The sequence below is a fragment of the Bombus pascuorum genome, chromosome 4 (assembly GCF_905332965.1).
Source record: "Bombus pascuorum chromosome 4, iyBomPasc1.1, whole genome shotgun sequence".
Classification (NCBI taxonomy): domain Eukaryota; kingdom Metazoa; phylum Arthropoda; class Insecta; order Hymenoptera; family Apidae; genus Bombus; species Bombus pascuorum.
Genome location: NC_083491.1, coordinates 1,582,100 through 1,724,489, shown reverse-complemented (window position 1 = coordinate 1,724,489; position 142,390 = coordinate 1,582,100). Strand labels below are relative to the sequence as shown.

The 142,390-nt window shown below is 34.8% G+C and overlaps 13 protein-coding genes and 2 long non-coding RNA genes across 26 annotated transcripts; 8 read left to right on the top strand and 7 right to left on the bottom strand.

Moving 5' to 3' along the window:
• Positions 1-2,960: 2,960 nt before the first annotated feature.
• Positions 2,961-10,682, top strand: LOC132905931 (circadian clock-controlled protein daywake-like). The gene is made up of 4 exons (XM_060957682.1): positions 2,961-3,369; positions 8,733-9,113; positions 9,186-9,335; positions 9,769-10,682. Exons 1-4 carry the CDS (start codon positions 3,306-3,308, stop codon positions 9,915-9,917), a joined length of 744 nt encoding a protein of 247 aa, XP_060813665.1. The 5' UTR covers positions 2,961-3,305; the 3' UTR covers positions 9,918-10,682.
• A 194-nt stretch (positions 10,683-10,876) lies between these two features.
• On the bottom strand, positions 10,877-16,598 carry LOC132905928 (uncharacterized). The gene is made up of 6 exons (XM_060957680.1): positions 15,950-16,598; positions 13,932-13,972; positions 12,274-12,476; positions 12,000-12,171; positions 11,781-11,930; positions 10,877-11,601 (listed from the first exon to the last, which is right to left on the bottom strand). The coding sequence occupies exons 1-6, from the start codon at positions 15,973-15,975 to the stop codon at positions 11,447-11,449; spliced, it is 747 nt and encodes a 248-aa protein (XP_060813663.1). The 5' UTR covers positions 15,976-16,598; the 3' UTR covers positions 10,877-11,446.
• A 4,151-nt stretch (positions 16,599-20,749) lies between these two features.
• Positions 20,750-25,874, top strand: LOC132905934 (uncharacterized). Its single transcript, XM_060957686.1, has 3 exons — positions 20,750-20,870; positions 24,057-24,419; positions 25,132-25,874. Exons 1-3 carry the CDS (start codon positions 20,810-20,812, stop codon positions 25,434-25,436), a joined length of 729 nt encoding a protein of 242 aa, XP_060813669.1. The 5' UTR covers positions 20,750-20,809; the 3' UTR covers positions 25,437-25,874.
• A 74-nt stretch (positions 25,875-25,948) lies between these two features.
• LOC132905932 (putative beta-carotene-binding protein) lies at positions 25,949-32,904 on the bottom strand. Its single transcript, XM_060957683.1, has 3 exons — positions 32,671-32,904; positions 30,660-30,891; positions 25,949-27,150 (listed from the first exon to the last, which is right to left on the bottom strand). The coding sequence occupies exons 1-3, from the start codon at positions 32,735-32,737 to the stop codon at positions 26,709-26,711; spliced, it is 741 nt and encodes a 246-aa protein (XP_060813666.1). The 5' UTR covers positions 32,738-32,904; the 3' UTR covers positions 25,949-26,708.
• A 6,511-nt stretch (positions 32,905-39,415) lies between these two features.
• On the bottom strand, positions 39,416-46,573 carry LOC132905926 (protein takeout). Its single transcript, XM_060957678.1, has 4 exons — positions 46,290-46,573; positions 44,426-44,713; positions 41,936-42,085; positions 39,416-40,479 (listed from the first exon to the last, which is right to left on the bottom strand). Exons 1-4 carry the CDS (start codon positions 46,453-46,455, stop codon positions 40,328-40,330), a joined length of 756 nt encoding a protein of 251 aa, XP_060813661.1. The 5' UTR covers positions 46,456-46,573; the 3' UTR covers positions 39,416-40,327.
• A 1,517-nt stretch (positions 46,574-48,090) lies between these two features.
• LOC132905933 (uncharacterized) lies at positions 48,091-53,389 on the bottom strand. Its single transcript, XM_060957684.1, has 4 exons — positions 53,088-53,389; positions 51,183-51,445; positions 50,671-50,782; positions 48,091-50,569 (listed from the first exon to the last, which is right to left on the bottom strand). Exons 1-4 carry the CDS (start codon positions 53,158-53,160, stop codon positions 50,277-50,279), a joined length of 741 nt encoding a protein of 246 aa, XP_060813667.1. The 5' UTR covers positions 53,161-53,389; the 3' UTR covers positions 48,091-50,276.
• A 3,677-nt stretch (positions 53,390-57,066) lies between these two features.
• Positions 57,067-61,057, top strand: LOC132905927 (circadian clock-controlled protein daywake). The gene is made up of 5 exons (XM_060957679.1): positions 57,067-57,310; positions 58,346-58,479; positions 59,729-59,901; positions 60,149-60,357; positions 60,631-61,057. Exons 1-5 carry the CDS (start codon positions 57,232-57,234, stop codon positions 60,780-60,782), a joined length of 747 nt encoding a protein of 248 aa, XP_060813662.1. The 5' UTR covers positions 57,067-57,231; the 3' UTR covers positions 60,783-61,057.
• A 631-nt stretch (positions 61,058-61,688) lies between these two features.
• Positions 61,689-66,578, bottom strand: LOC132905929 (circadian clock-controlled protein daywake-like). The gene is made up of 5 exons (XM_060957681.1): positions 66,421-66,578; positions 64,729-64,821; positions 64,130-64,396; positions 63,816-63,974; positions 61,689-62,206 (listed from the first exon to the last, which is right to left on the bottom strand). Exons 1-5 carry the CDS (start codon positions 66,494-66,496, stop codon positions 62,058-62,060), a joined length of 744 nt encoding a protein of 247 aa, XP_060813664.1. The 5' UTR covers positions 66,497-66,578; the 3' UTR covers positions 61,689-62,057.
• Positions 66,579-70,273: 3,695 nt separating this feature from the next.
• LOC132905937 (protein archease-like) lies at positions 70,274-74,024 on the top strand. Its single transcript, XM_060957689.1, has 4 exons — positions 70,274-70,418; positions 70,651-70,675; positions 70,870-71,074; positions 71,327-74,024. Exons 1-4 carry the CDS (start codon positions 70,367-70,369, stop codon positions 71,510-71,512), a joined length of 468 nt encoding a protein of 155 aa, XP_060813672.1. The 5' UTR covers positions 70,274-70,366; the 3' UTR covers positions 71,513-74,024.
• Positions 74,025-74,077: 53 nt separating this feature from the next.
• On the top strand, positions 74,078-86,286 carry LOC132905919 (transcription factor E2F3-like). 3 transcript variants are annotated; one of them, XM_060957660.1, is made up of 8 exons: positions 74,078-74,205; positions 78,183-78,280; positions 78,360-78,517; positions 78,697-78,838; positions 78,914-79,127; positions 79,208-79,481; positions 79,571-79,931; positions 81,764-86,286. In XM_060957660.1, exons 2-8 carry the CDS (start codon positions 78,202-78,204, stop codon positions 81,886-81,888), a joined length of 1,353 nt encoding a protein of 450 aa, XP_060813643.1. In that variant the 5' UTR covers positions 74,078-74,205; positions 78,183-78,201; the 3' UTR covers positions 81,889-86,286. The 3 variants fall into 3 exon arrangements, with proteins under 3 accessions (XP_060813643.1, XP_060813644.1, XP_060813645.1); XM_060957661.1 differs by lacking the exon at positions 74,078-74,205 and adding an exon at positions 76,667-77,144; XM_060957662.1 differs by lacking the exon at positions 74,078-74,205 and adding an exon at positions 77,157-77,435.
• Positions 86,287-87,108: 822 nt separating this feature from the next.
• On the top strand, positions 87,109-89,331 carry LOC132905922 (mortality factor 4-like protein 1). The gene is made up of 6 exons (XM_060957673.1): positions 87,109-87,274; positions 87,418-87,535; positions 87,606-87,914; positions 87,999-88,211; positions 88,298-88,467; positions 88,552-89,331. The coding sequence occupies exons 1-6, from the start codon at positions 87,247-87,249 to the stop codon at positions 88,722-88,724; spliced, it is 1,011 nt and encodes a 336-aa protein (XP_060813656.1). The 5' UTR covers positions 87,109-87,246; the 3' UTR covers positions 88,725-89,331.
• Positions 89,332-89,714: 383 nt separating this feature from the next.
• On the top strand, positions 89,715-98,794 carry LOC132905921 (serine/threonine-protein phosphatase PP1-beta catalytic subunit). Of its 8 annotated transcripts, XM_060957668.1 has the most exons (7): positions 89,902-89,985; positions 90,063-90,166; positions 90,415-90,486; positions 93,055-93,542; positions 95,241-95,342; positions 95,438-95,677; positions 96,037-98,794. In XM_060957668.1, exons 2-7 carry the CDS (start codon positions 90,097-90,099, stop codon positions 96,142-96,144), a joined length of 1,080 nt encoding a protein of 359 aa, XP_060813651.1. In that variant the 5' UTR covers positions 89,902-89,985; positions 90,063-90,096; the 3' UTR covers positions 96,145-98,794. The 8 variants fall into 8 exon arrangements, with proteins under 8 accessions (XP_060813652.1, XP_060813653.1, XP_060813654.1 ...); XM_060957669.1 differs by lacking the exons at positions 89,902-89,985; positions 90,063-90,166 and adding an exon at positions 89,715-89,886; XM_060957670.1 differs by lacking the exons at positions 89,902-89,985; positions 90,063-90,166 and adding an exon at positions 89,718-89,886 and having other exon boundaries at positions 95,244-95,342.
• LOC132905940 (uncharacterized) lies at positions 89,808-92,409 on the bottom strand. The gene is made up of 2 exons (XR_009657890.1): positions 92,006-92,409; positions 89,808-91,901 (listed from the first exon to the last, which is right to left on the bottom strand). It is a non-coding gene; the product is annotated as an uncharacterized LOC132905940 (long non-coding RNA).
• Positions 98,795-98,944: 150 nt separating the features above from the next.
• Positions 98,945-122,996, bottom strand: LOC132905924 (uncharacterized). 3 transcript variants are annotated; one of them, XM_060957674.1, is made up of 8 exons: positions 122,852-122,996; positions 113,034-113,170; positions 112,512-112,665; positions 111,992-112,080; positions 103,936-104,079; positions 103,007-103,261; positions 100,293-100,383; positions 98,945-99,254 (listed from the first exon to the last, which is right to left on the bottom strand). In XM_060957674.1, exons 2-7 carry the CDS (start codon positions 113,131-113,133, stop codon positions 100,301-100,303), a joined length of 825 nt encoding a protein of 274 aa, XP_060813657.1. In that variant the 5' UTR covers positions 113,134-113,170; positions 122,852-122,996; the 3' UTR covers positions 98,945-99,254; positions 100,293-100,300. The 3 variants fall into 3 exon arrangements, with proteins under 3 accessions (XP_060813657.1, XP_060813658.1, XP_060813659.1); XM_060957675.1 differs by lacking the exon at positions 122,852-122,996 and adding an exon at positions 122,582-122,757; XM_060957676.1 differs by lacking the exon at positions 100,293-100,383.
• On the top strand, positions 109,251-114,164 carry LOC132905939 (uncharacterized). The gene is made up of 2 exons (XR_009657889.1): positions 109,251-109,813; positions 111,262-114,164. It is a non-coding gene; the product is annotated as an uncharacterized LOC132905939 (long non-coding RNA).
• Positions 122,997-142,390: the final 19,394 nt, after the last annotated feature.

Here is a 142,390-nt window from a genome sequence, read left to right as displayed (position 1 = left end):
AATCGTAGAAATAAATCAGGCATAAGAATACATAAATGTACTAATATTATAGTATATAAATATACATATTGATATGTAAGAATCTTCTAATGTATCGGAGATTTAAGATGCGAAATAAAAAGATTTATCTAGGCAATGAGTTTAATATGTTTTTGATAGTCTGTAAATCGTTCGTTACAATCTATTTCAATCAATAATTCTCCTTGCAACGATTCGTCGTTCATCTAACAATCATTGCGTCCTTGTCGCAAATTCCGCCTAATGTTTCGTCTAATAATTCGTAATTTCGAAAGAGTACGATAAAAAATAATAGCTTGAGCAAAGTCTAAGTCTGTCAATCTGTGGATTTTATTTTATGCCAGACACGAAACTATATTTTTAAAATAATAATTTGTCCTTCGAACAACGTTACATATTAGCGGAGGAAATTTATTACAAAAGGAATAAACACGTCGTTGAAATAATGTCAAATCTCTACGATATATTTTCGATGAAACAGATGAAAAATAGTTGGGAAACTTCTAACGTCGAAGGATTTCATCGCGTCTGAAAAAGAAGGAAATTCTGTTTCGACAATCCGAAACACAGAAGGTTTGCGTCATTTCGCGATTAGCATTAACAGAAAAAGATAATTAACAGTTTTACGTCTGGAACTTTCTGCAAAACATCGCATAAAGTGATTCACGATATTTCTGACCTAAATGTGGCAAGGGTTTGCGTGCCAACTATTGCAAAAGCTTAGGAAAGCACTCGAAATTTTTCCATCGTTTCACACCCAACGATAAGATCTTTTCCGAACGATCGTTTGCTCTAGCTATTATTTTTTATCGTACTCTTTCGAAATTACGAATTATTACACGAAACATTAGGCGGAATTTGCGACAAGGACGCAATGATTGTTAGATGAACGACGAATCGTTGCAAGGAGAATTATTATCGCGATTCTTGGCCAGTTGCGAGAGAAATTATTGCGATGGGAGGATGTCGCTAAAGGAAACCGTAATTGACGGAAGAAATTACTTGATGCAAAAAAAATTCAAATTAGAATTCCGTTGTTTGATGGATTATAATTTAGTGAGAGTTTTACTTGCCATTATTTTATCTGTTTTATTCTATTAGAAGATTGTTATCAGAGAATTTTTCTATCCAATTATTTTATGATTACCTACAATTATTTATGGATAAATATATTTGTTTATAGATAGCAGAAATTAATTTTTAAACATACAGAATACGTTCTTTATAACTAGACAAATCAGTATTTTTATAAACAAAATATAATTTCTTGAATTTCCCTTACAGAAAAGGATTAAATTTCTTATGTTTTGTTATATTTCTTCTATTTTTTCACCTATGTCTCATTTATTTTAATAAAATTTACACAAGCTGACTTACGATGAACACCCATTTTTTGTCCCATGAATATCATTTAAAAATATCTGTCAAGTCAGAATATTTCTTCTCTCTATGAATATATTATAAACCTACATTGCTTGCTTAGACTTAGCATGTTTTATAGAGGTAAATTATTAACCGAGAGTAATTCTACGATTTTTAGCGTGAGCCATTACTACTTTCTACAGTTGATTTGATTATTATAAGCATGATATTATATAAATGTAAAATCGATTACTATGGAATTTATAGCCCAAACATGACAAGTATTTTAAATAATTAATGATTCTTACTTTCCAAAAGTTGACCACAAGGAAGCTTGTGACAATTGTGTAACGTGCGTTAGTTATATAATTCATTCTTCACGTACCAATTTATTTTTCATTCGCTATCGAATCTTTCAACAATGGTAGATCGAAATTAAAATCTGTTACCAAACGATTAATCCTGATTAATTCAAACCACAAACAAAATCTTTTTAGTTATACATTCAACTCAATTATAAATATTTAATTTACGGAGTTACTCGGCAATTGTGTTCGTTATGCTATTTCCAAAAATTATTTGTAATTTTTTGATTATAAGGAACCTTGATAAAATCAATCGATTAATTTCCAAAAATTATTTGTAATTTTTTGATTATAAGGAACCTTGATAAAATCAATCGATTAATTTCCAAAAATTATTTGTAATTTTTTGATTATAAGGAACCTTGAGCAAGTATACTTGATGATCAGTATAATATTAAAATTAAAGATTCGCTCGAGTATTCTACTCACGAGAAGATCCTTCGAATACTCTCACCAAAGTCCGACTGCACGAATTTTATTTTATTTTCTTTGCGCGTATCTAACATAATAGCCAATTACAAGTGCAAATGCATGCAACGAAGGAAAACAACATCGACAAAGCGTAGATTATCCAATTAGCTTGAATCCATATTATTTGTTTAAGACACAATGCGATACGATAAACTTTAGAATGGAAGTACCTTTTTATTTACATAAAAATGAAATTGAATTGAGAAAATTGAATTCAGTATTAGGGTTATATCGTTAACGATTGATTTGATTTATAAGAAATATTGTGCGAAATTTACTCTTCTAGAGAAGACTAGAGAGAAGAAGAAGATAACACTCGCCATGTTTTTAGCACGGGATTAAAAACTAAAAGCTTGCCATTACGGACTCGCAAATTACGATATTACGGTGACAGAAACATAAGAAAGAGATCAAGTAACCCGAATAAAAAGGAGCAGAAATGCCTAAATACCAAAGACTCTGCTAGAACAATTAATAATAATAAATAAAAGCAATTAATAATAACAAATAGTAGTATACAATCTGAGGGGAAGATAAAGATATTCAAAATATTTTATTAAACGTATATAAAATATAGTATCCTGACAAACAGAAGTGGAAAAAACACCAAAAAATTCGCCCCTGCAGGAATAAACAAAGCGAGACATAGATTCTAATAAAAAAATTCAAAGAACACTGAAGATATTTTATCGAGTAAAAACAGAAAAACACCTTATTAATTTTCCTCGCCGAAGAAGAAGAAAATATACAGGATATCAAGCGAAAACAATGAAAAATCCCACGTTACCTCGTCATTACCTTCTGTGTCTAATCCTGACCTACCTTCGCGGGATTCCGCGTAGAAGCATCGCGAATTCTATCAAATTGAATACGGTGTGCATGACTACGGCCCTGACTGAGTTAAAAGAAGGCATTCTACCGTGATAAATTCACCATTACGGCGAGTGGGGCGGCATACAGTCGGAGAAAGTGGCGTTAGTTGATATATACCCAGGCAACGCGGGCCATCGTACGCATTTTCAATATCGCTCTCGCTAATTTCAATCGGTGGAGATAAATCACGTCCTCCTGACACCGGCCAGCCACAGGATGACGTTGTTGATCGGATTGTTCCTGATTGCCAGCTGGACCGGAGCTGCCTTCTCCGAACTACGTGAGTACCATTTTTATCTTCACGCTCCTAAATCCTGTTACGAGCTTGAAACAACATTTGCATCTGGTTATGTTCGAACGTCGTCGTATCTTAGAAAACGATGACACGTTTCATCCACTAGATGTTGTAAAGAGCACTGTTCATTGTGTATTTCGTGTATTTTGTGCATATTATGAACGTTCTATACGTTCTATTTGGTAATTACTGATACGACATGATAGACGCTACTTGATTCCAAACATCGCGATACTTCCTAACTGTTACTTAAAAGATAAAAAATGTTTAACACAACTTGCATCTAAGAAGGACGTTTGACATGTCCCAGTTGAGTAAACTGAAACGTCAATGATACCTTTACTACGTTGATCCGATCTATCTCAGTGTTGGAACGTTGATACAGACACGCGATTATCCACGATTCGTGTATGGAAACGTTCGAAGGACGATATTAATGAAAATTGATTCTTAATATGGTGGCTACTGACATGGTTTAACCTCGTTATTAATAGGTATTTACGTACATGATAAAATTAACTTCTCATAGTTTGAGGATTTTCTAGGAATCTTACAAGAATATCAAGCATTCTGAGAAATAAAATAATTTAAGATTGTCCGTCTTTAAGAGAATATCCTGCTTACAGTAGTTTATGTCGCAATATGTAATACCTATTTTAAGTAAAATAATTAAGTAGTATAGTTAAAGTACTTTAAGTATTTTTGTACCATTTTTATTTTACAAGTGTATTGTCAGCTTAAATGTTAGAAACATAAGTACATATTTTACAAAGCCTTTTGGTAAATCTATCTTTAGTTTAATTATTACGGATCTAAGATGCAAAACTGAAAAGACAAAATTTCTTGTACCAATGGTATTAAAACGTTCCTGAAAAAGTTACACCGCTAAATCCTTTTTATTTACGATTAACGTAGTTAAATTCTTATTGCTCCGATAAAGTAAAGAAAAAAACAATAAGATACATACGATGTTGGGAAAAAAAGACGGAGCAAACGGGAAGCGACATTTAAAAAATGTATCGTTCGAAGAACTTTCGATTTGTGTAGCTATAACTTGACACCTGTAAACATCTGTTAAAGGTGCGTCGTGTAAAATGACGTTGCGTGACGTAACGAACGTGTTGGTCGGTTCTGGTTTTCGACGTGAATGTAATCGACCGTGACGATAGAAATTGCTTAAAGAACAAAATCAAACTTTATTCTTCGAATGGCTTTTACATTCGAGCGTATATGAATTTTGTTGCTCGATAAAAATAGAAAACGTTGGTGAAACAAGAAAGCAACGTAGTTGAAAATAACGTCATCAAGATATTCAAAAATATTACGTTCTTTTACATACAAAATCTCAGACGATCCTTATTCGGCGTTTTATAGAAAATAAAAATAAAAAGATAGGAAGGGAGAAAAATGTTAAAATATAAGAAAATAGAAACAAAAGGCAAAATATAACGTTTTCGTAAAATACTTTTTCTACCAAGCATTAAAATTCCTTCGTAAGTCACTGTACATATTTCTCTAATTTTGTCGTACAAATCTCTCGAGAGAAACACACCCGAACCAGCTAGCAGCTGAAACGTGCAACACAACAAACATCGCAAAAAGACTAAAAAGGAAACACCCGATAGACCTCATAAAAGATATAACTTAGAAAACACGAAGCTGGCACCCCGCTGGGGGTAGCCACCCACATGCTATATTTATTTTATTTTATTTTTTTTTTTTATTTACCAATGAGATATAACACTTTACCAAATGTCCTTCAGGACAAATTGTAAAAACCAAAATAAAATAAAAAAAAAAATCTCTCGAGTTCTAATCATGCACAATAGGTTGGGATACTCGTGAAAGAACGGTAATTCTACCGTTAAACCAACCCTTAGCCTCGATCAACGTTATTGTCACCTCGTTTCGCTCTCAATCGTGCTTCGAGTTTTACGATCGAACTCTTTTTTATCGGTCGTTTAGAAATTCGGGTCGAACGGATCGGCTCGAGATCGTAAGGACATTTTCGAAGAACGATCGATCGTCCACAACGGTCCGCTCTTTCTAGCTATCGGCGATCTATCAATCAGTAACAACGCGGCGCCGCGCCGAACCCGTTGATCCCATGCATCGATCGATCCTTTCTCGAACACATGTGTTTTCTTCTCTCCTACCTTCGGACTCTTCAACACAGAGAATTCGCCTTTACGGTCGTAGAAAGAGCATGGGCGCTCACCAGCGTAATTTCACTTTCTACCGAACGTCTATTCACTTTCGATTTTAAGCCTGGCCTCCAGCAACTGGCAAAAAGACGCTCACCGTGACTCTTTGGTTATCAACCATCGTTGATCGTGCAATCGCCCAAGGTTTGCACGTTGTTCGCGGACTCTTCACGCAGTGCGTTGCATATATTGTTCGTCGCTCGTACAGTGGTGGACAAGAGGAAATTTGTAGAACATGAAATAATAAAATACGCGATCATTTTGCAAAACCAATTTATATCTGATGGTGAACAAAAGGAAATTTGTAGAATAATAAATATTAAAAGAGGCGATCATTTTGTCAAACCAATTTATATCTGATGGTGGACAAAAGGAAATTTGTAGAATATGAAATATAAAAAGACGCGATCATTTTATCAAAACGATTTATATCTAGTTGTCGACAAAAGGAAATTTGTAGAATAAGAAATATTAAAAGAGGCGATCATTTTGCAAAATCGATTTATATCTGGTGGTGGACAAAAGGAAATTTGTAGAATAAAAAATATTAAAAGAGGCGATCATTTTGCAAAATCGATTTATATCTGGTGGTGGACAAAATGAAATTTGTAGAATAATAAATATTAAAAGAGGCGATCATTTTGCAAAACCGATTTATATCTGGTGATGGACAAAAGGAAATTTGTAGAATAAGAAATATAAAAACATGCGATCATTTTGTCAAACCGATTTATATCTGGTTGTCGACAAAAGGAAATTTGTAGAATAAGAAATATTAAAAGAGGCGATGATTTTGCAAAACCGATTTACATCTGGTGGTGGACAAAAGGAAATTTGTAGAATAAAAAATATTAAAAGAGGCGATCATTTTGTCAAACCAATTTATATCTGATGGTGGACAAAAGGAAATTTGTAGAATAAAAAATATTAAAAGAGGCGATCATTTTGCAAAACCGATTTACATCTGGTGGTGGACAAAGAAAATTTGTAGAATAAAAAATATTAAAAGAGGCGATCATTTTGCAAAACCGATTTACATCTGGTGGTGGACAAAGAAAATTTGTAGAATAAAAAATATTAAAAGAGGCGATCATTTTGCAAAATCGATTTATATCTGGTTGTCGACAAAAGGAAATTTGTAGAATAAGAAATATTAAAAGATGCAATCATTTTGCAAAACCGATTTATATCTGGTTGCCGATAAAAGAAAATTTGTAGAATAGGAAATATTAAAAGAGGCGATCATTTTGCAAAATCGATTTATATCTGGTGGTGAACAAAAGGAAATTTGTAGAATGAGAAATATAAAAAGATGCGATCATTTTGTCAAACCGATTTATATCTAGTTGTCGATAAAAGAAAATTTGTAGAATAAAAAATATTAAAAGAGGCGATCATTTTGCAAAACCGATTCATATCTGGTGATGGACAAAAGGAAATTTGTAGAATAAGAAATATAAAAAGACGCGATCATTTTGCAAAACCAATTTATATCTGGTGGTGGACAAAAGGAAATTTGTAGAATGAGAAATATTAAAAGAGGCGATCATTTTGCAAAACAAATTTATATCTGGTTGTGGATAAAAGGAAGTTTGTAGAATGAGAAATATTAAAAGAGGCGATCATTTTGCAAAACCAATTTATATCTGGTTGTGGACAAAAGGAAATTTGTAGAATAAAAAATATTAAAAGAGGCGATCATTTTGCAAAATCGATTTATATCTGGTGGTGGACAAAATGAAATTTGTAGAACGAGAAATATTAAAAGAGGCGATCATTTTGCAAAACCAATTTATATCTGGTGGTGGACAAAAGGAAATTTGTAGAATAAGAAATATAAAAAGATGCGATCATTTTGTCAAACCGATTTATATCTGGTTGTCGACAAAAGGAAATTTGTAGAATAAGAAATATTAAAAGAGACGATGATTTTGCAAAATCGATTTATATCTGGTGGTGGACAAAAGGAAATTTGTAGAATAAAAAATATTAAAAGAGGCGATCATTTTGTCAAACCAATTTATCTCTGATGGTGGACAAAAGGAAATTTGTAGAATAAAAAATATTAAAAGATGCGATCATTTTGCAAAACCGATTTATATCTGATAGGAGCAATTATTCCTAATCTCTCCCTTTTTGTTCGTTACGTTTAATAATAAACGACTATATATATATGGTATGGTAAAAAGTTTATGGGAACTAATACAGAAACTGAAATAATAGATGAAAAGTAATTACTTTGATACTTAACTGTTTAATAATTTATGTATATTATTTATTGTAGCGAGGCTTAAAGCCTAATGTGATCTTCGTTTACATAGGTGCACGTTGAGTAGAATTTTGTTTGCTCCTTTAACGTGTTATTTATAACAATGCTCGCAGTGTTTCCAATTAATCGTTCAACAATAAGAAATATTAATTATTTCGCGATATTGATCGAAGTTGTCTTGGATATTAAAATAAGCGTTTGCGTTGGTTAGCTGGTGGAAAGTAGGTCATTTAAATTGCTTAAACTGCGTCCAGCTAAAATAATTATAGGTTCTACAAACACGCGAGTCGTTGCTTTTCACCGATTGGAATGTCAGGACCCCTTTCGCAACGTAAAAGGAAGTTTCGCTATGTCACGCCGGTTAGACGCATTCTTCTGCAAACGTTTTCATATTGCATCTAAAGAAATTGTTAATTAAACGTTTTATATGACGAACAAACATCGTTCGAACTCCTAAGTAATAATATAAAACAAACACTTTCTTACTTCTCGCTATCGTCTACAAATATTTAATTTCCAAAAAAGACGACTTTAACAGATCCCCTTATGTAACTCGAATATTTTTCATAACGAAACAAATGAAATATTTTTATAAACAGATTTTTTACACATTTCATAAATCATCTGATTATTCTATTCGATGAAAAATGATAAAATCGTTAGGAAGAAGCACATAATTTATAATTTGTCAATTTGCTATTATCATTAACTGCTAAATTAGCGCCTACGAAAAGACTTGGATGCCCTGTAACATCGTCCATATTTAAAAAATCCAGATTCTTTCGTTCAAAAACCTCCCATCGATATCATCCATCGCGAAGAAACGTTTCACTTTTCGTCGTCGCCAAAATTACATTATTACATCTGCTTTGCAGCACCTGGTGTGCAGTCTTGTCCACGGGCGCTCGACCTTCCGCAATACGACAGATGCGTGCTGCAGCAATTGAACGCTATAACGCCGTACCTGGCCAAGGGAATTCCGTCTTTGAAGTTGCCAGCCTTAGATCCTCTATTTCTACCATCGTTAACGGTAGATAGAAACCTGGATTCGCTGAAGATCAAGGCGAACATGAGCCAGATTCGAGTGTACGGCGCAACGAATTTCGTTATTAGCGATTTAAAGGCCAATCCGAATGATCTATCGGTTCGTCTCAAAGTTCAGCTGCCCCATGTCCATGTAAATGGAGATTACGATGTACAAGGAAGATTGCTGTTACTTCCATTGAATGGAGCTGGTAGTTTCAAAGGAAACTTCAGTGAGTATATTTCCAATGAACGTTTCGCTCGATACGTCCGAATTTAAATATCGAATTGATTTATTGCTACAGCTAGCACCGAAGCGCAAGTAACTGCTCAAGGCAAAGAAGTTACCGATAAGAATGGAATACAAAGGATCGACATCGATAAGCTGGTGACAAAGATTCGCGTAGGAGACGGAAACATCAGACTAAAAGCACCCCCTAGTCACACTGTAGCTGGTAACTATCTACTTAATCTGTAATTTAACTTTCGTATCGAATCGAAAAACGAAGGGAAGGCAAGCTTAATTCGTTGAAAGAGATTAATTCGCTAGGCAATCTAATTCTTTTTAAAAATCGTCTACCGCTATAATACCCAATCTGCCAATATTTCTTAAAGATAATTTGAACGATCACTGAAACGAAAATACAAATACGAAAGCCAGTTGTGAATTCTCCATAAATTTCCCGTTAAACAGACATCGTAACATTCTTCGTAACAATCGAAATTCAATAGTATGAAATACTTCCTTTTCTTTGGCTCGATAACTTTAAATCTGCTCCGGCAACCACAATCTGCGAGGCTTTTGTCCAACTTCCTCCCTTCTTCGTTCTTCGATCTTCCCTCTTTCCCTTCTTTTTCTCACCTTTCGCTGCAATTTCCTCTTTTCAGCTGACGCAGCGGCCACGTTTTTCAACTCGAATCCACGCTTAGTTCTGGATATCGCCAGCCCGATTATCGAGGACACAGCCGCGACTGTTAGCAGAGCATTGGCCGCCAGAGCATTAGGGGCTCTCACAAAAGAGGAATTACTTCCCTAGTCCACGTTCGCTACGTTAGGCGATCCCATAAGTAATGGTAGAGTACGTTTAACGCGTTTCCTGTCTCGTCAACTATGAACAATCCAATAATTCATATTCATTGAAATATAATTGAAATATAAATATTATTCAACTCGAAATTATCAATTTCAAATGATACACGTTTGGTAAATTAAACTATTAATTGTATTTAATACACGTGAAAAGTATTGTAAAATGTCAAATGCCTGGTGTCAGATTATGTCAAGTAGCAAGTATTTGTATTTTGCAAGCTATTGTAATTTTATACTTGGACACATTTGCACATTTTCTTTGTTAATAATCTTATAAATATTTGAAAGCATATTCACTGAGCAAAGTTATTTGTCCAGATGTAACTTAAATACTACAGTTTCTTTTTCCTAATAATAATCTTTCCAATATTATAAATATTAGCACGCATATACTGCATAATTTATTATCTTCTATAAACGTCTCTTTCTGGTTTAACGAGCATTTTTCCAACGTTCTGGAATATCACGAACAAAATTGTCGATTTCGATGTGGAAAATCAGATCCGACAGGAAACGTATTAAAGTGAAAAACAGAGAATTTTTTAAATTGTAAGTACGTACTTAGATCGTTTTTATACTGCATATTAGATATAGCTTAATGTGATTAACTATAGTAAGTAAGGAATGGTAGTTTATTGTCGTCATAGCCTAGATCAAAAATAGCATTTTTCAACAACCAAAAAGCAGAAACATATTTTCAATTTTCAACATTATACTTTAAATAACTGAATATACGTTATTTTTGTTATTGTAAAATCTTAATTAATTCGTCGTTATTTGTTATAAAATACGATTACAATGAAACAACATAGAATCTGTTTGTATATATAAATGTGTACTTTCATGTAGATGTGGAATATTATGCGCTTGTTATTAATTTTCAGGTGTAATTGTCAAAGCAAATCATTTTACGATCTCTTGATAAAATTTTATTGTTCATGGGGCAAAATGTTTCGTTACAATTGCACATTCCTTTGTACATTTAAAATTATTCGTCTACTTTTGTACAAATCGTTTAACACGTTAGAACGTAATTACACAATTTCATAATTTCATTGTAAAATCGTTTGTTACAACTACGTATCACGTTGACCATTTTCCGTCTGGTTTCTTGTTTGTCGTTCGTTGATTGCAAACTTTTGTAATAAGCCCAATAAGTATTATAATAAATCTTAAGCTGAATATATCTTACCTTGATTTTACAGTAACATTTAATAATATACGATCTACACCAATTTCAAACGCACGCCTAAATGCTTTTCCAAATTTGATATACTTATTTTATTTTCCAGTTATTCGTTGATAATTCTTTAACCAGATAATAATGTCGAAATGTGTTCTTCTATTCGTTTATAAAATATACGACGTATGCAAATGTATGCCCGTATGAATATACATTGACAATAAAAGATAACAAAAGTAGCTGTACAAATTTTTACAAGATTATCGAAACCGAATCTCAACGGTTTAAACAGTTTAATCGTCCGGAAATAGTTCTTTGTACGTGAAAGTCTTTGTGACTTTATTGGCCACGTCCGTGAAAAGTGTTGCCAGCGATGTTTCCAGCACCGGTGTGATTTCGTCCAGAAATAGCGCGTTGTTGTTGTTTAACAACTCGTGAGTGGTAGCGGCTGATCGAACGAAAAATGTGATTAACATCTCAAAAACGTATTAATGCAATTCATAATTCACGATCGAATAATAATTATTCACTGTTACGAGGATCTGAGAAATAATTGGGATATTACAAAAGCAATTAAAGAAAATTACTAATGATGGGAATAAATAGTTAAGATAACGATTGGCTTACCAAGAACAGTATCGCCGCCAAACAAATTACTGAGATTTAAATGTGCCTTGCCGATTTTGATCTTCATCTTCATCTTCTCAAAATTAAGGTAGTCGTCGTTATCTCTGTGCACTTTGCGTGCTCGTAGAACGACGTCCGAATCATAATCGGCTTGGGAATAAAAATAAATCAAATCAATGGTAGATAGAATTTAGAAGTGAAATAAAGAAATTTAATTACTGAAAGATCCAGTGATATCACCCTGCCCTGTCAATTTCAACAAAAGCAGCCTTGCGTCGATCTGGTACTTCCCTTGGAAGTTCAACTTATCGAAATTCACTTTGAAGGTGAAGACCACGTTCTCTACGTCAGCTTTAAGGTCTCGGATATTGAACGAAGATGGACCAAACACCTAATTTTCCATTATCAACGTAAAAGAAAAGAACAAATTACAACAAAGAAAAAAAAAGAGAAAGATCTATGCAAATGATCGCGTTCCGTCCTAGAAATTTACCTGCAAATCCGTGAGATTGACGTCGAGCCTCGCTCCGACCGGTCCTCGAGACAGACGAATTTGTTTGAGGTTTAGGGGTTCGATGGCTGGCGCACCGAGTTCTGGTATCCCAACTGATAATTTATCACGAAGCTGGTCGATGGACCTGGTGATGCATTTGTTGATATCTGGATCGCTCTTCTTGCACGGCTTTATGTAAGGCGCTGAAATTGAACGATTGCTCAAACTGGATTAATCGTTGACGCGTTGAAATCGTCTAAGTAATACGAAGAAACGTATCGCGCAATTTTGTACAAATGTGTATTTAAGTTGAAGAAATTGAGAGGTTGAAAAAGTTAGGCAATTAGAAATGAAGAATCAAAGATTAAGAATTGGAGATCTGGAATTAAAAATCAGAGATAAAGAAGGAGTAATTATGGATCACTTGGAACAGGAATTAGCAATGTCGTTTAGCGAAAATTGTGTTACTTTGTGCACGAGATTGGAATCTGCATAATATTCGCTATTTTTCTAGCCTGATTATTAACAATTAGATCATGGACGTTTAAGCAAATTTAAATTCTTAGGGACACAAAGAAAAATAGAATCTACATTGTGATTTGTTGGATTCATCAATAATGAAAATAGAAAATACAAGGTTGCCTCGTCAATACGATTCCATTTATTTATCGCGTTCTATCAACTGTATCGTTCTAGATTCTAATTTTATTATTCAGATCAATTTCACGTTACTTGTTCTATAAAAAGAACTAACACAAGGAAACGTTTATTATCTTCGACCTCTTTAACAATTTCAAAGTCCAACTCGTACGAATGATAAAAAAGTTACTACACAGTAACAAGGACTGCCAATTAATGCAGCTAACGTTTTTAAATTAAAAGTGTAAGGTGTTATTCCACAATATCTGTTTGTATCTACTTAATTACGAAATTTACTACACAACGCAAGAAGATCTCCGTTCTGTCGCTCGTTTAACATCACTTTTAACTATTATTTTCGTTATTGTCTTCGGCATATCACTTGCTGTCATTCCAAAAATGTAACGATGAATCATAACGAGTGCGAATCTTCTACTACGAAATTCTATCTTCTATTTCATCCAATTTACTACTGGAATATTATTCTTTGTTAAAGGTTCAAGGGGATGAATTCTTAATCGACCAAGGATTTCAAGAGAGAGATCGTCGAAATGAACCAGATCTTGTTTCTTGTTGTTAATCGAGTTCAAGGTCGTGGATGCAGTCCTGTTTTAAAAAACCGAAAGCGGCACGATAGATGTCGAAACGCGTTTAAAATGCACGCGACATGTATACTCGCTTCTGTCTTTCATGGAGAGTCACTACTGAAATTTTGCAATCGATCCTTAATACCTATCAACACATTCTCGAGAAGATCTCGTTGGTATTAAGCAAGACATAAAAATTAGGATAAGGACTGGTGAAAGGAGATTAATTCCTTTGAAACTCGCGGATGACCGATCGTTCGATGTGCGATTTGTGCGAAATTTCCTTTTACTTGGAAGAGTGATTCGAAGTGGATAGAATTTCTTAGTAGGGATCGTTCCGAAATTTTCTTTTTAATTTTAATTTATAGCATTTTTATATTTTTAATTTTGTGATCCTTCGTTTTTATATGCTTTTATTATGGAAATACTCACGCAAAACAGCAAGGACTGCGGAGAACAGAGTCGCTGTTAAGCTGAAAAAGATGGAAAAATATTAATTGCTATTTCATTGCATCGTAAAATATATCTCAAGTTTCATTCCATGTTTTTGTAACAAAAACTATAGAATCTCGGTATTTTACCTTTATCGACCTAATTTTCTTCGTTTAACTGAGAAGTATAAATGGTGCTTTATCTAAAGGAAAGATATCGAAAGAGAAAAGAAAATAACACAAAAAGTGATTATTTTATATTATACAAATTGTTTGACTTTTAAACGAATATAACTGTATCTCTGATTCGATAGAGTTCTTTATTAAAGTTCGATGTAAATAAACGTAACAAGTTAATTCAATAGTTCATAATAATTTATTTATAAATATAACCTAACCTAAAATAAAACTAACCTTAAATAACTAGCCTTAACTAACCTAACCTCAAATAAAACCTTCTATATATAGACATATATCTATTTATAGATGGTTTTATTTAAGACCCCTTCATAAATAAACTATTATAAACTATTGAATTAATTTGTCACATTTATTTACATCGAACTTGAATAAAGAACTCGATCGAATCAGAGGTCACACAATAGCTCGTAAATCGTAAGTGCACGGTTTATGAAGAAACTGTACGCTGGTAAGATTCTTTAAACGAACGATGCCAAGGTTGCCTTGTATACCTTACACAAAGACGTCTTAAACACATCTGTAATTACTATGATTAACGAAACATTGTCTTTTAACTATATAATCCAAACTAATTTGCTATAGCAATGTATCAGATGTTTTCGTAAGTAATCGTCTGAAAACATGTCAGATACAAAGATTTATTTAAAAGATAATCCACCAACTCGAGAGCGTGTAGTACATCATTAAATAATCGATTGGAACAGAAAGGGAATAGCTGCTGCTTGGCTCAAACCGAGGCTAGTATTGCATCACTGTGTAGCATTTCCAAACCACAACATACTCGACCCGCGGTTTGTGTAACTTTATGTCTTCCGCGTTTTACGATCTTGCAAATTTTCGTCGAGAGTTAGTCATTAAAGAAACATTTCTTGTGTCCACAACTTTTTACTTTTAAACTTTCCACGGTTTCTTATGCACTTTATTACGCGTGATGTACATGTTTCTATAGTTTCACGACATCGATAAATTCAGAAGATCAAAGTTAGATGACACAAATAAATGATTATTCGTTTGATTTAAATCGTCACGTCCACCTAACTCGCGTGAAGAAAACGTAACACCTTGCTTGTAAAATAAAATCGCGAATAAAACCAGTCTGCACAAGTATTTGATAAATAACGACCACTTTTTTCGCACTACGATTATCGACCGGATCAAGTTCAATATGTAATTACGAATCTACATTAATTTCAATACAATTTTGCCTTGTGAGCTTGGAATTCTACTTATATAAGTCGTCTATTTCCTGAAGTACTCGCAAAGTGTCGCCTCTGTTAACATAAAACTTTCCAGTACATCGATACGGATATTTCTCTTCTTAAACAAATAAAATATTTATCGAAAGAATATCATGGTAGCTTTCGAATATTCCTTTGGAAATGTTTCCACTTTAATATCTCAACGTTCGAATCTATCAACAAGATCCTCGTATTCTTCGATAACTATAGTACGATACAGTACAATCTTCAAGCTTTCAAAGACACCCTGTTAACGGTACGCACTTATTTCCTCTAACCGCACATTTCCAAACTCCCACTGAACACATATTTCACTGGAAACTTTTACTCGCGATCGGCTAATAAAATTAGAAAAAAACTAAAATCAAGAAAATAGAGAAGAAATAACACGCCCATCGACCATCGATCGTGTAATATGATAATACAACCATAACAATTGCGACGTAACACAAGCAGCCAAAATTCCCTGTAACCAGTTAAACGCGATTACGGTTAAAGATCGATCCTTAGTGGCTTAAGTTAATTTTGAATCCGTAAGCGAAAGAAACTAAGAAGGAGAAAGAAGACAAATTGGTCGTACCAAAGGCGCACAAGAAGAGCGTACATCACGGCCGGTCAGCAGGTTCTCTGGCGTCTAACCGATCGAAAGACGGGGATGATATGTAAAGCCACGATCCCCGGACAGGACTGCAGGGATTGCCTTATCGCATTAAGCATGCTGATTACCTCGTGCCACTTGTCGGTCATTGGTCTAGCCCCGTGGCTCGCGCCACACCGATGCTAACTTCTGGAGAACGGTGTTGCACACCGTCGAATCGCCTTTTGCCTCCATCCATCCGTCTTTCTTCGCGATTTTCACGACTCGCTCGATGCTCGAGTTCTATCTCTTTAACGCGTTCACTGTCGCGGCTTTCCAGAACTTTCTCGTTCGCCGCTACCGAACAAGCGGATTGCGCACTCGACTTTCCTGTTTCGCGGAACGTGGCAACTATCGCGACGAACGGGTTGCCACAAGTTGTTTATCCGCGTTTCCCAATTTTGCTTCTTTCGAATTTGAAAACCGCGCCGCAGTTAAAGCAGTTTAGGGGAAGATCGAGAGTTCAAAGAGTTAGGTAGGTGGTGGTTACGGTAGAAGAGTTGGAGAGTGAAGGGGCGGTGGATCGTTCGGACAAGACGATTCTCTTGACGAAATATCGTTTCGCCAGATTTTCGTATTTTAATAATTCATATTTTATTTATTATTTGGTATTTTAATAATTCATATTTTATTTATTATTTGGTATTTTAATAATTCATATTTTATTTACTATTTGGTATTTTAATAATTCATATTTTATTTATTATTTGGTATTTTAATAATTAAAGGGAGAGTTTCAATTCTCAAGGGAAATTAGGGCAGAGTGAAAATGGGAGACTTTTAGGGCAGGCGCGTTTCAAGCGTTTCAACAGTCTACAGTTCGTGCGGTTGGGATGATCTTCGGGTTTTAATGACCAAAGGCGGATTTGAAATTTTAAAGGATGGCTAGGCATGGATAATTTCAAGAGAACGAAGCCTGGAGTTTTCAAGTGTAGATGGTTTGGAGCGTCTGAGTGACGAAAAAATTGAAACATTTTGGGAGATTTGAAGTAAAAGAACATCGAGGAAATATATTAAATTAAGAAACGTGGAAATTAGCAGCACGAAACCTTCGAAGGAGAAGTTGAAATCGAGAGAATTTACGGAATTCTTAAGGTTCTGCGATCGTAGAAATTTATAAAAGAAATATGTTTGTCTCCTCTTGGAAGGGGTTGTTGGTGCTTGTAATTGAAAATGGTACTGAAAACAAGTGTAAATAATAAAAATTATATTCCATATGGTACGTTAATCAAAGAAGAAGTTATTACTGAATGGGGAAGAAATACTATCAAAATAAAAATAACAAATTTGCGATATAAATCATTCTGAACACAGAGAGACGTATGAAACGTTTAACTTTATCTTAAGAATTCATTGTGTAATAACAGATACGAGAATTATAACGTGAAGAATGTACAGTTGCAGGTGCATACGTATTTATTGCAAGAACTAGGAATGTTGTGCGAGTGAAATTGACGAACCGAGCAAAAACTTGTAAACAGTTGTAAATCACGATAAAAGTTACGTCACACTTTCATTTAGGTTACTTGGTTATGTAGTTTTTTGTAACTCCTTGCCACATTCAGGGGTTTAATAAATTAATAAAGAAATGGAAGAATAAACGGGTGAAAGGAGGAAAGAGCATGGATGATTTATAAGGACGTGGGATTTGAACAATTTTATGAACTACGTTAGAGATAGAAAATTTATAACGAACATAAAGATACTTGAAGATAATTTTAATTGCAAAACGCGCGGTGATTAATTCGTCACACCCTGAATTGCAAATGATGCTCGAACTATTAGCACCACGTACATTAATTTTTTAGCCTTTGGCGGAAGAGGAAAAGTCATATTAATAAAAATATTCAGAAAGAAAAACGCGTTCTACGCTTTTTATAAAATAAAGACAATCTTTATTTATTAACACCGTTACCATTAACTATCAAACTATTTTGCCACCATTAACATCAACTATCAAAAATCCCTCAAGGGTGAGAATTCTCGAAAAGGACTTCACGAGGAAACCAAACAAACTTGGCTTCCGCGTCAATGGAAGAAACACAGTTGGAAATTCCCAACTATTGTATAATATTAACTATTATATTAAATGAATTTTCTATGCACGTCAGATTATTTAAATTGATATCGAGTTTTTTAAATTGCCAAGGTTGCAATAACAGCAATTCATAGTACCAAGGGCATAACAATTAACAATCATTACAACAGCCTGTTACTTTTGCATAACAAATCCAACAATGTCCAACACTATTACGCGAACCAGAAAGCCCTACCGTTGTCGTCTACAATATTCCCATTGATTTATGATATATTTTGCCATATATCGCTCGGTTAATAACAATTTTTGCGTGTAGGACAATAAGAGTTACGCGGGTAACTACTAGTTCATAGTATTTTATCTCTTTTTCTCCTCTTAAAGGGAATTTCCCGTTCCATTTCAGCTAAATTTAGCCTCTGATCTATCCAAAATCCGCAAACCAAAAAAAACTCGCTTCAACTTTAGCAAAACCCATAAGCCTTGTTTACCGAACAAAAAATCGAATGATTCTCATAATTTTTAATACATATTTCCTTTCCTTGTTGTCGGAACCAACGTTCGACTTTAACCGAACCAGACACGTTCCCAGCAATGACGTACGCATGCAATTATCTTCAAGCTGTCGACGTTTAAATACCAGTCGCGATTCCGCTAATAAACTTCGCGAAGTGAATATTCACTTCTACTACCAGCCAATCGTTAATAGCTATGCTAATCGATCGGAACGACAAAATGGCCACGTAAAAAACAATTGTTCCAAGAGAACGATCCACTGAGATCGTGTGAGTTTGATGTTCTTTCACCGTTGCAAATTCGAGTATTCGTACAACGGCGGAGGAAGGGGATGAAAGAAGGGAGAAACGGTCGGTCGTGGCGATTTCTGCTGTTTTTACGAGGATCGTTAAGCGACGGCGAAAGTTGCAAAAGCGATCGCCGCGGCACTGGCCCTAAATTCTGCGATCCGTGACAAAATATGCGAGTAAACCTGGTCACTTACCTCGAAGCGTGATCTTAATCATCGTACCACGTTCGTGGAATAATGTTGCAACCCGATCAGGGATTTTATTTGCTGTTTCTCTACCTTTCTGATTTTCCTCCCTTCTTTCCCTTTTCTTTCGGTTCTTAAGCTGACGAAATGAAGAAACAAGTTTGAGTTTCCGATCGAGTATCCTCTTTGAGTTTTCTTCGTGTTTTTACTGGAGGAAAAATCAACTATTCACATCTATTAAGGGATCATAGCAAATTATCGACTTATGACGGGAATTACTTACGCGCATAGTTTACTCAGTTTCAATATAATTTGTACGTGCGTGAATTGAACTATAGTACCAGTATGCTACGATACGATACAGTATCCTATTTACAATTTAATTGCACTCGTGGTATTGCTCGATCCTCAAAATTTCTTCCCTAATGTCGCTATTATGAGATCTTTGGTATTTAACTCATCTTCCTTTTCTTAGCTTTCTGCTTGCATTGGGTTGGCAACTAAGTGATTGCGGATTTTGTCAGTAGGTGGTAATGACAAAACCCGCAATCACTTAGTTGCCAACCCAATACTACAGATTTTCAAGTGATCTCTTTTTTTCTTATTGTATCGTCCGCGACGATTATGCCCAGCTTTGCGGCTATTTTCATGGTTTGAGAGAATTCCTTCCGTTCCTCTTCCTTTCCTCTCCACTGTGTAAATGATATAAAGAAGTAATTAACGTATTGAAGTAGAATTATAGTAAAGGAATAATTGGGGAATTGTGTCGCGGATCAATGGAGGAGAAAACGTTGTTTCTTTGCTTATGCACGAATGTATGACATACGTCACACATTTCATGAAATATCGTGTCTCGATCTTGCGAAATATCTAAAAATAAAAAAGTCGTTTGTTTAGCATGAATAAAACATATTAATAATAAACTCCAAGGACATAAATTTAAAAAATTAATGAGAAGCTCGAGGTTGAAGAGTAGAATGATCGTAGAATTAAATTAAAGTACAATTACATTAAGAAAGGTTAGTAAATAAAATATTATATTGGGAAGTATCTGAGGATGTCTGGCAAGTACCAGTCCATTTCACCTTACTCGCTTGCAGTTTTTCACTTTTTTATTACGAGAATTACGACAGGAAACTTTTCTTAATTTACATAGAATATCGAATAGGAGAAAAAGTAGGGAAAAAAAAGTACTAAATACAGCAGTTTCTCTTATTATGCTTTCTGTACTACTCTACGATTGAAAAAACAGACCATAACTCTTGCGTGTCTGTGAATCGAGAAGCACTTCTGGCTATAAACCATACGCTTTCTCATGTTCTTTTATATTTCCTCTCCTTTTATGAAAATAATATTCCTAAAAATCTGTAAAATATTTCCTGTCATCTCGGAACAACAATATTATTATGTTACAATAATAAGAAAATAAATCTAGGACTTAACAGGATGGAACAAAGAAGAAAAACAAGGTGGCAAAAAGAATAAAGGAATAACGTGAGTCGAAATATTGATTATATAAATATTTATTATACTCATTAAAATTCAAAATTGAAAACAACTAATTGATAAGATAAACTCAGTGGAAGAAGACTCTTTCTATGTTATTTTGTAATCATGACTGTCGTGGACTTTGATGATTCAGAATCGCTGTCGATTCTGCATAGCCTGAGAGTATATATAAGAGGTTGGCAGACGGTCGAAGATCAGTTCCGATTTCTGCAGAAAAACAGATCCGTGGTTGTTTCCGTTTTAATATTGAATCTGACAGAACGAAAGTATGTCGTCCAGGCTGTTTCTCTTCCTGACGATTGTTGTTGGATTTGTAGCAGCTGAAATTCGTAAGTAAATTTCAAGTTCGATATGATCTTTTCCTTTTTTTATTAAAATAATATATCGAACTTCTTATAAAATTGAAAGCTTGTTAAATAATATTTTAGATTTCTTTAAATTAAAAATTTATAATTATAAATAGGATTCTAGATTTTTAAACATAAAATTTCGAAAATTATGGTGATCAGAAAGTTGAAAGAAGGGAAAAGAATAGGATAGTTGAAAGTTGAAAATAAAATGTCAATTACTTACATATGTGGTGTGTTAATTAATTTACATATATAAATTATATTGTGTACTATATTATTATATTATTAAATATCAATTGTATAGAATATTTGTATAGATAGATTTGTATAGGCAAACATTAATTTAAACGAAGAGACAAATATAAATTGTATAAATGTTAATCGAGTTTTGTAAATTATAATTGATTAAATCGTAGCAGATAATTAAACTACAGTTAATCGATTAATATCGGTGAAAAATTCAGTTATTTGCCATTTTAGAGTTAGTTAGTTTGAGAGTTGTTTCAGATCTCTTCTCGTTCTCCATTTTTCGGTAATCCAGTTAGTAGGAAAGATAATAAAACTTGAAGAAAGCTTTTAATATTTAATTTACTCGTATTCTCCTTAAATCGAAAAATCAATTAATTTTTAATAAGATCTGTAATTCTATTTCTAATCTGTAATTCAGTGTTTATTGAATAATCGATAAATGTGTAATACGACGTAATGCAGAATAAAGTATTAAATGTCACAATATATAGAAACGCATATAGGTACAGCAGGTATAACTTTACATTAAATATTGACACTGAAAACTCGCACTGCAACGCGAAACAGACACTTTGAAGTGTTGCTAAAATAATAATCAAACACGTTGCAACTTCCCCTAAATTCAATATTCTTCACCGTGAATTATTTTAGTCAATTCAAAGGTAAAACAAATATAATTCCACTGTAAAAAATACGATCATAAATTCAACGAAAATACAACTAACGTTTATTAAAATACAATTTCAAGTGCATAATACGGACAGATACGATTTAGAAGAAATCTTTTTGTTGTGACTTAAACATATCGTATCGATGCAGCCAATAAATCAGAATAGCATAGATAAACAAAAAAATGAGAAGAAGGCGTTTTCATACTGATGTTTCGATTAAACGGTTATAGATGATTAAGATATAGATATGTCGAGGGTATCCATAAATGAATACATATCATGGACACACGAAGGCTACGTATCGTAACACAGAAGAAAACTTTGCATGCCATACAAATACTATCAATGCTGTCGAAAACCAGGAAACCCATAAGTCCGATTGCACATAGAATTTAAAGAATTACATTTGACAACAGATTGGTAAAATATGTTAAACGTTGAGAGTTGAATATTTATTTACGTAAATGAAAACATCTTATGAAATCGTACATCGATTGATCGCAATTTGATAAAGTAATCTCAACACATCTAAGATGAACTAATCGACTGAAAAGTAGTATTAAAATGAGAATATTTTACGCAATTTGTACATTACATTATACATTGTATATTAAACGATGTATTTAATTAATATACAATTAAATTCATTGTATAGAAATAAAACACTGACATATGTAAGTAGGTGTAATGTAAACATTCGGTAATCCAGTTAGTAGGAAAGATAATAAAACTTGAAAAAAGCTTTTATTATTTAATTTACTCATATTCACCTTAAATCGAAAATCAATTAATTTTTAATAAGATCTGTAATTCTATTTCTAATCTCTAATTAATTAAATAATTAATTAATTAAATATGTAAGTAGGTGTAATTTATATCTTAAATATAAGATATAAATATAAAGAAAAAGAAATGCATCAAATGTATCGATCTAGAATTTGGAATATATACGTCTCTTTTATCTCCTTTTATCTCTTTATAAAGAATAAAATTTTCCTTGTTCAATTGAATATATAAAATAAATAAGCTATTATATGTAGTTATCGTCTTAGTCGTAGGTGTGAAAATAAAAACTAAAAGTCTAAAAAACAGGAAATAAAGTAACTGTATGTGCCAGCGAAAACGGATAATCTTACGTTAGATAATATTCTATCTTTTTATACAAACGATGTTGAAGTAATTCATACTCTAGAGGGATCGTAATTTAATCGGTCAGTAACACCTATAACCGAATAACAATTTTATATATCACGTATTGAATTTTTAAGATGAATGGCAGTCTATCGAAAAATATTCTTAAGAAAAACTAAAAAAAGAAAAATATCTATCCGAATAGGCTAATTATCAGACTACTTTACGTAATCGACTTGGAATTGCTAATGATTCAGCATTTGTACAACATTTAAAATTAGTTTCCTTGCGAAAAAAAAGTAAACGCGTGTATTCCTGGAAATCTATGTTTTTCTTCCTTTCTATGCTGCGTAAAGTATCTTGATTTAATGATAAATTCGTCTTTATGATAAAATATTGGCGAAATAAATCTGGCAAAATATATTAGGGAAAAACAAAGAAGATTAGAAATAAAAAATATCGAATTGCCAAAAAATTAAGAAATACCTAATAGGTAATTTCAAGTAGCAAGATGATAAATTTTTAATTATAAATCCGATCACTTTTTTCACAGAAATAAATATATAATTCTACGGAAAATATATCTTAGAAGAGAAGTATTAAGAATAAAAAGTTTCAAGAAAAAATAATTTTCTTTTACTGCTCTTTCCTTTTAACAGGTTTGGGGGATTTCCGTGTCCTTTACAAAATACCTTACAGTATCCTTAAGCTACCTTATCAACTAACTACTATTGGGTTGGCAACCAAGCGATTGCGGATTTTGCCAATACCACCTAATGACAGATCATTTAATTACCAAACCAATATTTACTTGGCCAACTATCTTGCTTCCAGTCGCTCAGGTTCTACGGACATCGAGCGTTCCCAGGATTTCCTCTTACGCTTTAATATCTCGTGCCAACCGTGACTCTGATTATTTATTTTCCTTTTGTCACTTCTCGTTTTTCGTTTCTTCCTTTTTCTCTGTTTAACAGTATAAAAAAATATGAAATCCTGCAAAGATCGAAATAAGAAGATTCAGGGCCCAATATTACAATAGAATATAATCGTGACTAATATTTCGAAGAATAAGATTGAAAGATAAATATTGATAAATCTGATATCCATCTTGCAGCTCCTTACATATATATTTGCGGCATCAAAAATCCGAATCTCGATGACTGCATCATCAAGAGCGTGGCTATTCTATCCAAGAAACTCGCCGCTGGTATCCCAGAGTTGAATGTTCCACCAACAGACCCAATGTTAATCGGAGACATGACACTTATCGACATCGCAAACTTTAAGGCCATTGGATCCGACGTCACACTCAGTGGATTATTGACGTACCATATAAATAGTCTGCACTTAGATCTCGAGAAGCAGCAGGTAGACTTCGATTTGAATTTGGCTGAAGCTAAAATAGATGGCAATTACAATATTAGCGCTAGGATCTTGATCCCTATAAATGGAAAAGGACCTCTCACCTTTACCTCAAGTAAGTTAAAGAAGTATACGTACGTCTTATCGTATCGTTATATAATTTCTTATATTTAGAAAATGTTAATTTATTCGGTCTAACTCCTGGCGATGCGCACGAGTCATAAGGCATATTATTATGCGACTACATCCAAGTAAACTGTAAAAGATGTATGAACTTTGTATATACATCGTTTTCAAATTAATAATATCCGCGCGTTAAAAGGAGCATTTCTGGATTCTATTCGTAAAAACTTATAACGTGTTATAAGAAACAGCTACAAATTTGGTGTAAGCCAAAGTGAAGTTGAAGTTATGAAATTATGGATGCAGGTACATTGACTCGAGAAACTACATATTTGGACACTTGTCATAGAAAACTTCTGTACGCATATTGTATACGCTATATAAATTACAAGAGGGTTGCTCCATGAAAAACGACCCACTTAGAGATGAAATATGCTACAGTCCATGCGAAATTAGCCAGAGTTTGAATCAATATTTTATTGATTTCGAATTTGTTTAAGATTTCGCAAATTCCATTGCCCATTTTTACAAAGTCGGTTTACAATTCTTTAAATACGATTCTTTCGAGAGAAGATCGGAAGAAACCGACTGTTATCGATTCGCTCTAGCCATTCCCCTCGCCTCACGTTCACCGTCAAAACCGCAACTCAACGCTTCATCGCGAAAAATCTTTCCGTAACTATAATTACAAACTCCCTTTACAGATGACGTAAACGCAAAGATAAGAATGTTGTACAACCTAGTGCAACACGCTGGAAAACAGTACGTCTACTTCTCGTCGATGACCACGCACTTGAACATCAAGGATTATACCATCAAATACGAGCCGGAAAATTTCGACCAAACTCTGCGAAATGCGTTCAGTGAGGCGGTTGGACACAATAATCGGGAAATATTGGAAGTGACCATACCTAATTTAGAGAAAGCCATTTCCAAGAGATGCCTAGAAATATCTAACAATATCTGCAAGCATTTCTCTTATGACGAACTTTTCCCCGATCGGGAGTAAATGAGATCGTTAAGAGATCGCTGCGAAAATCCCTGTGAAATAAAAGCTAGAAATAGCGATTCGTACGAAATAAGCGGTTGAGTTACGTTTCCCATAAAATAAAACGTTCGTTATTCGAATATTTTTTTAACCGTATATCAGCCACGGTGATCATCGATGACAAATTTGTCAACATTTTTAGAGTGATTGAAGTAACATAAATTTCGTGGATTAAAAAGTTACCAACTATGTGAGTGACTTAAATAACATCTTCGTTAGTCTTGTAATTAATCTGTTTTTTATGTAATTTGTTGAAATTATCTTCTTGTTAAACGTCCTACGATATTCTGTAAAAAAATCTACCGTACACGCTTATTAGTAAAAAATACGTTTTTCTGAAAATACTTGATACAATAATTTATTGTGATAATAAATTGCATAAAATCTTTTGGAATTATACTTTATTGTCTTACCAATTTCATGTATTAGTATCGTTCTATGTAACTAACCAAAAACTAATGTAACTGCAAATGTAATGTAAAATTAATTTCTTTATTTGACTCACGCATTGCCCCCTTAAGCATTATACAGATGACTATTTTCTTTCTCACAATTCATCGCAAAGTATTGTAATAATCACAAAACATCGAAGATGGCAACTGAAGAATTACAATATTACAAACGTATCTTTAAATTAATTAAGATAGAAGATACTAGCGATAACGCGATAATAATTGCAAACGGAAGATAGAAAATTCAATGAAAGAAACTAACGTATTAACGCGATTATTACGAACGGTAGCGAAAAAGTATAAGTTCGTCTTATATATTTCGTCACCAGACCGCGAGTATTGATGCATTTACACTAAAAAAAAAAAAAAAAAAAAAAAAAAAAAAAAAAAAAAAAAAAAATAGAATTTATGCAGAAATTTGTTCCATCCATACGTTATGAACTACTTATATACATATACTATTTGGATATTTCATATATTTGCCGTATTACATGTATTCTATGCATATTTTTATATTTTTCAATTTCCCATAAAATGCATAAAAATCCGTAATGTACCCGACACTCGCATTTGTTCATCTTTCAAGCAAATAAGTACAATAATCTCGTCCAATCTTGCCAACATAATTCGAGAGCAAAATCATAAGTCCAGATTTAAAAATACTAAGAAATCTTCTTCGTCGTTTACTAACATACTTCAATGAATTTCTTTAAAAATGACATAGATCATCTCACTGTCGTCGGTGCTCGATCATCGATTTACAATATTTTTTGGTACGTTTTTACGATTCTGGGAAAAGCATCTCGTAAGTAAACTCTTGCAGAATACCGTTTGCAATCTCCGTGAACGTGTTGGAGATTGCGCTCTCGATAGATGGCTTTATTTCTTTGAGAAAGGAGTCGAAGTTGCTGTTGATGGCATTGTTGACAGCTTCGCCGAGAACTGGATCACCACCGAACAGATTTTTCAGATTCAATTTACCACCTCCTACCGAGATTCTGGTTTTAAGCTCGGTCAGTTTCAGATAATTTTCATCGTTGTTTCTCTTTGACATCTGCATCTGCAGTTTCACCAACGCCTTGCAATTTGTAAAGTCGCCAGTCATCGGCCCGCTTCCTCGAATCTGAAGAAGGATTATTCGTCCATCCACGTCGTAATTTCCTTCGATAGAAAGATTTGGAAGGTCCAGCTCGACTACGAAGTTTAGGGTATCCAAATTGGCTCTGCGAAAAATTCAGCATATGAAGGATGGAAAGAATACAAGAATTTCTTAAATTTTAACGCGTTCAACGTCAACGTGGACTCCGATGAGCCAGGTTGAAAAAGATGCGCGGGTACAGTATATATTTTGTGAAAATTCAACCTTACGGTGCGGTATATCTCGATTTATTCTCCATATATCCTCAGGGAAAAATGTATAAAAATCTCATGGCGAACGATGCGTTAAACGATGGAAGATACAATTTTTCTAATTTTATATAATTTCCTATGCTCGTAAAGAACTTTTAGTTAAAATAGAGGCGATTCTGATTGATAGAAACAAGGAGAATAGTTTGATTAATAAATTACACGTCACTGACATTCGTCGTTTTCAAACGTACGGATTCCATCCCTTTTTGCAATTCACCTGTCACGTTCGCCATACAAATTATTTCCAACTAGAGTCACAGCAGTTCGTGTCACGGTCGCTCGTGCATATGCGGAATACAAAGAGAGGATCTCTTACTGTTGTTTTATTTATTCGTTTATGAGTCACCCGGTCGGGAATCAATCATCACCGATGAATTGCATCTGACTTTCAAGGCTTAAGGACGATAAGTAATGGAGTGTGAGACGAAACGTTGAAAGAGATATAAACCAAAACAAGAGGAGATATAAAAAATGTGAAAGATAATTAACGCTAGAACTACCACACACAGCCAAATTGACTGGTTTTATAATTTTAAAATTCCTACCTCATGTTATATTTCCGCAATGATGTAACGATTTTCGCAACGATAACTAAAAGAATAAAACGAATTTTATTTTGTTTTTTATGTATTCAAACTAAAAATAATTTTGTATCAAAGCTACTTATACCAATACCAGCGAAAATGTCTGGTACTTGTCAAAGTGTAAAAGAGTCCTGCAATCAGTTCATCGAACCCCAATTAATCAGTTTGCTCGTTTTGTACAGTTTGTCACGCGTTTTTTAAATTTTTACCGCGTATCGTTCGATATGATGATATCAGTTATCAGGGAAATTCCGGACCAATCGCTAAATCGCTAGATGCTAACACTAGCAATACCACACACCGGTCAAAATAACTGGTTCTATAATTTTTATAAATGAGTCGATCCTCGTTTGGGGATGATGGATTAGTAGTACCAAAAATGTACTACATAACATGGAATTGCTTCTGTATGAAAGTAATAAATTAATAAATATAAAAATATTCTATTATTACGTATTTTTTGTTCTAGTGTTAATCAACCTTCTGGTATAATAAAAATAACAGAACGTATTCACATAATGGAGTACCTTTTACAAATTGTCAGCCTCGTTAACCGATAATTGTTAAAAAGGAAAAATGTAAAATAACTGTTCAATTACCGTCATGCCCGTAATACGCAATAATTTTCAATCTATTTTCAATAGATTGAATACATTTCCACGTTATGTATTAAGTTGTCCGAAAAGTTTCTTTCGTTTTATAAGGAAATAATAGAGGCACAATGTTTTTTGTTTTATATTAATTTATTGAATTATGCACGAACGTTATAATAGAAATACGACGGAATGGATCATACGTAATTCAATAAAATGATATGAAACATAAATTGTTGTTCATCTATTATCGTCTCATGAAACGAAAGAAACTTTTCGAACAACCTAGTATATTGAGTTTTATTGGCCAACTCAATGGAATAAAATAAATTAAACAAGCCTAATTCTAAAAAATTTACATGTTTTACATCTCTGTAAAATAAATTAAATATCTTTAATCCTAAGAAATAGAATTTACTCTTGCAATTGTTTCGAAAAGTTTAGCTTTTAATTAATATAGCAATCTATATAATTTATTCTTCTATATTTTTAAAAAATTACGTTAAATTAGATAATCCCGATACTAAAGAATTTTTGGAATTTTTAGGTTGCCGATTATCCAAATTCTCTGGAACATTTGAAATTAATTCGATTCTCTTCGAGTCCAAGTTCCTTTTCGCGAACATACTTAACTGCTACGCTATACGACGTCGTCATTTCCGAATGTCATTTCAAGGCAGGTCGTTCATCGCCGAGTTCATAACATGTGTCATTACCCGGTTAATTTGACATAATGACGGAAGGCAAGTTTGTTTTATGAAATCCGCCACGCAATTTTCCTTCATATTCACTGAAACTCGTCTCGAATAATTAACTTACAGTGACAGTAGGTAAATCGAATTTCGCAACGACATCATTATTTTCGTAATAAACAAACATTGTACAATCTATCGTAAAGGGAAACGTAGCAAATTTCTAGCAATTTTAATTCATAATAAAAATTGTATTATACACGATACTTAATACTTGTGAAATTTACTGAATACTTTGAATGTTAATAACTTCGTCCTTATGACGCAAAGGTACTCATTAAAATCTAAACTGAATTTTCTTAATTATTTAAGAATTTAAATGATCGTGATCTTACTATCACTTCTCGAACATGAATGTCATGCTATAATAAAAACTGATGATTGATGAATCAACGACACATTAAGACGTCTAGACACAACGATTTTTTCACTGTTATACAGATACATCGTTCTTAATCAAGATTACGACTCGGATACAACAATGATGCTCGAATCTGACATTTTCCCTATCGACTTTCTATTACGCATACTTATTGATGCTGAGTTATCGTAGATCAGTCACATTTACATAATTCGTAGCGCATTGGATTTTGTAATAAACGACGTAACGCGTTACAACTGTAAAAGTGGAAAATTCGTCGATAAAAATTCGCTCATGATATCTTTACGTATGGAAACAAGTACTGATCTCTATCTCCTCTGCAATGTAATTTTAATTTGTTTAAAATACAGCTACGTGTAACAACAATGCCTAAACTGGGAATATTTATACTTTTACAAACACAGGGAAAGAAATAAAGCTTAAATAGAAATTCTTCTCGTACAAAACTTATATATTTAATTATTTAAATGTATATTATACGATCTAGTTGTTAAAAGTATTTAAAAATATCGCAGCAAAATATAATGTATATCTCCTTAAGCGTGAAATATCAGACTTTTTAGCACGTATCATCGTGTTCTTACAACAATTTAGAATCTAATGACCATTGTATACCTACTGGGAACATAAATAGTTTACGATCGGATATATTCTCAGCCGCTTCAAATTACTGAAACATTTTGTAATTGCAGGATTCAGCGAGATCGAGAATGAAGCAACAAAGATATTACCAAGGTGGGAAATGTTGCAATTATGGCAATTGATAGATCTTTGAACGATATAATATAATCTTGAATTTCCAGAAAAGTTATCGCGTGAACATCTACACTAAACTACGCAAACTGGAAACAACACGAAGAACCTCACTGTTTAATCTCGTCGAAATAATTCCAACTTCAAATATGTAACTGGTTGGATTAAGAGGAATAAATCGTAATTTTTCAATTCTTTGGAGCCTTCGGATATTAAAAATCGTGGAGAGTTTGTTTTCTTATTGATTTTGCTACTTACTTCATCCTCAATAACGTGAAATTACTGGCGCCATGAACGATGACATTCTTCAGCATCAATTTGATGTTTCCTCCTGCCGTGGCTACCAATTCTTTCAATTCCAGAGGTTCCAAAGATGGTATTTTGTAATCTGGTATTCCAGTTTTCAGTTTGGGTTTAAGGTAGTTCACACTGGCCTTTATGCAATCAGCCAAGTTCGGATCGTTCTTCTTGCAAACGTGAATGAAATCAGCTGCACGCAATTTAACAAAAAAGTATTAATTATTATTTAATCACGAACTCTATATCAATGATGAAACATCTAAATCGATGATTAAATCTAAATGTACGCTGTGAGTTTTCATTTCGAAATGTTTCTTCTTCTTCTCGTTACAAAATGATAGGATGGAAATTAAAATTTAAATGATTTTTATTTAATCGAAGATGAATTCAGTAGTAACGTTCTTCCGTAAATATGTAAATTGCATCGAACATCGAGCGTGAAACGTGGCAGAAAATAGAATATGTTAACGAACAAATGTCAGCTGAAAGAATAAAACTAAAAGATAAAAAAAAAAAAGACTACGAAGAAATATATTAACTATTTAAAACCTCAATAGTTCCGAAAATGTATCTAGCGATAAATAATTTTTATTTTACGTTTAATTTACTCTTGCGAAGGATAAATCGAAGAAAAAGCAGTTTTACGAAAAATTTCAAAAATGTTGTCTTTAATGTTCTTCTAAATCGATAAAAATTACTGGAATACAATTTCTTTGGATTCAATTATTAGAAAGTTAATTAATATTCAATATTTATATCGTTTTCGTAAAATTAAACATACATCCAGTTATACGTTCATACTTCCAGTTGCTTTTTCTATAATGCAAATTCAAATTCCAGGTAAGTTATTATTTATCTTAAGCAATTTTCAAAAAACAACATGACGATACTAGTTACAACTTACAAATATATAAATTTTTGTCAGGTTTGCCTTGTGGTACTTTGTGACAAATTAATGACTAAACATAGTCAATGTAAATTACTCGTGACAAAGAATAACAGAAACTTTTCGTTTTAGAAAACTGATCGATTATAAGTAACTTACGTGAGTTGACGTGTTGCGTGTATTAAAAATTATAGAAAATATAGAATAGATAAAAAATATATTTTCAAATATGAAAATGTACTATTAAAAGGACTTGAAAGTCAATAATACAATTTTTTATAAATACAGATATATGCATCTCACTAAATAAATAAATGCATTAATGTGACTAAATAAATGCATCTCACTTTCGAGAAAAATGCAGCTATTTCCTGTATTATATTCCTCGCATACTCGGTTAATTATTAAAATTAGAATGTCTATTGAAATGCATACGTAGTAACTGTACATACATACATTAAAATTAATTATGTGATTCATCGATTACGTGCACCCAATGACTAATTGCGATTTAATATAATCTTTTCTATCTGACTTATTATTTGAAGACTACACTGAATCTAAAAGTAAGGTAGCTTCTTAAATAGAAAATGAGGCTCGATGATACGACCAATTTTACCAATGCATATTAATTTTTAAATGACAGCTTTGTCAACTTTTTTATAAAATTCTCGCGAACGATAAAATTATCGTGCACGCTTATCCGTAATTTCGCAAATCAGATCAAACGTCAAAACTACGCGCCTGTTTCAATTCGTTGCTCCAAGCGATACAACACATTTTCGTTGAACAGTTTTCTACAAAAATACAATAGTCACGTAAACGAATTTTGACGCGGAATAAAATTGCAGACTCGTTTTAAAAACTTATCAATCGTACGATGAAATATCACACATCAAAGTATTCCAGAAACACGGTAAATCGATAAATCATCGGAGTTCGTAAACCTTGGACTATAAATCACCAAAATTCGTCCTACGTTGCACGCAAAATTCAACCAGTACGCGAACGATAAACGAAAACCTCAGCGATAAAATTAAAAGAGATTAATTGAAAGAATAAAAATGGCAAAGTGTCACTTACGTAGTTCGCGCGCGAAAGTAACGCCAAAAATCGCCACGATCAATCCGACTAGCACGATTGTCTTCATTTCTTCTTCTTAAAAATGAATTTCTTGGGTCGAAGAAAATTCGATTAGAGTTAGAATAAATATAAAGGTATATGTTGATCGTTGTAACAGAGAATCTCGAGTGAGAACGATCGCGGATGGAAGAGCAGGGCTGTTTCGTCACCCACGAATGATCAGATCGTCGGTCTACAAGTGAATAACGCGGAGGTCAGCCTCAAGTCCTTATAGTTCTACCTTTCTCCCCTCTCTGCTGTTATTCGTCGATGATACTTGCTCTAGAGCATCCAGATCAACGTGCTGGAGGACATTACGAATTCTCAACATGTGATCTTGACAAGGCGCGTGTTGCCATATTTTTCATCGTATACACGTTAAAATGTGCATATTCATGCGAGCTATACATTCTACAACTCAATTTATCTTTCCATCGATTACTCGGACGAAGTTTAATCCGTTAAAGGTCAATGTCGTATTAATACGATTTATTCGCAATATTTGTTAGTTTATTTACGTTATTTATTATATACGCGTGATATAACTATAATAATATGATACAATAACGATGAAAAAAAAAATTTATAAAATCCTTGAAATTTCCATTTATAATTCGGTCTCGTCCAAATTATTTCAACTTTTATCTAAGACTTATAAATTACGAGATATTTACCGTACATTATGCAAATATGAAAGACCAGCTTTTTTTTTAATCACGGAAATCTATTCTGTTTTTATAGTTTGTAAATTACTTCATTTCCGTTTTCCAATGATGTCGCGTTTCCACGTTATTATGGTCTTGTACCTTCTACGCCTCCACGTGATCAATAATGAACTTCCTGTTGAGCGAATTCGCTTATCTGTACACGAAATTGTATTATTTCAGCGAGAAATCATAGATCGTGGGGAAAGTCAGTGAACCTTAGTTACATAAATTACTTGTCCTTCGTTGACTTTTAAGTAAATGGAATTCTACTACACTAATGTATTTGAAGATTCGTTCGAGATGTACAAGCAGTGTCCAAGAGGAAATTCCAAGATCTAATGGATCCTAGAGTGTTTAATACTGTTGAGTTTTAGTAATACGTTTATGTTTTGAAAGAATTTTAGATTCAAGAATAAAAATTATGTTTCTATAATGTTTGGAATAATGCTTGAATTTCTAATACATACGTCTTTAAATTTGACTTTTTTATTTTACTTTGGTATGTCGAGTACAAGAATTTTATTTTTCAGCATCGTACAAATTACAAGAAATATTTCATCGAATGGATCGGTCATTGAAATTAATTCGGAATACGGTTTAAGTGATTATAAAAGAATCTACAACCTTTTAAAATCTGAGTATAATAACAATAATAATACTTTACTTTCCTTCCATCTCGTTGTTAACTTCATTTATAGTTGTTCACCTTCGTCTTCGCGAACGAATCTTTAAAATTTCTGTTTTATTCATAAGATTTTCAATTTACATTTTCATTCGTATAATGAAATTTTCATAGATCTTGCTTACAATAAGTTAACCATACATCTTCATATTTCTTCAATTAATTTCCATCGTTATGCAATACGAGAAGGAACAAAATTGTTGGCTCATGTTGACTCATTCCTGAAAAATGCAACGACACCTAAGGAAAATTTGTTCTCCTATCCAAGATTTTTTCTGTCTTGTCATCATCACCGACAATGTTTTTCAATTTCAGTTATAAAAACTGATAAACTATCTTACTTGCGACGCAATTCGCTACTATTTGAATAAAAACATTGAATAAGTAAGTGGTTAATCGTCGTCTTGTGCAGTAAGATAATCATATTGTTGTTAATGTCATCTGCATTAAATGACTTCAGATTTCAAATGAAACTTTCAAATGAATTCTCTTTACTTTGTATAAAATAGCTATTTTTTCAGATTGTAAATATACGTTTGGAAACATTGTTAGAAAAATGATCTTTTACGTGTCTTTTACATCTGTGGCTCTAATAATTTCGTGGTTCCCTTATATTTTTACAATTACAACAAAAGTCTACTATATTTATTTCTTTCTGTTGCTACTATTTTATTTTATTGCTTTCTATTTCATTTGATATTTCTATAATTTTACTTTCTCATCACGGTGCTATGTTACGTTGTATTCTTTTACGATTTCACTATGTGCAACTGTATCAAAGGAATTTAAAAAAACCATATATAATAATTAAAGGTTTACGAAGGTAAGATACTGGAGAAGAGAATGAAATTATGTATCAACTTCTACGATCAACTAATACGATCAATTACACTTTCATGGCGTTACGAGAAAACGTTATTATCAGCTCAAGTATACAATGCCTGATGTATACTGAATAATCGCACATGGTTATTCATATGTCTTTTTACATTTATAAAAGTTACATTTCTGATCATTAGACTGCGGACGTTTATGCAAATGTATATTTTTATGAACAAGGAAATTTCCATAGATATATTTCTTTCTTAGCTAATAAATATATTACAAGGACGATTGTATTTTGAATATTTTTTACATCTTTATTTATTGTGTACATCATATATCTATATATTTCTTATAAATGTTGTGGCATTACATTTCCCATAAATAAAAATACATAAAGATTCGCAATTTACCGATCACCGTGCATTATGCCGACATCAAAAAATCCGCTTATGACATAACCATTATCGATTCTTACATAAACGTCGGATTAAAATATAAAATCATTTATTTATATTTATTTATATCCATATTTATATTTATTTATCCTGCAAGATAATACTACTTAATATTTTCATAAATGATTTTTAATCATATATTCATGTATTGTATTCTATATAGAAACAAAATTCTGATTTTTTTTTTTTTTTTTTTTTATTTTATTTTGGTTATTTTACAATTTGTCCTTGCGGACATTTGGTAAAATGTTATATCTTGTTGGTGAAGAAAAAAAAAATATAAATAAAAAATAATATAGCATGTGGGCGGCTACCCCCAGCGGGGTGCCAGCTTCGTTTTTTTTCTAAGTTATATCTTTTATGAAAAATTCTGATTGTGCGAAAATACAGAATAACCTCGCGGAGGAAAATAAAAAGAGAGAGAGAGGGGATAAAATAATAATAGCCATCCTTCATCACAGAAAAAAAGCTTCGGAGATTTACTTTATCACGTATAATTGGAGTGATTTTTACGAAAAACGCGCGTACACGTGGAGCGAACGTGCTCGAAAAGGAGGAAATGTTTGCAGGGAAACATATGCACGTGACGTATCAAGGTAGAAATAGTATTTTGACCCTGTCCTTCGACGACGTCGTCGAGTATCACGAGCCGGTTGGCCGGTTTTTCGTTCGTCCGCGTCCCTTTCTTGGAAAACAGGCAACGACCAGCAACTTGCTAGAAGAAAGACAATACGCATTTAGAATATTAGCAGACCGAGATAGCGTATTCGTGCTTTTCAGCGCGTCCACCACATTGGAACGCGTCATAGAGATGATTTGTCCATTTTGATTCTTCGAGAACGTATCTGTTCGATGAAATCAACGCCATGAAGCGACGAAAGGGAAACAAAGCTCTTTAGTTATTTGGATCTCTTCGTCTCGCTACGTATAAATGACTGGCAGAGATTTAAATATGAAGAGAATATTCTCGTATTTAGATTTGCTTGATTTAGGAATTTTTAATGAAATTTTGCTTGAACGTAAAAAGATAAGCTGTCCTCTGTAGATAAGCGTTCATTTAAAAAACATTTCATTTACCAAATTAAAATTTAACTCCAAAAACCTGTTTAGAAGTAAATTCTATAAATCGATAAATCAAATATGAATAACAAGATAGGTTCCCAGCTTGCTTGAATTCGTATTTATGAATAATTAGTAAAAAGTGAATAGCGATTTTTAAGAGAAAAAAAGATTATATAAAAATAAATCCATTGCTTTAAACATATCATTAATGGAGTAGACGAGTTAAAGAAGAAAGCAAATAAGTCGATCCATTTTAATTAGATTATTTATGACTAAACAGTTTAACGTTAAAAGAATTATTTCACGATTTGAAAAATAGAATCGAAATTGAGTTTGTTAAATTTCGTAAAAATTTCTTACTGAATTCTATAAAGGTTTGTCAAATATAATTAAATATAACACTTTGGCAAGAACGCCTACTTTTAACTATTTACTATAACGAGTTATAAAATTTCAACAAAGATAAACGACTCTCCATTAATTTTAGTCTAATGTTATTCACTCTAAGGAAGAAAACTCTCAAAAACAGCATTTTAAATAAGGATAATTTATGCCAATCATGTCGTAACTTAGATTATTAAAAATAACAAACCTATCTCTCTGGATATTTTTAAAACTTCTTATATAATATCACGCATAAATAATAATAGACTTACGTATAAATATGAATCGATGTATTGGGCATTCCTTCAGAAAAAATTTCAGCAAAATGTCACGAAAATATCAAAATGAACATAAAGAAAATTACCGTTGAGAAATTAGAAATAAATGGTCGATATCGAGAGAAAAAAGGTTTCGTATCGTCTCATCTAAACTACGAAACATAAAATACTCTATATGTCGAAATAAAGTTCCCTACTTGTTTAATTTCATTCGTGTTTCTTTCCATTATCATCGCTAAAAGCAAATGCCGAAAACGAATACTTTCTTATTAATTGTAGGGATACGTTATAAAAATTGCCACCTTCGAATCGTGCTGTTCGAGTTAAACCACAATAAAAATATAAACTCAAGGAGTACCAGTGTTTTTATCTGCTTCTTTAAAAACATGAATTATTGATTAGGTTTTTATAAACGTTGGCAGGAATATTATTTACGTGTATTTGTGTGTGTATTAATTCATACGTGAAAATATTCTTACGAGTATAGTACTTTTATGAATGTAAATAATTATTTTATGATTCGAGGAACACTACAACATCTTGGATTAAGAATACAAATTTTCCTGCATCTTATCTGTTATAACCTGAATAATTCTTCTCTGTAATATATGTATGTATATTTTATATATATTTCATGTCATGCGATTAAAAATCATATCCGGTTTGGTACTTTCTCCGTTTACTGCATTGGAACGAGATAAAAAATTAGAAGTTTAATTTTTCTTCCGGACAAGACCGAAAAAATGATCCGAAGGTAACGAGTCGTTTCAATGACAAACAATGTCATTTATGATTAAAAATTAATAAATATCATTTTTCACCTTCCCCCGTTCTTTGCAGACGGACAGAAATGTAAATACAAATACAGACAATACAAAAGTGATACGATTGTTATACTACGAAGAAAAGATGTTTTATCCTCGCATAACGTACAAATATTATATTTCATATTACAAGCAAAGACATGGAAACGAAAAACAGTGAAATTAAGTCATCTTCGAACGATCAACTGATCGCATTTTAAGTTCATTTTGTCATTTCGTGCGCATGATTCGATATTAATTAGATCATGTGACCTATCATATTGGTAATTTCATTAATTTTCCTCATCTGCCATCCGAGGAACAATGACGGGCGTGCATAATCATCTTCACGAAAGACTCCGGAACTTCGGAACGTCGCAAACGTCGAAATCATTAATTATTCTTCTCGTTTCTTCTATTTTGTATAGTTTCCACGAACTCTATTAAAAGTCACGACACTCGTTCATTGAAATTGATAAATTGCAAGATGACAAGTATATTCGCTCGTAACGAGACGTTTCATTGAAGAAATTATTAAATTTAGTGAACCAAGCAGCGTAATAGTTGTAATTTATTTTTACCGTCTGGTGCATTAAGTTTCTATTAAAATATTACGAATCGTTAATACAATACAATTAACTTCGTTAAGTGGATTATAAATATTACAAATGCGTTAAATATCGTGTAAATGAAAATAACACGAGTTAAATATCGACTATATACAATTTTAGAATTTAAAGCGTTAACTTGGAAAACATTTTCCGCTTCTATATTAATCGAGGCTATTAAAATCTTTACGTATAGTAGCTGCGTACACCTTTATTTCTCAATGATGCACTTTTCATCAGGTTTTACATTTCGTTTTCGTAACATTACATTTTCGCACTCGTATGAAGGTTCTACTAAATAGTATGAAATTCCATACATCTGGACATAATTAATTAGTACGTAAATATCATAATAAATACAACGACGAGCAAATACCTTTCGTAGACACGGTGGATTCATCTGTTTGAGTTTGAAGAATGATGTCTTTCTGCTTATCTCATTAACAACTTTGCTTTCTCGTAAATAAACGTGTAAGTTTCCCGTAATGTAATCGATTGTAAACGATTATTTCTTCGAACTGTCCTCTTCTCTCTAATATTCTATTCCTTGGCATACTGACAGGATTTTAAGATTATATACGTTCCAAATATAAAACGTGTACACGTATAGTGAATAATTCATAAATCATAGGATTTTCCTTCGTGGAAATTCCTATTTTAATATGTGATTAGCGATTGCAATTTCGATTTGTTTTACACGTGTTATTTGCAATCATACATACATATGTAACGACCGTTGCATCATAATTCTTAAATACCAGAAGATAAACTGTTTCTAGCTTCGTATTGATAACGCTGTTCGATATGTTTTTCGGTCTAAAATGGATTTAAAAGTTCTTTATAAAATTCGGTAGAAATGAAATAGTTAATTTTTATTTGAATACAACGATGGTAATTAAAGAAACATATATCCGTTTCTTATGACAAACACATGGGAGAATATAAAACGAAATGTATAACAATGAAGCAAAGTATGAAAAAATATATTATGCGAAGTACATGTTATAAACTAAAAAATGAAAACGGAGAAAGCTGCGATCCTTATGAATACCAATTTACCGGCATGATAAGAATATTCAAGAATAATTTAGCTTCCGTCATTCTCATTCTTCAGTTAGTCATAAATAATCGTAACGATGCGATCGATGAACACGCGAATACATAATCGACTTAACGTGATTAGTCCAATTCGATGGTATTTAAATTGTTATTGTAAATCATCCATTCCTTATAACTATCACACATACACTTACATAATGTCTACAACATTTTACATTCGTATAAATGACATAAATAATAGGAAAGTAAGCTTATCGGGTTGAAATATCTTAAGTTGGAATTACTTCAAGATTCGACTAATTTACTTTTCGAAATTATCGCAACTTAACTAATTTAATCTTATATTTAAAAAGAAACTGTAAAAATTAACTGTATAACTTTAATCTCAGCCACGGTACGTTTTACACCACAATACAGCTTATATAATAAATATGCAAGACACTATTTTATGAAAATTAGCGATAGACTGGCTTTCAATATTGTGATTGTCAGTCGTCAATTTTAACAAAACATTTAAATACAAATTATATACAGATTAATAAATATTTATAAAACCCAATTTTGATGCCCGTTTCAACTGTTTCCTAGTGGACAAAAAAATCTTCTAAAAAGGAAAAGAACATAAAGATAATATTCTCGTTGTTGTATCTTTCGTATGCATAGACTTCTTATTTTTTAATCGATGTGTCGCAAGATATTTGGTGATCCTTTTTCCTTAAGTGACTATCGACAGATACGATGCCATTTTAATCGATTCAATCAACGATCCATGCATCGTATGGTACTTGAGCAAAGATCCTCTCAATGAAGCTTGTCATTACTTGAACTAATTTCCTCCTTAGATCAGGTTTCATCTCTTTTAACAATTCTTGACTGTTGGTATTAATGAAGAGATTTAACGCTGCCACTGAAATAGAAAGAAAAAAACTTTTATCAAACACGATCGATCGGCAATTAAGATTATTTGAGATCGACTTTAAAGCTCGCATCCGATAGAACCAAGATTTTATGTAAGATTTGATGCATAATATCACCTTTCATGAATGTTCATAGTATGTTATACATACAGCAATTTACTCGTCGAGTTTCATTAAAAATTTATTGCTTGGATATATATTCAGTTGATTTATAGAAGAACACAACACTAGGAAGACTAAGATAAACTTAAAGTAAATTACTAATAATTGTATCATTTGGTGGTGAAAAAGATTCTCCGTTTTTGTCGTTGATGTAACAGTCCCGCTTAGTAGTTGAACAAAGAAATAAAATAGTGTGTTACTTTTAACATTTTTCTTATTTTAAGTATTATAATTCTATTGGAAGAGTTCGCTTTTAGAATGAATTTTTTATGTCGTTCTTTTAGCAAACTGACTTCAAAGATCTTTATTGATATATTTGTCACCCTTTTTGCAAAATTAGCAATAATTTTATTATAATATATAATTTATTATACTTTGAATCGACTAAGATAAACTTAAAGTAAATTACTAATAATTGCATCATTTGGCGGTGAAAAAGATTCTCCGTTTTTGTCGTTTATGTAACAGTCCCGCTTAGTAGTTGAACAAAGAAATAAAATAGTGTGTTACTTTTAACATTTTTCTTATTTTAAGTATTATAATTCTATTGGAAGAGTTCGCTTTTAGAATGAATTTTTGAGAAAATTAACAATCCTTTAAATATACATAGATATGTACGCGTATGTATGTCGTTCTTTTAGCAAACTGACTTCAAAGATCTTTATTGATATATTTGTCACGCTTTTTACAAAATTAGCAATAATTTAATTATAATATATAATTTATTATATTTTGAATCGACTAAGATAAACTTAAAGTAAATTACTAATAATTGCATCATTTGGTGATGAAAAAGATTCTCGGTTTTTGTCGTTTATGTAACAGTCCCGCTTAGTAGTTGAACAAAGAAATAAAATAGTGTGTTACTTTTAGCATTTTTCTTATTTTAAGTATTATAATTCTATTGGAAGAGTTCGCTTTGGAATGAATTTTTGAGAAAATTAACAATCCTTTAAATATACATAGATATGTACGCGTATGTATGTCGTTCTTTTAGCAAACTGACTTCAAAGATCTTTATTGACGTATTTGTCACGCTTTTTACAAAATTAGCAATAATTTAATTATAATATATAATTTATTATACTTTGAATCGTATACACGCAAATACACGATGATACGTCGATCAAATTTGAAATGTAGTTTCTACCGAATTAAATTTCTTCTCGAGTCTCTCGTTTCGAAATGCTTGATAAATTTCATTTTGAACAGTTAAACCTTAATTAAGATTAGAGCATACATTTGCGTGATTTAATTCATTGATTTTTTAGAAAAAAAACTTACGAATAATGGCGTTGCTGCCTCGAACATTTTCGACGCCCATCTTAATATTCTGCACACTAAAGTCCATTTTAAGTTGCTGCAACCTTAAATATTTGCGACCTTGAGCAGCGAATGGCTTCGCCCGGATGAATACTTTTGCCTTTACACCTTCTGTAATCATAAACAGATTTGTTTTTAAATCTAAGTAGATCTTCTTTTTATATACTTGACAGGTAGAATTCTAAAGAATTTTTTTTTTCATTAATCACAGAATTTATACGATCTCATAGATCCTGCAAAAATTATACTATTTCCCTATCGATAGCAAACATTTATGTTTCAAGATCTGCACATCGACTAGAAGGTTTGCGCTCTGCGTTGCAAACAGCAAAGTGCAATTATACCAAACTGGTTGCATTCTACAAGGCGAATTAATTAGAGGTCAACGTTACCATTCGCGCGAAGATAAGCTCAGTGTCCCTCACGATGTACACATTATCCATATCTTCTTACATTTCTTTAGATAAACATTTTGTGTCGTATTAAACAAAAAGAACTTACATTTTTCACACTTTTTCAACAGTTTGTTACCATATTTTCACTGAAAACTATCTCTGAGTACTTTGAAATGAACGAATGTATAATAAATTAAAGATGTATATATATACAATTCTGAATAATTTTGTTGTATAAATAAATAAATCGATTACAAGATTGTTGTATTTATTTATATTTGTATCTTATGTATGCTGAATTTTTATTTATTTATTTATTTATTTATTTATTGTTAGCACCAGCCTTTCGTTTTCTCTTTTAACAACGCGTGTTGTATTACACAAACGAAGAATCTTTAACATCAGCGTTTATATATTTTTCCAATTCGTTACAGATACTTCGTTGATACTCAATCTCGAGGTACTGGAAGATAATTTTTAGTAAAAGAAAATCTTTTTCGAAATCGAAGAATGTTGTCGTTAAAATTATCGTTTCTATAATTAAATAGATATTGTTACGAATTCGACACAGTATAGCCTGTGGTACAGAACATAAAAATCAGCTGAAAACAAATTTGCATTACGTCGATGGTGAAAGTTGAGGACGCTCGTGACTTTTACCTTTTCACTTAGCCCACGATGTTCTACCATCGCTGTTTATTTATCTCTTCGATTATAATTGCTCACCGTCACAACCCGCTTTACTCCCAGCCATCTAATTGATACTTTATCTCATGAGTAATTCATTTAAACTCGAATCACGTTTCACTCAAAGTATCTATTCTGCGGTTCATCGTAGTATCCTGCAGCTCTTGCAATTTTAATATTCAATAGTTTACCAATATTGGTACGACAGGCAGATTTTACATTTCCATAATTAGATTAACCTTATTTAGCCCAGCAATCGAAATTCAATCTTATGTAGAAGATACAAAAATTTCCCATCTATGGGCTTGCAAATTTCTAATATTGCAACTTTTAACGATAATTCGACTATCGGCGAAGCAAAAATTTTGGCAATCTTTACGATCAGGGTCGGTGCGAGGCAGGTTCAGCGCGTTCCCGGCCCCGCGGTCTACGAAAATTTCCCAATTAAAAAACACCGCTTTTGAGTAGCTTTTTACAGAATGATGATACCATCGACAGATGCGAGACATCTTTTTTTGGGAGCGATGATTCGGTTTAAAGGAATAAAAGATCATGAAAGTTCAGTGTAACTCCATAAAGTCCTCGTATCCTGGAAACTACTTTAGATAAAAAACTCCAGGCGTTTTCAGAGAAATGTACTTTTTAGAGAAACTAAACCACATCGATAGTTTTTTGCGAAAGTCATACGTGATTACAGATTTTCTACTTTCGTCCCCTCCCCTTCCCTCTCATCCCGCCACCCCCCCAAAAAAAATTCCACAACGCACAAAAGTAAACCACCGAAGAGTCCTGTTTTGCGGCCAAGTTTCAGGACAAAATACGACACAAACAAGAATACACAAAAGCCCCGCTCCCCTGCGACTTAAATCCAAAAAACAAAAATAAACACAAAAACCGAAAAACCACGACACATAATATAGCATGGCTACGTCGTACCGACGCATATCGGTACTTCTGCCTAACGCACTATACTCAAATTCATTGTTTATTGTGAATCTCAAAAATGTATAAAAAAAAACAAATCTTGGCAAAATAAACGATTTAAAAAAAAAAATTTTCTACTTTCGTTGAATCTTTTGCCCCTTGAAGGCGAATTATGCATGAGAAAAAATATTACCTGGATTTGTTTAAAAAGCTGCTCATAAAAAATATATAATATGTAACAGCATTCGTAAATAAATAATCCCTTGTTGTAAAATTTAAGTGTAGAATTTGAACGTGTATTCAGGCCACGCAAAAAGACACTGATATTTGCTATATCAATATATACCATATGTGCTATATTACTACGTTAATAATCAGTAAATATCACAGATTATCACTAAATTCTCCATTGACAATTGCGTTAAAAACAACTATCCTTCCTTACCATATTCACCCCAATAGTCACCAGCACCGCTGGCTTTCACCAACAGCAAGGTACCACTAGACCTGTACTTGGCAGCAGCTCTGATTTTCGGAATGCTGAGGGCTAATTGCAGCTGCACCTCGTCTTCCGATAATCTGGTCCTCAAACCAGTCACTCGTAACGTGGAAACTCCTCTTGCCGTAATGTTTTTAAACTGAGCCCTGTAGCCATCCGGTCCTCCACCAAGTGCGATATGGAGCTCGTCGAGGATAATGGGTTCTACCTCTGGATAGCCCAATTGCGGTAAACCTGAGGTTTGACAATCGCTGAATTAACATGTTCGATCTGTATCAGGGAGTTTGAAGTTAATTTCGTATTTTGTTGCGTTATCGTCGAAATTACGAGATTTAAATATCATTGAAACATTGAACGATGCGAAATAAAATTTTGGAATGATTCGAATGATTGGAATTTTGGAATTTGGATTTTGGAATGATTTGAGATTCACAATGGAAGTACTCGAGAAAATTGACGCGTTTCGATTTATATCTAGAGAAATATAAAACACACCTCTTTTTATTTCAGGTGTTGCAGGTGTGAATAAATGTCAACGTTATTTAGCCTCCGGCGGAATTTTGCGGTAATAATTAAAAGCAACAGCGAAAGGAGGAGAATGATTAATCGATCGATCGCAGCTCGTTCTACGTCTGTTTATTATTATATCATTTATCAAGAATAGCGAGAAAATAAATTCTTATAAATGTCAGATAAAAATGAACGCTTAGATGTTAAAAATTCCTGCCATGTTTTATTCAATCTTCTCGAGTAAACCGAACCTATTCCATCGTACTGTAATGCGTAGTTCTAGTGGAATGTAGGACACTGGGTGACCATTCGAATACACCGTTATAACCTGCTTCTTTGGCGCTCGATGTTTTTCTTTTTTTTTTTTAACTCGTTCTCAACGATACCACGTGCTCCCGCAATCTGTAATTCCCGACTTTCGACTTCCGTATTTTTCACCGCATGACACGCGAATCCTACTTTTAGAAAATGGGTCTACGGATGTCGGGCAAGCGTGTAATGCAACTTGGTTACTGCGATCTATCAGGTGTCTTGCGGTGAATGATCGAAAGAAAAGTCACGGATTCGAGATACGAGCGAAATTTAGAGTTCAATCAAACGATCGAAATAAAATTTTATCGCAGAACGTGTTTTTTCGTATTTTCGAAAAACAGTCTGTTAAAGGTAGGAGAGAATAATTGTTTATTTGCAAATATATTTATAAATATCGGAGAAATTATTTTGAAACGTTTGGAAAAAGTAAGATACGAGGCTAGTGCATGTTTAAATAATAAATATCGATGGTTCGTGTTTCATTCCAAGCGGAATAAATCGGAAAACGTGTAGATTATCGACTTATTAAATAAAAGGTAAAATGTCTGAAGATAATTAAACTAAACATATGTGTGTACAGTTTAGTTCTAGATTTACGTTAATTGCAAAATTATACAACTATGCGTGGTAGAATATTGATATTCCCATGAGAATTTCTACAAGATAGGTACCGTTAGAAGAGGATTTTGATCCCGGCACTCTTCTCGAGGCAGCAACGCTAAGAAGTGTAAAACGCGTGTATCTTTCTCAAACATCGAATTCAAAATTCCACTTGCGTTAAAAATTTACAATCCGAAGGATACTCGAGAAATATAATTTTCCTATCTATTTTAAAATTTCTGTTAACAAACGTTTAATCGATATATTCTGTTAAAAACCTAAATACACGCGGATGGTAAATATCAAAAAAGAAAAACCAGACGTAGCTAAGTTAAATTAATTATTCCACTAAACCTGGCCAAAAAGTTTAACGCAAATAATTTCTTACCATTCCGGAAGTGTTCGATGAGTACATTGGCTGACCTAGCGAGGCAACTCTCGATATCGTAGTCCCTGCTGGAGCAAGGTTCTAAAAACTCTAATCCTCTGTATCTACCGATAGCCTGTACTCCGATCAGCAACGAACACGCGCACACCAACAAGATGCTCTTCATCGTTGTCTTCAGTTTCGGATCGTTGGCTCCTGTACGTCGACGTTCCCCGAACCTTCTCCGTGTCGATCGAATTTCTCCGCGTGGAATGACCGACAGTCAGGGATGCGCCAAGCCTTATAGCACCTTGACATTGCCCCCGCTTTGCCTTCGACGCTTGTACACGAAGAACAAAACAGAATCCAACGATGGATCGAGCACCTCCCTGTCGAAGGACTTTCCTCGATCTCGAAATTAAGCACGGACGAGTCGTTTGCGAATTAAGTTGCGGAAACGTTATTTTACACGAGCTTCGTAGTAGCATAGTTATAGATAAGCAAATCGATTAATTGGACGAAACAAAAAGCAAAGGAAGTCGAGGAAATTATATTAGGACAAGCATAGGTCAAGTGCTTTAGCATTGCATATCGTAACATGTTATTTTATATTAGTAGGTAACATAATATTCTTGTATTTAATGCGGTGTTCGTTTATTTTACTCTATTGATACTTCTACACCGATATCGATACCAATACAACAATGTAGTTTTCAATGCGTAAAACAACGAACAGATTTAACGCAATGGTACAGAAGTTCTTGAAAGAGTTCAGAAATGACAGAGTTGAAAGTCAACGTCGGTAAAACAGCGCTGGTAAACGATAGCACCGCTGGTGACTTCAACGCGCTTATAAAGAAGCAACCGCTAGGCTTCAACGATTAGATCGCGAACTACAATTTTTAAACCGTTTTGTACAACGCTTTTTCTAAACTATTTACGGTTATTTAGAAATTAATTGTAATAGGAAAAATTACCCGTTACAGAAATTAAATTAACGCACGTGGATAGAGCGTTTTCTTGCGCAAAGCAAAGTATCAAAATGCGTTATGATATTAAGTGTATATTAGAAATTCGTATCGTATTAACACATTTATCCTATTCGTATTTATTTCGATGTTATTTAAAAAGGAACATTGCCAAGCAAACGACCCTTATTTTACAAAATTATCATAGCCGCGTATGTTGTACATCGATACCTGGAAAACAATTGCTAGTAAAAAGATTTCGTCTTCCTTAACGAGTAATATAATTTCGTTTAGGTCAGGTATAGAGGTCAATGTTTACAGTGTTTCTCGCGGTGGCGTTAGAAAGCGCAAGCTGGTCTCTAACGAAACGATTCTCATAAATTCGTACTTTCCTCCTTCTTTCTTCTTTAACAGCATTACATCAACACGGTCGATACAGAGCACTATACGTGTTAATTATTTTAGTGGCTAACTTTCTCACAGTTTCCATAGTCGCGACTTTCTTCTACGCGTGGAAAACCATACAGACGAACCGATACGCGAAAAGTGGCGCTAATCACCGATATCGGCGAGATTCTCACGAATTTCTAGTTACAGCGGTGTATTGCACGCTTAACAAGATAGATAACAAAGTATCTTGGAAACACGGTTTATCAATGAACTGATCTTCCCTTGAGAAGGTTGCTGATCTTCCAAGTAAATGGCAATTTGCTACAGAAAGGCGGAGGAAAATTATTTCGTGTTGTAGTTTACAGAAATTAATTCTCTGGAAGATCGTCGTCGTTTCCAGAACTATGATAGTAAAGTTTCTGATGCCCTGCGAAGAAACCATTCGTTTTAAAAATAGGTCGAACTTCAAAAATATAACATAACTTTATTAAAATACAATATAACCAACAACGTTTGTTTAACATGCGTTAAAACACCAAACACGTTTATATATTACTAATATATACGGAACACATTTATTACAACGAACGATAAAAGTTTGAATCAAGGTACGATGAAAGTGGGCGGATGTGAATGGTAGACGTCAGAGAAGTTGGCGCGTTTAGCGAAGAATGTTAAGCACCGTTAATAAGCACCGTAACTCGTGCTCACGATAGGAATCGATCATGATCGAACGTTATTAACCGTAATGTTTTCGTACGGTGTTACATTACACGCAAACGCACGAATCTAAAATATTTGAAATCTTAAGGTTAATGATTCGTAATAAAATCGCATCGGAAACATCGATACCTTTTAAAAGCAATATTTTAGCAGCGATATTTTTCAGAAGTTTAATCGTGCGATTTTGCATATGCCTGATTATCGTTTCTTATCGTACCTTCTACGTCTATAAGAATCAAAAATTTGAAGGTTGAGTAAAATTACTCGTAATTAATTCTACGAGTAAAGCCAGTGAGATTTTTATGGCTGGAAATGAGAGGAGAACGAAGAATAACAAAATTTCGTTTTTTAAAAAATCAAGTTTCTCCAATTCCGAACATATCGTCGAATTAAAGAACGATCCAACCTTGATCCGCAAAGATCGTTCGATGGGAACGGTACCATTTATTTTTCGTTACAAAAAAGACAATGACGTTTCACAGGAGCGTTTTCAAAGTCGGTACCTCTGTTACCTAATGTCTTCCTTTCAACGCAAATTATCGACAGTGTCCGATGAGAGTCGACGCACCATGAGAATGCGAGGTCAGAGACCGTCAGCCTCTCAAGGCGAACAGCTATCCTGACAGAGGAAGAAAGTCTCGTGTTCGCTTCGTTACGTTCGTTAGTACGAACGGAAGAGGAGAAGATTCGCGATTTCCGAGAAGCTCTTGAATAATCCTTGAATCGTAATTTGCTATCGTAAAAAGCCAATTGTGTGGTCTTACTCAATGGACGTGTCGATAGATAGGATCGAAGAATAGAAGTTACGAGTAGAATAGATGTATCGATCGATGGGATTTTGCATCGGATGAATAGCCAATAAAGAGATGAAAATTCAATTTTTCATTCATATGAAAGTAACAGGTCTGAATATTTGCATTAGAACGCGAAGAAAATAAAAACATTTGAAAAAGAGGACTAACTAGAATTAATTGCATTATCTGTTGCAAAATTGTCTGACGAAAGATCGGCAGGTCGAGTAACTAAAAATACGTAAGAGACAACGAGGAAATAACTATAAATTTGCGTTTGCTTTTAAAAATTCAATCAACCCTTTCTACTTCTCTTAAGATTTCTCTTATAATCTCCGTATCCTAGTTTTCTATCAGAACGTATAAGTATGTCATTCCTGATTCATTTTGCATTAAGACTTTCTTCAAGAAAATAAAAAAATGTCTCTCCACGTTCAGTTTAGTCTGGAGAATTTGCAGTCTTTTAATCGAAATCTCTCTTTTTACGTAATTAAACACATCTTTTCTTATCGATCTCACTTGTATAAGCAATCGATATTCTCCGAATTAAAAAGAATCTAGCTGATTTGTAACTATCTTTCTTTTACCTCACAGATCAGATTTGTATCCTTCTTTTTCACTTATGTTTTATCATTCCTGTCATTCTCCTTTTCCTATTTCTTACAAAACGCGTATAAAATAAAATCAAAGGAATATTTCTGGCAATATCAAAAAACCAAAAATACAAAATATCCAAAAACACAATGTACCAAAAGTATTCACCAGCTTCTTCCATAAAATTATATCGAAATCTATAAAAACGTATGATTCTTTATAAAAGTCTTGTGTAAAATATAATTTCTCTTTCGTAAGTTGCCAAGTGGTTTTAGAATAAAAATAGATAAGGTAAACTACACAATGAACTATTTTTACCAACACATAGAACGATATAGAGCACATATAGAACAGAAAGAAAATAATTTGGAAGCTACTTAGATACGATATAAAAATTATAACAAAAACAAAAATTCCAATTCTTTATAATAAATTAGCCAGAATAAAAAGTTACAACTTTGATATCACAATCGTCTTCGTCTCTTGAAAATTACATTTTACAAAAGAATTAAACAAAGAATCGTGACACAATCCTCGCAGAGTTATCTCGTAGGTCTCGGTTTGATGATTTTGTCGAAAGGAAAATTACGAAAAGAGCCGTCAAAAATCTCCGTGTACCCTTTGGAAACAAGTTCGTTGATTATACGTCTGGTAACCACAAATCCTGGCTGCCACGAGCCATTTATTATTTTATCGAGAATGCTCTCCAGTATTTTATGACCGGATAGCAAATTCGAGATGTGAAGCTTCAAATCCCCGATCTGTTGTACATCCACATTGACTTGAATCTTTTGTCCTGGTTTTCTGGTAACGACGGTCGTTTGAAAGTAATTATCTGAAAACAAGACAGCCGTGATAATTTTATATTTTTCGTGCATATTAATTTACTCTGAGATCGTTTCAAGATAAAAAGGTAATATCGAAACTCTGTCTTACAAAGATCCAACGTGAATGTTCCCTTATTTTGTATACTGGTGCCCAGTGCTGTCCCTTTAAACTCATACCAACCTGACAGGAACTTCGCTGGGAAACTCTGAGTGTACACTATCTAAAAATTAATATCATTTTTGTATTAGTAGTTGCTGGTAATTGGTATCGCGATAAATTTTCGTCTTTCTCTTTGCACTCGATCGTTACGTTAATATTTATCGTTTGCATTATGAAAGGAATAGACAGTTTCGACGCTGTAAAAGAGGAATCGCGTTGAGACGCACTTTGAATCGATTTGTAGAAACTTTGAAACTTTGTCGTAACTATTTACAAATGATCAACGTGTATTTTTATCAGTTTGCAGCTGTAGCAGCTGTGATAGATCGGCTTCGAGTCTTTAAACACCATTGCAATAAGAAAGATAAAGATCTTATGTTGGAAACATTTCGAAAAAGGGAAAGTTGGAACTACTATTACTTTCTATTACTTGGCTTTAGCGTTTAAGCATCTTTGCTTACCTTATAATTCGGTATGTCACTGACGAATTTCGTCACTTTACTGTTAGTCCATCCGCTCTCGGTAACGTTCCTTAGCGTTAAGGTAAAGCCAAAATTGGCATTTCCACGTGACGCTGATACTTCTTTGGCGAAAAGTGGATCAAAGGTGACTACATTATATTGGGGAAGGCCAGTTTTGAAGTAAGGTCGAACTGCGTTTAACGCTTCTCGTATGCATCCATCGAATCCTGGCACGTTTGGGTGGCAATTCTTGAAATAGTCCTCTAAGAAAAGGAAATGCCGTTAGGACGCTATAATTGAAGAAATCCATTAAAACTTGCACGGCTGAGATAAACCTTACGTAAGATTTCAAATTCTTAATAGAAAGAAAAAAAGAAAAAAATATGGTGCTAGATATGATAAATTGGAAACTAAAAAAACTAGAATTGGATAAATAATATAGAATTATGTTACCATTTTAAGTATACAATAATCTAGTTCGTAATAGTTTCAACGTGTTTGATGCAACGTGCAATTATGAAAATTACAAGAAAAAAAAAGCAGATACAGATAGGTGTTATCGTGAATATTCTAATTATTATTTCAATAAAAAGCAGTAACGCAACAAGACGGGAGCATTACTATTGAAAAAATACGAAATTACCATTTAGAAACATGTTAGTGACAGATGTAAATAATTATTATTCTAATTGTAGAATAATTAGACATTAATAATTATTAATCGGCTGCACTCGTCAATACTTTTCTATTTCTTCTGAAAAATAGTAATTATCTTCTAAACAACGTGAAAATAGACTGAAACACTCCGTACGTTTTATTATTCTTCGAATACCACAAGGAAATTATCATTTGTATCAAATGCTATCTTCCTCTTTCGCAACAGACCGTCCGTTCACCCCAATTTCCTTACAATTGTTCCGAATCATTTGAGAAAATTTCACTCGCATCGCTTACGCTTCGTTGCATTCCTTAGGGCGCTATCAATATATATTGTCAATATTTCGAGGTTGCCGACTAAAAGGATCAATATGTATTGTCAATACGATATCGTCAATATTTATCGACAAACCTTATTTTCATCGAGAACCTTGAAACATTGACGATATTATCGATCGCCTAAGGACACCTTACGCATTACTTTTCGCCCATAAAACACGCAATGTTATTAGTTTAATCAATTACTCATTGTTTAATCGCAATAAACTTTCTTATCGATTCGCTAAATATTTCTTCTTATTATCGTTACTGTATAATCTTGTTATTACATTAATGGAAGCATTGATAATAATAGGTTGGCCCATGGTGAAAGTCGTGTTATTCAATATCGTGGTAATGTTTTAACGAAGGATTTTTCGAAACCTTCTCTCGCGTAACTCGTCAACATGTTACGTGAAAACCCGTAAAGAGAAACAACGAACATTGCGTGCAAATAACAATGAAGAATTGCGAAAACTGCATTTACGATTTTACACTTTGCCTGTACGTATTCGAGATGATATCTTGGTCAACGTAATTTTACTCGCACTGGCAGAAACATGAATATCGTTTCCTTTTCTTCTCTCTACTCGTAAGAGAAAAACCCAACAAAATACTACTCAGCCGGATAAGCAACCATGTTCTATATACAAAGAATCATCGTGCAAGAAACGCAACTCTTGTAATCCCAAAGGGAAGACGATAAGCTACTGAACTAAATTAAAGCTACTGCTACTGTCGAATCAATTTGCAATTATTTCTTCCAATTATTCCTAGCGATGTGATCGATTCTAATCAGCGATCGATCCGTCGGTCCATCGAATCCGCGTATCACACCAATAACTCACCCAGCACCGTTTCGATTCCAGCTTCGAGAAAACGAAAATGTATCGATGAAAGAAATTCAACTTTGAAACGCCGTTCGCTTACCAAAGTCTGCACTTGTCGATGACGCACAAAACAAGGAGACGAATATGACGAAAATCTGGATCGGCGATGACATCTCGGCGATCGATAACGTGTTGCTAGTGCAACGCGTTCGCGATCAAACGCACGAGAAGTATAATTCCGAGCAACGCGAACGATGCTTACGCTTTCACTCTCGACCATACATCTGAGAGAAAGGTTAACTGTATTGGGTTTTTGTACTAAGATTTTCGGTCGATCCTACACAATCCAGCGTCGAGAACTGGCACAGTTCACATCTATCAACGACACCAAGTAATACAAAATTGAACGATCTTCCACGCAGGAATATTTTATACTGTACTTTCTGCTGCTCTATTTTCGCGCAATCTAGCGAACGTGTATTTTTTTGTTCGTGAATGGTGACATGATTGGTACAATCACAATTTTCCGAAGGATTTTCAATATCCTTGAACGATGGCGTAAATGGAAAGAGTTGGATCTAGCGAAGAAGGAGTTGTTTTGTAAACAAGCTACTAGCTAACGTGAGGCATCTTTGATATCTAAGACTAAAGTTGTCTTCTTATTAAACTTCTAGCGACAAAGTCATCGATTTATAAAACATTTTTTGAACGATGGCATAAGTGGAAAGAATTGGATCTAGCAACGAAGGAGTTGTTTTGTAAACAAGCTACTAGCTAACGTAAGGCATCTTTGATATCTAAGACTAAAGTTGTCTTCTTATTAAATTTCTAGTGACAAAGTCATCGATCTATAAAACATTTTTTGAACGATGGCGTAAATGGAAAGAATTGGATCTAGCGACGAAGGAGTTTTTTTGTAAACAAGCTACTAGCTAACGTGAGGCATCTTTGATATCTAAGACTAAAGTTGTCTTCTTATTAAACTTCTAGCGACAAAGTCATCGATTTATACGACATTTCTTGAACGATGGCGTAAATGGAAAGAATTGGATCTAGCGACGAAGGAGTTGTTTTGTAAACAAGCTACTAGCTAACGTAAGGCATTTTTGATATCTAAGACTAAAGTTGTCTTCTTATTAAACTTCTAGTGGCAAAGTCATCGATTTATAAAACATTTTTTGAACGATGGCGTAAATGGAAAGAATTGGATCTAGCGACGAAGAAGGAGTTGTTTTGTAAACAAGCTACTAGCTAACGTAAGGCATCTTTGATATCTAAGACTAAAGTTGTCTTCTTATTAAACTTCTAGCGACAAAGTCATCGATTTATATGACATTTCTTGAACGATGGCGTAAATGGAAAGAATTGGATCTAGCGACGAAGAAGGAGTTGTTTTGTAAACAAGCTACTAGCTAACGTGAGGCATCTTTGATATCTAAGACTAAAGTTGTCTTCTTATTAAACTTCTAGCAACAAAGTCATCGATTTATATGACATTTCTTGAACGATGGCGTAAATGGAAAGAATTGGATCTAGCGACGAAGAAGGAGTTGTTTTGTAAACAAGCTACTAGCTAACGTAAGGCATCTTTCATATCTAAGACTAAAGTTGTCTTCTTATTAAACTTCTAGCGACAAAATCATCGATTTATAAAACATTTTTTGAACGATGCTTCGTTTTGAAAGAAGTTCGATTTGAAAATGAAAAGAACGTATACATAGATACACATATATAGGGGCACTTGATCAAAACAAGGTTAAATGCGGCTCATTGTAAATGTTAAGTGCTGTTAACATATGACACGCAAGAGTAACAACTTGTGGCAAAACATCTACGTGAAATGAAAATTTTCTAAATAAAGTTTGAACGTTTTTGGACTCTCCGTCGAGTATTGTAAAAATTGTCTCCGAAATTTCGTAATAAAACGTTACTAACACGACTCCAGGGAAACTTAGAAGACTAGATGTTAATAACACGCGAATGATCTTTACGTTATTTTCAATTTTCGTTGAGAAAATATTTTATTTAACGTAACGTTGTAAAATGTAGAATGTAATGTTAAATACCGTACTCTTACAAACAATAATCGATATTACCGAAATAACCGGTATTAGTATTGTGAAATATTCGCTATGTATAAATAGAAAGTATACTAATGAGAGATTAGAACGAAGAAATAGATGCGAGAAGCGACGGATAGATAGTGAGAACGGAATCAGATAGAAAAAACGGATCGACGTGAATAATATTATTGATTAATAATAATATTGAGTACATGTAAATGTACGGCCGATGTAGAAATTGCGAACTAACTTAATTTTTAATTAATCGTGACTCCTTTTGTATCATATATGAGAAAATACGTAAGCTCTTCGGTAAGCGAAAGTTTCTTACGTAATGTGTCCGTATTATACGAGATGTGGCAACAAAATTTCGAAAATAACCGACTTAACTAGATCTTATTTTCGAAATTAAATAAATGTGAGACTATCGCCTTCAAAGTATAACTCTAAAGACTAAATATACGTACTACAGCGTCAGGTATATATTTGTAACACTTGTTGCCACTCACTTTGCGATATCCATTATAATTATCAATTTTATTTGTATCAGTTTGACACAAATTTGGATTTCATAAATTCGAAAAGAGAAAGAAAGTTTCTTTTGAAACTTCTTTTATTAGACGTGATGGAACAGTCTCAAGAGCGAATATGAAGATACTGCAACGATATAGACGGTTTTGAACTTGAAAATTCTTTTACAGAAAATGAAATAATTCTTTTTTATTTAAAGAAGTGTTTTCTTTAAAAGAACCGCCTTTAATCGAATTATTTAACGTTAAACGATTTTGAATTTTCCTTGCACCTTCCTGAAGACAACCCGGCGTACAGTCGAGTAAAACCTGACCACGAACGTTCACGGATAATTCGACGTCGTACGTGTGGAAAATTGTTCAAACTTTATAAGATAATGTATACGATTTTGGATTTCCAATTTTTAGTTTTCGCTAAAACGTTACTTTCCGTTCATTCAACGTGTACATCTCTTCGGATTCATTGTACGTCAAAACAGGAGCGAAATCGAAGGTAAATATACGTTCTTATGCGCAGAATCAACAGACATGAATCCATACCAAGCGTTCAGTCTACCGAAAATCTGATTGCAAAGCACAACAAGCATGATTACAAATTAATGCAAATTGCCTGCCAACGTTATCAGGAACGTCATATTATAGCAATCGACCTTTCATTCCGTTGTATCATCTTCTATATCAAATACCTGCATTGCAAATAGAAATCCGCGATTTTCACTACTAACTAATTGTAAAGTGAGTTCGTTAGTTTCTTTTTTCTCCTTACCTTAAAACAAGAACTTATACAATCATAAAATCGTGCAAAGAAATAATTTTGATAATACGAGAAGGATCGACCACGATCGATTTTAAATTTGAAAATTAAGCACTGATCCGTGGAAAAGGCCCGCGAGACAAAACTAAATTAAACTACTAAACTAACCAACTAAATTAAAGACGAAACAAAAGTAAATTGGCTGATAATCTAATGTTTCGGTTCTAGCCTTGATATTAGCCACGTCCGAGTCGATGATAAAAATAACTCTTAAAGAGTTTCGTTCTTTTCACATTTGTAAAATAAATAAAAATTTCGCGAACCTCTCCAAACAACAAACATCGTCAAACAATAATTTAATATTGAAAGAAATCGCAGAGTATCCTCCTACGTAAACGAGGTGAGGCGAGGGAAAGCTTAAAAAAAGGGGAAAAATCAATATCAAGCGCCATTGGTATAAAAATAGAGACGCGTGAACAGGACGCAGTTGGAGCATTTCGCGAAGCAACTTTCCAGTCCTGCTGAGAGCGCGGCAAGATTGGAAAAGATCGAAGAGTATCTGGGGTATATACTTTCGACTAGGTCTAACATGGCCTAGCCTAGAGACTCGTCTCTCTTCCCAGACGAAGAAGGCGCAGGTGCATGTTGCACAGCAGTGAAAGTATCCGAGTGCAGTTACGATCTGTCAATGCCCTCTTGCATAGTCGGTGGAAGTCTAGCGGTGCCGTTTGATCAGGACCCGGGATTTTCAGTTCGCTCGTCGAAAGTGTCGGTGTCTGTCAGCAGCTTCTATACCTGGTGAATCCTCTTCGTCGAACGACCGAGTCCACGAAAGCTCTTTAACGACGTTGGAAACATTTTTCCTCTTTGAAACTCGCGTCAAAGGAAGTTATTAGGATGAGCACGATGAACACGGCGACGTTGTGTTTTCTACTGGTCGTAACTGGTGTCACCGCTCTCTCCATCGACTCGAATCGTGAGTAATTGGGGTTTTTCGACTGCTGGATCTCTTGCACGGCAATGGGTTTGCTCGTTGATTCGAGCGAGCTGAAGATTCAGAGCCAAATTTGTAGAAAATCAAGTGAAAGTCCGATAAGTTAGATGCGATACGGTGCATCGGAGATGGAGAAGCACTTGCTTCGATTACGTTTTTCGTCAATTTTGGTCAGTTTCGTTAAATCGTATGAGTGACGAATCGACGGCAGCTTGATCACTTTCAGGAACTTTAGTTTTTTAATTTAGGATATTGACGAGGATGGAGCTGATTCTTTGTTCTTTCCTTAAGGCAGAAAGCGAACAGGTCGGTTTTTGTTTGGTCCTAGAATGCTGGAAGTAATGTTACATAAATGCAGTTAAATCGTCGACGAGGATGGACCCTTTTTCTTGTTTTTCTTTTTTACATAGAAATTCCTATTTTTTAATTCTTTTTCTTTTTACATAAAGCTAGGTGGATACGGATCTTTTATTCATAATAGTGGAGTTAAATGTTACAGAAATGCGTTCATACTCGATAACTGTGACGACGGTGGCCTTACCGTTTTAGATAGGAATTTCTACTTTTCTAGCTACGAGTAGGTGGTTGTAGATTTTTGCCGAGGCTAGAGCGATAGAAGTAAACGTTACATAAATGCACCACGCGAAGTAAAGAGGTCACTCGTGCGAATATCCCTCAGAAATTTCATTTGAATTTCACAATGTGCGGTTGAAACTAACAAGTTGCCAAGCAACTATCTTTTCGTGTAAAAGACACGGCGTTTCCGCTTGTTACCGTCTTTGATCGCGAATTGTTAATTTCCCTTTCATTCTCGAATTATGATCATCGATTCAACAAGTTTTTCTCATTTTTTCATCTTAATCCTCTTTTTTTGCGTTTGTTCAACTACCACGACTCATTAAAACTTTCTATCAGCAATTTCAAGAAAACTATTTATTCGCATATAAAATATTTCCCTTCTAACAATTGTTCTAACTCGTCGATTTAATGGTTTAATGAATTTCTCTTTATTTACAGCTGAATACGTGAAACAGTGTTCGAGAAGCGATCCAAAGCTAAAAACATGTTTGATCGATGCGTTACACCATTTGAGACCGTATTTGAGTGTCGGAATACCGGAAATCGAGCTGCCTTCCGTCGAACCATTTCGCGTAAGTTCTCACCGCTTTCAATATCCTCCTAATACATTAAAAGCTAATGTTTCCTGTTTCGTTAACAGAATTATGCACAGTGATCCTTCGCTTGGTTCCAATAAGTATTTCAAATTTTATTATTTATCATTATTATTAAATATGTCGATAGAATAGTCGTTTTTTGTTAAATTATACCACCGTAATTTTGATCGCTATTTGCAATTCAAGCAACAGGTTAAAATTTTGAATTTGCAGTTTGAAAGAACCCACGAACGAAAAGTATAATACGATTGGGAAACTTTTTAACTAAAAATCTCTCGTATGCTTAGGATTATAATAGTAAAAATTAAGAAATAACGAATCTTTGATCTTTGTACTAATATTATCGATGCATTAGGAAACATTCAAATCTAACGCAAGGGAACTATGCAGCACCGTCTAATTAATAATTAATATTAGAGGATTAGAAAATTTTGATATTTTGTTATCAACTGCGTATCGATTAATTCTCCCCGAACATTTTTAAAATCTTTCCGCACATTTCTAAGCATCTTAAGGTAATTGATTAAAATGAGAAAATTCACGTATCTGATGTAAATATTAGGTTGTCTAAAAGTTCCCTTTGTTTTATAAGAAAGTAGTAGATGCACAACATCTTTTGTTCTATGTTATTTTATTGAATTATGTTTTATCTTATTCTATTACTACAAAATGGATCATACATAAATCCATAAAATAATATAAAATAAAAAATATTATTTCACTTATGAAACGTCATAAAAGATATAACTTAAAAAACACGAAGCTGGCACCCCGCTGGGGGTAGCCATCCACATGCTATATTTATTTTTATTTTATTTTTTTATCACCAATAAGATATAACACTTTACCAAATGTCCATAAGGACAAATTGTAAAAAACCAAAATAAAATAAAAAAAAAACTTATGAAACGAAAGAAACTTTTGAGCCAACCTAACATTTACATCACATATGCAAATTTTCTCATTTTAATTATTTACGTTCAGATGCTTAGAAATATATGGGAAGAAGATTTTAAAAATATCCATAGAGAATTGATCTACAGACTTTCCATGCCGATCTAATGTAACCGGAATCAGAAATCAAAGGGATATAAATTCTCATGGTCAGCTTTCGACTTACAGCGATAAAAATTAAAATATGACAGGGAATTTAGCAAATTTTAATATTCACCCGTTTACTACTGGTTATCCCACGTATCTGCTACGACTCCGCGTATTCTGACAGATGGACGAGCTGACTCTCTCCCTGACAGGTGGTACAAACGGTTACAAGGTTCAACTGCGTGAACTGTTCGTAAAGGGAGCGAGCAACTATACCGTGGAAGACATCAAACTCGGCTCACCCTTCGAAGCCATTGTACGAATGCCAGCCCTCATCTTGGACGCGCATTATTCCAGGTTCACGATCTGCAAATGCTTCTGCTCTATTTAGATTCTGCTCTCTAACCGTTTACTTTATTAACTTCTTCTTACGTTCATACATAAAACATGGTATGGTAATTGTACGTAAGAAAAGAACGAAATTAAATAGTTCCTTATGAAAACAAAATATTGAAAAACGTTCAACGAAATAGAAAAATAAAAGAATTTCTTTCAATTTTTAACTCTCAGCGACATTGTCATTTATTTTGGTTTAATATGTCAGTTCAGGTGTGTTAATTATCTTACCAGCCAGTGGCAATGGAACGTTCCACGCGCGGTTCGACGATGTCAGAGCTCTGGTCAAAGGCACCGTTTCGACGAAAGAAAGGGATGGTAAAACGTACCTTAACGTGGACAACCTCGACGTTGTTCTGGAAGTGAAGAACGTGAATATGAGGGTCCGAAAGATTTTTAATAACAATCGAATCCTTAGTAAGTGTTTCGTTGAAAATAGAATAGTTTTAGAAGTATAGATATTTATATCTTTGTATCATTGGCTCTTAATCTTCCATAATCCTTACTCATCTTCATTCCCCTGAGTTTCTTAAATAACTTGAATTAAATTTTGATGCAACGATTTCTAAGAATATCGCCTAGACGGATAACATTTGTAAAACTCTAGCTAGAACACTAACAGCAGAATGCCATGTCACTAACAACCGATGACTAAAAGTATAATTTGTACAAATTTGACTATGATTACAGCCGAGGCAACCAACCTGTTCCTCCGCGAAAACGGACAGGAAGTTTTAAAAGTGATGGAGCCGCAGTTGAAAAGGAAGCTGTCCGTACTGTTCGCTGGAATCGTTAATCAATTGTTACGTCACGTGCCAGTCGAAGTTTTCCTACTGCCTTGAATTTCGCATTTTTTCTCGGAAAAACGAAACATACGATTAAGAAACAAAAAAATGTAAGAAAACGACAAATAGTCCAAATTAGTGCGTTTCACTGAGGGTTACGATACAGTAACGAGTAACTTAATAATAACTTGGAGTAGAACAAGATAAACAAGGAACAGTATTGTTACGACGTTTAGTTTAATTCGTTTCAGCGCAACTGATAGTATAAGGTTGATTTTATTGTAGAGAAGGCAACAAAATATATGTATATTGTATATATTTATAAAAGCGTAGGTTTGTCTTTTATCAACTATTTACCCTTGACCCGATAATATTATACGCAATAATCGCTCGTGTAATAAAAATTGCAGGAGGCGAATCGTTTTGTAAAGTACAGTCGTTTTATATTACAAGATCTCTATGCTTACAACATGGTAAATACGCTTCTCTATAATTTACATGTACTTTGCATTTTAAAAATACGTAGACAGATGTTTACAAGAATCTGTGCAAATATTTCGACTTGAACGTACCTATTCTCTTTGCTTTCTTTTCTAATTAATTTTGTGATTACAGTATTTCGCATCTGTATTTAATTTTTGATCGCTTTATCGAGCGATGAATGATTAAATAATTCATCATACGAGAGATATCGAAAAAACAAAAACAAAAAGATTAGCGGTTTGTCATGCTCGACAAATTGAATAAATAAAAATTGTTTAACACAGGTCTGTGAAGTATCGTAACAATTCCAGAATAGTAAGCGACTTTTGTAAAAATATTTTTGTGTATTTTTTAATTTACTCTTAGCACTTTACAAACTAACAGGCATCTGTCCATTTATCCTGATTGATTAAATTAGTTGAATTAAATTAATTCGTTAAACCGAAATGATCAGGAATTATTGAATTAAAGTTACCTCGATTAACATTCGACATCGCGTTTATTTATATCTTACATGATGCTTCATCCAATAACAACACTAGTTAACAATCCATGTGTATAATTACCGCTTTGTTAGCAACTGTGTCTTCGGTAATTAAAAAAGGATCCTCGAAAACCATACAATTTATGTATCAAATAAATCTTACAAAATGTCCATAAAATTATTCGGCTTACGTCGTTTATATAATTCAATCAGTTCTTTTCTCCCATTCCAACCCACCTTCAACTCCATCGAAAAATCTATCCACGTTCCTTTCTTCGATTTTCTCCAAATTTCTTTCTTCCTTCTTAGATTTATGCTTTTTCCTTTTTTTTACAATTATTTTATTGCTACAGTTCCAACGTGGCTCAAGGGAACACAGTTGAGAAAGGTATCTTCGAGAAGAAACGATTGGTGAATTCAGTCAGGTACGTGTCCCAAGAATCCGTCAATTTGGGCAATATTGCTCGGTATATTAGAGGCCAGTATTCGTTGATGAAGACGAGAGCAGCTCGATCTGAAAACAGAATTGTTTATTTTGTTATTCGTAATCAAAATAATAACTATGAAAAATTAGGAATCAAAAAAGTGGGTCGAAAGATGTGCTTTGTAATGTACCTTCTTTGTGGAATACTCGAACTTATAAAAATCGTATTATTGGAGCCTTGTTAAAGTTCTCATAGAAATTGTTCTAAATGCCATTTTATTTAGCGATTACTTAAAAAGAAACTGAATGTCATGACTCTTTTAAAGAATAGAATATCGTATCGATTTATACGTTATAATCATTTTATAAGAAGCAATTAGAAGCTAATTAACATAGAGCATCGTCGATATTTCATGCTGATAAATCTACAGCAATTACACAGACAAAGAAACTAAAGATTATTCCCTGAAGAAGAAAATTAATCAACAGTCATTGTCAAACGACAAACGTTAAATATAATTGTAGTTACTTGACATAGCCATTAACATGCCATCGTCGGATGAATAAATCGCACCAAACTTCCGCATAAATTCCATACACTACCAAAACAAAAATCTCATTGTCTTGAGAAAATACAAAATTATTTGAACAATTACATCGTAATCCAACACATTGTAGCGGCTCGTGGCCGTAGAGAAAGTTGAGGGATCGAAGTGCACGTGCTGGCCCGCGAAACGACGTCCGAGGACAGGACATCGTAAAAGAATAAATCCTGGGACTTACTGAAAAAGCCACGAGCCTTCGAAAAGAAAATTTATTGTTTTATTGCTTTCCATCTCCACCTTGAAAGGAAACTCCCTCCCGAAGAGCGTGACACCTTACAAAAGAGGAAACGAAGGAAAGCTCGGGGCAATCCATCATAGTCGTTCATTGTCGTTGATGGTAGTTCACGGTAGTCGTTGGTAGTCGTGCAGTTAATCGATCAGATAGATAGTCGTAGTTAATTCGTACCGAGTTTGTATCGATTCTGTATCAGTCTGTGTCAATTCTGTATCGTCATCGCTTGAGCTCGACGTGCGTCACGTTACGGTTCAAAACGACGCGTACTCGACATCGAAATAAACATCGTTAAAGTTAAGCACCGGAGTACTTTAATAACACCCAACACGTCTTTACGAGCTCGACATAAGAAATTAAACAACGATGTAATAACGTAAATATGTATAGTACAGCGAGACACAAAGCTGTATATTTGATGTTCGTCTAAAGTCGATGGTCACGTAACGACCCGACGATATCGTAAGAAAAAGCGAACGAAATCCGCAGAGACAAAAATACTAGGGTAAGCAGTAAATAACAGCAAGATATAGCGATTCTATGCTAATTAAGCGGCACAGGATTCTCTCGAAACTCGAGTCCCGGTGTACATGTACTTACGGCAACGTAACATTATGCAATGATGGAATGTCGAGACAACGTCGTTCAACTAATGAAAGTTCCTGCCGATTTGAGGCAGTTACCTTAAGTAAACAGCAAATTGTACCTACCATAGTACTTGCTTTTATTAGTAATCATGCTTTTTTGTCGCAATCGTATAACGATCGTGTCATCCACATTATCTTCCTCGAGTATTTTTATTTAACGTAACAAATCAATTTATTTGCTATAATTATTAATAACGATGGCCCGATCTACTTACTCAGTTCGTTGTTTCCATTGAAGAGATCACTGAACCAGATCTTCATATCTCCAACTGTAGGCGATAGTTTGAAGTGTTCCACAACCCATATATCGTTTACTACGTGACCAGAGATGTCCCATGTGACTCTGAGGTCTTCCATGCTAATGTTGAAGAAACCTGTTGGATGCAAATATGAGAAACGTGGTATGAATTATTTAAAATTCTATTATCTTGTTACGCTGTAAGAAATATTCGCGTGAAACAGTATAATTCTGCCTCTATATCGTAAAATCGAAAGAAGATATCAAAGTTTGTTGTATTAATTAGTATACCTTTTCCACCCACTCTAAAAGATGCCAGGTAACCTTCGGCTTTGTAGTTGCCATCGATTAAAATCTTTGGTATCTCAACGTCGATTTCCAAGCGGAAGAGATCGTCTACCATCTCCGGTTTCACAGATAAGAAACGTGCTTTGGCAAGACCGTATGTTCGAATGTCCGTGGCAAGCATTTTTCCACCATGCTGGCCACTTTCGAATTCCATGGAATGAGACTCGGTGTAATAAGGATCCAAAATGGGTATGTCAAACTCTGGCAATCCTGTTGCGAAGTTTGCAAAAATAATTCGTAACTCGCGAATAAAAAATTAAATAAATCAACCTCTATTATCTTAATTGTATTATATTGGGTAAAAAGTCTAACGTAGTCTTTGAAATTATGCAGCGTTGTGTAATCCTTCTCGCTTTAATGCGATCCAAGAGAGAAATGGAAAAATCAATCATTGCAAGGACGAATTCTAGATAAGTTTAAACAAAAAAGGAATCGTAATTATTGGATTGTGACGCGTATGAAAACAACTCGATGCATAAATTTATTAATTGTACTACCTTCGTGAAAATGACAGAGACGTAAGCTAAGGATAATTACATTACCTGAAACGAACGTGGGCCATGCTTCTTGTATGGCTAGCCTCAAACAAGATGAAAAGTCATCGGAATCTCTTTTGCAGGTTTTCACAGTTGCGGCTGAGGAATAAGATAAATACAAATTATTCATTGATAGATAGAAAAGACTTTTATTTCTTTTTATTTTATTTTCGTTTTTTACAATTTGTCCTTATGGACATTTGGTAAAGTGTTATATCTTATTGGTGAAAAAAAAAATAAAATAAAAATAAATATAGCATGTGGGTGGCTACCCCCAACGGGGTGCCAGCTTCGTTTTTCCTAAGTTATATCTTTTATGTTAGAAAAGACTTGAAATTAAATTAAAGGTAATAATGAGAAACAATTTTCGACGTATATAATTTCCAAATAATTGAGGTACGTTCTGTTAAATTATTGGAAATACACTCTGTCGATCTTCTAATATATTTCAAATTAACTTTAAAATAAAAAAGAATCGCTCGTGTTTAATTTGTTAAATATTATGCTAGAGACTTTTGTAACTATTGAAATATTTTTTTAATGAGACGTAAAACGTTCATTTATCAAATTTTTATTACTAATTTATTATTCCAAGTGTTTAAGTAAAAAGATAAAATTATTTTGCAATCGTCTTTCTGGAAAAATAACATTTACACTAGGGATATCCTGAAAGAGAAAATTTCGATGATTATAAGCAAATATTTAAAGCATGTCCTCCTTAGTACAATGCTCTACAATAAAATTTTATTTTGCGTGTTAAACTTATGTATCATGATCGTTTGTAATAATATTTGCCTAATTAATATGACATTAGTACTCGTTAAAAGAAAAACCATTCATGTGATTCCGTGATTCATAAGGGGAAACGAATGAACACAGTGAACGGCAGTTTTCAGATATCGCTAAAATTCAACTACCTAACACACTGAAACGACCCACATTAACTTTCTAACTCACTGGTTCTACTGAACAAACAAAGGAAACTTTTACTTGTATTTCGAGATAAAAACAAACCTATTTTCGTGCGTCGATTATCGCGAACAATTACGATTTTACATTCAATTTATGTAAATTTATATTACAATGATACGTTACACCGAGATATTTTTCCATTTATTTCATTAACTCGCATCTTTAAATGTCATTAATAACAAACGCGAAGTACAACTTTTATATATAACATTATAACAATTTTCCTATGATAATTTCTTCCCATGTAAATTTTAGACTGCGAAGTTTTGTCCATTGGAATAAAGTTTATTTTAATTAGTTTTCAATTAGCGTTAAAAAGAACTATAGTGATAATTGCGAATAAGATTTAACTAGCAAGGAAACTTTACGGTATAATCAAGGAATAATCAAACAGAATAAAAGCTTTCGGAGAAGGGAAACTTACCCCTACAACCCATCATTACTACTCTCAGGCTTTTACTAAAGCCCTCGTCAATCTTCCGAAGAAGAAGCTCAAAACTCTAACTGAAACACCCCAATGAAAAAAGAACTAACAGAGAAGATAAAGCGTCTTCGAGCCCAACTTACTTCAGTGTCTTTCACTCGCGTTTCCGCAGAAATCCTGACTACCTCAAACAACCATAATACGCAAACAACCGAATGCGAAAATAAAAAATGAACCAAAAGTACGTGAGAATTGTGAATACGAGCAGAAGATTAATAGAACGATCCTAAACGTGAACTTACGGAGCTGATAATCCCCAGCGACGATAGCGATAGCGCATAACGCGATGACAACTGCACGAACGGTGTGGAACGACATGGTGTACTTTGGTTAAAAATCTCTGAGCTAGCCTAGCCAATTATAAGCGGTCCGTTTATATAGTTTCCAGCGCCAAGGACTCCAGGCAGAGAGCTACGTTGCAAAATTGCATGTCATTAAAACGCGCCAACACGTGAGAGGCGAGAAGCAGCGCGCTACGCCTGGCCTATGATACACACAAGTGCAACGAAGTAATGATCGGTGTCGCGAATTCCGGAGAACGCGTAAATCCGCTCTTCTTTTGTTGAACACCAGCTACACAAGTAACGTTGTTCTATCGGAGGAGGCTGATCTAGCTTCGACTTTTCTGTCACTACATCGGCATCCCTGGCGTGCCGGCTGGCTTTCGCGATCGATGGTCTGCATAGGCATTCTCAGAACCGCTATCGGAATAATTTCTACGCTTGTTTACCTTCTACCACTTTTGCTGCGATATACTTCTCCAACCACGATGACGAATTATACGGGTACGTGCTGATTTTGATGACATTACATCTGGGATATTGGACCATGAAGATGAACGAATGATTCAATTAGAAAGTCCATAGAGGGTGGAGAAGTTGAGGAGGAAGATTTTAGTATTTTTGGTTTTGCAAGCATTTGAATCGATTATTACGGTAGAATTAGATCGCTCTCGACTTTTTATAGAACACTGTAATTATATTGGTAATGAGTTGATAAACACGATGTAAGAGATATACTGTATAATTTATAAGCCAAAGTGTCGAGTTGTCTTTTGCAAAACGAAGTAATACATTTTTGTTAAAAAAAAAAAAAGAAATAAAGGTACAAAATTTTCAACTCTGTTTTGAAAAATAAGATATTTATAGGATGACTCCTTAAAATGAAATAGTCGTGGAATTCGAACCAACACTTTTATTCACAAAAATGCAAATGAGATTCATATTATATTCAAAACTGCAGAAACACGAAAACAACTCCTGCTGCATAGTTAAAGTTTGCAAACAGGTATTTGTTTTATCAGTGGAAATTAGAAGTTTATGCAACGATCTAATATTAGCCAGATGATAAATATGAAATGAAATCCTGCGATATTTTTAACAGAATCTTTCCTATAAACCGTCGAGTATTATTTATTATAACTTGTATAAATAAAAATAAATTATATAAATATTTTTATAAATATGCTTGAAAAAATGTAGGTAGAAACTCGTTTCACCCACTAAATATTATAACGAGTGTCATGTTTCAAAAAATGTAAAAAAATGTAAATCTTTTATATAGAGATAGTGTATATTTTACATACTTTTGCACTACTTTGTGTAAATATATAAATATCCACAAACCAATGATCGATGGAGACAATCTTGTAATTATCACGAGCTGTTTGTTTAATGATAGAACATTATCAAATTTCTTGTTATTACTGCTTTACTATACTTATTCGCTTCCGCATCGAGCAATATCTAGCTTCTATTTCAGATTACTGTCTTAATGCATCGCGTGTGTAATAAATGGACTCCGATGCCATATGCACCAATCATTTAATTATCAGATGATGCGACACTGCATGCCAAATTATAGTACGATTTCAGGATACCGAGAACCATAAAAAAAAACGACGAACGCTGACAAAACGGACTTGAACGCGGGTCAATTGTCATTGTTTTCTTCAAATTTAAAACACAATACCTAATTTATCCAATTTTAATTCATATTTTATACCAATGTTAATCGTGTATATACTACTATTATACTAATATTAATACTAATAATACTAATATTAATATTATAATATTATGGTATTATTAATTTCAAATCGATCAAATCATGGATTGTATTTATTAACTGAAGGGTTTCTGATATTGCGGTACAATTATTGTTTTTAAACTCTTTTCTTTATTAAGGAATTACTTACACAAGAATTACTGGCAAATTGATGGCTTTCTTTCAATGCGTACCACCCGGTATAATAAAGCAATTGTAAATTAAGCCATAAAGAGAAGAAAGCAAGGTTTCGAGCTTTATCGTGGTGCAGAAGCTCGTTAAATTCGCTAGTTTGCACCTGGTACCGTTCCCTGTTAAACGTGAAACTTTATTTCAAGCTATGACCATTAGAGTGCAAGATACGTTAATGGCCTACGTCTTAACTTGATAAACAGGATGTTATTAACGGATCTTGTCATTTATTATTAAAATTATGTACTTGCAGGTCGTTTCTTTGAAAACTCGTCTCTTTAAGGAAGCAGATAAACGCTTAAATAGAAACATTTAATTACATGAATTCTATTTCTAAAAATCCTGAGGTGCATTAAGCTCGTTCGACACCATCCAATAGAAAATTACCAATAAGAGAGTATACGAGACGATCGATCAAAAACAGCAGATAACGATAGAGATATGGCTTGTGGTACCAAGATCGCGCATAAATCACGTCCGAGCAAATATAGTCATCCGTGACCTTGCGACCTTGTGACCTTGCAAGTACATACCTGCCACTAGCGGTAGGTAGTTGAAAACGATACTGTAAACAAATGACGACAAGATGTTCCTATGGAACTGCTATGGTACCGTCTACGCAGTTTTATGTAACAGGGGATTACGAAGAGCTCGAACCAGACGCCCTTGGATCACGTCGCACCGATATGAGAAACTAGTTTTCATCGGGGAGGCGACTGACAAGGAAAAATTCCCAACGAAACTGTACTACATACTCACATGCCTGATCAGCCTATCCGACTCTCATTCGTTCGATCGATAGGATCAATCGACACAGTTAATCGTCGAAGCGGCCCGATGATCGTCGATGAAATCGTTCGATAATTTGTTCGAACATCGGGAAAGACATCAAATAGATATTTCTGCTGGAATGATTAGATCGATGAATTTATCGGTAGTTTTTAATATGTAACGATAATAAGTAGACTGTGGACATTTATACAAAATCATATTTTTGTGGGTACAACTGAAGAAATGGAATCTGTGTGGAAGTTTATCTCATCCAGTAAATATTATAACAAGTACTGTACTTTGAATATCTTTGTATATTCTTGTGTATTATATGCTTTCATTTCAGTGCAGTATCGTAAGTTTTCGTTACATTGTCTATTTACAATAAAAAAACATCTGAACAAACGAAGCTATATATTATTAGGATAAAACAATTTCAGTTAATATGGAAATAAAAATATGAGAATAGAACAATTTAATTAAAACTTAAGATGCCGCTCCTTTTACATCTTCTCGAAAAATGAGTCAATTGCATCTCGTATTTATTCAGAAGAAAAATATGTAGGTCTGTTGGTTGGCATTTAAATGCTGGTTATGCGGTTCACCATTCACTGATCGGTGATTGCCGCTATCATGAAAACTAATGCGCACAAATGACACAAATTCGAAATCTACGCTCGATCGCGCGTATCGTAGTGATTTGTAAATGCTTCGATAAACCCGGCAAGAGAGCAACTGTAAGTGTATTGAAACTAATCTGGAGATATGTAAGCTACTTTTCCATTGAAATTGCAGAAATAAAGATTGGAAAAAGCACACAAAGCTGAACAAACATACTGCGCCTTCAAAAAGATTACACGAACGTTTCAAGATATCACGATCAACTGAAAATACCAGTGAAAAAAATTGTAATTAATCTTTTCTTTATCCTACTTTCGAATGTTGATAAATTTTTATTAATTCAAATTATGTATATACATACGTATGTATATGTACTTCTTTTATGATTGCGTTTACCATTTTTGCTCCATCGGTAATCAAGATCGTGAGTATCCTTTTAAGTAACGCCATCTACGTAGTACAATCTCGTACACGCACAACCGGGACTGCCATTGATTAAACCTGTCAGAGAATCAGCTGATCGGTTATTCACGTACGTGAGATCAGCTGTGCGCAATCATGGACACGTTAAGCGAAGAAGATTTTGTGATACCTCCGGCTAAATACGAATGTAAGTACCCAGTATCATACTTTGAGCGTAATAACGTATTAAATTCACGAAGTAAACACTTTCATCGTACTAGAATGATATAACCGGCAGCCGGCGCGCCATTATACCGGCATCCATTTTGCCACATGTGAACAAGTCGAAATCAAAATTTAGAACATTATTTCACACCTAATTGTACAAGAAATTACATAAAAAAGCAATTGCAATTATGTGCGCGCGTTTTCTGTTTCAGATTTGGATCACACGGCTGATGTGCAGTAAGTATCAAGTTTGTAAATCCTTCGCAATTAAAGCGAATATATTGTAGAGGTTACTTACAAAGATAACCTAAAACGAAAAATAGGACAATAATTACCGTTAATACAGCGACAAGTTATATATCGCTACATTGCTTTAACGATATTATATTATTAAAATAAATATATATCGTAATACTCATAACGTATTATAGACTGCACGCATGGGGCAATACCATGGAAGAGGCTTTCGAGCAATGTGCGGTGGCCATGTTTGGGTACATGACGGATTTAGAGCGAGTTCAAATGACACAGTTACATTACGTAGAAGCGGAAGGACACGACATGGAAAGTCTTCTTTTTCATTTCCTCGACGAATTATTATTCATGTTTAGCGCCGAACCGTTTATCGTTGCGAAGGTATATTGCATTTATTAAACTTTGATTGCATCATTATTACAATTAAAATCCCTCCTCGCTTACGAAAACGCTTTACTTTGCATTTCTACGTCTCTTTTTACCTTTTACATGATATCATTTATTCGATAGACCATACCGTTTAATATGTTGTTTAACTATTTATTCAGAGATCGAAATAAAGTACCTTGTTCTTCCTTTAAAGCGTTGTTTTGTGTGATTCTTTAAAAAAGAAGTATCGCTTTGTGTTGTCAGAAAGTGAAGATTACTAATTTCGACCGCGAGAACTTCAAGATCTCTGCGACGGCGTTAGGAGAAGAGTTTACGATCGGCAAACACACTCAGAACGCCGAGGTGAAAGCGATTACGTACTCAGCGATGCAGATCCTCGATCGTCCTCAATCAGAACGTCCCGAACTTTTCGTGATCGTAGACATATAGCCGTTTCAGGTTCAGTTCGGTGTCTTGCTTGATTTCTTGGCGCGCCCGTGTAATTTGGCTCGGGTTAAGGCTTGAGACGGAACGGTATGTAGGAACGAATGAATATAGAAGCAAGAAGGGAGGTATATACCCTCTCTTACTTAGGGTACGATCCTTTTGTACTTGCGTAGGGTTCAAATAAATACGTTATGAAGAAAACACCGGGCTCCCTTCTTGGGTATCTACCTCAAGTACGTAGTAACGTACCATGGAACCCTGCGTTTTGTGGAGGATACCTCTCAAGAACTTTATACCGCCGATGTATAACCGTACATAATTTATTTAAACAACGTAAACATTGTCGGTTGTTAATTCTTTTTATATTGTACCTGTATTAACAAATGTTTGATTGTTGTCGAAAGCTGTTGATAGTCATTTATAAATGCCAGACACATATAACAAGTATTATGTAAGAATGTTTGTATATTTTTATAAACATAATAAAGATGTTTTTTATGTTTCGTGTCAGTGAAAATTTTCGTTAACAAAGAATAGAAAGATCGATGTTTGTATTATTACGATGAAATTGTAGTTAGAAGAAAATATGAATTAGAATGTAAGTCATCGACTAACGTTGTGATTCGTCATACGATAGAATAGAATAGAAAATCATAGTCTAGCGTATTTTCGCACGTGCAGAGTGGTACGGCCCTGGCATCCAACACCCCTCCATCGTGAAGGAAGCGACGACCGCCCGCTTAGTTTCGGGCAAGAAACGATAGGCAGTGGGATCCTCCCAATCTTCGGAAGCGCGTGTACTCGAGGGAAGAGAATCAAAAAGCTTCGAAAATTACATAATAGGAGATTGTGTTAATCATTCGTTTGATTCTTGCCCCCTTTCCTTCGCGATAAGGCCCATTGTTAAAGGGACTCACTGCCAACATCAAGCGTGGCCGTTTGTTTCGAAAGCGTACACCCCTAACCATGGCGGACTAGTACGGTAATAATCTATCAAAACGACATATCGTGACGTTTCAAACTGTCAAATACGAATAACCGATACATCAAGCTTGAACGTGTCTCGGGAAAGTCGTGATATAGGGATTTTTCACCTACATGCCGGAGCTTGCGTGGCAGTTTCGAGGAAAACGAGAGGGACAGTTTTGGCGCGTGTGTCTTTTATCTTCATAAAAAGCTCGTGTAACTGGTGTGTCTCTAATTTTCAATTTCCCATTTTTCAATCAACATAAACGACATGCTGTAACGGAAAAGCGTGACATCCTGTACCCATCGTGGGACATCTAACCCTAACGGATATAAACAAACGTTATCGCAAATGCTTGAAAGATCATAGCCGTTTAAACAACATCAAGAGGCAAGTAAAAACAAGTGAACCTGTGAATAATTTTCATGAAAAACTGAGGAAAGGTGACACGATCTAGGAACTTTTTTGGATATCTGCTATCGCTGGCGGCGCGGTGGTTACGGACGGAGAAAAGCGAAGTGACGGTTTTGGCGCGCGTACTCGACTCCTGTATACGACCGGCAGATGGCCGGTGCGCCGGTACGTTATACGCGCGCGTCCACGAACGCACCGACACATGACAGGCGCCTAAGCACGTACTACCACCATGACAGAGACGCGTTCAAGAGCATATCGAGTCAGTGGTAGAAGGCCACTACCATATTGACACTGAGCGTTGGTGAGAGCGCAGTAGAGCGCACGGACACGCGGTTCGGTGTTACTACTACCGGTACAGACGGGTCTATCTGCCTCGTAGCCCGAGCCAGTTGCCAGCGCGCCAGCTAGCCCCGTCCATCCAATCGCCCAGCTCACGAGCCGGCCTCGTGTGCGCGCGCGACACCCCGACAGAAAAGGTTCGTTTTCCTCGCCGGTGGCTCGACCGATCATGTCGAGGCGGGGCTTATCGTGAACTTTAGAGCCTATACATTCCTTGGAAGCTGAAAACACGGCGAACGCACGTACAGTTTCGGCCCTTTACGCACGATTATTTCGGGTCCCCAGTCTACTACTGCTGCTGCTGCTGCTGCTGCTGCTGCTGCTGCTGCTGCTGGTGCTGGTGCTTGGTTGTCGTTCCTATTGCTGAGATCGGCCCTGCAGAAAATGGATACCGCACCAGTGCGGTAGAGAGACAGAACGAAGCAGATATATAGAAAAACGAGCGTGAAAGAGAAAGAAAGAGAGAGAAAGTGTGTGTGTGAGAAATAAAGGCCACGCAACTACTACGACTACGACTACGACGAGGACAACGACAACCGTTTATAAGTTGAGAAAGAAGGACAGAGAGAGAGAAAACGAGCGAGGGCGAGAGAATAGTAAATCATATGTACGAAGTGTGTATATAATATACTAAAGCGAAAAAGCAAGAGAAACATTTCGTGCACGGGCTAGCCTCGGAAGACCGGGTTAGGAAAAGCCTCGTCGTCTGGTCGTTTTCCCAGACGAACACGTTTCCTTGTCCTGTCATCGACAGGCCTACAGTGAAAATTGCATCTAGAAATATCGGCAACGCGACGACAACGATCACGACCACGACGGCGACGTATTTGCCTCTATCGAGGAGGCACGGATATGCCTCGCTCGTCGGCGCTGTGACACGCGCCGCGCCGTGTGCTGGCTGAACCTCCCGGAAGAGAGCGTGGGCCTCCGTCTCAAAATACTGTGCAGTTTCTACCGCACGCTCGAGAGCCAAGTAAGTGGAAATAAACACGCGTACAATCAGTTTTTCGATATCCATTTGTTCCGACCGGATGGTAAAAAAGAAATATTCTCTGCCTAGAGGAAATAGTAACAGAGTTGTTTCGAAACATTCACACTCCGAGTCCCCATCCGAAAAGTCGAGCGCGTTTTTCCGTGCGCGTTTCTTTTCTCTATCGCAATCTATCGTGTACGAAAGATGTGTTTACTGGAGCGCATAAACAGAAAGGAAAGAATTAAAGGAAAAAAAGAGAAAAAGGAAAAAAAAGAAAAGGAAAGAATGGCCCGTTATTTCGAGCGCAACCGATTTGGTGCGTCGAAAGTCGCTGGCATCTCTCGCGATCAATCGCGAAAGCGTGCACTGATTCTAGGTTTCCTCATGACCGTGCCGGTAGCACGCCTAACTAGGGATACTCTAGTCCCGGCTTGGCTCTTTAAACGGCTCTACGTATTGCGTGCGAATCGTGGCGTTTCTATGTGTGTGTATCGAGCAGTAGTGTGTGTGCGCGCGCTCGCATAACCGCGCTCCCTCGTTGTCCGCCCGCTTGCGCTCACTCGCTCGCTCTCGTATGCATGGCCGCTTCGGTGCGTGGCGTGTGGATTTATATCGCGAGTACGCATTACCCGAGTTCAATAAAATCGGTATAACGTTGCTTTGGTCGTGATCGAACATTTTACGCGGTATCACAAATACACGAGAATAAGTCGAACAAAAATGAAAAGAAAACAACCTCTGAACCTTCGATCAACGTTAACAGCTGATCGCGGTCACTCTCTAACGAACGATCTGTAAGACCAGATCTACTGTGATGGATGTACGTTTTTTTCTTTTTATAAAATGATAAGAGAAAGGGAGCGATTATTCGGGTCTCGCTGATAGACCTTGCGACCTGTGCGGTTTCCACGAGCGGAAGGACGGAAAAAAAGGAGGACAGTAAGGTTCGTCGCTAACATCTGGGGCCTGAAGCCTCATGCACACAAGGCATGCCTGTACGATTATCCATTTGAAACTTTTACCGTATTTCCTGTCCGTGGTGCATTGCACGTTTTTCATATACAGGTTCTATGAATTTGGAAAAAAGAAAGAAAATAGAAAAGAAAAGTTTGAAAAAAAAAAAAAAGAAACTGTTGCATCAAACGAGAGCATTGGATTTATTGCATACCTCCTTAAAGGTCGTTCGTGTGGAACGTTTGTGAACAGACGTTATATCTCGTATTTTAAAGACCTCACTCCTACCAATCGATGGGCTCTAGGCTAGTTCTACATCCAATGCCGTCGACGCAAGTTACACCAGTCGGGTTTTATCTTCGAGATAACATCCTACCAATCAATGCCTCAGCATCGTGCATTGCTCCCAACCTTCGAATGCGCTTTACCATGCTATTGGCCTCACGATCGCTCGTTCTATACGGTGTGGTACGGTGTGTACTTGGCCAAACAGGCGAAAACGAGACAACCACGCAGTTCGACCGGGAGTTTGCTTCTAAAACTGCTTACAACGCAAGGCTGCTGTAACACGACGATCCTGCGGCGCGGCGTGCCTCTTTAAACCACACCCGGAACGCTGCCTCGTGTTCTCGGGACGCTTGCTCTTTTTTTCGAAAATTCTCGTACGCGTCCGCACCGTGGGTCTCTCATTCCGCTCAGGCGCGTAACGAGACTTTTGAAAACGGGGACCTTAGGAACGATTTTCTCCTATTTTTCGCGGCTATTTTGTTTTCCTGTGATCTCTGCTTCTAAACGGCGAAAAAACGTCGTACCGTGTACGATCGGAACAAATGGATAACAAAAGGAAATGATTCTAGGGAATTTTTTCTGAGACGACGCGTTGGAAATTAGTTTAGAATTCTAATCGACTTTGAAATACTGGCCACGGTTGATAACGCTGAATCACTTGTTTTTAGAAATAGTAATTCGAATGTCACTATTCTAAAAGTAAAATTTATATTATATTATCTCGTATTTTAACGTGATTTTAAATAATAATAGGAAATTATATTGCATATATTTATAATAATAGAGTTATTTTCTTAATTTGTTTATAAAGTAATTGATCGTCGAAGTTACATCATCGAATCTTATATCGTCTTTATAAAAATTACAGGAAGTGGTTCTTAAAAATCTAGGAAAATCAACAAATACATACAAAAGTCATATAACGAACGATGCCTGTTTTAATTTCTTTTTGTTTTTCCATTCATTTGGTCTCGACCTTTGCAGCTGCTGTACACGTTTAACTTAAAGTACAATACAGAATTGATCTGTAGGTTTCACCAGATGTTCAGTACTTACAAAATTGTCACCTTGTCGTTTGGTCAACCACTTCCGTTTTGTTGTTTCATGGAACTACTATTTTTATATACTATTACGTTATGAATATCTAAAACATTTTATTTCTAGAACATCATTAATATTTTCTCAAGAAGAGATATTTAGATATAATTCAAATATAATAAATAAAAATATTTTATTTTAAAAGTATCCAAGACAAATAGAAAATGTAGAAATCTATTTTAAATATTTTATTAATAGTATAATGATAGAATTCTTTTTATTTGCCTATTTCTTGTTTATCTTTTTGTTTTATTGTAACATGAAAGTTTGTCATTTCCTTCGCGAAGACAAATGCGAAGTTCTTTGGAATACGAGTTCTATTATTAGGATTTACCAATGTTGCTTGATTCAAGAACAAAAACCTTCTCCCCTATGCTGTCTGTTCTTTGATATGCATCTAAAAAGTCGCTTCTCCTTAAATGTGCTATCGCGACCGAATAAAATACACTCACAAATGGGTGGCACTGACAAAAACTCGAGAATGAAGGGACGACGATCGATAGAAATTTTTATCGGATCCGCACACCTCGCTGTCAATAATTTTCACATATAAATGGTATATTTTTGATAAAGCATATACTGCTGACAAGGTTAACAAGGTACTAATATCACGTTATAATGTTACATTTCATGTTTTCCGATCAATTTTTCTTCTGCTCTTGCAATCATTGTTAACGAACATTCAATAACAGATACATTCCAAATACACAATACACAATTTTTTTACGACACACGATATGAAATAAAAAATACATATCCGCCAAAATAGTATACACTTATTAACCTTCATGGACGATGTGTAGTGTATGACACGTTTTCTAAAAATCTTCGACAGTTCGATTTAACCAATCAAAAGTAGGAAAAAATACTTATGAACATTATTGTTAATGGTATTAACATTCGTGTTATCATTGATAGATAGTATAAATGTATATAATGATATTAAAAAAAATTTTATCAATATTGAATGTTATTAATTTTTTAAACGTACAAAATAAATAGTATTGTTTTTTTAAGCAATATAGGAATATTTCTTAATATTTTGTATTTGCCAATAAATTTATTGTAGTATTTCATATATTCTAGAAGCAAAATGGAACACTTACAATGTGTATTTTTCATTGTATTCTCTTAAAAATGTACATTATGTTTAGGAATATTTGTATTTTCATGATAATATCGTTATTGGTATGAAATCAATAACATTATTTCTATGTATTTCTATCATATGTAGTAATATTTATATGTGATGACAGGAATTTCTGAGTAATTATTTTTCCCTATAATTGTCATTGAGATTTAACTTTAATATAAAATAAAAATAGTATTTCATATCAGACGGAGAAAATTCTATTTACTATTTGTTATTACAAACATACATATCTAATAGGACTACTGTAATACGATGTAAAACTTTCTAACATATTGTGATACAATCTTGATATGCCTTTTTGTACCCAATTCCTATGAAATATTTGTGTAATATTTGAAATTCTTGACTAAAAATGTTTAAGGAAGTTAATATTTATTATAACTTTGATATTATCTTTCCCGATCTTACTTACCTTCAATCTTATATAATGAACTTTGTATTCCATAAGCTTATTATTTTATACTTTTATAAATGGCTGTTATAGGTTCTCCTAAACAATAAAGATGCCTCGAGTAAGGAGACAAGTGGTCTTGGAAGATCCTGCCAGGCCTGTCACACCAGACATGGTGGAAACTAAATTATGTATGTATCAGTTACTAGTCATTTCATAATTTTCATTTAATTTAGCTACATACTTGGTATACGCATAAATTACTTTTAGTGAAACAAGAGTTTTTGGACGATGGCTCTTTGGATGAAGTTCAAGCACAAAAAGTGGCTGAAGAAACACCAAGTCCTCATCTTCAAGACCATCAATATGGACAAACACCTTGTTATCAAGTAACAAGGAAACCTACACAACCACCACCACGAACTGAAGTAAATAAGGCTATATTTACATTCACATAATTTTTAGATCAAACACCATTTCCTGGTAAACATATTAATCAAATATGATATTTTCAATCAACATTGTTTAAAAACATAATTAAATTCTATGATAGTAAAATCAGTATTGCAACATATTAATATTACTTTGTTTTGTTATGTTTTTATAGCAAATATCAGTTCAAGCAGTGAAACGAAGACTGAATCTGGAAATGGGAACCACCGGTCCTAGCCAATCTGCCTTCAAAGCCCCTAGAGGCAAACGTAGGAGATCTGGATCGAGTTCTCTGGCTGGCCACACTCCTACAAAAAGTAAATTTCCCTTCTTTCGCCTAAAATAATATCGTTCACAACTTCGAGGAAAAGAAATGTTATCTTCGTTTGCAGGTAAAACGGTAGAAAGAACGCGGTACGATACATCACTGAGCTTACTTACAAAAAAGTTCATACATTTAGTCGAGAGCAGTCAAGACGGTGTTGTAGATTTAAACGTAGCGTCTGAAAAGTTAGAAGTACAGAAACGTCGTATATACGACATTACGAATGTATTGGAAGGCATAGGTATTTTGGAGAAGAAAAGTAAAAACAATATACAATGGAAGTACGTTATTCATCGTTTATCAAGAATTAAATACCGAATTTTTCTACTCGAATGGTAAACGTAATTATTTTATTTTATAGAGGTGGTCAGTTACCAAACGATAGGAACGATATCGCTGATCTCAGAAGGGAAGTGGCAGATTTAGAAGCTAAGGAAAACACCTTGGATCGATTGATTCACGGTGCAGACAAAAATCTTAGGGAGCTCTGTGCAGACAGACAATACGCTTATGTAACGTATCACGATTTACGTTCTGTCCCAATGTACAAAGACCAGGCTATAATGGCAGTAAAAGCTCCGCCAGAAGCCACACTTCATGTTCCACAACCTATCAATAACCTTGGTCAGCAAAAGGTAGCTATCTTTCTTCATAAAAATCAATTAAAATTAGAACTAGAATATTTCTTTATTACGTATTTATTGTGTTATTTCTATGCTTGCAGCTTCAAATGCACATGAGGTCATCTCATGGCGAGATAGAGGTGTTCCTCTGCCCTGATGATCCTACAGTCAAAACGTCTCCCAATCCGGGTTACACGACGACGCAACCTGTGCCTTCGTCAAAAGAATCCGAAATACCTTGTCTGCCTCCTGAACTTCTATCCAATGAAGAAAGCGGGGTTCGGGTTGAACCAGTACCTTCTGTCGAGAGTTCGTTGAATACTCGTTTGTCCACACCGGTTGCATCTACAGTTACCAGTTTAGCAGGCATGAGGGACGCACTTTTGTGTGAATCTGATGATTATGGACCAATGGGTGGAGGCAAATTCCAACTCCAAACGGAGGATCAAATTAGCACTTCAGGTAGGATGGCGTATATCTTCAAAACCAGGATTTATTAAGATTTACTTGTTATTCTTTATTTTGCCTTCTTTTCTATTTTTCCTTCGTTTTTTTTTTTTTTTTTTTTTTTTTTTTTTTTAAACAAAATTTGTGAATGCTTTTAAACAAGCGGAGCTTGAGATTTAGTAAAGTAAGGTCAATGCATCTGTATAAATATTAATTTTTATTCTTTTTTATGAAGTTATATCATGATTATTTATTTTTTTATGCTGCCCTTCTTTGTACACATGCTTTTAAATGTATCGCATATTTTATCACGAATGTTGGGTACAGGGTACTAATAATTGCAAGAAGGCAAAGGCAACCTTTTTAACGCAAATATGTAAATAAAAATAATATATATATATATATATATATATTTTTGAATACAGGTGTTAGGCTTGTTTTTATCTTCTTGCGTTACTTTTGAGTTCTTTAAGTCTGTTATCAATGTATATTAACATATTAATTTATAACAATACTTTAACAATTTAGTGCAAGATTCTAATTAATTTTTTATTACACTTTTTCTCTTGTACAATTTTGAATATTGTTTTCCACTTCAGTCCTTAGTTTTCTTTCTTTTGTCTTTTTTCTTTCTTTCTTGTTAACACAAATATACTTTTATTTTATTTTATTTCTTAATAAATGCTTTTTACACTGCACTTTTTTGTTTGTATACTTCCGAGATATTTCAAATACGTCTCTTTCTTGCATAAAAGATATATTTATCGTCTTAATATTCAAATTTTATTTGAATGCTTGAAAGGAACGTTACGCATGTCACTGATGAACTCTAGAACATCTCTAATAAAAAAATCTCTTTAAAAAAAAGATAGTAAGAGTTGATTTTTCATTATTTATCAAGTTCTATTAAATTGAGCTATCTTTTTTTCCTTGGTCTTCTACCTTCTCAACAATGGAGGATAGCCGTACCCTGATGGAGCTCTGGCTGTGACTTGTGTGTTGACCAAATGAAAATCACATCACAGGCAGAGTTCTAGTTAGGTAACGGTTTCAAACAGCAAAGCTCGTGTCGCACGAAGGTACGTTTCATGGATAAAATAATTATTGGCTTGTTTGTATTTCAATGCAATTATATATGTGTTCTTTTTCTTCTGGCATTCACACCTCATTATTGAAACAAATTGCTTTTAATCCTTCCACTCTACTTCACAGAATATCTTACTATTTATCTTGATATTATATTAATACCTAGTACATTGGTACTTTATTAATAATAATAATAATCTAAGCAAAAGTAGGCAACTTTTCAAACAACATTAAAAACTAATCGCTTTTAATTTTATAATTTTGTAGAAATTTGATCATAGCACGTTTCTGCTTCTAATAAATTAGTCCATATTAATATATTTATTTATTACTAGGCTGTATAAATAACTCATGAAATTTTAATATTATTAAAAATAAATAACAAAACTAATCATAATCATGTAATTTACTTATTACATGATTACACGTATAAGCGTGATAAAAATATGTACACGAATCTTTGAATATCATCGTGAAACAATTCATTAAATGAACAATAAATTAACATAACGATTTTAACAGCTTAACTGTCGCTAATTAATATTTAATTTAAATAATAAATATTCTTGCTTATTGTCTTCCAAAAATAAATCAAACCAGTTTTAATGTTCAAATGTAACTGGACGTTTGCTCGAAAATGATAAGTTCTATGAAACGAAAAGAGCTGAAAGTTGTAGGAAAAAGAAAATAAATGAAAAATGCAAAAATGTTCGATGAGACGGGACAAACCCAGCATTCGCTCTCTCTCTCTTTTGTTGCAGATCTAAGTATTCTTGATTTCGGTGAGCACCTGCTGTCTCTGGAACCGCCTCTTTCCGAAAACGACTATTCGTTCGCGTTAGGCACGGAGGAGGGACTTTCGGATCTCTTTGATTTCAAATTCTAAAGGATATCGTCCTAATCGTCGTCGTCGTGACACGCAATACACGCAAAGACCCCTGTCTTTTTTGGACTACCACACTGAGTTCGCCTCCTTAGTATTCAAACGGATAGAGATCACTTGGTTAATCCAATAATACTAGCGCTTTCGTATCGATTGACAATTTTTATTTTATTAACATCAAAAGGGAACGATCGAGCAGAAAACGTAGCGTACGATTCATTCATCGGCCCATTATGCGAATTGGGATAAAAATAAGGAAAATATAGGAACAGGGATAATCCGGCAATTGTGTCTCAAACGCAAATCAAATTCACGTTACAATAGAAATGGACATGTTGCTCTGATAATTTTTTTTATCAATAATAAATAATTCTGCTTCTTATATAGTTTTTGTAAAGACAAAGAAAGAAAGATGGACACGTGTGTAAATATATTAAAAAGTATATAGATAGAACGTGTTATTCGAGTACCGAATAGTATTTTATCAAAGGTGTGTTTCACGAGCGGTAATTTTTCTTTTTATTTTTCTTTTTTAAGCAGTTTCCGTGTGAGATCAACTGCACATAGTTGTTATCACGGTCGGCCCGTAAGTTTCGAAATTCGGCCTGTGCGAGGATAAGAAAAGTATCAAATAAACGGAGATTGGGATGGGGGAGGGGTGGGGGGAGAAACATATCACGCTAACGTTGAACGCGCGCTGTGAAGTACTTCCAGCTTGATACGGTCGCGGCCGATTGAGTTCATGGGATTAATAAGCTCGTAGAACAGCCCAGGTGAAGTTGAAGCGCCGCTTTCTTGTGCAATGTGTGTACTAATATTGTAAATGATGTAAGAGTATGAAGACTAGTTGTGAAAAAGAACGGTTGATATAAGAGGAAGAAGATATATTTGAAGTTTCAAAGAGAGGAGAGACTGGTACGAACAACTACGATGTTTCCCTTTTTCTTTTCTTTCTTTCTATGGTTAATTAATCGAATTGTATAAAATGAGAAATTATTATTATTAGAATCGATAGCGTATGAGAAGAAGAAGAAGAAAATAGTTTCGATGAAAAAAGATCCCTCCTAGAATAATGTTTCTATCGATATATATAATTGAAAAGATAAGAGCAACGGAAAAAACGTTTTCCGGGCGGTCGCCTTTCTCTTGTCACTTGGACTGACTGATTGTTCTCTTTTTTCTAAATCGTGCGCTTTTACCGCCGAGAGACCGCCGTCCGGAATGGTCGAATTGTAATTATTAAAATATTTGTCGAGGCGATCGATGCGTACAGTAGGCTTTATCGACGAAGAAATCGTTTGTAAAAAGAGAAAATGATGATAAAAAAAACGGCGTGAGAGGGAGAGAGAGAAAGAGACGAAGAAGATGAAAAGCGCGAGCGGCTGAAGGCATAGTTTTTATTCTATATACTTTTGTAATCGGTCGAATTTTCCGAATAGAGAGCGACAATTTGTACAGTATGATGCATGAAGAAAAAAAAAAAAAAAAGAAAAGTATATCTATTATAATTGAATTTATCTATCGGTGCGGATGAAGAACATTTTGTGACATGTAAAAAAAAAAGAAAAAAAAAAGAATACACACATAACGAACACGTACATATATGAAACATTATCATCTTACAGTACGATCCTACCGAAAAAAATATTATTCAGTCTGGCTAATAGATCATGAACATCGTGTCGAATCATCGTCGTGTTGGATTAGCTTCTTTGACGATGTCGTAACGAACACGGAGACGAACTCGAGCGTACGATGGGAAAGGAGCGTAGGAAGCGGAGGAAGAATCGTGTAAAAGCAGAAAACCTTAGGGCGTATCGTTGTATGCAAACGCACGTATATTTAATTCGAGTCGTAACGATAAAGAACGTTTAAGATTCTTTTTCAGGATACAGTGTTATTCTGAACCTGATTTATAAGAAAAAAAAAGGGATTTTTCGAAGAGAATTTTGCACCAGTGTCAGCCTTGACTTCTGCCGCGTGAAACGACGTGGAAAAAAGAAAGAAAGTTCGAAAGAATCAGCGTTTCGTTGAAAAATTTGATTAAGTACGAGGGAGGATCAAGATGACGAATATTTGTTCCTTGAGGAAGTCGAGGGCGCATTGGAGGGAATTGTCTCAACTGGAAATCTCTTAAGGATGTACCCTAAACGTACAACTTACAATTAGTGTACGTCCAAAGCCATAGTGCCTACACAATAATGATCACACCCTTCTGCAAAAGAACTGTAAATAATTTACATACTATGCAAAAATATATGAATATATATATATATTATATATATATATACATACACACAGACAGGCAAAATGTAAGAACGTGACGACCCCGATGGACAAAAACGGAAATAATAGAGAAAGAAAAACCGGATGCTGCGAACACCTCATTGCGATTATCACGATATATCGATTAGTTAGTTTTAATTACGATTAATAATTAATTATTGGTACATTACACGAGGAAAATGTTAGTTTATAAATTCACTTATTATATATATATTATATATATATATATATATATGTACGATGTATATGTATATGTAATAAGTACATATGTTTTATAGTCAAGCGAATATTGTGCAGAATAATCGCTGGATTCTGTTTACTTGCAAAACTAGGAAACTTATTTTCTCCTTTTTTTAAAAAGCATGGAAAACGCGAAATGTTTCTTCCAACTGTACGTTTATTTATTTCAACGAACAACTGCTCATTTTTCAGAGCAACAGAGAAAACTATTAAATATAATTTTCCCTCTTGTGGTTTTATCGTCGAATGAAATAAATAAGATGAAAATCCTTGGATAACGTTATTTTGCACAATGTTCGTAGCGCGCAATACCTGTCTGCAACAGAGAGGGTTGTATTAGTTTCGTTTCTCGTTTCTTTTTCTTTCTTTTTTCTTTCTATTAAATTAATGGTATCGTGCTTTTCTCATACGTATCGTGCAACAAGAGGGTAAGCAAAAGGGAAAAAAAGAGAAACAAAGGAAAGAAGAAGAAGAGGAAGAAGAAGAAGAAAACGTGAATCGAGAGAGTGCGTGAGCGTGTGTGAATGGACGTGATGATCGAATGATGATAATTGATACGAATGTTCGATGGTCGACGGTTCGATTAACGATCCCGACACACCGGTGAGAAGTTGCGATATTTTCTACCTGAATGTTTGCGGGGATCTCGGCGAAGTCTGAGCGCGTCCGAGATTTTAAGAAGTGTAATAATGGTTTATCGATATTGTATTTTTTATTCTGTTTGAAGAAGGACTACGTTGTAAAAAACACATCGATTAGAAGGGAAAAGAGAAACAGAAAAAAAGAAAAAGGACGAAGCTACGAATAACGTTGTGACGTTTTCAGACTTACCGGGATCCGTTTACAATAACTTATCGCGAAGATGGCAGTCCATCAGTTTTCATTTTTTAAACCCGATTATTCGTGAAAAAAGAAACTTCTGGCTCGCTTCTGGCAGTCTGTCGAATAAGACGCTTCTCGTATTTTACAATGGACAACAGAGCCTTTCCTTGATTCTTTTTTCTTTTCTATTTTCGTTTAGTGGCAGTTTTATGATCTTCACTTAACGCGATCTAACTCGGCCCTAAGCATCGAGAATAAATTATTATTGTTGTTAGCGGCGAGCAACAACGACGATTCGATTATTTAAATTATCAAAGGAAATGTAAAAAAGGGAGTATAATAGAAACGCGTTGCTTTGGATATTCTTGTATAGATATTCTTTTTGGAATTCGTTCGATTCTAATTCGTCGATGATCTTTTTCATCGCTATTCGCGTGCACGCATTATACACGCAAGCAAATACACTTTTCTACGAATGTATTTGAGAGACTGTTCAGAAATATTGCTGAAAAAAGTACAGAAATTAATTCTGATCGATTGTCTTAGAAAGAAAAAAAAACAAAAAAAAAAAAAAAATTGAGCGATGTACGTACCAATACGACGAATGAGAATTTTGTCACATTTTACGGGCATGACCCGTCGAACAGTAAAAAGAAGACGAAAAAATGAAGAAGTTACAAAATATAACCTTGTGTAACGTCATAGGGAGATGTGATGTTTTTAATTTTCCACAACCTTTGTGTTTTGCTTATCACGCCTTATTAGACGAAAAATTATGGTTTTCATTTACCTTGTTATATACATATATAAAGCAGTAAGAGGATGTATTTATTTTTTCGAATCGGCATTTCCGTTGTTCGACGTTAAACACTCGTTGCTCGACTCGATTTTAATTGCTACTGTATATAATTTTGCACCGGAAAATTCGTTCGTGAAAGTTGTGTACAAGTTCTAAATGTCTATATCAAAATAACGAATAATGTAGCAGAAGAAATATTTTTATGTACGTTTAATACGTATAACGGTATGAGAAAATAAAGTATCAAAACTTGATTTTGATCATTATGAACGTATTTACGCTTGTTGTACATGCACCATTATGAATTCGTATAAGTAAAGCGATTTATAATTTTACCGCTTAAATCTATGATCTTGATATTTTATTTCGATTATAATTTTGTCAAGGGATAAAAGAAAGAAATTAAAAAGTATATATAAAAATATTAATCAGTGCTTTAATTAAAGAAGAAGTTTTCACATTTACCTTGTTTCAAATGAAGAGCGCATGCGCAATGTTTGCATATTGCTATTTATCTTCGCGCAACGGTAAACCGTTGCCATTCCCCCGTCAGCGCTCAAAGTGTGAGCATCGATTGTTTCTTACATATGTTGATATTTTTTTTACATGTTTCTTACAATCTTATATAAAAAGAAAAAAAAAGAGAAGAAAGAAACTATGAATATGGAGACAAAGTTCAGACACAATGTAAATATGCTACTAACATTATTGGTTATTTTCGTACTTTGTATCAATACATCATAGATTAGAGTTAAGATAAGCAATACATAGATAACTGTCGTACATTTCACAGATTGTACATTTGGCTTAAAAAATATATATATAACTGTTGTTATGTCAATTGTTTATAGCTGATATGCAATACTTATTTTAATATAAAGAAATATATCTAATGTGTTGATGTTTACCTTTATTCGTGTTGCACATATTTAAGTTTTAAATTAAATTTAAATGAAATTTGCGTTTCAGGCATGATACGTGCGCAAACGAAATATCACTAGCATAATCGCTGGTGTTGTGAACTAGCCTTTTCATTGGGAAATGTAACACAAAGCAAAAGACGCTTTATTCAAAGTTCTGCTTTAAATTGATCAGTGGAAATCAATTGTTTTGCATTGGCACGAATTATCGGGTAATTTCTTAAATTTCGGCGATATTTAAAACTAACGGCTCAAAAACTAACTGTCAAAATAAGCAATTCAGAAGACACGAGCATGCCGCCCAAGTGTAAATTTCAAGAAGGTACTTCACGTTTAATTTTTAATACAACTGTATCGAAGGTCTTAGCGTATATTTAATGAATTTTTATTAATGAATAATAAATATTTTTCTTATTCACCTATAATTCTTCACCTTATTTTCAATAAATATCTGCTAATTTGTAGGGGAGAAGGTTCTGTGCTTCCATGGGCCATTAATATATGAAGCAAAATGTCTAAAGTCCTCCATTACTAAAGAAAAGCAAATTAAATATTTCATTCATTATGCAGGCTGGAATAAGAAGTAAGATTTCGTTTTACATTATCTATTTCTAATAAGATTGAAATCATAAATACAATTGTAATATAAACAGTTGGGACGAGTGGGTTCCTGAAAGTCGAGTACTTAAATACAACGAAGCAAATGTACAAAGGCAAAGAGAGGTTCAAAGAGCACATTCGAATCAACAATCTGCCCAGAAAAATAAAAAGGGTAGTACCTCATCCAAAACTCAAGGACGCAGGAGTGAAGGTGGTCGTGAGAAGGATACCGATAGTAGAGCTAGCACTCCTGTTGCAACAGTTGATAAAGGTGTCAGTCGGTTCAGTAAAAGTACTGGAAGTAGCGTTACACCATCGTCGTCGCATGATTCCACGTCGGATGCACCACGCAAGAAGCGCAGGTTGATCTCAAAAAGATTCCATTAATTTTTAGAAGAAGCTTAACTTTATGCGCTAGATATATAAAATGAAATACTTTATTATAGCCGATTAGAACCATCTGGTGAAACGGAAGAATATCTCACTAAAGTGGAAGTTAAAGTTAAGATACCAGAGGAATTAAAGTTCGTACTTATAGATGAATCAGAAGTAATATTGAAATATCATAAACTACCTGCTTTACCTGTGAAAAATACAGTCGACAAAATTTTAGATGACTATGTAGATTCAAAGTCGATAGGAAAAAATGATTCTGTTAGGTACTTGCATCGGTAGTTTTCATATAAGTAGCTGTCAGTTTTCTTCGTTTGAAGATAAATAACCTTAAATTCTGGATTTTTTTCAGGGAAAGTACATTAGAAATAACTAAAGGTATTCGCGAATATTTCAATATTTCTCTAGGATTACAATTGTTATATAAGTGGGAACGTCCACAATTTATACAAATTATGAATGATAATCCCGAAACACTGCCCAGTCAACTATACGGTGCATTTCATTTACTAAGGCTATTTGGTACTATTTCTGAGTATACTTTGTAATAACACTCTTATGTATTTATCATCGAAAGTATTGCTATTATGTCAATTATTTTTGCAGTGAGACTTGGAGGAATGTTGTCTTACACTACATTGGATGAAAGAAGCATACAATTGTTACTGTCTCACTTTCATGATTTTTTACAATACTTACAGAAAAATAATACTGAACTTTTTAATCTTCAACAAGACTATGCAGACTCACCACCCGATTATCACAGGAAATATGCCTAAGTTAGTATAAATGTTTGGATACTTTTAATTAAATCCAGCAATATTACAATATTTTATCTGAGATTATTAATAAGGCAGCTGCAATATTTCTTCAAGAAATATATATATGTACATTTACGCGTTATTAGAAATTATTCAATATAGAAGATAGAATAATATAAGAAAAATCCCAAGAATTGTAAAAATTGTGTCGAAGTTTTCTCGAAAACTTTCCGCTGTGTGAATATAGCATTTTAGTTTAAGTGCACAAAAAATGTAACACATTTTATAGTATATGAATTAGTTTAGGTTAAAATATTAATATGATTAATATGAATATATATATGTATATATACATGTATATACATATGTGTATATATATATATATATATATCTTTTATTTATTGTAAATATAATGTATTACGATTTTACTATCTAATTACAATTTTATACATATTTGGAAATACTCAATTCACGAGCGTAGCTCGTGTTTGATTAATACCATTCTGAATGCACGTTTTATCTTTTCTTGCTTTTTTAACAGTTTTCAGTTAAAATTATTTTAAATTACCGAGATTACAAAATTACGTTATGTATATTTATTATGAATTAAATATACATATCAGAAGTTTATGTCGTTATGTATAAATATATGATTTTTTTTATATGATATGAAATTATGATTTTATCGTATTTTCCAAACAAGATATCAATCATTGACTGCCTACGTAAATTGTAAATTTCAATGATACGATCAAATCATAAACATTCTTACAATATGCAAATTGTTATTGTCTATACGCATTCATTTATATAAGAATAGATATTTCGCGTTACATAAGACGTATTATTGTTTGATATACGCGTATGCATATATAGGTAAACCAAATGCAGTACAGTTGCATTCGTCGAAATCGATGTTCATATTTTCTGGGAAATAATATTTAATGACGATAAAATTAGATTTTTGCGATGATCATCTTTCTTGTATTTATATAGGACCAGCAGTCGATAACAGCACATGTATATACACAATGAAAGTCGACAAGAGTAATATATACAGTTAAGTGCGTACACAAACGTATCATCTAGTCTACAAACATCGGGTCAGTCAGTCAGTGGCAAGAAAAAATGGCGGATGTCGAGTTGAACGTCGACAACCTGATACAAAGATTGTTGGAAGGTACGTGATAAAAAGGGGGCCTATGTGAAAATAAAGTGTGAAATTGTTTTCGGTAATATCATCTTCAGTTTGGTGTACAGTTGATTGAAAGTTTTCTCGGTAATACCCAGTGAAAATCGCTCAATGCGAAGTCGCGCCGCGTACATCGAGTATATATGTATACTATTTCTTTCCAGCCAAAGGAAGATTAAATCGTGCGCGATCTACTTTATGACATCCGATATCTGTGTATATTACGAGTCGACGAATGGTTTTCCTCGAGTCTCCTCGTTTGTCGAAAGTTCGTTTCTAATTCGTGGTTTGTAGAATATTAGAGAGAAAAGCACACATATATATACAGAAAAAAAAAAAAAAAGAAAAAGATATCGATCTCTTCCAGTTGTTGCAGTCCGTCGTAATTCTTTAGACACGTCAGAGGTCTTTGGATTTATTCCGTACTTTTTCTTTACTTTCTCAGAAGGCAAAACTATTTCCTTTTGTTTGTTCTCTTTTCTCATGCTACATGTCGGAACACTCTTTGCGGTAAAGTATACCACACGCAGAAAGACCAGGTTCAGAAGAAAGCCAAGCTAAAAGATATTTTCTCTTCGGATTTTGTCGGTATGCAACAAGGAAACCACCCCATGTAGTTCTTTTTTCCGTTCTTTAGTTGCGTCTTTACCTGCCTCAACGTCGTGCGTGAACGCTCGCCATCGTTTGCTTATGATTTACAATGTAAAATAAAGTAGAAAGCTAGATATACAGCATTGTGGTACCTGCAACATCAAAATTTTCCCAAGATATCATCTTCATTCTCAGTCAACTCAATCATCATATTGATAATGTCCCATTAGCTTCTTTACGGCAAGAAACTATGTGTGAATATGTATGAATTTTCTATTAAAGTGAAATACGTAAGTAAAATATACCTATATCATAACGTATCTAATACCTGTTAGAACGCAAAGCTTTTGGGATTGTCTATATAATGAATAAATGCATCGAAGTCAAGTCACTTTCTTCAAATAATAAGCCATATTTATATAAAGGGTATAATTTGTAATGATCCAATTTGCACGTAAATTATTGCTTGAATGCAGGTTAGTTTATATGCATGTTTCATATGATACTTGTCAGTGTTGTTTTAAGCTTTCATACAAATGTGTACAATTATTTTTCATCTTCTTTTAGCGAATCGATTACTTTTTTAGGAGAATAGTATCACATTCTTTTTCAAGAACTTACAGCACAATTTGATGTATATTCATGAGTATGTTTTAGTATCAATGTTTATACTACCCTGGCATATGTTTCTTTCAATGTGTTCAGTTAATAAATATACATTACAACACTGACTTTCTTAAGCATATTTGTTGCGAGCCTATTATTTGACGTACATATATTATAAGAACTCCGAATTGTTTGTTATGTACCAGAAAGATTAATGTATATAACACACGTGTACCATTGCTTAAGAAAACCCATTCTTCTGAGAGTTGCAAAAGGAAACTTATTTAATTTGAATGAAGATGTTAATGCTTGGTGAAGAAAAATCATTTTGATCTTTCCTGCGTGCCTACAGTACTATCTTTGTATTTTATCACGAATAACATTTCCATGAAACGTTTATTACAATATACGAATTGATAACGCTGTTGAAATAAATCGTAATACGTCGCGGCTAAAGAGCAGTTCAAATTATCGCGTGTGTGAGCAAATATAACGATGACGATGACTACAATTTTTTCATCGTACGCCCCGTTTCCATAAATAAACCGAATTATTAATAGACTTTATTTCCGACATTTTGTCATTTTCGAACTCTCTGTTATTCTTCCGCTACAGGAATTTCGTCATTTTTTTTTTCTCTCTCTCTCCCTTTCCGCCATTAATTATGGTGCTTAGATACTCGTTGATGTGACCTTGCTGATATGCAGTTTTCCAATAACCATCATCGGCCCAGTTTAACCGCACCGTGAATTCCTTTATAGCTATAAATAATCCAGTGACACTGATGCAAGGTTCCGAAGAGTAATCTGCGAACGAAATTTCATATTTCTTTGCTCGTTCGTATACGTATACATACGTACAACGTACTCTTTGATATACATGCATATACATATTACATTCTATACGTTACCGTAGTCTATATTCATATATCACGATCAGTGGTATCTACACGTGATCATCAACCGGCTTCGTGCTTTTGTTTTCAACTGTTCCGCAAGTTTACGCTCATACGGTATTATTCGAACTCATACAGCCGCTTAATCCCTTCGAAGCATTATAACGACGGTGTACGACAACCATTTGTGTCCCCGAGTATTGCATCAGGAGAACACCTATATCGTATTGCTTGATGTTTTTACGATTAAACCTCTTGCGTTCTTGCGTCTTCGATCTTAACGGAGCAGATCATATATATATAATACTGTTGCCTGAATGATAATTTTTCATTACACGAATATTTTATTGTAAAAAAAGGAAAAAGATACGAGATAGTAAAATCTAGATATTTATTTTTGTTTCGAAGAATCAGCATTAAAAGTTGTGATCGAAGGAAATCACGTTAACGCTGTCACAGATGAAATTTCATCCCGTGTGCATTTCTTTTCTATTTTAAAAATTGATAATTGATTAAACAAATAAAATTAATATAATCCGTTATAAAACTATTTTTGACAAACTTGCAATACTTTTAATATTACGGTATCAATGCAAAATACAATTTTATTCATCGATTAAATATTATAATTGCGCATAAAACGAAATTCACCGGTCGAACATGACAAAACAAAGCATGCACAGCGTGGAATTTCATTTACGCTAGCGTTTAAGGCATTTAAACACGAAATGTGATATATGAATAACGAACTTTGTCATTCGAGTCGATCGGAAAAAAATTAGCCACCATTAGTCCCGAACGTGTCCAGATTGTATTTATGTAAGCAACAAGAGAAAACCCTACCGAATAGGACGATCCGTGGAATCCGTATAATCGTATTACCCTTGTTTTTCCCCCTTTTGAGAAAAAATCGACTCTCGGCAGTCAGATACCTTCATGCTCCAGCGTAGAGTTATGCTCGATGTACCTGTGACAAAACGACTCTCCGATGCCTCGCGATGCGTCGCCCAACCCCGGGGACAGAGGCAGGAAATCCATTTAAACGTGCGAATTTTTGGGCGCAGTCCGAGGATGCCGGCCAGGAAAGACCGTCTTAATGTCAGAGGGCGAGGTGCGCGGCCTTTGCCTCAAGTCACGGGAGATTTTCCTTCAGCAGCCGATCCTGCTTGAACTGGAGGCGCCGCTTAAGATTTGCGGCGATATTCACGGCCAATACACCGACTTGTTACGGCTATTCGAATATGGCGGTTTCCCGCCAGAGGCGAACTACTTGTTCCTCGGCGACTACGTAGACAGGGGCAAACAATCGTTGGAAACGATATGCTTGCTGCTCGCCTACAAGATCAAGTATCCGGAGAATTTTTTCTTATTGAGGGGCAACCACGAGTGTGCTAGCATAAACAGGATATACGGGTTCTACGACGAATGTAAGAGAAGGTACAACATCAAACTATGGAAAACGTTCACCGATTGCTTCAATTGTCTACCGATCGCTGCGATCATCGACGAGAAAATATTCTGCTGTCATGGCGGCCTCAGTCCAGATCTTCAGGTGATTCGATATCGATCTCTGCAGAAAATTATTTGCGAAATTTTTGAAATTAAATTACCGGAGATTTTTATCTTTTTCCATGTACATATATCAACGAATATGTTTTTAACGCAGATGATGATTTATTTCGGGATAATTTACAATTTACTTATTACTTATTATTTATTATTTGCTGTTAGACGATATATATTTTTTTCCTTTCTGTAAGTTTTTATAATTTCCTATAACATCAAAAGAATTAGTTTTAGGATCTATGTCGATTCTATAGATATTCCTTTTTCTCTGTGAATACTTTATTACTCATAAAGTCATATACTTCTTTGTAACGTTGTATATAGTCTGATATTTATTTGTGTCTATGATTATCGAATTTCTACATAGTTATTATCTATAGGAATAATAACAATCGTGAATGGTCACAAATAACAAAACGAAAGATCGTAAAACGGTATTTACGTGAGAGATATTTTAAACGTTGGATAAGAGGCAAAATTTTTCAAGCAAGAAGTCATTGCTGTAATGTTGCGTGCGGAAGTGGCGCGTTAAAATCGATACGGCATTAAAGAGCATTTCTTAACAAGCTAAACGGAAAATTTATGAAGATACACGTATGTCCATTTGTATAAACGATTAAGCGTCTTAAAGTATAATTCGTAAAATTTCTCGGAACGATCCTCGGATAACTTAGTTATACGAAAGACGAAATTGACAAACAAATTACAAAATATGTTGAAATTTGCGATAGACTGGAAAATAAAAAAGAACAAGTAATATAAATGGAATCTATATTTAAAACAGAATTTTCGATATTATTTTTAAGGCGTTAACACGAGTTAAAATTGCGATTGTTAGCACACAACTGTTGATTGGCTTATATAACGAAGCGTGAAATTCGTTGATTTATTTAATCCTATTGCAGACGAATATATGGTATGAAATTTGTACTCGCCAGCGAGACTTAATATTCGATTTTCATTTAAAAAATAAGACCTAAATCGATAATCGTATTTTAATGCTTCTACTATTTAAAAATTAAATTCTATTAACCTTGGCTGAATTTGCAGCTAGATCTGGCTCGCGTCCATTGCGTATCCATATTTCTCGAATCTTTCGTCTTTAATCGAAATCTTCTGTAGCACGTTCGTTCACGAAGGAAGATTTATAAAAGAACTGACCGCTGGAAATATTGATTTTCTATTTATACTCGATGTAAGAAGGAAAATATTAAAAGTTTGATCCCTGTTAGAATGTCAAAAGATTAATAACTTTAGAAAATAAACTATCGATCTTTTGTCATTCATAAAAAGGTCACTTCTTGAGAAAATTTCTTTCATAAATACATCGCTACTCTGTTTTTGTCGTTCGATATTTTCTTCGATAAACAATTTATAACGATAAGAATTATCGAAGATTTTCGAGAAAGGCTTACAAGATAAAATAATGAATTGTCCTAGTCCTTCTTTTATTTTATTTTATTAGCTACGTTTAAAGAACCTTCTTTTTAATATTTACAAAATACATAAAAGTTTTATGAAACGATTCTGCTATTTAATAGACCCTTCTTTTCGGAAAGTTTTTCAATTATTACGTAATTAATGTAATTTAATTTCATTGTATGTTTAACAATATTTCCATCGTAAAATTATTGACTCTCAAAAAAATGTACAATAAAAAATATTTTTGTTTTTTACTATCTAGCAGAATATGGAACAAATCAAAAGAATAATGCGTCCGACAGATGTACCTGATACTGGCCTTCTCTGTGACTTGTTATGGTCCGATCCAGATAAAGAAGTCCAGGTATAACGTTTCTTCGTTATGTAATCATTTATCGTCGATTCTTCCGAAATAATTGCGAACTAATATACTATGAATTTTTGTCTTCTATGTTTTAGGGATGGGGCGAAAACGATAGAGGTGTATCTTTTACATTCGGTCCAGACGTTGTGTCGAAGTTTTTAAATCGCCATGATATGGACTTAATATGTAGAGCACATCAAGTAGTCGAAGACGGTTACGAGTTTTTCGCGAAACGACAATTGGTCACTCTGTTCTCCGCTCCAAATTACTGCGGGGAGTTTGACAATGCCGGAGGAATGATGAGCGTTGACGAAACTTTAATGTGCAGTTTTCAGGTAGGATTTGTGAATATTCGTCGATGAAATAGTAATGTTCGCTTAAAGTCCAATAAATTAGGGTACTAGATCGTTATGTTAAAATAAGGAAGAACAAATGAGACTGTGTGTAAAAATGCAATCAATTATATATAAAAATGGGCAATCCGATCAGCTATCTATTACTCTAGCTTTTGTCAATAAGTTTATAGATCATGCCGAGCCTGAGATGTTCAGTAGTTGAGAATAATTGCGGTCATTCGAATTTGGGTGAAACATTTGTATTGTATTTTAAGCGAGCGCTACTGCGTTATAATTTGTTGAGCATTGCATGGTGCATTTCGTTCATGTCTTATCTATTATTTATGGTGTATGTGCAGATTTTGAAACCGTCAGAGAAGAAGGCTAAATACCAGTACTTAAGTTTGAATACGGGACAAGCCACAAGACCATCTACACCGCAAAGGAATCCAGCCAAAAAGAAATGACAGCCTTGTACTCGGTTTTTCCTTCATTTAAGGAAGCTCGTCGACAAGGCGACAAAATTTTTATTAAGGCGCGAACATTAAGAGCATAACATTGTATGATATGTTCTATCACTAACTAGCGGTTATGCCAAACAGATGAATAGTAAAAATGAAAAAAAAAAAAAAAAAAAAAAAAAAAAACAGGAAAGAACGGGTGAGACACGTAGTGGTATTTGTGATCGTTAAAGACTTTAAAAACAAAAGGCAGTTTTAATTTCTTTTCTTCGAGTATGATTTAAATATAGCATTTTAAGTAATTATTATTATGTTGACTGATTAGTGATTAAAAGGTAATCGTATATCGATAGAACTCGCCCGAGTGTGCTTGTTACGAAAAATTTAAAAACAAACAAAAACCAAAAAGCAAAAAAAAGGACGGTAATTCTGAATTCGCTAATGCTTTTTCGTGAGTATTACTTTTCATATTTTATCACGAAGACGTCAAGGGAAAAGGAGTAAAATTTACTTCTTTCCTGACTTACATCCGAATAAGATAATTGATATGACAATGAAAAATTGATACTTCCTTTTTTCATTGGATTTAGATCAAGGATCACTTCTGTGTTCTCTGGACAATTATGTAGCTATATCTTCCAGATCCGAGTGATTCTTTTATTGCCATTAACGTTTCAAAGAAATTTCCACATTCTCATTTTGACTATTTATTGCTTCCATGTTCAATGTTCAGTGTAATTATTAGATATCGCTGATTATTCCACTTACTCTTATTGCTATCGCTTTGCAGCTGATTTGATTAGAATTGTTTAATGAAACGCGCTGTATCATGTACATAGATATTCTTTCATTTCGCTCTACATTTATTTTTTCGTTTCTTATATTTTTCTTCATTCGCGTTAAGTCGTATTTCTATGTACACAAACGATTAAATACATACTTTAGTTTTCAGTATTCCAAACTATCGACAATATGTTTCAAGGTACGTTGTAGAAACGTTAGATTGTTTATTCTCTATGAACGAAAAATCAGAGAAAAAACAGAGAACCAGTATTTTTAAGATGATGATTTTATGCAGATTATTATTATCGCCTTTATTCGAAGGACATATGCTCGAACGAGATAAATGGGTATTAAAGAAAATTAAAAAGATATTAATTCAGATGCAAAATATAACTATTAACGAGATGTTGTATTAACGCTTTGCGTGTAAGAAGAATCTCAGTCGTTGAGAGATTTTTAATCTTGCGATGAAATAGACCGAATACATACGTATTACGTATATTAAAACTGATTTACAGGATATCAAATCGTCGAAATGCAATTATTATTGGCTGATTAAAAAAAAAAGTCCTTGGATGATCGCCGTTTATAAGAACGTACTATTTCACTTTCAGATGTTTTCGTCGCTTTATTGTTTCGAATGTAACTCGATTACATGATTAATTGATACGAGACAATAGGCAGCATTTAGTATCGTACTACCTAATACGTGCTTTGGTAAAATAGTGACGTACACCGTATTTTATTTTTGTTCGTACTTTGTGAAACATTTATTCTCTTCGAATTGTTTTAAGGAGAATCCGTTCCTTGCATTAAGTACGTAAGTTAATATTTCTGTTAAGTTGTGCAATATAAAACGTAGTTGGCATAAATGAAAAGTCTAGAAAGTATCGGAAACGATTTGAATACCAACGTCTATAGGAGATAAGTATCTAAGAATATTTACGAAGAGTACATTAAAATGGAAACAATACGCTGTTTGAAAAAAAGCGAAAAGAAAAAATAAAAAAAGATATATATATATACATATACATATACACACATATATATATGTGTGTATATATATATATAAAGTAAAATGAAATGTAAGTACATTAGACCGCACCGTATCATCAGAATAACTTACATAGTTCCAGAAATGAACAATCGTAAAACGGTCAAACGTATTATCTGAAAGTGAAATAAATCGACTTCGATGCATTACGTTTAGATAATTAAATAAAAAAAAAAAAAAGGAACTAGCCAATTTGTTTATACAAATACCAAGTAATTTATGTTTGTTAAAATTGTTATTTATGCAGCGAGGATGAGTCATCGTGAACTTTTTTCTATAATCGTGAGAATTTTAATCGATTTATTATATAGACGAATTATAGTTATGAATTGTTAAATAGAAGACAAAAATGGGCATAGTTGATGAAGTTGGCGACGGTACATCGTTCTGAATTTACTCCTACTATTTAGATAATTCTTACAGAGGTCATGCGATTTCAAGCAAGCCGACTTAAAAACGGCCATCTTTCTTCCCTCCTCACATTCTCCTCCATTGACCCTTTCTTCCTCTATTTCTCCCTCCCAATATAAGTTTAATTGTAAAAGAAGCGGTTGTGATCCCTCGATATGCGTTCTGTCCGAGACCCATAAATTATATACACAGATATTATATTTGTAAAGAGCCGATCGGTCGGGATTCGACGATGCTCTATCAAATACGAGAATAAAGTGTAATTATTAAATACAAGTTGCGTGAACGTACATACATCGGCTACTGTCTATTGTTACACCGATCGAATCCCGGCAGAACAGGCCGATGCAATGGACATCCTAAAGATGTAAAACTTTCAGATAATAAACATGCATATTGTTGTACAAACCTGTTCCTCTGGGTTTGATATTTCGCTTTCAGATTAAACTTCTTTATATAAATACAGATGACAATGCAACAACGAGGAAGATAGAGATGGAGAGAGCGATAAGATCACGCATATAAGATGATAATATCGTAGAGAAAGGAGATTTGTAGTAAAATTTAGGCAGTGTTTATTTTATTCGTAGACAGCACGAACGAATAGTACAATAAACCATGGTGATGAGAAACGTTAATAAATAGAACTCCATGGACGATGATACGTACTGTGAGAAAAGAGATAATCAGGCAAATAGGTATCGAATGGTTGCTTATAGGATACGATGTAAATACTCTTTCACATCTTTCTTTTTTTTGTCTTTTTTTTTTATGTTAACTTTTTTCGAGACTTTATTTGGCTTTTTCCATCGTTTATTTTCGTATCACGCGTTCCATGCGGGGCGGCACAGTCATCAGTAGACGTGAGCTGCAAAAAGATCGATCGATGGATCAGGCACAAATATATATATATATATATATCTAGAACAAGGTGAACGTTGCTTCGAGAGTTCTAATCGCTTAAATATACGTCCTCCAGTATTGAATCTTTTCAAATCCGTGAAAACATGTAATACGGTATTTTCGTTAGACCTCTCAAAGCGTAACGCTAGGATAACAGAGTAGGTATATATACACATACACGTACGTAGTAAAAATTAGAGTATCTTTTAACAGAGGAGGGAAAGGAATATCTTTACACGGTAAAAAAAATGTTTTCGACACGGATCGTGTTTCCGGTGTCCGTCGATATCTCGCGGGTCATCTAAAGCTGATGTGTTAAAAAATCTGAAATTCTCTGCAAACACAAACTATCGACGAGTCTGTGGAAACGAGTAACTGTTGAAAAATCGTGAACAAAGGTCCGTTTATCGTTATTACCTTACTCCGGGAGTTTCTGTTTGCAGATGTTTCGATATTCCGTCGATACGTATACAATTGTATATTGATATGCATATTAGTCGAGTGAAATGTACAAAGAGGAGCGTATTTCAAATAAAAATAACCTATTAGAGGGGACGTTGTAAATCCAGGCACATAAGTCACGTACAAAATTACAGACAAGATGTGTGACACTGTTTGGCAACAATTCTTCGTTTTCTATAACTTTTTGTTTTAATTGCATGAATTGTTTCGTACTGTAAACATGGTGAGTGATTTTATATGATTTTATGATGACACGGTTAGGTTCGATATATGTATCTCGGTCTCATTCGCTCGAACAGCCCAGGTAACACGAGCTATAATAATGATTCTAAACTTCGTTTAAGACTCGTTTCATTTTCGTTCGTGTTACGTTTGTTACGTTTAGCTGCGTGTTAATTGATAAATAAATCTCATCGTAGCCAGAAATATGTACAGCAGCGTGACGTGATTCGTTCCATCTGATTATTATTTGTTCACAGAATTAACGTGTAAGGGTAACAGGATGCAAAACACTTGGCCACATTTTAATCTTATCGCTCACTTTGTTTCTTAATGTGTGGTACGTTTATTATACCACGGGCTGGTAAAGTGAAATCGTGGAACTGGCTTCGAATAATAGTAGTATAAGTCTCCTGAAATACAACAGATATATTCGAGTTGCATATCACTTTCGTTCACTAACAAGTCTTTTCTTCTAGCTGTTTTCTTACTATCGTTCTGTTTTATTTCCTTTCTTTTTTCCGTTACTAAATTTTATCCAATACTTTACCCAATTGCTTTTGAATCTTTATACACTTTTTGCTGAATTTTCGAATGCAACCTTCCTTATCGATTTTCTTTACGTTATCTATACGAACGTTTGAAGCGATTAATTAATTAGCATCGATAGTTTTTATACGAATAGTTACGTATCCTCCACGGAAATAGCGGTCGATCGAGGCTCATGTTCACGTGACAATATAACGTTGAGAAAATCTAGCGAGCGAATGGCTTCGCATCAATGTGAAACCTTTGCCAGGTCAAACGATGCTGCAAAGTCAGCAACAGTTGCACAGTGCCATTTCCAACAGTTTCCAGTTTCTGCCAGTGATTTAAGCTAAATTAAATATTCCTATCGTCACGCAAGTTGCTCGTTTCGTTGATACACGAGAATAAATATTTGAATTTGATTGCTTCAAATACTCCTTTCGTTAATTTAGATATCGATATTAACAAGTTGGAAAGTATCAAACTATTAGAAAGTAATTTTATTACTTGTTAGGAAGTAATTTTGAAAAATTAGTAAAAATTGAATAAAAGTTTCTTGGTTCTAAGCTTATGAAATATTTCCGTATTAAATTTTTTTAATGAAATTTTTTTTTCAGTAATAATCGAATCGTTACGCTGTTGAAGAAGTAGTGCACGGGAATTGAACGATCAAAGAAGATATCGCCTCTTTGATGACGATATTATTACCCTGACATTTGAATCGTGCGAGTACCGGAAGTATTAGTTTCACCATAACGCTCTTGCCTTTATTATAAAAAGAACAGGCTGTTTATTGACCCGAGCGTCTTGCAATTTAATAACGCGTATATAATTTGCTTTTCTATAAGTAAGTTTCAAGTTATTACAATTTTTTATTAATATTTCTCTTTTTTTCTAAAAATTACAAAACTTAATAAACCATAAAAAGTCAACCAGAGCATGTGATACTCGATTCTTAATTCAGATCATTGCAACCTATCATGGATTCCATTGGGTTCATACAATCCATTGTTCTTTAAACCACCTTCAACAAGTTTCCAGTAATAAATCTTTTATGCGATATCGACTGTCCGATTTGCGAATGCAGCGACAGAGTTGAATAATGATGTTTTAATAGAATGCAAAGCGTAGATGTAATCGTTAAATAATTGACTAGAGTCTGCCAAGAGAAAGGAATATGTACGTATGTACTTGGCTCGAATCCGGAAGTTGGCGTCTGGCGCGTGTCGCCATGAATTTTGCGGTTTATCCTTTGAAGCAACCGTATCTGTACTCGAGCCAAATGGTAAACAATCGGTCAGATAATGCCAGACGTAATCCCATTTTATAATGTTACGTAACTAAGCACTCGATCGAATGTCGCGGAAAGAAATTTTCACTCGGAATGATTTAAGATTCTGTAAATAATTCAACGTTGATAACACATCGATATCATAAATAATTGATAACTACATTACGTGTTCCTTTACCGTGAAAAGGTACAGTAACGTGCAAAAATTTGTAGACTATCGTTTGAATCTTGTTTCCCTGTTTAAGCTGTGTCGCTTTTGTTTCCTATTGTATTTTGCTTTCAAGCTAAATCCTAACTGTCTAGGAATTTTTGAACAGCCTTGTTTATTTAGATTTTGGTACTTTTCCTCGATTTTGCAATAAACAGGGATACTGCTGAATTGTTAAACCTGTTTAATTTAAGTAGTTTCTTTTTATTCTGCAATTTATTGCATCGTATCTACTAATTAGCATCTTCAGGCAAATTTCCTTCCGATTGATTTAAACGCAAACTCTAGAGAGATTAGCAAGGATTTAATTCATGGTTTTTTATTTGATTCTTTTTTTTTTAATTAAGAAATGATTGAAACGTCTTTGGAAAGAAAAAAATAATGATATTTTCCTTAACGCGACTCTGATTTAATTAAAAAGAATTCTTAAAATATATTGCGGTATCCTAAATTACTTTCAACCGTTCTTCGCTCTTTATCTGAGAAAATTTCGCCACTTATTCAAAACAGAAGTATTCAAAATATAATTTCCATGAAATTATTACCTACTTATTAAACGTTTATTTCTTTCGACAGAGTGAGGCATCTACCTTGAGGTATGAAATGATATAAATCCAATAAAATAGCGAAATAAGAAGAGGAACGAATACTTTAACATCAAAAAAAAAAAAATTAAAGAAATCAGAAAATATTCAAATAAAGTATCCAAAGTACTCGTTGCAGTATTCAGAGAGTAAAACAAATCCCTACATAACTTCCACTTCTTCGATTATATTCATAAAAATACAAATTTGTATAAACACGCCCGCAGTCTAATTATTATCTCTCACAGGATGAAGTTCTCAAGTAAGTAGTTGAAACAAACGAACTACTTTAATAACCAAGAAGTGTATCAAGCTGTACTAGACCTACACCTGTACTACGGTGTTTTTGCAAATACTTTCTCAGACAAGGAGCGGTCGTTTGTTCGTGAAAGCATCGCCAATAAAAAGATAAAGCGATTACGTACCGAAAGGCCTGATCGGATGTCGGCTCCACAGATAGCTACGTTTAACAGGACTAAGGTAACTGTCCCTCAGATAAAACGGGGTAACTCTCGCAGCATAGTTGGGAATATAGGGAGCAAAGCTTGGGTACCACCATGGGTCTCTGGTGAAGGCACTGATCGGTGCCATTGGTGATGGCTCCAGAAGATCGAACAAAGGCTTCTTGCGTAACAACGAGGGGAAGGATGGTAAGTAATCGTAATCGGTCACCAAGTTACCTGAAATTAAAAATGATATTCGTTCACAGGTTCCTTCTGGATTTTCTTTGATGTTTGATATCGTATATTTTGCAGTTTGCAATTTTAACGAATCACACTCGCGTTACTTGAGTGGAAAATTGCGAAGAGGAAGAAACGTCGGCGTTTTCAATGAAAAAGTAAAAATTGCAAGTTGCGAGTCGTTGGTTGTTCGATGGAACGTACGAGCTTTCAGGTAGCGTTTTGAACTTCAGTTTAGATAGAATCTGTTACTCGGAATTTGAAATAAACGAGAATATGAAAAATAAAAGAATGTGTTTTAGGTTTTAGCAGAAAGTAATAACTCTTTGCACTTTTAATGTCCGGAACTACTGCACTAAATCATGGTCGTGCAATTTCTAAAGATCTTTCCAACATTATGACGCCATTAAAGTTCGCACCACTTACAAATCTTCGTATTCGAAGTAACGGTGTTGACGTAAGTGCCCGATAAAATGTCATAAAGAGACAGCAACTCGATACAACAACGACTCGTCGATCTTCCTTAGAATCTTCTTCGCTATTAATCACACTGACGGTAAATTCGTTACGTCAAATACACTTATTTTCTCGAGTTCTGAGTTGAGACGCGATGCTCAAAGAAGAAACTCGTTTAGAAAAGAGGAAGTGAAATGCGAGCAACGAGAAGTACTCACCGTGGATATCGAACAATCGTTTCGTACTGAGAGGAGGGCTAATATGCCGAGCCAACAAAGGTGATTTGCTCGGATACAGCCTGTCGATGTCTGCCAAGCGGTTCAGATGATCGGACCAAGCTTTCTCAGGGTCGAACGGTTTCGCTGTATCGTGATATTTATGGCAATGAAACAAAAATTTGCACAATGTTTCGTGCATTCCTGACGGTCTCTCCCCTCCCGACCCTGAATCTTTTGATACTCGGTCAAAATAATTAATCACAAGCACATCGGTAATTTTATCCGGCATCAACAAGGGAACAAGCATACGCGAAATACATGAGAAGTTTTCTGTTTATTATTAGGCTTCGTATATTATTCGGAATCTATAGCTGTAAATCGACAGTGGATATCTTTTCATTATAAATTTAGCTTTCTCATGTATCTAGCTAGTGGAAAAATTTACTTTTAAAAATAGTTATATACGGTTTATGTCATTCTTCTGATAGAATTTGCTTCTTTTTTTTTACTGTTGCGATTTTACAGACTAGAAATTATCATCATAGTTAGAATGTACTCTATGCTTTAATGTATTTTGCTTCCCTTATATCTTGCGAATTTGGATTATTTTTTTTTTTTTTTTTTGGTTTTCGCTTATGTAATCTTTTCCTGTCTTTCTTATTTATTTCAACCAGTTTGTAGGGTTCGACCTATACAGGAATGCAATCGATAGAGTTATGCAACATCGAGAATTCAACAAATCGCAGCATTACGTGACCCGAACTTTTAACGCGCCCGACCGTTACACGAGATATTGATTTGTCCCGTGGGTAATCGATGACGAGGCGCGAATTTCTCGACGTTGCATGATCAAACAAACGACAGTGAGGTGACGAGAGCGTTCTTCTTTCTACTGAAAATCTTTCGACGAATCAAGTTTAACGAAGAATTATTCGTATCTTATTTGAACGTTTGAGGAGTTATTAATTTTCTCCCCACTTGATTTGCCTTGTTACTTTGCATGTAAAAAATGCTCTCGTGAACTCAATATGTATATAAAATACAAGCAAAAGGTCGAATCAGATTTATCGTAAATCGAATTCAACTTTTTGTTACAGGCTTGCAGATTCCTTCGAGTAAAGAATGGATACACAGATAATTAAAGATATTAAGGCGATCCGTACGAAGTAAATATTTAGTTCATTTTGTCGTTGTTAAAGAAGATGTCCAAAAAATGGATTAAAACATCTTATACATCTGTGACCGATGGTAATAATTTTTTTGAGGAAGAACTTTCTATACCGGTGTAGAATATTTTTTAACGTTTAATATTTAGCAAATTGGAAGATCATTTTTTTTAATATTGCACAAAACAATTTTTATTGTATCATATTACTGATTGCTTTTTTTTTATAGACTGGGCATCGAAACAGTTTAATAAAATGTTAAAATAACGATTAAATTCGTTCGAATCGTTGATCAAACAATGGAATCCATTTTTTTACTCGAGGAGGATTAATATTCCATCGAGAAGGACCGATGATATTCTATAGAAAAAAAAGAATGAAGAAACGTAACAAGTCCACATAAACAACATGTCACTAAACTATTGAGAGGCTTGAGATTCATCTTCTCAAATTGTCTTTCTCCGATGAATCGTTTTATGTGTTTATCGTGTGCTACAATCTACGTATGACAAATGACACCTAATGTGAAAAACCGTGCGTACCATCGGTTTGATTTCGTCGCGAATCTGGCCGGAATCTGCCCAACTATTATTTATTTGCGTTTCATTTTCTCTGCTTTAGTACTTTAGCTTTCAGCATCTACATATTCTTTAAAGAAAGATGTTTCTCTTGTTAGTAGCATCGTTTTTGTTACGTGTCATGCACTGTTGGTACGTGGCTTTGATAAAAGACGCAGTGGTGTTTTAGGAAGAATATAACACAATTTGATATAATAATTATTCCATACCATACGTACCATATGTACATATCGCTGTCGTTTATCTAATACTTGTTTATTGTTAAGCTTCCTTTTAATATGTTGCAGTGAAATAGTTAAAATAGAGTGAAAACAATAAAAAATAAATTATACGGGAAAGATCAAGTAACATTTGAGTTACATTCGACTCCTTTCATTACCGTATAATATATTTGACTCTTTACCTAAAACACCCTATGCTAATAACATAGTAACAAGCTTAATTAACGCATCGGTGTCCCGTTCGCTGCTAATCCGATAAAAACGAATAAATGGGAGGGCAAAAATGCGAGTTAAGGTTCACAAGGGTTTTGTCCCCGTTTTTTGGGTGTTCTTCCAAAGCCGTGCGTGTTTCACCTATCCGTAGCAAGCCGTAGATGTATATGATAAAAGCTTATCGAAGCACGATTCTTTCCTTCTAAAAGAGAAAAACGAAACATTCGAGCCGCTCTCACAAAAAAAGAAAAAAAAAATAAAGAAAGAAATGAAATGTAACACGACGCCACGTAACGTGTAAAAAAGTATACTAACCTGGTGGGGGTGAAAAATACCGCCTCAAAAAATCGCATCGTACTCTCCAAAAGCGGAGAGGAAAAAAGAGCGATCAGATATTTTCTAAAAACTTTCTTATCTCATTTTTTACACTGCTCGCCGGTCGCTCAATGAATCGCAATACACTTAGAAATTCGCCGCGAAGTACAAGTTATTCCTGTTAATCGTTACGAACTCGTGGCCATCATCAAGACTGCACGAAACACAGGTCTTTTCTACAGGGTTTTTCTACAGAGTTTTTCTACACAATCTATATCGCTATCTACCTACTGCTACGATTCTATTGGTTCGAAAATTACTTTAATCAGGTTAATCAATGCGTCACTGTCGAAGGAAAGAATTATAATTATATTTGGTTGGTGGACAAGTAACGAAGAGCAAAGCGATTGCTACGCAATTTCATTGTTTCTATGATTTTATTCTATCTTAATTTCTGCTGCATTATTTGAGTTGCTTTCGGTACAAATCCATCGTTAACTCTTTTCTATTTTTATTCTTCGACTTATCGATAGGTGTGATTTTTTGTTGCAATTTTTCTAAATTAACATTTCCATTAATTCGTTGAATAGATACGTACACCGTTGCAACTTGGACCAAAGACTAGGTCGATGAAATTTTCGTACAAATCTTTTCCATCTACGCAATTTTTAGTAAAGATTAAACAATGCAATGGTATTTACTATAATATTTAGAATCCGTTACATTATTTATCGTAAGGTCGTGACTATTCGAAATTGTTCCTTTTAGCGCTATCAAAGGTGAACGTTACTTTTCCACCAACTCGGTATTATAATTGATAAGCAGGTAAAAGGTTGGGGTTGGAGGGATCGGATCGAGAGAGAAGAAAAAAGTACATGCCATCTCCTGAAAAAGATAGAAATTTTTGGATCTAGCTGAAATTAATTATCGCTTGTTAGTCGGAGGAAAAGAATACTTCGAATACGCGTGCGTAGTAAAGCATATATTAATTGGAGTGTTTGGGTCAATTGCTCCACATCGTCCATGTATCTCCTATATTCGATTCTTTTCTCCATTTTGTCCTCGTTTATGATAATATAATAACAACGAATATAAAAATTAAGAAATTGAATAACGAATGGAGATAAGTGACGATATTGGATCGAACAGATCAATGGTAAGAAATTAGAACGCGCAAGCGTCGAGAGAAAATTTCCAGCTTTTTCAAGTTTGGCGGCCATATTGAATTTCCTTTTATTCACTTCATTTGCTTTCCTTTTTTTCATTTTTCTTCTATTTATAAGTCTCACGACTATTTTTTCTCTGATGAATTCAGCCTTCTACCACAATTATTACGATCGAATCGCCGTCGTACGCTCTTCCTTTCTATATTTTTCTTCCGATTACCTATCCAAATCGTTCTTTTATTTTTGTTCTTTAATTCATCTCTCGTTCTTATCGATCCAGATTAGTGTAATCAAACTGCGACCTCCACCTCAGCTGCAAGAGTTAACACGTCCTAAATATCGTTTGCCGTCGTGGACAAAAGTGAAAAGACAAAAAGTTCCTTCGATTACACAGCGAAAATTAAAAAATCAAAAATGGCGTTGGCGAGGGCAACGCTCCTGGCGAAACGCAACGAAAATATCGCATTTGAAAAAATATTCGTCCGCGTATAGTTAGAAAAATTGTCTCGAAGTAGCATAAAATCGATAACATCGAGAAAATGAAATTTTTCTCAAGAGTAGCTGTTCTCGAAAAAACAAAAATATGCCGCATCTTGAGAAGTAAAAAACGATCGCTGAAAAATTATTAGCCAAAAAAACGTTCGTTCGTTGAGTCACTTGAGTTTATTGGAAATTTCATATGCATATACAGTGTGTAGCAGCTTTCTCGTGCTTATTACAAAGCGATTCGTATTCTCGATCCGTCGCATTGGCCACTGTTTCACGATGGCTTCGATCATATTTCCTTCCCCATGCTTTCGAGAACCGTGGGTAGTCGTGACATTCTCTCGACGATCGTCTGAACACATCGATGGAGAGAAATCCAGGCACGTGCGCATGTGTGAAATCGTTGCTTTCGTTTCTTTCTTTCGTTTTCGTGTCGATGAGGGAAATGGGATAAAAACGTGACGCGGGCGTATTATTAGTACGTTAAGTACGCTTTGCATGATTCCAGCCGATTACCATACACAACTGCATACTTGGATTTGATTTTTGTGTACGATTCGTGCTCACCGTACGAAAAGTGCGAAATTGATTTTAGAAGCTCTACCGGGGAAAAATAGAATTATAGAATTATGGAAAATAAGAATTTGGTGAGAATACTTCGTACGTGTAATCACCTTGTTCTTATTTGGTTATTAATTCTAGTAAACGAAGGGTCACGCGTAAAAGTAATTTTATATAGGGATTTTTTTTATCGATCGAATGGTAAAGCGTAAAGAATACGTAGGTAAGTACCTTTGGTTGATAGTGTACCACTCGAAACAAACAATCACCAGTTTAATCACTTGGAGATACTAATGTTAATTCTAGGATAAGGACGATATTATTCGTGTACCGTTAAGCAAATGTCAGAGGTTACTTCTTAATGTCTCGACAATTAATATCTTGATCTGTGGCAGTTACAGTTGTACGAACGCTCGATACACTCGATATATTAAGTCAAATATTCTTCTATCGCGTCTATTTCTCCTAAGGCGAAGATCATCGATAATAATCAAAATAGAACGATAATAAACAAACTTGCAATTTTTATCAACATCACACTTCACTGTAACGTTACCAAGTTCATGATATTAATCGCCAATCACAGTTATTGGGAGCGTATCGGGTTATAGTTTAGAGTAGGTTAGTATCGCGCAAGATGTCAGTATCCTTTCTTCGTATGCAATGACGAAGTCGCACTTTTGTAGTTAGCGTGTTTCGCTGTTTAGTTTCTCTAGTCTGCCAGTGTCGTGCAATTTGTTGTCGCCTAAGGTCGCTCAAATCGACGATGCGATTGAGTAAAAGCCACTTGTTGGGTCTAGTGCCTGGAAAGAAATTAGGAATAGAGCTGCATGCAATTCGTTTGTTCCCTTTTAACGGGTGGTTGCTTAGCTCGCAGATATTATCTCGTTTATCTGGACAACGGCGAGCAACGTGGATGATGATTATGACGATGGTGGTTTCGTTTTCTCGGACGACGCAAGAGGCATGGAGAACAAAACGTATGAACGTAAGAGATCAGTGAGCCGTGTGATCGATGAACGATGAACGATGATCCATGATGCCTGGCCACGTTTCTGTCAGTCGTTCGGTCGTTGATCGTCGCCATTTCCATCCATCGACACTTCCATTGTTGACGACATCGAACAACACGAGAGACATCCACCGATTTTTAACGGACAATCGTATTAATGGTATTAATTATATTAATCTTATTGTTAATTCACGGTTTTGTGCTGCTTCGGTCGAGCTATCGCTTAGTATACGTCGATACCATCTACGTTTAGTTTGTTTTAATATCTCCACGCTTTTGTTTAAATTTGTAGTTTTTTCCAAAATAGAGATGGGCATTATGTTTGCTGACTATTTACAGTTTAGTTTATTATCGCTATCGTTACCGAGAACCGTATACGTAGACTATCTGCAGTCTGACGAAAATTAATTAATCGCTCAAGGCCATTCGATAATCAAACCCCATTACGTATCTAGTTTCTGTTACCGAAAGCAATTATCGTTTGAGCTATTGTCAGGTTATTACATATTTGCATATTTAAGAATTTTTATTTCGTTCCGATATAGTAGTTATATAGTATAGCTATTCTTTTATAGTATAGCTGCGTAATTACGCGAAAGAAACACGCGTTAGTGCCGACACGTGCTATTTCTGGTGCTGCGAAGCAGCCTTGAGTGGCCAATTAATTTTTGACAGACTATAGCACACCTATTCGTTGGATAGATGTATTGCTATCTCTCTATTAAAATTGATTATTCACTGATTATTCAATTGCAAACGTATGTATCGTATTATTATTTATTTAGTCACGAAGAGATGCAACAACGCGGTTACGTTGGCGATTAAACGTGCGATGCGAAAATTATATCTGTTATATCGATACTACGATCTTCGATCAGATGCTATCTACGCTCGAATAGTACATAAGTCTCTAACAAACATGTCTATCACCACGACCGAGTTAATCGTTAATTAGTTACCAAAATCATTTCTAGCCCATCTCTGATGCAAAGATAATTATTGTAATTAATTGAACACCAGCGAACACCAATGGCAGCGTCGGTCATCAGTGGATGTCAAGCTGCTCCTCAGTCACATATAATCGAATTGTTCTTTTATTTTCCTTTTATTAAAAACAGAAAAATCATTACGCGTTCTATTTCAAAAGGCGTAAAAGAAAAAGAAAAATGAATCGTATAATCGCGAGGCAAACAAGTCTTGAGGCATATTTAACATAATTATATATATATATATATTTTTATACGTATGTATAGATGCATGTTTTCGTATAGCGACATTATAAGTATAATAACTTAGATACAAAGTGTACGGAGTAGAGTAAATTAGTATTACACATATTATGGCATGGTTGTGTGTACGTGAAGAGAAAAGGTATCGAGACACGTAGATAAAATATGAACTCGAGGTGAATTAAATACGATTCGAAAAAATTCAAAACACGTACGTGTCCAAGAGTGCATACGCATTTCACACGTCGGATGGGGATGACACATAACAATACAAAGGTATTTTTTTTCTTTTTTCGAAGGATTGGGAGCATCCCATATATGTATATTTTCAGTTGCCTTGCTTCGCTTTTTACTCATTTTCACTTCGTTTCTTTTTTAGTCACGATGGAGTGCAGGCAAAGGTGGAGGGCTCTTTTCATAAGGATACGAGACGGATCCTCCAGGATGGCGTTTCTGGCTTCTGAGAAAGGCCTTGGAGAGAAATATTCGCGGACCGCCGAATATTTACACCTCCGACAAAGTTAACGTGTCTTTACAGCCTTCCTTTTCGTTCGTTTATTTATTTTCGATTTTCAAAGTTTTAACTTTTATCTTAACTTACTCGTCTATCCAACAGGCAGAAGCCAAAAGCACCTGGTTACAAATTACTGACAAGAACTTTGACAAGAATTATCAACTAAAGGAAGAAAACTCCGAGAACGAGCGGTTATAATTAATTAATTAATTGGATTCAACGACGATAATGCTTTCGTTCCACATTCTCATGCGTTTCTTCGTTCATTCTCTTTTTCGTTCTCACTCAGGTCTTTTTTGCTTTCATTCGTATTTTTTTGTCGTTTCCGTTCTTTTTTTCTTTTTTTTACTTTTTGGCACTAGAATTTTTATAATTATATTTTATCTCTCGTTCGTGAACGTTCGAGTCGCGTGTTTACAACAACGTTTAAACTTTCCAAACTTCTCTTTTCGTTTCGTTTCGCGCTTCTTTTTCTTTCTCGATTCTTTCTGTCTGATCTTTTCTGTGGTTTTTATAATTACTTTTTTGATTTGGTTTTACGACGTCGTTCACTCTCTTTGGTTTGGACTTTTGCTCAGAGTTCTTTAGTACGTACCGGGGATGAAGCGTTCTACAGGTTTGTATTGATGCGGGTAGATCTGCCTCGGTGTGTAACCGTAGATCTCACGGTGGACGGGCAGGTACCTTCAGGGAATAACGTTTACTTTAATAAAAAAAAAGTTTGCTTCGTCTTATTATTTAAGATGATAAATAATATTATTCAAGATAATTAAAGCTATTGCCAGATTGTAAGAACATAGTCCATCATTTTGTCGTTGCTCAAGTGTATAAATAACAGAAAACAATCATCTTTTACATCGACTTTGAGATTTTGCAACATTCCATAAGGTTATTCTATAAAAATGTTCGTCACTACGTTTGACCATGTATTGTATAGCAGTCTTATTATGAAAGATACGTTAAGATGATCTTTCTTTTATCTTTTATCGCACGAGTGGCCTGCCTACCTAATTAAATTATTTATGTTATCAAAGTTTCAACGAAGTATCGATTCTTAAGCATCGATTGAAATATTGTTAGTTAACGAGTTTCAAAGGTACTCCAAGAAATCTTACCTGTATCCAGGAACGTTGATGCGATCAGCCGCATGGATGGGGGTTTCAAAGATAGACTTTCCAAATGGCCACGAGGTGGATAGCTCAGGATAATCTGAACGGAAAATGCTGCGAGGTCTGTGCGTGTGTTCAGGGGCTCTCATATCGTCGGTGCCTGTAAACAGTAATAGTTATATAGGATGTTAACACCTCTGTAAACACCGATACCAAAAGTATTGTACAAGACAAATTGCGACAAACGTACTTCCTTAAAAAATCTCTCAATTATTACAAAATTTGGAAGTTACGTGATTTCGTTTGAAAAAGGTGAGAAGAGAATAAGAAGCGCGAAAGAAATTAAAGCAACTAAGATTTCGTTCAGAAGGAATTCGATATTATAAAAATTAAATATACATAAAGCTGATAGAGGAGAAACTAACTTTTTCCAGCAGCGATCGAGTTTAAATAGAAAGCGAATAAACTTTCGAGTTAAAGTCTGTTCGCGTTAAATTCCTTAATTCCAAGTAATGCACGAAGGAGTACCTTTTAAGGCTCGAACGTAACTCTGCCAGAATTTGGCCTTCCTTGTGATAGGCTCGTTGCGCCCGATCATGTCGAGATTGCTTCTAAAGCGCGCGTCCATTTTGCCGCTCTACTGAACTGCTAACCACACTCGTTCGCTGAAATAAACGAACGTAAATTACTTTTTGCGTTTTTATAATCCAACGCGTGAAGATATCCGATGATCTAATTTGTCCGCGTCAGGAAGGAAAGATCGACGATTGTGATTCAGATTCGATATAGGAATTGCTCTTCGCTGGCATAAATCTTGTATGTTAGCGATAATGTAATTTCTGAAAGAGATTAATCCTTAATTAATGTAACACTACGTATTCTTTTGTCAGTTAATCATTTGCGGAATAAAAATGGTTACGATAAATGTCTAAGGTTAGAGAAAAACATTGCGTAAGCGCATGTTAATTATAAAATACGACGTCTTCGATATTTCAAATTTAAAATACTTCAGCGTGCCAAATTTCAAATGTTTAGAATATATAATATTTCTCAATAAGATCGCTAGAAATATCAAAGTGCGATAAACTTAAATAGAAGACTACAATTTCTTAGAAATACAGTTTTCACGGAAATTTGTAAACACAACGGTATGTGTATAATCGATCTCATAAACAACAAGGAATTTCTAAATTTGAAATACATAAAAAAAAAAGACAGCGCCGTAAAATATATCTTCGCTAAGATTATATTTACGTTAAAATTTCCCTGTTTGGTATCTGGGATAGTATTTAACAAGTACGAGGATAATAATGCAACAAATTTAGGGCTTGTAATGCTAGCAGACAGTAAACGCGCTAAAAATAAGAAACTTATGGACGATAATTTGCAAAGGTGTTTGTTGGCATCCTGTCGCTTTCTAAGTATAGCGGACACGATTTTTCGCGGTCGATTTCTTCATCATTCTTGTTAAACCAGATTTTATAATTATATATATTTACAACTACTATTTAAAACTGGGAGTAAAAAATAGATTTCATTAACACTTTGTATTAACACATACTACTCGGTATTAACACATAATGCCATCTAGTGACAAGACGAAAATCACATTAGCATATTACGTTTTATATTTAATAAAATTTAAAATTTATAAACTTATTTTTTCTTAATTTTACTGTATACAGTATATCTACCAATGTCCAGATGTATATTTGTAAATATAATACCTATGTATAATATTATATTAGATATAATATATAACCTAATCCCAATCTAGATAGAAACGTTAAACATCAATGAAATGTTTCATTGAATAAAATACGAAAGCTCGAATTTGGTGCTCGTATTTGAAAAGCCCGTACTCGTCCCGTTTTGCGAATGGTATTACGTGTATTACGATTGGTTGCGGCATTCCTCGGATCAGCCAATCGAGGACTGCGACACAAACAGGAGCATCGGCTTTTCTTTTTGTTGACGCAATGGTGCCGCTAAATTTAGAAACGCGCGCACTTCATACTCGGCCTGGATCATCCGAACGCTTTCGCATGTATTCCTATTTCATTCTCGGCAAGAGCGATCGAAGGTCATCGGAAATAAATTTGGAATACGTGATCTAAATCAACGGTCGTCCATTAATGCCTGATTCTGGCGACCGAGTTAATTTCCTCGTAATCGCATAGTTTGGTTAATCACCGAACGTATTTCTACGTAGTAATCGAATAGAACGTCGAAACTTAATGAATGCTTCTGTACTTTATCGAAACGTCTCCATTAAGAATTACGATCAGGTATTTGGAGAATTATTTATATCTACAGTGGCTACAAAAATTATTTGCACATATTTTTATTTTAGCAGTTCTACGTTTTATTTTCAGAGTATCAAATTTTTGTCGTCGTACGAAAGTGTTACTAAATGATACAAAACTTATTGCTATACTTTAGTAATTTTCTATAGTTGGACCTATTTAATTGGTATAAAAAAGATAAATGCTATAATAATTACTAAATACAATAATATGTAAATACTTTTTTTGCTCTCGGTATATATTAGGGAATAAATCTGTATTTGACAAATTTTGGGATACACATTTAGATACGAGAGATCTATATAATTGCATAAAGACGTGAAAATTCACAGATAAATTAGCTATTGTGTTATTTAAATACTATAAGTTGTTTCAGAAACAAATGTTTTATTGCTGTGATTCTATTCATAATTTGAAGAAGTTGGCGCCACTTATCTTACAATATAATCGTTACCAACCTTAAGGTATGACTCTGTATCAAATGAAATAAATTAATGTAAGAAATTGAAAATTTATAATATTCTTCTTTCTACCGAAGAAAAGAATTATATAATACATTTTAGTATCGAATAATAATTTGTGTTATTTGAAAATTTTGAAATTTATGCGTATGAAAATTTGTTTCACAGAAGTTTGCAACACTGAATTTAAAACGTTGCTTGACCCTTCGGCCACAAAAGTGAAGTGCAATTTTTCGTAGTGTGTTAATCAAGTTTTAACGGTCAAACGGCACAAATCATACGCAAAATCAGTAATATCTATCAAAGGTAATTGTTTTTTAACATACTTGTTGCTCGAGAGATATAAATATAGTAAAATTGTAATGAAAATTTCATAGTATGCAATTTTGTTACACTTGAGTGGAACTTTATATCAATGATGTGTATTATACCGTTAAATATTTGTGTATATTTCAATATAAAGCTTTCTAAATGGTAATAACTTTAATATTATTACGAGAATAAGAAAATTAACGTTAATTAATGTATTTGGAAAGTAGAGAGTATTTTTCTTTCGAACGAAAGTCGACACCTTGCTTTGTCGTATTTCCACAAACATATATGTATATATACATAATTAATAGTCATTTAAAATGCTTTATGATGAGAAATTCATCTACGATGTAATTCGGAAAGTATCTTAGTATGTATGTACGTACGTATATATAATTCATTTTCGTAAGATAAAATAGAGCAACGAATAATATTGTATCGTACTAACAGGTGTCTCTGCAGGTTGCGTCAATGGAGCCAGTGTTGCAGATTACAGAATGCAATCAGAGAAAGGTATGTGCAATTTCCGTTTTTTGGTAGATTATTATTGCATACCACAAATTTGAAGGTATATAATAATATTTTGTATTTTAATCTGTTTTGCTTTCACCAGTAAATGAAATAATAGATTGTGAATAATGATAGCTTTCTGATGAAAAAAAGTATACAAAAATGAATTATGATTTTCATATGACTGGAACACGATTTTATTGAACGGTAATGACGTTCATCACTGGACTGTAATTAAAGAAACTTAGGTCATGAACCTAGACAGAAATTTATTTCGCTCTCTAGATGTTCGAATAAGACCTTAAGGTATCTTGTATGGTATTTTTACATAATATATTTAAATCTCCTATAAATGCATAAACACCTACAATCTAATCATTATATTACACAACAATCTAGTATCAAATCAACACTTCCCATCGTACTATACTTTCTACCATCTATGAGCGCGTTCGTGGCGGATGGAAAAGGGAAAATAAGAAAAAGCTCGGTGGTCGTGGACGCAGAATGATGCGTCGCGTCGCGTCGTGACGTAAGAGTCCCGGATTCGCGGTCGCTATATTTAGGCTGCCCGGGCCCCGGTCCGTTTTTAGTTGGAAACAGGTGGACATCCAAGCTGTGCGAAGGCAGCATAGTCGACGAGTCTCTGGCTGACTTTGACCGATTTTCGCGAACCTCCCCCCCTTCCCCATCGGAATGGGCTCCTTTATGCCCGCGACGACGATAATGACCCATAAAACAACACGTGCCCACCCTTCGGTCCATAGGATTCCATGCGCGGCTAATTAGAGAATTTATTTGTTCAAACCGTTCGAGATCGTCTCGACTCGTTCAAAAGTTTATTGCTTAAGAGTGTTTCGATCATTTGATGGTTTATATACCTGCAAGGTGGATATCAAGGAAAATTATTATTCTGAGTTGAAGATGAAATACCTTGTATTCCGAATTCGCTCGAATTAATTTCCTGTTTGAGAAGATTTCTGATAGTTGGAGAATGTTTATATATGCAAGAAACGGAGATTTAAAAGAACGATTCTACAATTCAGAAATTTTTTAGTTACGTCCAAGATGAACAGAGTATTATATGGTTCGTAATGTTCGGAATGTTAGCAAGTATGGTAAATAAAAAATATAGCGTTCTAATAATAACGACGACAGTTTAGGAACGAGCAAGTTTTCTGAGAGCTTGTTTGGAATTTCCCTCAAAGGTTCCCATGTTCTCATTTCTCGCCCTAAATCCTTCCAAATAATTTTCATACTCGAGCTTTTATCATTTTCGTCGTAAGGCTAATTACCTCTAATTAACTAATAACTCGAACTTTTGTTAAATTCCGGTTATAAATATCAACTAACCAACGAATCGAATTTATCTTTTTATTCTTCGACATAACTTTTGCCCGACTCTTCTATCCAACGAACACGCGTGCAATCTAGATGACTGTTAAAAATAAGCAAGACGGGTTCAAGCAAATCATCCGGGGCGTAGGTCCAAAAACTGAAAATACGTGCCGGCTCACGGTGTGACTTTTCGTTTGCTGGCTTACAACCGCGTTAGGTCCTCACCCAGCGCGTTCCACTTCCGTGCGTCATCGTGGACGCGTAATACAAGTTTAAATGACGGCCTTTAGGAATTGAATAATCAGAGACGTATGCCAGACTACCGACCAAACACGTGGATCAACGTCGATGACAGCTGATAGCGTTAGGTGCCCCGACACCTGTTACTTCTTTGTTTCATTGTTCCCTGCCAGAACGATCGCGTCAGAATGTATCACGGTTAAGAGTGTTCAAGGTTTAATTGTGATCTACGAATTCTCTAGACAGGTCGCCACTTTTCAAAACGCTTCATGAGAATGTCTCGCGTTTCGTATTACCTACGAATTAGTTTTATTACAGAATAGATAGTTACAGGGTTTGTCACGTCGTAGCTAATTTTAGGCTGTATGTATATTTCAATTGAAACATTTAGATAGAACAATGAACCGGTCGTAAAATAGCGAACAAGCGGTCAGCTATTTTAAGTATCGAGGTATTTATGTTGAACTTACATAGGTCGCTTATTGAAAAGTTTAACATATATAAATTCGTACTATCAACTAGTTCTTATGCAATGCGCTATGTAAGGAGATTCAGACAGTCATTAGTCAGACGACGGAATTGTAACACGAAAACAACTACTTTCCGCGTACTGTATACAAGTTGAATTTAAAAAATTAAGTTCCATCACAGAAGTTACATTTCACTGTTATTAAACAACAGAAAAATATTTCTAAAGAAATTGTAAATAAGAATTTTCATCGCTAAAACGATATTTAAACTTCATTGTTAAAAATTCTGTTCTACCGATATTATTGTGATTCAAGAATTAGAGAAAAATTTTGAGAAAATCTTTCAGCGATGTTGTATAATTTTAAACGGGAGTATCAGCAGGAAGCGAATTTAGCGATCGTAATGGCGTCGTCAGAAATTATGTTCACATTGAAAACTTGCCAGAGAACGAATTTTCCAAGTGTGCTTCTTTCAGCTATGTGGCGGTTTCGCGTGATCCGACGAAGGGTAGGCGAGAATGTAACAGAGGCAAAGGAAACTTTCGCACATCGGCCTTCAATGTTGAAACTCTAACTATCAACCGAAGACAGCCAGCTCGACACGTTGCGGTGAAACGCTAGAAACCATTTAACCCAGAAAATATCAAACGTCTGGACACATCAAAAGTTTCCTCTAACGCTGCTCGAGTCGAGGTTCAGAGAAGCTCTCTAGAAATCAATAACGTTAGCTCGATGGAGATACCAAACTTTGTCGATTTTCGACGAAAAATTAATTGAGAAATCTCACTTCGCTTGAAATCATTTGTATCGTTGATATATTTTTTTTAGTAGAGTATTCGTTTAGCGCTATTAATTTTTATAACAAATTCTCAGTGAAATTTGTACAAAAAATAGTGAAGAAACCTGTATAGATACGTACGAACGTAGTAAGTAGATTCAGAGTGCAATTGGTCGGACAAACGAAATCTGGTGCTAAAGTAAACCATTTTACGCGCCTGTAGAAGTTAAATTCGAAAAATGATGACAAATACGAAGCGAGTGATGAGCATGAAGTAAATTAGAGTTTGCTTATAAATATTGTACCTATCTATGAAGCAAAGCGAACAGAGAGATAAACGTGTTTAATTCTCTTATTTCAAGACCACGCTCTGCAATATTAAAAAAAAATAAACGGCATTTCAAGGATGATAGTAACGCGGTATATTTAACCCTCAACTTGTGGGATGAAATTCGTGCTTGTTATATAATCGGCATACCGAAAAAAAAACTTTTCGGGATTAGAAAATTCAGTCCCGGATACTTATTTATATGTTTTGCAATATAGAATGTATGTTATTCTCTTATGGAGAAAATACTTGTATAGCGTATAAACTTTGCAAGGTATAACGTTGATTATCGATATGACATGTTTAAAAATTTATTCAATTTATATCGCGCGCATTTAATAGGTACGAGGGGAACAGAGAAACGTAGATGACGGACGTTGATTATAATTGTTTTGATTGAGAATCGAAGTTTTGTCACGGCTAGAAAGTCGCCTTTTTGCGGCGTTATATTTAGCCCGATGTGGCCGAAAGTAGTGACGCCTTAATTCGGTCAGACGCGTAGTTTAGCTCGTCAAGCGGCGCGAGGCGCCTCTTGGCACTTGTGACGTATTCTATGATATTAAGAGAATGAGCAATCTGGAGCGTGTCACTTTAGCCGTTTATAATTTTATACGCGTTACATCGTCCCAAAAATTTACCACGGTGTATTGCTACTCGTAACTTCTTTTTCTAACGTCAGCACTGAACAAATTCTTACAATCCTGCACATTTTCTACGTCATTATTCATTTAAATAACTTGCTTTCTCACATCCTAACTCTAATACTTCCATTAGCCATAATCTTCTATGAGAACGAGGTTTACTCCAGCAAAAGGTTCCTAAGCTACTCCGAGTATTCGATCATTTCCTACAAACGATCGTTGAAAACGTTTCAAAAACTATCAGAGTGCGTGGCGATCTTTATTAACACGTTATCTTCTGTCTGCGAGGAATACACGACACTCGGAAAGTGGATCAACCGAGATGATGCGTACGTTCGCTGAGAGAAAAGTGTTTCGCGTGCTTCGACACTGTCCTAGAATTTGTAGGAACAGAGTTATGCTAAGTAGTTGTACCATAGTACCAAATAGGTTGAAAAATAATTGTCCTTAATTTATTAGACAATCGACAGTGTCAGTTTATGAATATCAATATTAATACTAAAATCCTATTTATCTCAACTTCATTTGATAGAACGAACTTTCGGTCAGTACAACGAACGTCTGCTATTCAAATGGACAATATTAATGATATTTTGTGAATATTACATGGAATTCTAATTATATGATCTGTTTGCTCCCGCAAGGATCAAATTTGCTAAATTTTGCACTTTTATCGCATCGTATATATATTTAAAAAAAACTGTTTCGCGTGCTTCGACACTGTCTTAGAATTTGTAGGAACAGAGCTATGCTAAATAGTTGTACTATAGTACCAAATAGGTTGAAAAATAATTGTCCTTAATTTATTAGACAATTGACAGTGTCAGTTTGTGAATATCAATAGTAATAGTAAAATCCTATTTATCTCAACTTCATTTGATAGAGTGAAATTTCGGTCAGTACAACGAACGTCTGCTATTCAAATGGACAATATTAATGATATTTTGTGAATATTACATGGAATTCTAATTATATGATCTGTTTGCTCCCGCAAGAATCAAATTTGCTAAATTTTGCACTTTTATCGCATCGTATATATATTTAAAAAAAAGTGTTTCGCGTGCTTCGACACTGTCCTAGAATTTGTAGGAACAGAGCTATGCTAAATAGTCGTACTATAGTACCAAATAGGTTGAAAAATATGCGTTCGAAAAATAATTGTCCTTAATTTATTAGACAATTGACAGTGTCAGTTTATGAATATCAATAGTAATAGTAAAATCCTATTTATCTCAACTTCATTTGATAGAACGAAATTTTGGTCAGTACAACGAACGTCTGCTATTCAAATGGACAATATTAATGATATTTTGTGAATATTACATGGAATTCTAATTATATGATCTGTTTGCTCCCGCAAGGATCAAATTTGCTAAATTTTGCACTTTTATCGCAACGTATATATATTAAAAAAAAAAGTGTTTCGCGTTTTAACCACAGAAAGGGAGCGGCTATAACAGACACGTCGGACTTGGCGGCATCCCGCGGATATTTTTATCCCGACAGGCACGCCGCGGCGCGTTACATAACTGCCAAACAAATCGCTGCCAATTATTATAAACAATTCTCTCGGTTGTATGATTGGCACACGCGTACGAGAAACCTCGAGCATCGATGTCTGTGCCTTGTACGTTTCCACTACATTTTGAGAAGCACGCGGCAACGAACGATCGGTCTGCCTCGAATTGGTATGCGATAGCAGAGAAACCGAGACGCGAGTCGCGCCAACTATTGCAAACGTGCTTCCACGAAATTAGAACTTTGATTCAGGACGGTGGTGTTCGCGACTGTATCTTTACGACTCGTTCGATCGATCGATCGTTGAACGCACCGAGTCATTCGTATTGTCTAAATCTATCGAACCGATTTATAGAATTTTGCAACGAAACATTCGTTATAATATCACTGTTTTTCTTTCTTCGGTACTTGCGATATAACATTACTTATATATCGTAGTATTCCTTTTTTGTTTTTTAAACATCGACAATGAAATATATTTTACATATTTTGTGTTGTTATTAAATCACGCGCAAACATATAACGTTATAATATTGTAGATACGATTATTACTATATATAGATTGGTACAAACATCGTCATGCATGTATTATCATTGTACAAAACATCAGGCGTAAACAGACAAATAGATAATTTTTTTCTATTATCAACGAGACTTCAACGATCGTTCGTAAAAATGTAATTTCATTAATTTCTTTGTTCCGTTACTAAAAATTGAAATTAGAAATTTATCGACACGATAAAACGGTCCCATGGTTCGATCGTTTCTGCCTCGTAAGATTAATTACCACTGTGTACGTCAATTTGTCCACAGTGTAATTAGTTCCTCTCGTTCTCGTGGGTTAGTAACATCGATTAGTGTTAAAAAGCACACGTACCAGTGTGAATGAAACGAACCGAAAGTGATACAATCTAAAATTATTTGCAGACTCGCTTGTAAGTGTACTAGAACAGCGCAGTCTAGGTTAATGGAAGAGCGAATTCCTACTAAATATACGCAGAAGGACAAGCGCAGGCAGGCCCACGTCCAGTCAGGCGTTCTCTCCTATTTTTCGCCCTGTTTTACACTGGCGCGCACACACGCGGACGAGAATCCTCGATCTTTCCTCTTCGAACGAATCGCTCCTCTTGGTATCGTCCTCGATCAGTTCAGCCAGATAGAGTGTCGCACTCACGATTTATCTATCTCTTTCCCACCCTTAACGTCCAGATCTTTGTCTCTTTCTCCCTCGAACCAATGAAATAAGTCGTCGCGCGATCGTTTAAAATCCTCGAACAAAATCAACTTGTTCTCGTTTTCTTTTCTTTCTCCCGGCAAGCTGAGAACGAAGAATCGAAGTAGAAGAAAAGGAAGAAAAAGAAAGTGGAATGAAAAAAAGTTGGCGAATAAACTCGACTATGTCGACCGGTGTGCGGTGGTCGATTGGAAATTAGCCCTTTTTTACCTAAGTATTTCGGACGACCGTTCGGTTCGGAGATTGGACCTTAGACTGGGCGGCTGCCGCCAAAAATGTAGACTAGTATACCGAGCGTCGGTACGGTGGCGCCGACCTGTCGGCGAGTTTCCGTGGCTCGCCACGCGACATTTATGGCTCAACCCCCGCCAACGTTACGCGATTGGTCGATCGGTCGACCCGCGACCGTATCGAAACTTCCTCTTCGTCCTCTTCGTCCGTCTACTGAGCCTTTCCTTCGCTTCTTTCTACCGCGGATCGCCTCCTCACGGTCGTCGTTCGCCCACACGTTCCTTTTTTTCTTTCTTTCCGCTATACGAATATCCGAATGTTTTTAGCTTTCGATATGTATTAAATACGTATTAATTAATACGTATCGATCGATGGCGTTTGGCTGCTCTTTAAGGATTATTATTCAAGAAATGGAACGACGTACGTGTAGACATTCATTCGAACGACTTTATCTTCGACTGCTATATATTCGCTCGCCATGTGCCAATACACGATCTAGTTGACTGATTGATTTTAATAGTTGTAAACAAATGGCGAGAATTTATGAGGGAACATTTAAACGCAATTTGCACACGGTTGGTTTCGTTAGGCAGTTCGAAGAATACGCTTTCGTATAGCAAGTACATACGTTGTTTCTGTCATCGTTCCGCGCAATACTTTCAGGTTCGAACACGAGGAATGTCAAATGTTTCGAGATTAGTACGTGTTAACTATAGAAGTAGAGAGTAAGGAAACGCACGTGGATGCAGAGGTTGTTATTAATACATCGTTGGCGCTATTGTACTTGACACGTATCAATCATGATATCGGTATAAAATTAATTAAAAACATTCAAATCGATAAATATGATGCTATAAATACGAAGCTGTTTCGTTTACAATGCTATAAGAGTTCAAAGTATCGAGTATCAAATTTTGTACTGTGAATATAATTGTTTGGAAAATTATAATTATTTTTAACAGGTAATAACGTAACCATTTATTTTTCCGTTTGATCCTTCGTCACTGGCAGACTATTTACGATTAATAAAGAATATAATACAGTTCGTATCGTTAAACAAACGATTATATTCTTAAACTTAAATAATCTAATTGAATGTAATACCGCTAAAGAATAACTAATTCTCTAAAAATTATCTGAATAATATGAATAAATATTATTCTCAGAATAAGACCTAATCTAAATCTTATACATAGAAGAACGTCGTACTTATGTTAATCGATCATGAGACTGACCGTAAATAATAATATAGATTGTGTGATAAACAAAATGACATCATATTCGCGGTAACAGATCATGAGACATTCTAATCATAAATAATCGTCTGAGCATTTGATCGTGAGTCATCGTCTAATTAGACGATGATCAATTTTACACCACCAATATACGTTAATAATAAAAATTACTAACATCTCGTTACCATATTAAGAAAACACTTGTAGCGATACAATATTCTATCTTTATCCCTTAATATCCTATACATTCATGTGAAAGAATTTAATGTGTAATATCTTTAACTTGCGCAAACTTAAATAATCCAAAGTAAATTGCAAATCCGCCCTACGTTACAAGTAAATAAATTGCAGCTTCTTATTATATTTGACGATCTTTACTTATTAATTTGTTGCTTCTCAGGAAACTATCGTCGATCGTTAAAAATTACTAACATCTCGTTACCATATTAAGAAAACCCTTGTAGCGATACGACATTCTACCTTGATCCCTTAATATCCTATACATTCATATGAAAGAATTTAATGTGTAATATCTTTAACTTGCGCGAACCTAAATAATCCAAAGCAAATTGCAAATCCGCCCTATGTTATAAGTACCTACAAGTGCTGTTTGCAGCTTCTTATTATATTTGACGATGTTTACCTATTAATTTATTGCTTCTCAGGAAACTATCGTCGATCGTTAAAAATTACTAACATCTCGTTGCCATATTAGGAAAACCCTTGTAGCGATACAATATTCTACCTTTATCCCTTAATATCCTATACATTCATATGAAAGAATTTAATGTGTAATATCTTTAACTTGCGCAAACCTAAATAATCCAAAGCAAATTGCAAATCCGCTCTATGTTATAAGTACCTACAAGTGCTGTTTGCAGCTTCTTATTATATTTGACGATGTTTACCTATTAATTTATTGCTTCTCAGGAAACTATCGTCGATCGTTAAAAATTACTAACATCTCGTTGCCATATTAGGAAAACCCTTGTAGCGATACAATATTCTACCTTTATCCCTTAATATCCTATACATTCATATGAAAGAATTTAATGTGTAATATCTTTAACTTGCGCAAACCTAAATAATCCAAAGCAAATTGCAAATCCGCTCTATGTTATAAGTACCTACAAGTGCTGTTTGCAGCTTCTTATTATATTTGACGATGTTTACCTATTAATTTATTGCTTCTCAGGAAACTATCGTCGATCGTTAAAAATTACTAACATCTCGTTACCATATTAAGAAAACCCTTGTAGCGATACGACATTCTACCTTTATCCCTTAATATCCTATACATTCATATGAAAGAATTTAATGTGTAATATCTTTAACTTGCGCAAACTTAAATAATCCAAAGTAAATTGCAAATCCGCCCTACGTTACAAGTAAATAAATTGCAGCTTGTTATTATATTTGACGATCTTTACCTATTAATTTGTTACTTCTCAGGAAACTATCGTCGATCGTTAAAAATTACTAACATCTCGTTACCATATTAAGAAAACCCTTGTAGTGATACAATATTCTAGCTTTATCCCTTAATATCCTATACATTCATATGAAAGAATTTAATGTGTAATATCTTTAACTTGCGCAAACCTAAATAATCCAAAGCAAATTGCAAATCCGCCCTATGTTATAAGTACCTACAAGTGCTGTTTGCAGCTTCTTATTATATTTGACGATCTTTACCTATTAATTTATTGCTTCTCAGGAAACTATCGTCGATCGTTAAAAATTACTAACATCTCGTTACCATATTAAGAAAACCCTTGCAGCGATACGACATTCTACCTTGATCCCTTAATATCCTATACATTCATATGAAAGAATTTAATGTGTAATATCTTTAACTTGCGCAAACCTAAATAATCCAAAGCAAATTGCAAATCCGCCTTATGTTATAAGTACCTACAAGTGCTGTTTGCAGCTTCTTATTATATTTGACGATCTTTACCTATTAATTTATTGCTTCTCAGGAAACTATCGTCGATCGTTAAAAATTACTAACATCTCGTTACCATATTAAGAAAACCCTTGTAGCGATACAATATTCTACCTTTATCCCTTAATATCCTATACATTCATATGAAAGAATTTAATGTGTAATATCTTTAACTTGCGCAAACCTAAATAATCCAAAGCAAATTGCAAATCCGCCCTATGTTATAAGTACCTACAAGTGCTGTTTGCAGCTTCTTATTATATTTGACGATCTTTACCTATTAATTTATTGCTTCTCAGGAAACTATCGTCGATCGTTAAAAATTACTAACATCTCGTTACCATATTAAGAAAACCCTTGCAGCGATACGACATTCTACCTTGATCCCTTAATATCCTATACATTCATATGAAAGAATTTAATGTGTAATATCTTTAACTTGCGCAAACCTAAATAATCCAAAGCAAATTGCAAATCCGCCCTATGTTATAAGTACCTACAAGTGCTGTTTGCAGCTTCTTATTATATTTGACGATCTTTACCTATTAATTTATTGCTTCTCAGGAAACTATCGTCGATCGTTAAAAATTACTAACACCTCGTTACCATATTAAGAAAACCCTTGCAGCGATACGACATTCTACCTTGATCCCTTAATATCCTATACATTCATATGAAAGAATTTAATGTGTAATATCTTTAACTTGCGCAAACCTAAATAATCCAAAGCAAATTGCAAATCCGCCCTATGTTATAAGTACCTACAAGTGCTGTTTGCAGCTTCTTATTATATTTGACGATCTTTACCTATTAATTTATTGCTTCTCAGGAAACTATCGTCGATCGTTAAAAATTACTAACACCTCGTTACCATATTAAGAAAACCCTTGCAGCGATACGACATTCTACCTTGATCCCTTAATATCCTATACATTCATATGAAAGAATTTAATGTGTAATATCTTTAACTTGCGCAAACCTAAATAATCCAAAGCAAATTGCAAATCCGCCCTATGTTATAAGTACCTACAAGTGCTGTTTGCAGCTTCTTATTATATTTGACGATCTTTACCTATTAATTTATTGCTTCTCAGGAAACTATCGTCGATCGTTAAAAATTACTAACATCTCGTTACCATATTAAGAAAACCCTTGTAGCGATACGACATTCTACCTTGATCCCTTAATATCCTATACATTCATATGAAAGAATTTAATGTGTAATATCTTTAACTTGCGCAAACCTAAATAATCCAAAGTAAATTGCAAATCCATCCTACGATCTTTACCTATTAATTTATTGCTTCTCAGAAAACTATTGTCAATCGTCTAGAAATTATACGATTAATGGCTCTTTTGTTGAAATTTTCGTGGAAATGTCGAAAGCGATCGATTCAGAAATACGATTTTGTAACACTCGATTTCTGCAATTTGACAGTCTTTGTATTTGAAGAGTTGGCGACCGTTTAGCTATTCTTTCTCGTTTTCGAGCAAACCGACCGCGTTAAACTCAATCATTCCTACCTGCTGACAAGCGTCAAGCCAAATTGACATTGGCAATACCCGATACTCGGGTGCTCGATGTGAGGCCTTCTCCAAGGCTGCAGGCACGTGTATATTCGTCGTGAAAATGTCATTGCTCGTGTGCTCGTCCGTAAATATATTACGAGATACGTAACGATGAGTTAGAACACGATCTTCACACGTATTCGTGAGTTTCCTTGAATAAAAACGTAATCAGCTCGCTCTCGACCTGTTTCCATTTAAATGGCTTTCTGATTCTCGATACTTTCTGTCTTGTATCGCGTTGATTTTACAATTTATACAGTCAAACCGATCGATACCTATAGGTCGGATACTCGTGAATTTGTGGTATCTCTCGGTTCCTTCCTGGAACGTTTTCGATTTAGAAACGCGTGTTTAGTTTAGTACAAAGGACCATTGTTATGTTTGACAATGCTAGCATTGACTATGGTTTGTTTAAATTTAACCACAGCGTTAAGCGTGCAATTTTAAGGGAATTCCTTATTTACTCGATGACTGTACCAAATACCAAATAGAATCAGAAAAATGAATAGAAAGACGATAAGGGGGCATATTGGAAGAAACGAGTAGGAAAAATCGTTGAATGCTAGCCTTGACTATGGTTTGTTTAAATTTAACCGCAGCGTTAAGCGTGCAATTTTAAGGGAATTCCTTATTTACTCGATGACTGTACCAAATACCAAATAGAATCGGAAAAATGAATAGAAAGACGATAAGGGGGCATATTGGAAGAAACGAGTAGGAAAAATCGTTGAATGCTAGCCTTGACTATGGTTTGTTTAAATTTAACCACAGCGTTAAGCGTGAAATTTTAAGGGAATTCCTTACTTACTTGATGACTGTACCAAATATCAAATAGAATCGGAAAAATGAATAGAAAGACGATAAGGGGGCATATTGGAAGAAACGAGTAGGAAAAATCGTTGAATGCTAGCCTTGACTATGGTTTGTTTAAATTTAACCGCAGCGTTAAGCGTGCAATTTTAAGGGAATTCCTTACTTACTTGATGACTGTACCAAATATCAAATAGAATCGGAAAAATGAATAGAAAGACGAGAAGGGGGCATATTGGAAGAAACGAGTAGGAAAAATCGTTGAATGCTAGCCTTGACTATGGTTTGTTTAAATTTAACCACAGCGTTAAGCGTGGAATTTTAAGGGAATTCCTTACTTACTCGATGACTGTACCAAATACCAAATAGAATCAAAAAAATGAATAAAAAGACGAGAAGGGGGCATATTGGAAGAAACGAGTAGGAAAAATCGTTGAATGCTAGCCTTGACTATGGTTTGTTTAAATTTAACCACGGCGTTAAGCGTGGAATTTTAAGGGAATTCCTTACTTACTTGATAATTGTACCAAATATCAAATAGAATCGGAAAAATGAATAGAAAGACGAGAAGGGGGCATACTGGGAAAAACGAGTAGGAAAAATCGTTGATCAAGCTTTATGATGTCACTCGTGACTTTTGATCTTCATTTACGAAGAAAATGTTTAGTCATCTCCACTTTCGTTCGATTTTGCGGAAACTCTTCGAGATATCTTTATCCAATTTCGCAATTGAAATTCGATTACGGTTCAAGGATCGCACAGTCTGAGATGAGAATAATCAAGTACCACGATCAGTTACAGTCGTATTTCCCTGTTTTCCATTCTACGTTCACCTTTCGTAGCAAATCTCCTTAATCCTGTCTGAAATTAATCGTCTGCCATTGTTAAGGATTTATCACGTCGAAACTAGGGGCGAGAAATCGACTAACGGATTTATCCTGAACAGCGGTGCAAATACATCTGTTTAAATACGTTCTAGTGACGTTCGGACGTTCTTTAAATCGTATCACGCTGGACACGAAAATACGTTCGCGTGATGAATGCGATGACGCCATTGTAAGCGCGTTCTCAGCAGTGAAAATAGGAGGCAAATAACGGAATTTTCCTGTTGCATAGTTGCGGCAACTGCTTTTACAATTGCTCCCGATGCATCGTAAATTTGCCATAATTAATTTAATTAATTTAAAGGAGACATCGGATTTTTACGATTCTGGCAGATTCGAAGAAGCGAACCGGATGTTAAAGACGAAGAAAGAATTTTATAGTTTACGGTGTTACTCATCAGCTATTTCGAAGCATATAGCTTAGACCAAACTACGTACAATTATCCCGAAAAATACAGTTTAAACCGGACTAGTGTTTCTAGTGTTAAAAAATATTCGACAAAAGAGATTTTCCGACTCTAACTCGTAAGAAGGATGGAAGAAAGCTGATCTTTCAGATTTGGCACTCTTCGGTCATTCGCGGCGACCTCCTAGCACGTATATACCGGGTACTCTAAATGTAACTTTATTTTTGTTGCCTGTACCGATCGACCCAGCGATACAGATTCGGATGAAGCGTATTTATTTGCAATTCGGCCACGGCCAGACTGGCCTACGTCACGTTGATAGACCCCCATGACGCGTTTCTACCGTTACACGTCAGTCGATACCTTCCCAATTAATCGTCGTACTTATCTGGAAAAGATTTATTACCCTCTTATTGTAGGAATTTTTATCGAATTTAGATTTTTAAATCTTACTGCTATTTCGTTGAATTTTATATTTTTCTTTGCATCTACAATAGCTTGTTATGGAACTTGCTATGGTTATCGATCGAAATTTAGGATCTTCTACAATGTGACAAAATATTCATTTCATCGACACGATTATTCATAAAGTTATTAACTTTTGGTTTAGCAAGTAAGCAACGATTCGTAGTAACGCTAACGTTTAGAATAATTTTCGTATCGTCCGTAAAATAACGTCTTTACCTGTATCAGAGATATCTTAACGTGCCAATCGTTAGAAATTTTCTTCTGTTCCACGAAAAATGCGATAATTGTTAGTTACAACGAAATTATACGAAGAACGATAAGCTCTGCTGGTTTCGTCAAGAGGTAAATTACAGTAGCCATTTTAAGTTGCACAATAGACAAAGATTTCCTGTTGGCACAGTAGTAATACATACCGGTTACTGGTACACGGTAATATAGTAGAAGAAGGACGATTGCGAAAGTTAGAATTTAGAAAACTACGACAATATAGCTTTAACAATGTAGTTATTACACGTACAACGATCAGTTATTAAATATAATTGTTAAAAACTGTCTATTTGGATTTTGGCCTGCAATATATCGAAAGAAAAAGGTGATCGATTCTTATTCGTAAAGTATCGAATAATACGAGAAAAGTTATCTTTGATCGATAATTAAGTAGAAGGAAATTGAGGTTTATGTTTATGAGTCATGCGAAAATGTAATGGAAAGCTTAGCATATTCTCTATTTCCGGTTGCTGTAGCTTTAATTTCTATCGCGTGACTGCAGAAAATCCTCTTGAAAACTGGTGAGAGGCTAAGGGATGGTAAAGGGTGGTTGCAAGATTAACTTAAACCACGAAATGATTCAAAGAGTATGTAAAAACATAAATATCGTTTACCTGCTAAGATTTATTCAATTGTTAAACTAGACAAATTCCTTAAATACATTTACAGGATAATTAGCCCTTCGCAGCTGAAGATTCGAAAGGCCTATATGTCAAATTCAATGGAGTTTTCTGATTCTTTGTTACGTTTGCTTTTCGAGAAAGTAGACATGAACTTTTTGTATATTTTCATAGGTAATAATATACGATTGATGGACGATTTGGAAAATTTGAAAGTTTCGTTAAAAGATCTGCGTTTAGAAATTTGATAAATTTCAACTTTTCTTCTAATGTTCTAAATCGATCGTCGGTCGTGAATTGTTATGAAAACGTAAATTCCGTTATATATTTATCCGTTCGTTTGAAAATGATTTAAAATCCGTAAAATGTCAAAGTACGAGTTTCTTGGAAAATGTTGGAGAAAGGAATTTCTGTCCTTCGTCGTGGATCAGCGAATTCTCAGTTTCTCTCTTTTCTATATCTGTTTACAACGATTAATTTCGATTTCTTGACAAAATCACAGACCAGTGGAACCATAAACGTTAAGCCTAATTCTCACTGCTTGACCTAATTCCCAGCTCACGTTTCAAATTTAGACGTCCACGTTTCGCAGCACCCACATCCTTGTCATTATGTACAGGGTGAACATTTCGTTCGATCCGTTAATAACTCGAGGCTTTTAATATTCTTTCACCTTGCGATTTGTCCTTCTTTCGTTCTGCAGCATTTTAAACACGTCCTTTCATCGCTTTCATTTTTGCTTCTAAAATAATTTCATTTTCACCACCCTGGATAAAGAGCATGTGTATTCATTATTATTTTTCATCATCGACGATATTTATGTCGAGTGTAATGGCTAGAGAAACGATTGAAAATAATTATTCACTAACTGTAAGATAATTTACGCTTTATCCTGTTTCTGTTCGTTAATACATTTCACTTGATAGCGTTTTTCTAAACGATACTTTCGGAGTTGTACTTCTCACTCTTTTAAAAGTTGTATTATAAAAACACTTGTCTATACGTGTATTAAATAGTTAGAAATTAACAAGATTTAATAATGGAATACAAATGAGACAATTTAATTTGACCGGTAGAGGAAGAGAACAATCTCAAGTTTCAACTTTCATCACTCTGCTCGGTTAGATACAGAAGAAAAGATGATTTTTTTTAAAAATGATACAGTATTTTCGGAGTTCTACTTTTCACTCTTTTAAAAGTTTTATTATAAGAACACTTGTATAATTTGTTCGGTAGAGGAAGAAAACAATCTCAAGTTTCACTTTTCATCACTTTGCTCGGTTAGATACAGAAGAAAACACGATTTTTTCTAAATAATATAATACTTTCAAAGTTGTACTTTTCACCCTTTTAAAAGTTGTATTATAAAAACACTTGTTCATACGCGTATTAAATAGTTAGAAATTAACAAGATTCAATAATGGAATACAAATGACACAATTTAATTTGTTCGGTAGAGGAAGAAAACAATCTCAAGTTTCAATTTTCATCATTTTGTTCGGTTAGATACAGAAGAAAACACGATATTTTTTAAAAATGATACAGTACTTTCGGAGTTCTACTTTTCACTCTTTTAAAAATTTTATTATAAAAACACTTGTCTATACATGTATTAAACAGGTAGAAATTAACAAGATTTAATAATGGAATACAAATGAGACAATTTAATTTGTTCGGTAGAGGAAGAAAACAATCTCAAGTTTCAACTTTCATCACTTTGCTCGGTTAGATACAGAAGAAAACACGATTTTTTCTAAATAATATAATACTTTCAAAGTTGTACTTTTCACCCTTTTAAAAGTTGTATTATAAAAACACTTGTTCATACGTGTACTAAATAGTTAGAAATTAATAAGATTCGATAATGGAATACAAACGACACAGTTTAATTTGTTCGGTAGAGGAAGAGAACAACCTCAAGTTTCACTTTTCATCATTCTGCTCGGTTAGATACAGAAGAAAACACGATTTTTTCTAAATAATATAATACTTTCAAAGTTGTACTTTTCACCCTTTTAAAAGTTGTATTATAAAAACACTTGTTCATACGTGTATTAAACAGGTAGAAATTAACAAGATTTAATAATGGAATACAAATAAGACAATTTAATTTGTCCGGTAGAGGAAGAGAACAATCTCAAGTTTCAACTTTCATCACTCTGTTCTGTTAGATACAGAAGAAAAGATGATTTTTTTTTAAAATGATACAGTACTTTCGGAGTTCTACTTTTCACTCTTTTAAAAATTTTATTATAAAAACACTTGTCTATACGTGTATTAAACAGTTAGAAATTAACAAGATTTAATAATGGAATACAAATACAAATGACACAGTTTAATTTGTTCCGTAGAGGAAGAAAACAATCTCAAGTTTCAATTTTCATCACTCTGCTCGGTTAGATACAGCAGAGAAGACGATTTTTTCTAAATGATACTTTCGAAGTTGCACTTTCCATCCTTTTAAAAGTTTTATTATAAGAACACTTGTATAATTTGTCCGGCAGAGGAAGAAAACAATCTCAAGTTTCAATTTTCATCACTCTGCTCGGTTAGATACAGAAGAAAAGACGAATATAATTCCATGATTTATATATAGATAACCCTGAAATATTTCAAGGTCTCTTAACCTCACAGTAGAGTTAGCTGATTTCCAAGTTTCTACTATCTCAAACGTTTCAGAACTCTTTGTCGTTTATCGTCATACATCGCAGCAAAGGGTGTTCATAAAAGAAGTTATTAACCGTAAGATACAAATTTATACAGGAATATTTAGCAAACAACAGATTTCACCTTGTCGAAGATCAAGGCGCAGTGATAAAAGTTAAAAATCACCTCTAGGGATTCGCCGCGTAGGTGTCGTCGAATTGCGAAAATCATTGAATGAGACGGTTAGTTAAAATTGTACTCGTGACGAAGGTGTTCGCATCGCGGATCGCCGAGTCGTTCCTGCTGCATTGCAATAAAACAAACACGCTGTGCATAGTGTCCGTGTTACGTGTCCGCCAACGCGTCTAATTTTACGTATGCCCCTATCCTGGAATCAATTCCCACTATGGTAAATCGTACAAATACTTGTATGATACTTCTATGATGTCACTACTGAGTCATTTACGTAAAATTACCTTGCAATTCTTGTATGCTGTTTCACATGGATCCGATTTAATTCAAATTTATTCGATATAATTATAACGATCTTATCTCATTGCAGCGAGAAGTCTAATGAAATTTCAATACGACGCATACGAAATAAACGTAAAACTGTTCCATAGTATTGGCGTTGAAATTTCACGCGCTAACACGTTAGTCCAACTCAAATATCAAATATCGAAACGCCTCTCCTCCGCGTCTCCTGTTCTCCATCGTGGTATTTGTTCTCCAAAAGGCAGGAAGTTTTCGCGGAGAAAGTCGAAATGCGTGAAAATCAATATAAGGCGCGACGCTTAGCCCGTAAAGCCCGTCGGAGGACGCTGATCCCCGGCTAAATTGAAACTTATGAGTTTTCCAAGCGGCGAGCCCTCGGGATTCCTCTTCTTGCCTTTCGTCCGCCATTCTTCTTCGCCGTTAAGGAGACCTCGTCTCCTTGGTAACTGATACGCCTTATTAGCTGTTCTCCTCACCTTACGAGTCTCAGGAGGATCATGCGCCCACCGGTCTCTGCTCACCGGTCCTGACTTTCTTGCGCAGTAACCCACCTCGTTCTTTCTGCTTCTATGCCATCCTCGAAACCTTCTCTACCATCAACTATTACACGCGTTCCCGCTCTCGTGGTCCTCCAGGTACATTTAAACGCGTTCTACATTTCTCATTTTCTAGCGTTTAGAGGGTAGGTTGATGCAACAAAGCACGATCCTATTACGTTGTTGGTTGATGTTGATTACAGTAAGAATCGTTGCTACAAGTACGAAATTTTACGTGTTTGTCGAATTTTATTTGGCGACAATTCCAAGCATTCGTTTGGATCAAAGGGTGGTAATTGGTTTCTGGATATTTACGTCGAGCTGCAGTGATTGTCTCGTAGAAGATATTCCGTTTTGGTTTTTTTTCTTGGAGAGGGAACACTATGGAATATTTCGCTCGGTTCGTAAAAATATTTCAAAGCTATAAAGCGCGCATTTGATATTTGAAATCTCCACAATTTATTCGTTTTTAGTGAAAAAAATTGCAAAAGTTGTTCCCTTGATTTTTAATTAATACTTTCGGTAAGTTACCAGCGTCCATAAAATTGTGGATCATTCAAAGATATTTAAGCGATTTGGGTGGGCTACCGGTTGGGTTTACACGCTCATTCATAAAAATTTTGTGGCCACGGGCCATTGTAAGGTGGCGTCGGGCACCCTGTGCAACCTATGCCCAGCTACAATGGACGATTCACGAAAAGTACAAATATTTTGGGTAGATACGATTTCACGCGACAACGCCCCCCCTTTGCTAACGTTCGCCGTGTGTTCTCTCCCGAACACGTTTCTATAACGTGTCCCTATAACGTTTACAATCGCAGCTGAAAAAGTTCGTCTTCCAGAAAGAATCCTCCTCTGTCCGCTTTTAACAGTGAAATTACGCGATCATTTAAAGATGGAAAGAAATTTCCTTTCGATACACGACGACCAAGAAATCGGCTTTTCGAGGTGGTCGAGGAAACAGATATTACAAGGAGAAATTTGCGTTCTTTATTTAGAAAAAGAGGAATGTCTTATACAAATCGTTAATATTATACACAGAAAAATTCCTTTTCCTTAGAAATTCCGACCGAACATGTCGCGAATTTTATGTACCTACCTTTTATCGTTAATTTCTACGCAAGAAAAAATTGCAATTGGAATTTGTCGATTCGTAAGATAAAGTGCAACGATGAAAGGTGTCTTCGATGGCGCAAGGATCTTTCCAAAATAGACGAAATTTCTCTAGTAAGATTTTAGACCAGCTGGTCGCCTTGATCGTCATAAACCAGAATTTGTCAGCGTTCCCATTGCCGTGAGGCCTTCGCAGCAGTCGAGTCAACTTTGGAACCAACAGCGATTTCCGAAATTTCACGCCCATTACCATTGTCAATGGACAGATGCCGAGTGACAAAAGGGCGCGAGTCACTCGCACCTTTCCACGCATTTTTCTAAACCGACCTTAATACGTTCGACACTTGGAACGAAGGTGTTTCCCCGAGGACGCCTCTATCTATTCAAAAGTCGGTGCATGATCTATTTCTAAGAGCGTTCTGCGCTTGGTAATTCTATTGATGCGTTCGCGAATAGCGCCAAATGTTGCCATTTTCAAACACCACGTATCGTAACGGCGCCTGAAATTTTATGTTGTCCGGGAGGATATCGGTTTAGGATGATTTTATGGAAGAAAGCGCTATAGAGAGGAATTTGCAAGAAAACGGTCTACAAATTTATCGCCTATCTCGCGACTACATTTTCCTCCTCAGAGGCTCAACTATCCGCACTTTTCTCTAATAAAGATTTACGTGCCAGCCTTTTCGACGATTCTAGACGGTGGCTCGTGTACCAGGCGTCCTAATCGACGGTGGTCGATTTAAAAAAGGTCCTCGTTAAGCACCCATTGTCCCTTCTCACCCTCTCTCTCGTACCATTTTCATCGAGCGTTTAATTAAACCTCATCAATCTTTATTAGGTGGAGTCGAGGCTTCTCATATCGACAACGGCGTGATTTCGTGACGTTAACCAGGGACCCCATGGAGGTCATCTCCCTACCATACACCGGTCATGAATACGTTTATGGGGTTGGTTGGAGGGTGAACCCCTGCCAAGCGTTCGAAACTCGCTAAGACAATATCCGCTTTATCTCTCTCTCTTTCCCTCTCTCCTTCTCGCTTGCCCTTCTCGTTTCAGGTATACGTGTCTTCCGAAGATTATCCTGCCGACCGTAGTTGTCTACATTATTTGACGACATTATTCCGTCCCGGAATATAGCCGAAAACCATACCCCACGTATTTTTGCGTTTATGTTTATGACTTCACTTTTCACTTTCGTATATGATAGTTGGCTAATTCCTGTACTAAATATTTACTCGCGCCGGAACACAGGTTTCATTGGCGTTAACCCCTTGCCATTATCATTCAACTCGGAAGAATCCGGGCTCAAACGTTGCGCCCGAATGGTCAGGAAACGGAGACAGAGTGTCGGAATTTGAACATGATGAGTGAGTAGATAGTCACGCCTATGTTTATGTATGGCCTGAGATTTTAAGACTACGAGTGAGACTCGTGATACTCACGGTTGACGCGAAATTAGACTACCAGCCTGACTCGTGATATTCAGGTTTGGCTCAAAACTCTCATCACGACTCAGACTCGTAAAAGCGTGGCAAGCGATTAAATATTCCATTATCCGTGAAATTTTTCTACAGATGTTTCTTATTCCTTGGAAACGAAGTTTAAAGGAATTAATTTCGTCCGGAAGAAATATTTTAGAAACGTTCCGTGTTCGTATAATGCTTTCCTATATTGACCGTAATAGCGATAGGTTTACTGCGTTCTTATCGTTCGAGACACGTTTCGTTCGCTTTATTGAACGATCTTGTAAACAGATTCTAACTGTCAACGATATATTTGGCTTAATACCCCTTCAACCCTCCTTTCGCGTCTCGTTTATGGCTTCCCTTAATTTTCCTATCGACGTCGTCTCGTATTATTTCAGATGACTGTGTACAACACGGTTAATCGATGAGCCAGAGCTTTAACCCGTAGCCTACACACGCAGGTTTAGTACTTTCGCTTTTCAATCGACGAATATGTGGCAAACGCGTTAACTCTGACAAATCTCTAACAAAATTCCTGACGGTAATATCTTCCTCGCGTTCGTCTAAAAATTGTAGAGTTTGCATAAAAGGGAGGAAATTCTGAAAATAATTAGCTTTCGATTAAAAAACTTGCCACGATACGTTCATCCGAGAATAATGATATTTAAATGCACTACGAATCAACCAATTTTCATCCTCTAGGAATACCTTCGCGAAACGGAATAAATTTTCTTTAAAAAAGATTTTTAATAAAGATTCTCGTTTCAAAAAACTCTGAAACATCGTACGACTTCGTGGTCGTATCTACGTGTAACGTAACATCTAGTAAAGCAAATTTTCGTCAGGATATTAAGCCCGCGTTAACCAATAAAGATTCGATCCTGCCACGTACAAACGTATTTGCGTGTGTAGCCGCACGCATTCAGTTCTCCTATTCATATGTTAATGGTGATCGTCCAACATCACCGCGACGAGTCTAATATCGACTAACGTAATCCAGGCTCAAGGCTTCTAAGCCCCAATCTATACAAGCCTCCTCTCTCTCTCTTTCTCTCTCTCTCTCTCTGCCTCTCTGTTTCGCCCTTTTTTCGGCACAGCCACGGGTCTCGCCTCTATGACAAGTATATTACTCGCTGCGTTTATATCAATTAGCCTGTGACGTTTCGGGGGTGTGCTCACCCTGTGAGCACGACGTTACAAGGGTGGTCGAACTGGCTTCTACGGAGAACACACCTTTTCTATTTATATAGCGAAATGGAGTTTCCAAAAAATTCGCCAATATCTCCGCCGATATTCTTCTATGTTCCTTCTTTTATTCGCTTTATTATTCTTGCAGCGTAGCTTCTCTTAGTTTCTAAAAAATTGGGAACTAGAGAAATTGCGTTTATTTCCTGGATCTTCGCTTTGACTGTCTTCCAGCCATCGATCGGACGCTCTTAAAAATTCTACTACGAAAGCGAGTCACTCGCATTTTTTTCTTTTTTATTTGCGTTTAATTTACAATCAATTCTCGTAGAGAATTTTAAGTAAATTTATCTGGCGTGGTACTATGACATGATTAATAAGTGTTTATAGTATGTTTGATTCTACTCGAATCTACTGCTTAGGTCTAAGGTGTAATGTCTTTTCAGCCTGCGGATCTGTTCCGACGTGTCGAGTAGTTGAGTAATTAGAGGGTTTTGGTAATTGTTTACTCTTGTGCTATGTCTATTGCTGACTTTGGATAATTCTTCTTTGACTGTGGGTATCTCCAGGTCGTGACGTATCGTTTCGTTGGTGACGTACCAAGGTGCGTCTATCAGGGATCTTAAGGTTTTCGATTGGAATCGTTGGAGAATTTCTATGTTGGAATTACTCGCTGTTCCCCATAGTTGGATTCCATGGGTCCAAACAGGTTTCAATATGGCCTTGTATAATGTAATTTTACTTTGCAAGTTCAAGTTGGAACGTCGGCCGATGAGCCAGTAGAATTTTTTAAATTTTGCTTTGAGTCGTTTGGTTTCATCTAAGATTTGTTGTTTCCATGTCAATCTTCTGTCCAGAATCATGCCCAGATATCCGACCGACTCTTTATCTGGAATAGGTATGTTGTTTATCGTCACCTGTGGGCAAGTTTGTTTTCGTAGCGTGAAAGTTATGTGGCTGGATTTGTTTTCGTTGACTTTGAAGCGTCATTTGTGGAACCACTCTTCCATAGAGTCGAGATCACTCGCATTTAAATCTCTTTGATAGGATAATTCCTTCGTTTAGCGATTCTCTATTTCTTACGCGTTGTTTTATTTCAGTCAGAGACGAGCGATCTCCTCGCAGTTTCACGATCCTCTGTTAATCGATCATGTTAAATACCCAATTCACCGAACAAACATTTAAAGATGAAACTCGTCCGTCCCTCGAGGCTCGCACACATACGCCACAATGACCGCTGTCATCTATAGCGGCGGACAAATTCGTGAATACTCGTGAACCATCGATCTCTCGTTGGAAAAGCGGAAAATAGGGGGCTAAAAGGGGGCAAGGATAGAAAAAAAGCAGAAATGGAGAGCACACGAGATCGAGAGAGGTGACGGAAGCACGGGACACGCCTCGTCGGTGCACACGGCTCGTCCTTTTTTCTCTCTGTCGAGTCGTAGAAATCTGTACCCCTCGCAGGGTCCTCCTCTTTCTACCCCTCGCCAGGTTTTACCATTACGACACCCTTAAATGGATTTAAACGATCGCGGCAACGACAATGCGGACGACACGCAACCGTCCTTGCAACGCACTCACCAGCTGGCCAAAAGATTTCTGATTTATCGTCCCGACCGACTTTTGCCCCCTTCGAAACGTTTGACGAGACAGAGAAGAGGGTTGGTGAGGGAGAAAGTGGAGGAACCTTGGCCTAGGTACACACCATCTTCGTGGAGAGGTACGCTTGGCATTTTGTACGAGTTTTAAGACCGGAATTGACGCAAGGATATTGGTTCGAAAATGGGGTATCGTAAATTGATACACGAAAGGAAGGTATGTTTAATATGGTGAAAGGTTTGGAGAAATTTAGCGAAAGAAATATGACGTTGATTTTATGTTTCACCATGCATGTACGTACATTCTGCATTTATTTTAAAACTTCGCTTAAATGTTTTTGCAAATCTTACGTGCTCGTGTATAGGTTTCTCATTTATTTTTTTAATCAAGCGTAGGAATAAATTTACCGAGTTTAGTAAATTTATTGCCTTTTACTTGGATTGTCTGGTCCAAGGGATATTCCATATTTATATTTAAAATCTCACAAATAAATTGAATCGTGTTAATGGTTTAAACTTCTTTTGAAAGAACTTCTATTCTTGTCGAAGACAATTTTAGATATTTCACTCAACGAACGATCGTACAACGCGGTAAAGACGTTGACAAGGATATCAAAATCTTTTGGAATTTCCAAGATAACGCAGCCTTTATTGCTGTAACCGAAATACTTCTTCGTTTAAAGCTGTTCTTACTTTTTGCCCCTCCGAAATTGTCTCGGTTATTGTCCAGGGGGAGATATCAATAAAGTCCAATAGGACTTTGGGGCTGATTGCGAGGGGTGCACTTTTCCAAATGAAAACATAAAACCAGTTGTTGTCAATTTGCTGCTTGGTCGACTACATGATTCTATGGTACCGAGAAAATTAAGCTCGAATCGTATGAAAATCATGGTGAACCACTGTCGAAATGGCCTTTAAACTCCTTCTTTAAAATCGCCTAATAGTTTCGTCGTGTTAGTATGCTCGCATAGGGTAGGTTGGCCATAGCCATCGACATAAACGCTGTGCAATAAACGTTACAAAGACGGTATCTTTAAATTTTCCTATCAATATTGCATATTTATATGAATAAATATGACCATTTTTCATTTACAATTGTTGAAGTAATTACTTCGGGAAAAACTTTACACCTTTATGTATGTATATCCGTACCCTGAAGGTCGCTATTACGCAGAAAATAGGATTTAGCAAAACAAAAATTATTGTACTCGTGAAGATACATTATGTTTTGGGTTACAAGGTCCAGGAACAAAGACCATCGACATAAACGTCGTGTAATAAGCGTTACAAACACGGTATCTTTAAATTTTCCTACCAATATTGCATATTTATATGAATAAATATGACCATTTTTCATTTACAATTGTTGAAGTAATTACTTCAGGAAAAACTTTACACCTTTATTTATGTATATCCGTACCCTAAAGATTGCTATTAGCAAAACAAAAATTATTGTACTCGTGAAGATACATTATGTTTTGGGTTACAAGGTCCAGGAACAAAGACACTAATGAATAGATTTCTACTTATGTTCCTTGTAGCCTCTAGCTAAAGCTATAAGCTTAATTGTTTTGGTAATGTCCTTTTGCTGTAAATATATGAACGTGCTCTCTATTTTTCCATCGTATTGTAACACTAAGAGAGTAAGGGTCTGGATCAACATAAACTTATACATATACGTTATACTTATACTTGTATCTTTATTTATTTCAATATATTTTTCTACTACAAATTCATCCACTCGTTCTTCTATCGTCAACCTCAGCAACGATCACTCTATTTTCACTGTTCAATTCTTTTCTTTTACTATCTATTCAACAAGAAACTACCGCCTAAAAGAGGCTTTTTCTTTAAAAAGAGTCCACAAGAATCATTTTCCTTCCTTCTTCCTCCCTCTCGCAGGCGACTTTTCTACGTCGATCGTAGCGATATCGTATTCTACTTAGCAAATTTACGTCGTTGAGAAGGGTACGCGTCAATCGACGCACGTAACCGACAATGCGGAAATTTTGCGCGTTTAAATGGCATTTCCCTTCGGAATCGTCGCTTTTCATCACACGTTCCCCTAAACCCGTGGATAATACTGTGTGGCACGCCGCCCATCACAATGGGAAACATCCGGCCAATTGTCGCGCCTACCGTGGACCATTTTCCCTGGCCGTGTAATTGTGGTCATGTTAGGCTACTCTTCGTACCCATGTGCCACTGACACGCACGCCTCTTCCATCCAAAGAGGATGTCGAATTTTACCTGACGCGTCTGAAAACCACG

What these genes read in the sequence shown, in the direction of transcription:
- LOC132905922 (XM_060957673.1), top strand. Translation starts at nt 87,247, where the DNA reads ATGCCGCCCAAGTGTAAATTTCAAGAAG. An exon ending in CAAGTGTAAATTTCAAGAAG is followed by an intron (nt 87,275 to 87,417) that starts GTACTTCACGTT and finishes GCTAATTTGTAG; the next exon opens with GGGAGAAGGTTCTGTGCTTC. An exon ending in TCATTTACTAAGGCTATTTG is followed by an intron (nt 88,468 to 88,551) that starts GTACTATTTCTG and finishes TTATTTTTGCAG; the next exon opens with TGAGACTTGGAGGAATGTTG.
- LOC132905932 (XM_060957683.1), bottom strand. Translation starts at nt 32,737, where the DNA reads ATGAAGACAATCGTGCTAGTCGGATTGATCGTGGCGATTTTTGGCGTT. An exon ending in TACTTTCGCGCGCGAACTAC is followed by an intron (nt 30,892 to 32,670) that starts GTAAGTGACACT and finishes AATTGCGTGCAG; the next exon opens with CTGATTTCATTCACGTTTGC. An exon ending in TTCACGTTATTGAGGATGAA is followed by an intron (nt 27,151 to 30,659) that starts GTAAGTAGCAAA and finishes AATTTTTCGCAG; the next exon opens with AGCCAATTTGGATACCCTAA.
- LOC132905929 (XM_060957681.1), bottom strand. Translation starts at nt 66,496, where the DNA reads ATGTCGTTCCACACCGTTCGTGCAGTTGTCATCGCGTTATGCGCTATC. An exon ending in CGCTGGGGATTATCAGCTCC is followed by an intron (nt 64,822 to 66,420) that starts GTAAGTTCACGT and finishes CTTATTCCTCAG; the next exon opens with CCGCAACTGTGAAAACCTGC. An exon ending in ATGGCCCACGTTCGTTTCAG is followed by an intron (nt 64,397 to 64,728) that starts GTAATGTAATTA and finishes ACTTCGCAACAG; the next exon opens with GATTGCCAGAGTTTGACATA.
- LOC132905928 (XM_060957680.1), bottom strand. Translation starts at nt 15,975, where the DNA reads ATGTACGCTCTTCTTGTGCGCCTTTG. An exon ending in GCTCTTCTTGTGCGCCTTTG is followed by an intron (nt 13,973 to 15,949) that starts GTACGACCAATT and finishes CATCTTTTTCAG; the next exon opens with CTTAACAGCGACTCTGTTCT. An exon ending in CGCAGTCCTTGCTGTTTTGC is followed by an intron (nt 12,477 to 13,931) that starts GTGAGTATTTCC and finishes GTTCAATTTCAG; the next exon opens with CGCCTTACATAAAGCCGTGC.
- LOC132905927 (XM_060957679.1), top strand. Translation starts at nt 57,232, where the DNA reads ATGAGCACGATGAACACGGCGACGTTGTGTTTTCTACTGGTCGTAACT. An exon ending in CTTCCGTCGAACCATTTCGC is followed by an intron (nt 58,480 to 59,728) that starts GTAAGTTCTCAC and finishes GTATTCTGACAG; the next exon opens with ATGGACGAGCTGACTCTCTC. An exon ending in TTGGACGCGCATTATTCCAG is followed by an intron (nt 59,902 to 60,148) that starts GTTCACGATCTG and finishes TTAATATGTCAG; the next exon opens with TTCAGGTGTGTTAATTATCT.
- LOC132905934 (XM_060957686.1), top strand. Translation starts at nt 20,810, where the DNA reads ATGTCGTCCAGGCTGTTTCTCTTCCTGACGATTGTTGTTGGATTTGTA. An exon ending in ATTTGTAGCAGCTGAAATTC is followed by an intron (nt 20,871 to 24,056) that starts GTAAGTAAATTT and finishes TCCATCTTGCAG; the next exon opens with CTCCTTACATATATATTTGC. An exon ending in ACCTCTCACCTTTACCTCAA is followed by an intron (nt 24,420 to 25,131) that starts GTAAGTTAAAGA and finishes CTCCCTTTACAG; the next exon opens with ATGACGTAAACGCAAAGATA.
- LOC132905926 (XM_060957678.1), bottom strand. Translation starts at nt 46,455, where the DNA reads ATGAAGAGCATCTTGTTGGTGTGCGCGTGTTCGTTGCTGATCGGAGTA. An exon ending in TGACTATTGGGGTGAATATG is followed by an intron (nt 42,086 to 44,425) that starts GTAAGGAAGGAT and finishes TTATGATTACAG; the next exon opens with AAGGTGTAAAGGCAAAAGTA. An exon ending in AGGCAGCAACGCCATTATTC is followed by an intron (nt 40,480 to 41,935) that starts GTAAGTTTTTTT and finishes TTTCTATTTCAG; the next exon opens with TGGCAGCGTTAAATCTCTTC.
- LOC132905924 (XM_060957674.1), bottom strand. Translation starts at nt 113,133, where the DNA reads ATGGACGCGCGCTTTAGAAGCAATCTCGACATGATCGGGCGCAACGAG. An exon ending in TGTAGAACGCTTCATCCCCG is followed by an intron (nt 104,080 to 111,991) that starts GTACGTACTAAA and finishes ATCACGATACAG; the next exon opens with CGAAACCGTTCGACCCTGAG. An exon ending in ACATCCGATCAGGCCTTTCG is followed by an intron (nt 100,384 to 103,006) that starts GTACGTAATCGC and finishes GTTGTATTTCAG; the next exon opens with GAGACTTATACTACTATTAT.
- LOC132905937 (XM_060957689.1), top strand. Translation starts at nt 70,367, where the DNA reads ATGGACACGTTAAGCGAAGAAGATTTTGTGATACCTCCGGCTAAATAC. An exon ending in ACCTCCGGCTAAATACGAAT is followed by an intron (nt 70,419 to 70,650) that starts GTAAGTACCCAG and finishes TTTCTGTTTCAG; the next exon opens with ATTTGGATCACACGGCTGAT. An exon ending in AACCGTTTATCGTTGCGAAG is followed by an intron (nt 71,075 to 71,326) that starts GTATATTGCATT and finishes TTGTGTTGTCAG; the next exon opens with AAAGTGAAGATTACTAATTT.
- LOC132905931 (XM_060957682.1), top strand. Translation starts at nt 3,306, where the DNA reads ATGACGTTGTTGATCGGATTGTTCCTGATTGCCAGCTGGACCGGAGCT. An exon ending in AGCTGCCTTCTCCGAACTAC is followed by an intron (nt 3,370 to 8,732) that starts GTGAGTACCATT and finishes TCTGCTTTGCAG; the next exon opens with CACCTGGTGTGCAGTCTTGT. An exon ending in CCCTAGTCACACTGTAGCTG is followed by an intron (nt 9,336 to 9,768) that starts GTAACTATCTAC and finishes TCCTCTTTTCAG; the next exon opens with CTGACGCAGCGGCCACGTTT.
- LOC132905921 (XM_060957665.1), top strand. Translation starts at nt 90,010, where the DNA reads ATGCGAAGTCGCGCCGCGTACATCGAGTATATATGTATACTATTTCTT. An exon ending in TTTCTCTTCGGATTTTGTCG is followed by an intron (nt 90,487 to 93,054) that starts GTATGCAACAAG and finishes TTTTGGGCGCAG; the next exon opens with TCCGAGGATGCCGGCCAGGA. An exon ending in CTTTAATGTGCAGTTTTCAG is followed by an intron (nt 95,678 to 96,036) that starts GTAGGATTTGTG and finishes GTGTATGTGCAG; the next exon opens with ATTTTGAAACCGTCAGAGAA.
- LOC132905919 (XM_060957660.1), top strand. Translation starts at nt 78,202, where the DNA reads ATGCCTCGAGTAAGGAGACAAGTGGTCTTGGAAGATCCTGCCAGGCCT. An exon ending in CATGGTGGAAACTAAATTAT is followed by an intron (nt 78,281 to 78,359) that starts GTATGTATCAGT and finishes AATTACTTTTAG; the next exon opens with TGAAACAAGAGTTTTTGGAC. An exon ending in AACCACCACCACGAACTGAA is followed by an intron (nt 78,518 to 78,696) that starts GTAAATAAGGCT and finishes ATGTTTTTATAG; the next exon opens with CAAATATCAGTTCAAGCAGT.
- LOC132905933 (XM_060957684.1), bottom strand. Translation starts at nt 53,160, where the DNA reads ATGTCATCGCCGATCCAGATTTTCGTCATATTCGTCTCCTTGTTTTGT. An exon ending in ATCGACAAGTGCAGACTTTG is followed by an intron (nt 51,446 to 53,087) that starts GTAAGCGAACGG and finishes TCCTTTTCTTAG; the next exon opens with AGGACTATTTCAAGAATTGC. An exon ending in AACATTCACGTTGGATCTTT is followed by an intron (nt 50,570 to 50,670) that starts GTAAGACAGAGT and finishes TCTTGTTTTCAG; the next exon opens with ATAATTACTTTCAAACGACC.